Source organism: Rhea pennata, chromosome Z (genome assembly GCF_028389875.1).
Source record: "Rhea pennata isolate bPtePen1 chromosome Z, bPtePen1.pri, whole genome shotgun sequence".
NCBI lineage: Eukaryota > Metazoa > Chordata > Aves > Rheiformes > Rheidae > Rhea > Rhea pennata.
In genome coordinates, this window is record NC_084702.1 from 9,568,154 (window position 1) to 9,712,332 (window position 144,179).

General features: G+C 42.9%; 1 protein-coding gene across 1 annotated transcript; it reads right to left on the reverse strand.

Annotated features, from left to right (window-relative positions):
* Positions 1-8,187: 8,187 nt before the first annotated feature.
* Positions 8,188-87,313, reverse strand: TRABD2A (TraB domain containing 2A). Its single transcript, XM_062600136.1, has 7 exons — positions 87,209-87,313; positions 78,509-79,069; positions 34,567-34,713; positions 32,226-32,400; positions 17,637-17,727; positions 12,078-12,332; positions 8,188-8,368 (listed from the first exon to the last, which is right to left on the reverse strand). Exons 1-7 carry the CDS (start codon positions 87,311-87,313, stop codon positions 8,188-8,190), a joined length of 1,515 nt encoding a protein of 504 aa, XP_062456120.1.
* Positions 87,314-144,179: the final 56,866 nt, after the last annotated feature.

The following is a 144,179-nucleotide window of genomic DNA, read 5'->3' on the forward strand; positions in this document are numbered from 1 at the left end:
GGAAGACTAAGGCCCAGTTGGAACTGAGTCTTGCAAGGGACGTCAAAGACAACAGGAAGAGCTTCTTCAAATACATCATCAGCAGCAGGAGGACTAGGGAGAATGTGGGCCCGCTGCTGAATGGGGTGGGGGCCCTGGTGACAAGGGATACAGAGAAGGCAGAATTACTGAATGCATTCTTTGCTTCAGTCTTCACTGCTAAGGGCAGCCCTCAGGAATCCTGGAGCCTGGATGTGAGGGAGAAAGTCCAGAGAAGGGAAGACTTTCCTTTGGTTGAGGAGGAAAGGATTAGAGACCTTCTGGGCAGGCTAGACATCCACAAATGCATGGGCCCGGATAGGATGCACCCACGGGTACTGAGGGAGCTGGGAGATGTTGTTGCCAGACCACTCTCCATCATCTTTGAAAGGTTCTGGAGAACTGGAGAGGTGCCTGAGGACTGGAAGAAAGCCAATGTCACTCCAGTCTTCAAGAAGGGCAAGAAGGAGGACCCAGGCAACTGTAGGCTGGTCAGCCTCACCTCCATCCTTGGAAAGGTGATGGAACAGCTCCTTCTGGATGTTATCTCCAAGCATATGGAGGAACAGAAGGTGATCAGCAGTAGTCAGCATGGATTCACCAAGGGGAAATCCTGCTTAACCAATCTGAGAGCCTTCTACGATGGAATAACTGGCTGGGCAGATGAGGGGAGAGCAGTGGGCGTTGTGTAGCTTGACTTCAGCAAGGCTTTTGACACTCTCTCCCGTAACTTCCTCTTGGATAAGCTCAGGAAGTATGGGTTAGACAAGTGGAGAGTGAGGTGGCTTGAGAAGTGGCTGAAAGGCAGAGCTCAGAGGGTTGTCATCAGTGGTGTGGAGTCTAGTTGGAGGCCTGTGGCTAGTGGTGTCCCCCAGGGCTCAGTACTGGCTCCCACCCTGTTCAATTTCTTCATCAGTGACATAGAGGAAGGGACCAAGTGTCTCCTCAGCAAGTTTGCTGGTGCTACTAAGCTGGGAGGAGTGGGTGACATGCCTGAGGGCTGTGCTGCCTTTCAGAGAGACCTGGACAGGCTGGAGAGTTGGGTGGAGAGGAACCTCCTGAGGTTCAACAAGGACAAGTGCAGGGTGCTGCACCCGTGGAGGAATAACTGCATGCACCAGAACAGGCTGGTGGCTGAGCTGCTGGAAATCAGCTCTGCAGAGAAGGACCTGGGAGTGCTGGTGGACAACAGGTTGAATAGGAGCCAGCAATGTGCCCTTGTGGCCAAGAAGGCCAATGGTATCCTGAGCTGCATTAGAAAGAGTGTTGCCAGCAGATCAAGGGAGATGATCCTGCCCCTCTCCTCAGCTCTGGTGAGGCCTCATCTTGAGTACTGCATCCAGTTCTGGGCTCCCAGGACAAGGGAAACATGGAGCTACCAGAGAGTCCAGCGTAGAGCTACAAAGATGATCAGAAGGCTGGAGCACCTGCCCTACGAGGAAAGGCCGTGAGAGCTGGGCCTCTTCAGCCTGGGGAAGAGAAGACTGAGGCGGGATCTTATCAATGTGTGTAAGTATCTGAAGGGAAGGTGTCAAGGGGACGGGGACAAACTCTTTTCAGTTGTCCCACGTGACAAGACAAGAGGCAATGGGGAGAAACTGAATCACAGGAAGTTCCGCTTGATCGTGAGGGGGAATTTCTTCCCTGTGAGAGTGACAGAGCACTGGCACAGGTTGCCCAGAGGAGTTGTGGAGTCTCCTTCTCTGGAGATATTCAAGACCCACCTGGATACAACCCTGTTTAACATGTTCTAAGTGACCCTGCTGAGCAGGGAGGTTGGACTAGATGATCTCCAGAGGTCCCTTCCAACCTTACTGATTCTATGATTCTAAGGGCATCCCCTCTTTTCAGTTGTCTTTTCAGTTCAGGACAACTCTTTTCAGTTGTCCTATGTGAAAGGACTACAGCCAATGGGCACAATGGGCACAGGAATTTCCACCTGAATATGTGGAGGAATTTCTTTCCTGTGCGGGTGACAAAGCCCTGGAAGAGGTTGCCCAGAGGAGTTGTGGAGTATCCTTCTCTGGAGCTATTCAAAACCCACCTGGATGCAACCCTGTCTAACAGGCTGTAGGTGACCCTGGTTGAGCAAGGAGGTTGGATTCGATGATCTACAGAGGTTCTTTCCAACCTTACCCATTCTGTGATTCTGCCTCATCATTGAGGAAAACCTCAAGTGTATCCTGTGAGTATTTACATATTGAAACCAATGACTATCAAAATACAGAAATAACTACAGGAAGGCAAGAAACCTGGGTCACAGTAATCCCAAGCAGGCCCTTGTAAGCACAAGGCTCTGAAGACGTGCTGTTAAGACCCTTTGCTTAAGGAATGTTTATATATTCCATGCCCTTAAGCAGGAGAGGCACTATCTTCCCTCTGCTAACTTCTCTTTGTGTGCTAGGATACACTTGGAGGAGCTATAGTTTCAGATCCCGTCCAACAGAGATGGAGCTGAAAATAGGTTTTACCTAGTATTTCAACTCCAGAGCTACCGAACAGAAAACAATGCATTAGCTTTGCTCTTCATTTTATGTTGGGTCCAGCTGCAGTTTCTGGATGTAGGTGTCTACATCCAGAAAGTAGGTCCTCTGACTCTCTGCTGGAACTGCCTAAAATTCCACACACTAATTCAAGGTGTAAGGGGAAGGTGGGAAAGTATGGTTGAGAGAATAGAGGTGATACACAAATAGCAACATCTGACAGGAAATACAAGCACAATACTGTTTTTTGTCTTCAGCTGCATAAACTTGTAGCAGGTTGAAGGGAGAAATGAAGAAAGATAATTCACAAAGCACCTGTAGTCATTTGTCACAAACATCAGACAGAAAGCTGTGACAGCAAAGGATTTGTCATCCTAGCTGTTCAATTATTTATGCATTTGCAGACAAATTATATCAAGACACATAAAAATGACATTTTAAAATTCAATGCTTTGGTTCCTTGCAGTGGAGGGAATAGGGTAAACTCTTAATGGATTTGGTGGCCTGAAGGATCAAGTAATTTGAGATACAAGTTATATGAACAAAGGTCATTTATCCACAGTCAAACAGTATTTACAGGTTGGAGGTTTTCTGAACTGTTAGATGTGCAGTAAACATTGGGTAGCTGTACTAGTCTGGTGCATACAAAATACCCAGCCATACTGCAAGCTTCTCATTTTATTCCATATGTATGTCCCATTCAATCTAGCTGCAGCCTGCTTGCAAGTGTGTTACTATGTTGTTACAGAGTCTTCTTCCAATCTTTAGTCAGACGCACAGTCTCCTCTTATAAGGACAAACTTGCACCATGAAAGGGTTGTAATCCTGAAAACTTTAAAAGCTCTAAATTAAGTTCAAGATTGACCTGAATAAACCCCATATGCTTTCACTGGGGGTTACAGGCAAGCAGTCTGGAGGGGGCAGGGCAGAAGAGCAGAAAAAGGTAATCAGTTTCACTGTAGATCTGACAAGATCACCTTTCATTTTATTTACTTTCATGTCTTAAATATTTTATTGTGATTAAAACAGATGAAGATAAATGACTTGTTTAATTCAGAGATCAAACCACTAGAGAAGCGCGTCTTCTACTGGATATTTGTTGGTTATCTAAGTGAGAGATTTCAGCGGGATTTCTACACACTCTATGTCACTGTGTTTTAAATAGCTGATCAAAAGGGGCCATCACAACCCAGTGAATTCTACCAGCGTGCTATCTTACTTATGGAGTGATTGCAGCTTAAACTCTACAGGGAAGAGAACAGGCAAGTCATAAGACTGGCCTAGTGTTTGAAGTGAGGTTTTGGTCTTTCAGTGTGCTGCCCTTTTCTTCCTAGTTGAGGAGTGCTGTATTTCCCCAGAAGCTGTGTTACAGAGGGTACAAAAGGAACAAACTCGACCAGGAGGAGCACAGAGAATAAAGGAAACAAAAAAGCTTGGGTTTCTTCATCTCTATTTATCCAATTTTTGTAGCTCCTGCATCTTTTCCCTCAGATCTGTTGAAGAAGTTTTGTTTTTCTATATTAATGGTTAAAAAAGAACAAAACAAAACTCTTTGCAAAGCTTCAAAGTGGAAAAAAAGGAAGAAATGTGAATCACTGAACAAAGTTGCTTGTACTGCTCTGTATTTTGTTGTGCTAGTGTACCTTTAAAAGAAAAACATGCAGGATCCTTAAGGAGCATCAGAGGTTACAGTGAAGTAGTTTAGAGAGCTCATGCATCCCATATCATATTGTCATAATTTTTGTTTAGGAGAAATTTGTACAACATTTCAGCTGAAGAACAAAAATTCTTTTCTTTCTTTCTTTTTTCTTTCTTTCTTTCTTTTTTCTTTTTTTTTTTTTCTCCTCTTGGCAATTTTATCTTTCAAATCCTACTCTGAAAAGGTTTGAAAGTAGACTTGCACTGAATCCCCAGCTCACTAAAGGGCATTCACAGTTCACAGAAAAGCATTGTGAGTTAAGAGTACATTACCCCATAAGAAAGCACATTGTGTGAAGTCATGCCTCCTGGAATGCTCCAAAAGAAATCCCAAACCAAAAATCACATGAGAAAATAAAGCTTCAATGCCTGAAAAGCTACGGCTAGCAGAAAGGAAAACCCATGAAATTGCAGGAGGTGGCTTTTGGAAGGTGAACTAGGTTCAAAATAAATGGTGTCTGTTAACATCTGTCCATTTCATCAGTGAGTGGAGAAAAAGTGCAAATTCTGACCAGCCCAGGAATTTATGAGCAAGTCTTTTTCCCAAAGAGGTTATTTGTTTGGCTTTTTTTTTCTAGATATGTACATGTATGTGAAGTTTTACCATCTGAAAGCATAACTGTCATAACACGGTACTTCTTATCCAAGCTTAGTCAAACAAGTATTCACAAGAAATCATAATATACTGTTGAACAGCAATGTTTTTAACTGCCTAGGAGCCAGAACAAAGGGAGAGGCCTATATTCCACAAAGTTACCATTTAATCCAGAGGGAGTTTTGTTATCCAACCAGTACATTTTGAATTGAGTGGGTTTTTAATTTCTGTTAGTGACTTTGCAAATATCAACCTCCCAACAGAAAACTGTTGACCACAAGGAACCCATGGCAACAGTCCCATTCACCTCAAGCAGATAGTTGACAGAGAACACTGGAGAGATACTTTATAAATAAACAATAAACAAACAATTTAAGCAAGAAGGGAAAAAGCAAAGTGCACAGACTAATTATTAAGTATAAAGGAAAGAGAATGGATAAAGGAGACCAGGATGTTTAGACATAACAAAGATCAGTGAGCTAGCACTTGAATCTGGAGGTATCTAGCTTTGGAGATAATATGAGATTTCAGCCCCTGCATTGAAGAAAGATGTACCTTCACAGTGATTCCTGAATCAAGTCTGCTCATCACAAGCCTCAGGAGAACCTGCAAGGCCACCGAAGCTACCTCTGCTGCTTGGGAGCAAAAGATAGAGGGGAACTGCAGTCTTCTGGGCACATGGTGGGGATGCTTGCTTCCCCAATACCCTGTGGCCAGAGAAGGGCAGTACCTGAGCAGATCTTGACCGTTCAGATTGTTCTTGGGGCTGTTACAACTTCTGGAAAACCCATCACTGTTGACAGCTGAGTATCATGTGCAGGCAGAGCAAAGCTTTGTGCTCCATGCTAGTCACAATTTCAAGGCTTTGGTGTCCCATGGCCAGGTAAGAATGGAGCATGTGAGGGTGAGGAACCACTAGTCCTAGTCCAAAGGTGTCAAGTAAAGCACATGTGATGCTCAAAAATATTTTGCATTCATGCTGTCAGGATGCAGCCTCTTTAGGTAAACAAACCATTAGTGTAACCATCTCTGTTTCCTCCACTCAGTCAGGCACTTGGAAACAGGCTACAGAATGAGTGACACTGCTAAAATAGATTTGTCCATATTACTGGTACAGGTATTCCTGAGTGTTTTGTAGTTGTTTGTAATTACCCTTCCTTCACTCCAATCTGAGGAAAAACACCAGTGGCTACTCCAATCCACTCAGCCTCTATCACAGAACCAAAGCTCAGGAACAAACATGGAGAAAGGAACGCAAGGAAAACAGCCTTTGACCATTCTGTGCAGTAGCCTTTGTCTTGTAGTGGAGAAAGAAAAGAGAAGGCAGAACTCTAGAAAGCCAGCCAAAAACAATGTGCCAAGGGCAGAGCAGATGGGTCAGAAAAGCAGGTATTAAGGAAACTTTTATTCTGCCTCAGCCCCTTTTCCCAGAGCCTCTGAACGTGTGTCACAATTCATCATGCATTTCTACAGCACAGGCAACAAGGCAAGGAGAAGCAATGCCAGTGCATGGGCCAGCAAATGCCAGAATGCACTCCAGTGTGTGTTTTGGTAGGTGTTCTTTTTTTGCCCCCCTCAGATACACTGATAAATATGCAGACATTTCTTCAGCTTGTTATGCCTGCAGTGCATCTTAGAAAAATAAACCATCCAGTCATACTCAGGCTAAGGGAAGTAACTTCAGGTCCGCTGGGTCTGTGAGAGTTTGTGCCAGTGGAAAATTACGAGAGAGTCAGGAAAAAAGCACATCACCAGCCTGGGTACTATGTAATGCTAAAGAATATAGCAGGCTTTTAGGACACTCAGGTCTTGTGATATTCACTGTAAGAGGGAATACGTGATGATTTGTTGCTGTCTTCTACCCAAGCCCAGAGATGTTTCCCCACAGTGCTGCTGCAGACTGCAATACTCAACCTCTCATTTCTGTTTTTTCCCAGAATAATGATGTTTGCTTAGGTTAAGTTTCCTGTTCTGTAAACCAGTTTGGGATCTACAGATGAAAAGTCTTTTAGGAAAGCTAGAACTTTTTGGTTTTCCTCCTCCAGGGTGCAGTAGAAGGGTGAGGAAAGAGAGGCTTTTTTAGGCAGCAAGAAAAGTAGTGAAGCACTTGTCCATGCATAGGAAGGGAAACCATATCATTTGTTAGCTCACTGGGGCAGGTGACTGCTCTGTTTGTGTGGTACCAGGCCCAGAACACTGGTTCCAAGCTGTCCCAGGGTAAAGCAAATAATCTCGTCAGATATTTCCATGTTGTAGAAGCCCTCTGAGGAGGAGGGAGGGATATGGTAATCAGAAAATGAGTTAGTGTGATGATAGGAAGAGGTTGGCCTGTACAAACACAGAAAACCATGCATCACCACTTCCAAGCTTTCTAGAATCAATAGGCAACAACATGGCTATTGTAAGTACACAGCGGAGGATTTAAACAATCTGGGAAGTCTGAGAAGAGAAATTTCTATTGAAAGCAGCAGAAAGCTTGTAAGGGTTTGCTGGAGTGGACCCTAATTGTGCAGAAGAGAAGAAAACTTTTTTTTTTTTTTTTTTTTTTTTTTTTCCTAAAAGTGACACAAACCCCAAAATGCCCCAAAGTGAATCCCACTATAAAATACAGAGTATATTTTTGATACAGAAAGAGGGAATATTCTGCATCTGGGATTCTCAGATCACTTCTTCAGAATTTCTTATTTGGGAAGCAAATCTTTAAAAGTCAACAGTATGATTGTGAAATTTCTCAGGCTATTATTTTTCTTAGATACATATTTGTCGTTAAGTGATTTGTCTGGCTTTTGGAGATTCAGGTCTACCCACCTTGCACCACTAAACAGAGAGCAAAAACATTTTGTCCACAGTTCTGTACTGTTTTATTCTACTGTAGCAGGTGTTGTTGTGAACTTTAATATATAATCTGAAGTTCTAAAAGGCAAGAAGTAGAAGTATTACTAGTAAAGACATAAGATGCCAGCATTTCTCCCAGCTGTGCTCCTATGACCAAAATACTATGTTCTCATAAACAAGTTAGTGGTGTGTTAGTGGTGTGTAAATCTTCACACAAGGCACTGAAGGCAAAAAATATGTAATTTAGTTGGGCTCATACAGCTAAACAATAGCTATGTTATAGCAACATTATAAATTTCCCCAAAGCATTATGGGATGAAATCATTCTTCTGCAAGAGAAGGATAAATAACACTTTCATTAAATATATCTTCTCCTGTATTGGGCAGGTCAAAACAATTAATAGTGCTAATGATCCAGATTCAGGAAAAGGAGGCAGTTTAAGAACACCTCAAAGAAGAGGTGTGCCACTCAGAGAGTCTTCTGTCTTTCGTTTTCTCACATAAGTTTCTTGTTTGCCTTTTAAGTTGAGAGCACTGCAGCTTGACTCCCCCTGTGTCTTAATGCAGCCTTAACATATGCAAAGCCAAAGTCAATAGTGAGAGGATCAGAGACTGGAATAGCTGGTGTGCGCTGCTGGTGTCTGTGCGAGTGTGACTAAAGCGTTCGTGGCCCCAGGGTTGGGGTTCGACCGTGATGTAGCCATTAATGATGCGGATCCGGGGAGGAGGGTCAGTAGCACTGCAAGGCAAGCAGAGAAGAAAGTCAGTTCAGGTTACCCAAGAACTGTCTGATGCACGCAGAACAGGAGACAGTCCGCTTCTCTTGCCCCACTGCAAGGTTTGTGGTCTCCTGAGGAATTTGGCATGGTCTTTTGTACTGGCTCCATACTCAGAGACTACATCTAATGGCAGAGACTACCTCTTCCCTTCCTCAAAGGTATGGGCAGCACTCCCATGCCATCAATGGGGCTGAGGCTCACCTTGCAGGGCTCTGGCCTACAAGAACTGCAAAACAGAATTTTGAGGGGGAACAGAGAAGAGATTGCAGAGGGTGGAGATAATGCTTCAACACTGCTCATATTCCTGACCTGAATTAAAATCTACCCAATCAGCCTGTCCATTGCTCCCACATGGTCAATCGGGTGCAATGGCATTATAAAACTATAATATTCCTAGTTCCATCTGGCCAGCCTTTCAGCTAAGCAGCAAATACCAACGAGGAACAGAGCAGGCTTTGCAGCAGAAGAAGGTCACTGCAGCAATGCTTGCTGAGCACAGCTCTACAGGGCTGAATCCCGTGCTCTCAGCTGAGCCTACCTTCCCCAGCCTGGTCTCTGTTCATACTTTTATCTTAGTCTCAACCAATCTTGCTGTTGTATGCATGTTCCCTTCCACAAACTAGGAAGTGCATGAGGCTTACATGATACATTTTCAGGAGAAGAAGATCCACTACCAGAAATGCTTGCTAGAGACCAAGAAAGAAAAGTCACTGGAAGAAGGTCACAGCATCCCAAAGAATCATAGATAGCACTGAGGACTCTAAGCTAGTGATGAAAAACAATTGATTCAGAACCTATGTGATGCTGAATTTTCATTATGGCAAATGATGGAGGAGAGGATTTTGTATGGTTCAGGGCACTAACACTGCCTGTCAAGACTTAGAAAGGTCAGGTGCTACACAGGTGGTGTTCTCTTCAGACAACAGCCACATTTGACCTCACAGCCATAAGGATGACATATACTCCAGGGACCAACTTTGTTAAGTGGAAGCAAAGACAAATTCCAGCAAAATTAAAAGCAATCCCACCTGCCAAATACAAAATCAGAGTCATTTCTCTTGCACCCATACCCCAGCTGCTTTTCACCATTCTTGCTTCATTTTGGCCAACTGCATTAAGCAAAAGTGCTTTGGGAATTTGAAGGCAATTGTATCCTTTTTAAAAACACTTACCATTCCGTACCCCAAAACACCCGTAGGAGGTTTGTGCATTAACTGGAGAAAAGCCAGCTGGCAACACAACAAAGAAATACAGCTGACAGCTGATACATACAGGAGCACAGAGCAAAGAAATTCAACACAGCTCATTACAAGACTGTATTAAATCACTTGAACTGGACCTTTCATGTTTATAGGCTTACAGGAGCAAAGTTATGAGTGGCCCAGGCCAAAGCATAACAAACCTAACAGCTTTACCTACAACTGGGCACCAAGAGGAATGCATATAAACAAGGGCCAAGACCTCAGATAAGACCCACGTGGCACATACGTGTGCTTCAACTCAGAGGGCCTGGATTTCCTTGAGGCCGCATAGCACAGTGCCACGAGATGGGGCTGTCAGCACAGCCCAGACTGCACAAGCAGCAAGTCACAGTGAGGACTGCTGACGCACATGTGATGCTGGGATCGGGAGAGTATACTAATTCCCTCTGCTTTGCAAAGAATTAATCCCAAGAGCAGAGATGGAGCCTGTGCTTGGATGACAGCTGCCACTCAGATACTTACAGCTTTTCCTCTCCAGAAAGGGCAGAGCAATCTCCCAGGGAGCAATACACTCGCTGACACCTCTCTTTCCCAAAGTGGTCTTGCAGATCCATCTCTAGTCATTTATGATCTTTGATACTAAGGACTCACCCTTAAAACTTACTTATGACCCAGCATCAACTTACTTACGACTTAGCATCCTAGCAAAGGATGGCTTGCATTGGCAGGAGAAGAAAGAAAACATTACAAAAGAAAAGAAGAAAAAGAGTTTGCTGCTTCTGGGTGACTAAACTGTCATCATCAGCCAAAATTTTCAGCTTTGCTTTTACGTCAGTATGGTCTTGCAGCATTTGTGTTCCAGTATGTTCCCCAAATGTCCTTCCAGTTTAGTCACAGTAGCCCTTCCTCCTATTTTCCCTATGTTTGTTGAAGGCATTAATGTTGCAAGTGCATATGTATCTAATGTTAGGGCACTCTTAGACCCCCAAGTTTCATGAGAATAACTGTGTGTAAAAAACTAAACATATCAATGTGCAGATATGGCACGAGGTTAAGATTACAAAGGTTCCAGATCAGTATGTAAAATTTCAACTAAACAGACGGTGAACAGAAGCTCCAACAACCTATTCACAAACACTTGGTAGCAATTACATTAAAAGAAATGAAATGATAGCGTTAAAATACAAAATTGGATGTAATCAGTGCATCCTTTCTTTATATTTAATTTTTATTTTGTTTTCTTTGATCCTTTAGATCAGTGATTATTGAATTGTTTGCAGGCCTTTTGGTGGATGTATAGAAATCTCCTGAGAACCTCCATATGCATTTGTCTCCCTCTCTCTCCTACACACCCACACAGGAAAGAGGAACAGAGTGAGGTTCTCCAGAAAAAAGAAAAAGGGGTCTGGTCTAGAAAGTCAAACAATGGCTGAACTCTTGAAACAGAACAGCTGCTGCACCCTTTCTCAGCCAATCTGAGCAATGTATTATTCAAGGCAGTAAAGCAGCTGGGACCGAGGGATGTGATACAGCACAGCACAGGACATCCTGATATACCCAACACCTTCGAGTCTGGGAAGAAGTATGCTTCTGAAGGGAAAATAAGCTGAATTTAGAGGCTTCAGTTCAAGAATTGCAGGCCCTATTCTCCATTATTTTTACCCATTTGGTTATTTACAGCAGTACAAAAATAAAATACTTTCATCCTGTGTATGGCAGAGTTATAGAGACAAAAGGTGTAAAATAAAGCAGAAACAGGCCTATGCAGTATGTGACAGGATAGAAGCCTAAAGGTACACATTCAGCTACAAGCCCAGGTATAATAGTTATTGAGGAAGAAGTAGGCTTTTTGCAGGCTACTGCAGTTCTTTAGTTACAGAGTCAGCTTTTTCGGGTGTGAAAACTAGTGGGACTCCCCCCATACAGAGCATTTATTGTGTTAACTCCATCATGCATATGTTATTATCCCCCTTCCCAGATTTCCAGTAATGCCACAAGCTCTTTAGTAGAAGACTCATATGCTCTTTAGCATTGGCTAAGTAGAGACTGGAAATACTGCACGAATAGTGTCCAAATGCAAGGAGCACATATGCCAGCTGTAAGGGTTTCCTCATACACAGGAGCTCCTGGGTAAAGGTTCAAGACATTTGACTGTATCATCTGCCACTTGACCCAACCTTGTCTGCTGAGGAGAGCTACTGCATGCTCACAGTCCATCAAGCCCAATTGGAAAAGGGTCTACCCAAGACTATTATTTGTATTACACCTAATTTTCCACAAACCTAACTGTGCTGAAAGAAGCTACTCCACCATTAAAAGCACTTGTCATTCTCAGAAAACATAAGGCCAGATTCTGCTCTCAGCATGCACTCAGCCTTTACAGGAGTTTGGCATAGTGGATTAATCAGTCTTAACTTAAAGTCACAGCTTGCATGACTAGCCCTTCTTCTTCCCAGCCTTTGGCTACCTTTCTTCAATGCGAACCCAGAGGTCATTAAACTGTCGCAGTCTTTGCTTCTTCTGCTTCTTCTTCTTCTTCTTTTTGTGCTTCCTATCCACCTTCTCCAGCAAGTCAATGCTGTCAGGGAGCAGCAGGTGAGGCAAGAGCTCTTTCTCCTCTTTATGTGGGTGCAATGGCAGTGGTTGCTCCTGGGAGACTACGTAGGTGCTGTGTACTGGTGAGGACGATGAGAAGGCTAACAAGGTTTTGGGGGGTTTCCCACTGGAAGAAGAAAGTAACAGAGACACTGAAGCAGGATCTTGGTATCACACGTCAAACTACATACAAAACAAGTGCTTATTCTTGACATTGATGCTGTACTGTTATTTGTCTGCCTTGTATTCCTATCTCCTTTTCCCAGAGTCAGTAATTTAGTCAAAATGGTTCTCTCAAATTGAAAAAAAATGCTTTAGAAAAGAGATAATCTGAATCTGACAAAAGAATGTAGGCTGGTTACTGGTAGAAAAACACTTAAGGAATAACTTTGTATATGTAGAAGTAAACCAGAAAGGAATCATCCTCAGAGTCAGAGAAGGTCAAATTGTGATCATCTAATCTTATGTCCTACTTCCTGCAGAACTCGGCCCAGATTATTCCTTCCAGCAATTCCTGCCTAAAGCCAACTAATTTCTAGTAGGGGAGACTAAGGCATACCAGCTGGAGGGCCAGTCCAGATTAGCACCTCCCACTGATGAAGCAGGTAAGTTACAAACTGGTCCACAGAATGTGGGTCTTGGCTACAGACATGCATCTTATATGTGACTATCTGTGAAGGAAATGGCTAAATATACCATTAAGCATCCCTTTGGGTCATCTAGTCTGCAGGCTACCAGAAGCAGACTAGCTGTTGCAGTGCCAGGTTTTACCATCTTCTTTTCTTTCTAAAGAAGCCAGGTGGTACAGACTACTGCATGCATAGCCTTTATAAAATATCAGGTTGGAACAAACCTGAGATGTGAGAGAACAGTTCTTAGTACACTGTTTGATACTAACTTCTAATGTGACCATTTATTTTCCTGCTGTTCATTTGTAAAAGGAGATAAATCTGTCATTTAGATACATACAGACATACAGAGGAGCACAAAATGAGGTGTTTAAAGAAAATTATGTCAGAAAAGCGTGTGGTCCTTGTATGGGGAGGCTGAGGCTCTCCCACAACTCACAAATTAATTGTGCAAATTAATAGCAAGTGGGGGGGGGGGAGTAGAGGAACCAATTTTCTGACTGTCTAGACCTGTATTTAGAGACATCTGTTTTAGTCCAGCAACACTATCTGAAAGCTCAAAGCAGCTACAACAAGAGAGATACTGCAGTGAGACTTCGTGGATGTGTAAGCTCTCTTACAAGGCAGGTCTGGAAAGCCCAGGGAACCACTCAGTCAGGTCACCAAAGTGGGCTGCCAGGGCTCACACAGTTTAGCCCAAAGCTGGTGCATTGAAGAAACAATGAGCTCCACTTTGATTACTCAAGCTTTGTTTCATCATATTTTGAGCAAGCAACATCTCCCAATTCACACTTCAACACAGGGTACCAAGTCTGTAGTTTCTCCTGTCCAATCCTGGCTTTCCCAACCCACATTTCTCCTCTTCATTGTCTAAAATGATGTAATTCCCCTTCTCCACTTGTTCTTGAGCCTCTTGAACAAACTCTTCATCAGTATCTTAAAACAAGATGATTTGTAATAATACTCCCTGCAGACACAGGGCAGAGTTAAAGTATCCAAGTGATCCATAGGTTGCTTTACAGACACCAATTTTCTCTAACAGGATTAGGATGGAGAATAGTCTGCATTGAAAATGAGAAAGATTTTTTTTTAAAAGGAGCACAGGCACTGTGCAAAATACATTGCTTCCATCAATGCAAACCTTTCTAGAATTACAGAGTGTGTTTCCCTTCTGCCCTGTGGTGGTGCAGGTTATGTTCCCAGAAGGAAAACCTGGTTCAGCATGGCTGTAATTTTCAGGCTAGCCCATTGCACAGCCTCTGTGATGGGCTTAAGAGGAGGAAGAGGAGACTGTGGACTGAAACATGAAGGACAGAAAAGATGGAAGGAGAGGAGAATTTGATCTTATTTCCTGCAAGAAAAATTACAGATTGATCATGTAGTGAGCCTTTTGTGACACAGACTGATACAGAAGGGGTCTTGGGCTGCTGGTCCCTTTCAAAATTCTTATGACTGTCACACTCTCACTTTACTACCTCTGAATGTAAGGCCTGATCTTTCAGGACTCCTCCCTGACATCCTCACACCATCCACCCTCTAACTACCTCTTACAGACTCATCCCCAGCCTGTTGCCTCCAGGTATCTGGTACGATCTCCATAGAAGTCCTTTGGTTATAGTTCCTTTGTCCTTGATTTCCCTTCACCTTGTCTCTCCTTAACTGGTGGAAGTCCCAGAGTGGGCATCATCTCACCTCTAGATTAGGGGATCTCCTGCAACCTACAGCCCTCTCCACCAAACCCACAGTAATGCCATACCAGAGCTCAGCCTTTCTGCAGGCACAGTCAGGACAGATTCAAAATGGCACTTCCAGCCACTTGTTCCAATACATGAAGCCTTAGAACACTGTTAATGCTAGTAAAATACTCATATACATAACCTCCTGTGCAACACTTTCTGTAGGTGATTCTGCCGGAGACCTCTGAGCAACCACAGGAGAATTCATAAAGATGCAAAAGTGCTTGCTCTTCTTCCAAGACTGGTGCCCTCTCATCAGCACAGCAGCCATGATGAGAGGAGGCAGGAAGTGCGTTAATGACAGCTGTGATTGTGTGATGAATATTTTACTATATATACACATATAAATACATACAAGTGTGTATATATATATACATATATATATACACACACACATCCTAAAATCAGGAACAACATTTTAAAGCCCCAGATAAGACACTAGGAACTTGATTAAACTTGTGGTGCTATGCTGCGGGGTTGGGGCATCTGTTCTGCCTTCCTTGCTTTGGCTAAAAAAAAAAGAAGTAACCCTCCTACCTTCACATATTATGGATGTTTATTCCCTTCCTCTGGCCACTTTATGCAGCTCTATCTGCATGAAATTGTATGGCTGTACTCAGCTATTTGTCCCAGGAAAACATGCGTGGGTGATCTGCTTCTACACACAGATGTTCTACAAGGTATCTCAGAAGGAACCTTCTCTTTATCCAGAGCAGAGGAAGATGCAGAGCATCCTCCTACTGCACAATGCAGGAAGGCAGGCAACTGCAGACTTCCTCCTCCTCCTCCTGTTTTAGTATTCCTCAGCTAGTATCTTCCATTTATCCTGATATGCAGAGCAGCCCTCTTAGTGTTATGTCTCAGCTCAGCCACTTGCCATTCTTCCTCTGTCTCACTCTGAAATAGTCTTCTGCATGATTTCATGACCAGTGAACTCTGCAGCAGTGGTGCCTAGAGCGATAGGTGGATATGATTCCACATTCACTTGGGATTGGACTGGGTTTATTCACATAGATTGCCCTGGTATTGTTCCCAGGACATACCCAGGATAGCTACCAAGAAATTAAACTCCATCACTTTTCCCCCAACACAGTAGTAATCTTGACATGATTCTCTCCCTCACCTCAAGTGCCCTCCTTCAGGATTCACATTTTTCTTGAAACTCTTCATATCTTTATCCCATTTGCAAAACATCAAGAAATTTTACCAGCTCTTCTCAAAATAAAACACTGAAGTGCCACCTTCTTTTGAGCTTATTCACTTAGTTTTAAAATCAAGGCTTCAGAAAAGACTCTCTGTCCAGTAGTCCTAATGAAAGGCCTGAGATGCAATCAGTGCGAAACTGAGGGTTTTCAAAGGCCGGACAGTCTCTGACTGGACACTGAGCTCCCATGATATGGTCAGAGGAATTGGATGCCTACTTACCCTGAGAATAATGGTGAGTGAAGATCTAGCCCTCCTTTCCATAGCTGTCTACCCTTGATTTCCTTAGAGCTACAGCTTCACAGAGCAACATCAGCTTTTGTTTTTATTCTCAAGTACATACTGAGCTCTCTTTCAAGTTTTATGAAGCTGCCATGGTTGTTTTAAGGAATGCCTCAGCTACGAATGTTCTGAAAAAAAAAAACCTCATCAGTCCAGGCAAGTTCTTAATTACTCCCTTGAACACTGTTACACTGGGATGCCTGGTGTGACTCTAAGGATCATTGGGATCTACAGGATCATTAAGTCTTGTGGGTAAGCACAGAGGGCTTTTTCATATCAGGCTACCTGCCCATTGGTGACAACAGGATTAGGGGGTGTACTCATGAGAGCAAATCTTGGCTAGACACAGTTTCAGTGCAAGTACTGATTTAATGATTTAACTCCATATAAGAAATCACAGAAAAAGCCTAGCGTGTCAGTTTGAATCTCATTGTGTGAAAAAGGCAACAAAATGGTACAAGGAGAAAGGTGATGCAACCAGAGTAGGAGAAAAAATATGTGTTAGTATTTTATATTACATCTGTGTGGAGCCCACAGCACAGATCAAGGCTCTGCTTTGTGCCCCCAGCACATACTATACAGAACAAAAGCTCATTTTTCTATCTGTGAGCTAGGTTATCGGCAACCTAGGAGAAGACAAACAGAAATGTAAGCAGTGAGGACCAGCATGCTCACTCAGTACAGAGGATAAAAGGGAAACATTACAATAACTGAGATCAAACCTCTTTCTTCCCCCTCTCTCCCCCCCCCCCCAACTGTAGTCTTTTACCAGGGACTACAGGGATGAGTGGGGATATCTGAGAAATGCAAGAATATATGATTTACAGGAGCCTGAAAAAGGAGGAGATGAAAAATTCATAGCCTAAGCTGGTGGCAAGAAGGGCAGGCAGATGTGAACCAAGAGGAGATGCAATTCTAGGCAGAGTGCAAAGGAAGAGATTATTTGGAATTCTCTGGTAATTGAAACCACAGATGTGGATAAATACATCCAGTAAGAGAGGGAGAGAGGCACTAAGGGGACATATTGAAGGATAGCTGCAAGATGAACCAGAATGGCAAATACCTTGACTTAAAAACATAGAAGAGGGTAGGAGATGTGAGAATGATCAGTGATGGAGACAGCCTAGAAAGAAGGCAGCTCAAAACAAAGTATGCCGAGTGGACTGTGGACAGGCAGATTACAGGCTGAGAGAAGGCAATCAGAAAGGATCAAAGACAGCAGTGCAGGGGAAGGAGAGTGTTAAAAGGCAAGGCAGTTGAACTCTTAGAAGGGAGCAAGGAGGATCCTAGGAGCACGTGTGATGTAAGACAGCACCCAAGTCTGCTAAACCAAACATGCATACTCTACGACTGTTAAAGTGTTAAAAACTTAAAGAGGAAATAACCCTTTATCTGATCCTCCCAAAACAAATAAAATCCAGTTTCCAAACAGGCTTGTGGAAAAGCCAAGCAAACTACTGCAGAGGAGAGAGGGAGCCCAGCTCACTGTTAGGTACAGCTCCAACTACCACTATCTCTTCATGATCACTTACAAACCCACCCTCCCGGTGGCTGCTCAGCTACAATAAAAGCATGCATTACTTGTTGATGGCTTGTCCAGCTGGAGTGTGTTCTACCTCGTACCCTTCTCTCCTCAAAACATCAATCACTGTGTTGTTGCCCATGAAGTGACCTGCAGTTAAGAAAAAAATGAAATAAGAACCCAAAGAGCAAAAGGAGAGAGAGAGCAGAGCAACATGTCCTTCCTCATCACAGAAGGTATTCTGCTGTAAGTGCAGGCATGGCTTTAGCACACCCCATTGGCATGCATGACAGACACAGCATCTCTTATGATGACAGCTGAATTTCTCCCAAGACATTTCAGTTATCAGATTGTGCCTTTCTAAAATGTAGATATGATCAGAAGTAATACCCTTCACTCTGGTCTGGTGGGCTGATGCATTCGCAGGCCATTGTAGCTTTATGGGGAGCATAAAAGATGTAGTCATTGTGAGAGACCTGTCCAGGAGCAGCACCTGTTCACAAAGAGTAGTAGTGGTGCAAGTCAGGTCAGAATCTGGCCATGGTGTGTACATCAATTTAAGATCCTCCAGCATCACAGAGGTACTAATCAGGATGTCAGTCAACATCATTAGCAATTTTTAAATGATTAAGAATCATCCAACTGCAGCAAAGAGAAAACAGCCCTGAACACTGATGACTTAAATTGGCCCTTTTCATTCTCTCGGTTTAAGCCATCAGGGACAGAAATTCCACTTCATTTATATCAACTAAAGTTTGAGAAGGATTTAGCTAGCCCTGGCCGATTCTGTGATTTATGGCTCAATTCCATTTTCAGCCAGATGTGAAGAAGGTTGATCAGCCTGTAATTTGGCATCATAATTAATAAATGGCTATTCAAAAGACTGTGAGAATTCTAAAGGACTTCATGCCCTACAAGCTAAGTGCCTTTGACAATTACTCCAACACCTCATTAGACAAGTCTGCTGAAAAGCAGAAGGACACAGAGGCCTGCCACAGGCACTTGTAATTCTAGTTTTCTTGAAAACATTTGTTTATTTAATAACCTACCATTAATTAAAACTAGATGTGATCAAATGACTTACTAGAGAGCTCCTTTTCCTCTGTAGGTGTAAGCAGTGCTGCAGCTGATAAACAATTTCAGAAAACTTGTTGCTGCTAATATTCTTCATAAATATATGGGAATATATTTCCCTTGTGAGCAGGGAAAGCAAGGAAAAAAAGATTAACAGTCAAAGAATTAAAACCAAGAGATTTGTAATTTTTCAAACCAAAACGGGTTCAATGATTTAAAGTATCAACTCCCAAGCTCTCATGCCAGAGTAGCAAAGGGCTCATGAGCTACTAGCTTAATCGATGGGGCAAGATATTGGATGGTATTATTTGAGCATAGACATTTACCAAGACGAAGTTTTGGAAGTTTTAGTTTGCCTTAAAATGCAAACACCTCTAGCTTGAAAGAAACTCTATAACCAAACAATGCAATGTATGCTGTATGAGTACCATATTTCCTTGCATAATTGCTGCATCTTTTCCCTCCTCCTCAGCCTGATGTTTGCCTTTTGAAAGTTAAGTTACCATTATATGGATCTAACCTAATACTGTAATTAAGCCTCTAATTAAGTTAAACTAACCACTGAACAACACTAGCTAAATATTGGTGCCATACCTAGTTGCCTCTCTCAGCTTTAACACAGAAGAGCAAAGAGAGAGAAGACTTCTTCACTTAGCAGGCATCAAGTGCTGCCAGACTTGCTGATCCGGACAGCAGGGAAAGGACACTTCCAAAGGTGATTCATCCTCTGGTAAAGTGAGAGTGAGCTGGGAAACTCACACATTAGAGAAGCACCTCTCTGTTGATGGTAATAGTGTATACAACAAGTTTATACTAGACACCTATCTCATACAGGCAGTGTCAGATGAGTTGAATCCCATCCACGGCAGTGAAAAGTAGTGCCAAAGCTCTAAACTCTTACTTCCCAGTTACTCTTGCTCAGAGCTGTGATTTAGACTCAGGATATCACTCTAGCACATGCATAAATCCCATTTCATGGAGGTTAATCATCTTTTTTAATATGATGGAACGATAAGAATATCTTTAACATCACACATATACATGCATTCGCAGGGAGCCTTTGCTTATTGTTTTCAGTGCAGCAACATTTGTGTAACAAACAAAAAGGTGTTATTAAGTACTTGCTTTGAAAAAAAAAGACCAAATGAATAGACATATTTATAAAATATATGTGCATACAAATACATATGGGCATGTGATATAAGATTGTTCACAAGAGATGATCAGTCAATAACAACTTCGGCCAGACATATAAATGGATTATGAGATGTCAGTGTTGCAGCTTCCTGAGGGCAAGTAGGCACACACTGTTAGAAAACTTTGATCTGATCCCCAGAGGACTTACAGGCTTAACATAAGTATAAAGTTAAAAAAAAAAAAAAAGAAAGAAATGACAGAAGGGTAAGGTGTTCAAGTACAGGATCCCACCAGAAACCTCTTTTTCTGAGCACTTTCGCTGCTTTTCTGGGAACAAATCCAGTCTGGGCCCTGATATAAAAAGAGCTTAGTGGTGAGTGAGAGGCCTGGCTACTCTGTCACCAAAAACTGTTAAAAAAAAAAAAAAAAAGAGAGAGATTCACTCTTTATGGTTTAACATCAAGCAGTCATGCTGTAAGGGAGAATTATCCCACAGCCACGTGACAGGGAGTAGGTCTTTTTCACCTTTTTTCTATTTTAGCCTAATACACTTGAATGCCCTCCAAAGGAAAAGCACTAGGCCCTGTCCCCTCAGAAAGCCTCCTCCTTTCTTTCTGTACATAGTCATGTGTTATGCTCACACCACTAGGTGAAATGATGCATCTGAGAGGTCAGTTTATACTGGCAGGGGGTGGGGAGCCATGAATCTCTGTTCTTCTGTGTTCAAGCTCAAAGGGGGGCTGAGAAGTTGTTGTGTGCATCAGCTCAGCCATACGCTCTACTGGAGAGTAAATAAGACCCTAGCCTTTAATCTGCACTGAAAGGAGGTGGCACACAGGGACTGCAATGGGCAATATGCTCAAATAACAACACAGCTTGACTAGTATGCACTTACAAACCAGTGCTTGTACTGGGATGTGCATTGAGCACTCCTGACCCTCCTCAGAAGCAATACCTCATCTTGCAGAATGCAGGCTATTGCTACTGAAAAAGATTACTATGAGATCTGTTTCTTTTTACTTCCAGTACACACAGAGGTGTTGTTGAATTTCTATTTTTCATATGAAGACAAATTGTAAAACTAAAGGAAACTGTGTTGCTCTCTGAATTTCAACAAAATACACTATTTCAAGCTGCTACATAAATTTTCTTGACCTTTCCTCTTAAAGCATGTAAAAAGCAAGCCTCGAAGCCCACTTATTTCCATCTGCTGTGTTTTCCTTAGTACCCCACATACAAGCCAGGAATGCATCATCTGCAAGTACCCCAATGAATCCCTGGACATAAATGTAAAGAAACAAAAATGTTTGTGAGGAAATCTGATCTGGACTGCTTTTGTCTAAGAAGTGGTGGAAACAGCTACAGCATATGATCTTAACAGTGCAACCACAAAATGGTACAAATGGTTCTAGCCACTGGGGACATCCCAGTGCTAGCAGGATGTTTAGCTCTATGATTGGTCTAGGAGTGCTCAGATGGGCTTTCTGTGCCAGCGACTATATGGCTCACTAAAATCTTTTCAAGAATATTTTTAGAGGTGTTTAGGATCTTATGAGTATTCTGCAAGCTTACTGGAAATGCTTGTAAGGACAAGCATTAGCTGTCATTCTTTTTAGAATGCTTCTAAAAATTGAACAGATTAATTCATATAAAATGCCCATAAAGGTAACAGGACACATGTCAGTGACTGGGTTAAAGTTACTGGTCGGAGGCGGGGGGGGAGGAAGCATGATCTGAAGCTGCTGAGTATCCTACAGATGAACACAAAAAAGAAACTTCAGCAAAAATTATCACACAGCTGTGAGACACAGAACAGCAGCTTATTCATCTCTCTCTATGCACCTCCCATTCCACAGTTCTACTCTTACCCTTTCAGTAAATAGGTATCCTTCAACAGTAGTCTGTCAGCCAGTAAACCCATGGAGAAGAGTCCAAAACTACCTCAAAGTGTGGTCTCAAAGCATGCAAACAAAATCAAAGGCAAGTTCTCCGTGGCCTAGAAAACAGGGTCTTGCATGACACAAGTCTGTACTGCCGGTATTTGTAGTGAAGAGTTACAAGTTCAGAATATGACAGATCCAGCAAATGACCTGGAAAATGCAGAATATTGTCTTAAATCATTTGATTGGATGGAAGCCAAACCATAAAATAGATACCCTTCTGCTACAGGTTTAGTTCACTTTACTGTCAAATTAGGTCTGTCAGCCTAGGAGGCAAACTGACTCTAATTGACATGAGGCACCTGACTAAATTAAAAGAAGCTCTCTGAAGATGCAGCTCTTAGGATACAATGATTTTACAAAAATATCATGGAATGACCTGGCTCAGCTCACTCACAGGACTAAGTGAGCAGAGCAGAGTATGGTAATACCAACCAAAGTTCATGGACAAAGCTTAGCTTGCGATATTTGAGGCAGAAATACCAAACAGCAGGCAGAAACAGGGTTCTTAACCTTTTGTAACCAAGTTACTTCCAAACGTTTTTGCAAAATGTTCTGTACATAACTGGGGGAACTTCCTATATGTGCTGACAGCAGCAGCCAGGGCAGAGATTCTTAGCTGAGCATCCTAATGTAGCAGGAAGAATTGCTGCTATCCACTAGGCAGAGATGGGAGAATTAGTCTTCAGTGATAAGTAGACTGAAACAACCGTGGCCTTCCCAGGACCAAATCAACAAAATACACCCAGAGGGAGAGGTTTAGCTCTTCGATGGTTTAAGATTCACTCCTTGTCATCTTACCCTTCCACAAGATAGTCACGTAGTCTGAGCCAGTGAGATATCCCTGTCTAGTCACAGAGCTTTCCCAAGGACAATTCAAGCTAACCTAGAACAAGTATCCAAGAAACCTATCTTTCGTGCTTGGAAATCCAGGGCATGGGATTTTGGGGTGGCAAATCTCACCACTTCTCCCACATGTACATTGGTATACCTTTCTATGTACAGGTTGGGATGTGAAACACAGAGTCATTTAAACCCATTTAATAAAATTACAGAGAAAAAAAAGCTAGCCAAAATATTAAATATGATCCAAAGCAAAAGGAGGAAGAACTGATGAAGAGATCAGCTTAGTTATAGGTAAATTTCTGTTGAAAGTTTCCTTTCCTGTGCACTTTTTGTGGTCATTCTTCAAGAGGAAGACATTGCTTTCAAGCATGTGCACTGTGTACCCAGGCAAAGTGAGTTCACACTTCCCTTTTCCCAGAATGAGAGGGAGGAAATGTTGTACCCTTGATAATCCAAACACCGTACGAAAAACAGAAGACATTGATAAAATAGCTGAGATTTCCTATTTGCCACATAAGATAAAGCAGCTTTTTAAACAGAAAAAAATTTATTGATAAATTTAATGAAATTCAGAAAAGTCCGATTCAAGATACACAACTTAGGCACACATTTTAGCTTGTCCAGAATTTTAACACAGTCAACCTAAAGAAATGGAAAGGCAAATTAAATCCGTTCAGGCTCTTTCCAGGCCCGTGCCATAGAGCAAGACACAGCGCCCGAGTCTAAAGTTACTGTCAGATTTCCGGATCTAAGTAACACCAGTAACAGAGGATGATTAGCATGCCTTAAGAAGTTACTTCTTAGTAACCAGGTTAAGAAGTTCTTAGTAACCAGGTTAAGAAGTTACTTCTCCCAGCTCCCTTCCCAGCTCCTCATTCTCCCTGAAGGCTGTTGCTTTTCCTGACTAGCGATGCTGACTGCACAGACAGCCGCTTGCTTGGTAAGGCAGTGCTGTTAAAAACATGCAGATTAGTTTAGAACCTACTAGAAAATCTCTTATAAAATCAGATCACTTGGCTAGAAATGGGATTGAGTAGCCACACGCACAGTTAGGTGATAATTTTGGAGGAGCAGTGATGAACAATAAATGTCTTTTTTTTTTAAGTATGACATCTTAGTAGGGCGTACTTCACCACTCCCAAGCCACAGGTGAATATCTGATAGGCAAAACTGTGGAACAGTGAAATTCAGCCATGCCCAAGAAAATATTTTCACATGGAGACACTTAAAGAAAGCCCCTCAAGCCTGAATTCACCATTAGGATGAAACAGAAATAACCATCCATTTATTTAAAAGTAATTTACCTTGATGATTAACTCATATATATGCAATTACTATGATGCATTTTCCACATTTGTTTGTAACAATCACATGAACATTAAATCCTTCTCAAAATAGTTGATGAGGAAGGCCTTGCAATTCCTGATAGTGCAGAAAATAACCATATAAAGTTACAATTTGCATGAGCCAAAATGAAGGCGTTTTTCTTAATGAAAGACATCGAGACACTTGCATCTATCAGATTCTGTTAAAAGCTAGGCCTCTTAGTGGATATCTTTGATTCCCTGGATTCCCATTTTTACTTCTGAGCAAAGTCAAGCCTTCTGATAGCTATAGGAATTCAAGCTAGAAGAAAGTTTTCCACCATTAAAAGCCCAAATTTGTAAAGCACACAAAGTTAACATAACGAAAAAGTTTACAACCTCATAGGATATATTTTGTAAAAAATGAGTTAACTCCTTCTGTTCAGGCAGCCTTATGATCGAAGCTCCATCTATACTGGCATTTGCTTGGAGTTTTCAACTACTGAAGCCCCACCTTAAGTGGTCAAGGAGACTCTCACATGAATGATTATGTAACTTCAGCATTAGATTATGCAGCAGTGGAGATCCACTGGTGTCCATAACACCAGTGTTATGTCTGTGATGCAGTTCTTGGTCACCTCTGCCATCAGACCTGTTCTGTGACACAGCAGTGCTTTTTTCCACAAAATAGGTCTTTAAAGGCTTCAGACTCTACTAGCTTACAAAATAGACTACAAGATGAAAGGATACTTTCTCCCATTGCTGCCCAGTAAAGGTAATTCTAGGGAAACTCTGGCACAGAAAAGAAGCTGGTGATCATCAGACTGTCGGCACCTGAGCAGAAACAGCACACAGAGTTGTCTCACCTGGCTGATTTTGACAGTTCAACAGATGTGTTAGAATAGAGGTTTCTGCCTCTAATCAGAAATGCAAAGCATTCTCCATTTCACATGTCAGAGACATCAGGATGAGTGCCCTTCATGTCAAGCCTGGGGCTTTGGATGTGGTTCCTGCCTCCACACAACACTATCTATCCCCTTTGGGGATTGTTTTTATAATAAACCCTGTCATTAGCATTCTGCAGACTTAAAGAAGCTACTAAGGAAAACAGTCTCGAAGCTGCTGGTTTGTGTAAGGCATTCTCAGGTTACAGAGGCAGAGGCACACCTTTTGGGACTCAGCCTTTCCTCCCATCCAAAGCAGTTAAAATGATGCTGCATTCCAGAGACAGAACAAGAAAGTGAGCAACCAACAAGCCCTTTGTGCCCAGGGAACAGCAAGGTGGCCCCACAAAGCTCAGTTAGTGATTTATCATTATGTCACCTTCCCATCCTCTTGCTCAAATTTTGTCCTCTTCCAGGATCTGCCAACATTAAGCTTCTCTTCAGTTTTTCTATGAACTTCCTTATGACACATTTCATATCCTTCTTTTTTTAAATGGCAGCTCTGCTTGCATTCCCTGTGCACAACTAATCTCTAATTACAAATGTGGTGATTGCATGTTCAAAGCTTCTATGTTGGGCTCTGAATTCCCACTGATTTTCAGGGTCAAACTGACATCCATCTACCTGAGCTACTTTTTTATTCTCATGGCAGCTTTTTGTTTTGTTTTACTTTACAGATGAAAACATTTACACACATCTGAGTGATCCTGGGCTTAGTGTGGGTTGCTTAATTTTACAGACACTGCTAACAAGGCCCTCCTCAAATTCTGTCTTTTTCAAAGACCATGAACGTAGCTCATCTAACATTATTTTTTCATCCAAAAATGCCAGACAAAACAGCAAATTGCAGGAAACAACAGTGAACATGATAATGACACCACTATACTCACTTATGTGGGACTGAAACTCAGCACACTTCCAGTTCTTCCTGTGGCAGGTGAGACTTTTTCCACATTTTTATTTTGCTTTTAATGAGGTAAAAGGAAAGGGCAAGGACTTCGCACGTGCCAGCAGCTCCAATGTACATGGTACCTGAGGCTGACACATAACTCACTGGCCTCTCACATCCTGAGGGCTGCCTCAAAACCAGAAGTTGCAGGAACCACTTGCTAGACTATGCTAGGCATCGACTGACAATAGGTGGTAGCATGTTCTCTCTTTTCTTTGTCCAAGGGGCTAAGCAGATAAGTTACACATCTATTTTTTTAACTCAGATAGAAGCAACTAATTTTCCATGATGACATCCAAATCCTTTTCCTGCACATCACTGCATCAAATGCCAACCACCTTAGAGTTAATTTTAGTTTAGAGAAATATCAGGCAACTCTGCTGCTGAAAGAATTCAGCAGGAAGACAAATAAGATCTGCAGCTTTTTAACTGTCTAACAACTTGCTGAACTGCTAATTCAGACATTGGTTAATCAGCCTGCTCATAACAATTTGTCTTTCTGTGAGGTCTTAAGGAAGAAAAAAGGCTGTGAAAAAAACAGCTAGTCCCTGGAGGTTTTAATCCATACAAATCTGGGTAATGCTAAATAAACACATTCATTATTTCCTTTAATAATTAGAAGAAATGTTAACTGAAGAAGTTTTCATCATCATCCTTCTTAGCATTGATGATGGTTTGTCAAAATTCAGTCTTCAGGCTTTAAAGCCTCAGAATGGTGCTTTTTTTCAGGAACAACAAAGAAAAAAAGAGCTCTGAGACAAAAGGGAATTTGACAGTTTTTACGAGACTAGGAAGAACAACTTCTAAAGTTCTCACATCAGTCAGAGGCTTTCAGTGAAATTAGTCATTTCATACACATGGATCTAAGGCAGCTTAGATCCCTCTCCACTTCTTATACATGAGTTGGCACATTCAGAATTTCTCAGGTTTTAAAAGAAGCAGAGGAGATTGGGGGAATTTAATCTCAGTTCTGAGAAATTGTTACTTCACCTGAGGCCTGGAGTATCGTAATAATGTCAGAATTGCATGCCACTAAATATGGTTCTTCACACATGAAAAAAAACACACTTTTTTTTTGTCCCTAATGCTTTAGATTGTCTCTACAGAAATCATGTAAGCTGAAGCAAACAAGTCACTGTTATCCTGGAATAAAAGTGAGTGACCATGTAGTAGGAAGGTCCGTGTGGAGTTGACTCTGGACAGGGATGTCAAGGGAAACAAGAAAGGCTTCTACAGGAATGCAAAAACCAGACTAGGGGGAAAATGTAGGCCTGTGGCTGAACAGGGCAGGAAACCTGGAGACAAAGGACATGTAAAAGGCAGACCCACTCAGTGCCTTCTTTGCCTCACTATTTGTTGTTGCTTTCATGAATCTCAAGTGTCTGCAACAAGTGGGAGAGCGTGCAGCAAAGAAGACTTACTTTTAGTGGATAAGGATCAGGTTAGGGAACATTTAAATAAACTAGACACGCATAAGTCTTTGAGATCTGACAAGATACAGCCACAAGAGCTGAGGGAGTGGGCTGGTGTCATTTCAAGGCCACTTTTGATTGTCTTTGAAATGTCATGGCAAAAAAGAGAGGTCCCTAGGACTAGAAGAAAGAAAATATCATACCTATTTTCAAGAAGGAGAATTTGGGTAACTACAGCCTGGCTAGTCTCACCACTATGCTGATGAAGATAATGGAGCAAATTATTCTGGAAATCATTTCCAAGGGTATTAAGGGCAAGAAGGTGTCTGAGAGTAGTCAGCATGGATTTGTGAAGAAGTAGTCATGGTTAACCAACCTGTTAGCCTTCTATGATGAGATGACTAGCTAAGCAGATGAGCAGAGAGGAGTGGATATTGTTTATTTTGACTTTAGCAGGGTTTTGACACTGTCTTCAATGACATCTCATAGACAAATTGATGAAGTACAGCGATGTGGTTCAAAGGGTTGTGACCAACAGCATGAAGTCCAAGCAGAAGCCAGTCACTAGTGGTGTAACTCTGGAGTCTATGCACAGCAAATACTGTTTAATATCTTCAATATTAGATGATGAAACACAGTGCACCTTCAGCAAGCTGCAGATGATACAAAACCGAGAGGAGTGGTTGACCTACCAATGCTAGAAAAATGATTTGACAAGAACCTCTTGAAGTTCAACAAGTGAAAATGCCAAGTCCTGCACTGGAGAGGGAATAACCTTGTGCACCAGTACACTGTGGGGATTGAGAGCAGCTTTGCAGAAAAGGCCCTGGAAATCCTGGTGGACAACAAGTTGATTAGGAACCAGCAATGTCTCCTTGCAGCTAAGAAGGCCAACATCATCCTGGGATGCATTAGGAAAATGCATAGCCAGCAGGTCGAGTAGGGTAATCCTTCCCTTCTACTCAGCACGGTTGAGGCCTTATCTGGAACTGGGTCCAGTCCAGAGCTCCCCAGTGCAATAGAGACATGAACATGATGGAGGAAGACCAGCACAAGGCCAGGAAGATGATTAAGGGACTGGAGCGTCTTTCATATTAGGAGGGGCTGAGAGAGCTGGGACTGTTCAACCTGGGAAAAGAAGGCTCTGGGGGATCTTATAAATCTTATGAACACCTGCTGGGGATGTCAAGAAGATGGAGCCAAACTCTTCTCTGTAGTGCCTTGTGAAAGGACAGTAGGCAGTAGGCACAAACTGAATCACGGGAAATCCCACTTAAACATAGGAAAAACTTTTTTACTGTGAGGATGGTTGAACATTGGAACAGGTTTCCCAGAGAGTCTCCATCCTTGGAAATATTCAAAACCTGACTGTACGTAGACCTGGGCAACCTGTTGTAGCTGACTCTGCTTTAAGCAAAGCTCATCTGCAGAGGTGCCTGTCAGCCTTGAGCATGCTGTGAGTCTGTGGCAATTTAGCAAGCAGGCAACATCTGTGCAACTTACCTGTACGAGTGGTAGAAGGCTGCAGAGCACAGTAGCACTATGCAACCCTCTCTACATGAATGCTCGCTTGTCAAACAAATCAGAAACCTATCCTGCTATGTACCTGGCTGTCTACAGATTGAAATGTGCCATCAGTCACTTTGGCTTGGCATTCAGATCCTGAAAGCCCGACTTAAAGGTCAGAGAAATTAAAAATGAATATTCAAGGCAGACTGCTTCTAAAAAATTATGGCTAGCTTTGCCTCACAAGTTCTCCCACAGGTGTCAGAAAGTCTGATCTGTAGCTGTGGTGCTGCTTTCCAAAAAGGCCTGTTCACAATTAACATATAGCCCATATTGAACATGGTGGAATGCCACTGGCGTGACCATCACTCTCTTTCCATTACCTTTAATTCTTCAAATACACTTCTCTTGGCTTGAAACTTTCCAGTTTTACATTTTGTCCAAAAGCAAAAATTTTTGGATAGTTTCAGGAAAACTTGTTATTTTTTCTCCTCACTTCTCTGCAAGTTTAAATTACTTTTGAGCAAAAATAATTCCAGAGCTGAGCACTGATTTTGAAATGTTCTCAACAGAATATAGCAAGATTGTTTGGTTTGTTAAAATGTTAGCAAAGAAGACATAAAGTAAGCTAGGTCTGAAGATCAAGTCTATTGCAATGTAGTTACTACATGCAATACAATGTAAGAAATCAACATCTGTAGCTTTGCTATTGTATTAGAATCTACGAAGCCATATCAGCTTTTTCTTGCATGATTTGTTACACATCTCTAAACCATATGAAACCCCTTCGAAGATAAAGTAAATGATCAATCTTTTCTGATTCTCCCCTTCTCTAAAATAAAAATGCAAAGAGTAGTCTAAATATCAAGAGAGGCTATTTATAATACTTCAGGCATCCACAAACTATGCCTTTGTTTTTATACAATTAAGGATAAAAGTGTTTGTTTCAGTGGTGTTTGATTAATGAAAAAAAAAAATCCTTACAAAAATCTTACTCCTCTTAAAAATAAAAGCATGCAATAGAAAAATCTGGAAAGGAACAACTAAAGGCACATCGTTTTCCCCCATCTGACCTGGAACCCTTGAACATTCCACTACCATTGAAACACTCTTGTCCCAGAATTTATCTGTTGGTGGCAGCACGCTGTTGGGAGATACTTTTTCCACTACCTGCCAAAAGCTCTCAGTGGGAGAATCAAAATGCAGTTATGATATAGTCCTATTTCTAGAGCCTTTCTCTTTTTCTTCTCTTCTTCTATCATATTCTGCTGCAGCTCCTTCTAATGTGCTTTGTGCTGTGACTTTTTTGGAACTCATTTCCAGTGATTGAATAATAGCACAATACTTGAGCAATGCTTGGAACTGTTGCGAACACTGAACACAATATGTTTGTTCAACTTTACAGTTTGCTTTCTTCAAAATAAAGCTTCCACAGACACCACTTACAGGAATCTGGGGAAGGAAAAGGCTAAATTAGTTTGCCGGCCTGCACCAATAGACATAGGTCAAGAAAATACTAAACAATCACCCTCTGTCTCAATAACCACTGTGTAGAAATTGAACTATTTTCTGCATTATATCCTATAACATTACTTATCCCATTTAGGCAATTAATAGAAAACAAATAAAAAAAAGAAATTGTATGCAAAGATGATGGTAATGAGGCATTTTGCTGTTAATAGTGGTTTTCTGCCACAGATGTTTCTTTTGCATAAATATCTGTAATATCTGTGTGTAATTCTCCAGTGCAAAAAAAAGGGCAGGAGGAGGCTGCCTTTTGTGAAAATAGCAGAGGAGAACAGAGGCCAAACCCAGTAGCAAAGACAGAGTTTAAGTAAAGACAATTTCCAAATGGAGCTACAGAAGACAAGGAACCTGTCTGGATGCAATATTATGGTGAAAAAGCACAAGAAAGGCATGATTAGTGATTGTAGAGCAAGCCATGGGCACGTAAGGCAGGCACTAATGGCATTCACATGGGCCAAAGGCCCTAGGCAGCACAGAGCAGGACAGACTCAGAGTGACCCTTGTGCCCATGTGTGTCACTACATCTGCAACTGAATATGGGCTGCACATTGCTCAGCTGTGACCAGTTACTGGAGCCCAGCACACCTGCAACTTGCCCTCCTCACAGAGAGCTAGTGACCTGCCACTAACACGTAAGGCACACATGGCCTGTGTATGCATTGTGTTGCTAGCAAAGTCAGTCCAGCATGGATTTGTGACAAGAACAAGTGCTTTCAGAACAATACCAGCAGCAGATTTGTGCTTCTGCAGTCTAGCACAGCAAAGACCTGATCCGAGGTCACAGACAGCCATGACTCAAGTCTACATGACCTGTGTCTGCTTAACCTTCCTTCATGATGGGGAGCTGCACAGAGCAAAGTACCACTGCAGGGAGATAGCACGTTCCAATCTTCATGCACGCCTGAACAAACAGCATCGACCACCTTTCATTACCTCCCTGCCCTCACATGCAGAACCCTTGTTATGTTAAGATTGTAACCACAGCTCCCTGCTGCAAGAGAGGACATTCTCACAGACTTTAAATACCAATGCTTTTGCAGTGTTTAAGTAAATATTTTCCTTTCCTTGTCTGGATCTTCCGTCTTCACTGAAGGAGTGGCCAGGACAGGAAAACATCATGTGGATCTTGACACCAGTATCAGTTCTTCTGTCCCAAAACCAATATGCATCATGGTGAAGGGGATGGAGTACTTCTTTGCATATTAGCACACCAGTCTTTCAAAGGCTAGTCCTCAACTTTTCCCTCCCCTGGAGCTAGCACAAAGGAATCTGCATTAGAGTCATGGCAAACTAACCCTGTTTACACCCCCACCCACACCCAGCTTTAAGTGTGGGGCCTAACAACACTGAGTTGGACCTATGAATTCTTATGGCTGCTAGTAGGCAGAAGATGAAGTAAGTTTGATCCATCTAGATACAATGCTGTGCTCCAAAATAGAGGCAAACAAAATTTCCCTGTAGCTTTTAAAGTTCAAACAGAGGTAAGGAGCTGCAGCAGGAAGAAAAGAGTGAAAGTGCGCATTGCCTATCCTCTTCTGTGTGACTGAATCACTTAAATTCACATGGTTTGGCATGTTATTCTTCTGATCATGTTCATAAAAGTTTTATCAAACCATTGATGTAGCCTTGGCATGTTACTTGTCTTCTCAGCTCCAGTTTCTCCTACCCTTCTTCTGCCTTGGTTGGCTAGAGCATAAATGTGCAGGTGTAAGAACTGCTCCTGTTGTACATACACTACAGTTGGTTCATATCTTTGGCTATGGTATAACAAAAAAGTCTGTAACTAATAAGCATTGTAATCAATGTATATACTATGAACTATTTGCTCACAGAGGAAAACCAGCTTCCTACACTGGAAAAAAAAATTCCTATTAGGGTACCAGCATCAGAACAAAGTTGTATTCTGTATCTACCAGACTACTGACCCTTCTCCAAACAAGTGTTCTTGGAAAGCTTCTAAACGATGTAGAAAGAATACAATCAGATTGAAGAGCTCCTCAATCACATACCAGCTCCAAATGCAAAGAAGAAACTCTTGTCTGGGTACTCTTCCAGCAGGTCCTTCACCCTCCTGCCCATTCGCTCATTTCGCTTGTAGATGAGCTCCTGTCGGAAGTAGCTGTCTATCTCTTGGGCAGTAACACGTTCATGAGGTGGAAGTGTAGCATTAATGAAATTTGGGACCTACGGTACAAAGAAAAAAGTTTTCATAAAAGGGGCATTTATTTCACTGACAGCCATCATGCACAGGCATTTGGCTGCCTCATTGAATGTGGTGATCAGCTTTTCTCCCAACACACATGCAGTAGGACAAAACTAAAAGAAAGTCAAAAAACGACTCAGTAAACTTAATAATGCATACTGCTCCATTTCTGTGAACATGTCATTTCATAAGCCAGTCAACTGAATTTGTTTTGATGCAAAGTTAACAAATTCTGTCAGTTCACCACACAACAAGTCTCAAATCCTGATTGCTTGGCCAAAGACAGTAAATATTTGCCCTTGGCTATCTTTAATTGCATACCTTTTCTTTAAATTGCTGTAGGTATGGCATAACTAAAAAGATAATTATAGTCTTCTAGGAGACTTTGACTGGTATCAGAACCCCGAGGCTGCCAAAGAACAACTGCAGTTTTAAACTAGTTAACAAAAACATCGTGCGAACATTCCAAAATAGAGTCGAATTTTGTCAGGAAGAAAGTTTTACCAGCTCCTGTCTTCAAACTATCTTTTCAAACGCTAGTTCCCCTCTGGGACTCCTAAAGCAGCTGCATTTTTTTCACTAACCCCAGCACTTCTGAGCCCTCGCTATTGAGTGGAACTGTGGGGCTGGAGACACAGCTACCCTGCCTTCTTACACAAGTAGCTTGAGGTGTCAGAATGAAAAGAACTGCTAATAAAAGGGCCTGATGAGGTCTGGGGAGCAGAAGTGCAAACCCAGAAAGTTTCCCTCGCAAACAAGCAGCAGCCCAAGAGGCTCTGGAGCCACTCTGAGACCATTTCCAACTGTTTCAAATTGATTTTTAGCCTACAGTGTGTCATCTACTGGGCAAGCACAGAGTTAAATCCAATTTTCAGAGAAATTTTGCTTAAAATCTTAAGCTGTTATAGTTGCAGGCTATTACTGTTCAACTCTGTTGTAAGGGAGACCATGCTATGGTGGATCCTCTGGTACAAATGAAGGTCACTTGCTCCCTTGAAGACATAGATGTCTTGACAAGACCTATTCACTCTCAGGAGCTAGAGGCAACATCAGCTGTCTGCAGCCTGAGCTCAATAGACTCATGATGCAGAAGCTCTATGCTATTACTCACAATGCTGGCCTTCTTGGAGAAGCCCTTCGATATCTATTCAAGCAATTTGCTGTGTAAGAGCTAAACATTATTAACGATCAGGTTGCCTGAACCTGCAGGCTGAAGGGTGAACAAGAAGATTAAAAATGCACGTGCAAAGCTCATTGCCAGTGAAGCAAGAGTTAACATGACTATTTCCAGCTCTGCATTGCATCCTATGTATCAAGAGGCCATAGGAAACTCTGTCATTCTGCAGGAAAAGCCCAGGTACCCACACAGGCTTGTTCAGCACTGCCAGGCTAGAGACTATGTTTTCATTCATGTACATGTATTGCCAGGCAGTACCCTGCACACAATAATAAAAAGAGGGCTGATGTCTCAGTCTGAAGTTAGCTAATCTAACAGCCTAAACAGGCCAAACTGGTCCCTGCTGGGCATTTCCTGGTAGTTTAAAGATCAGAGCATTGCATTCCACTGTGCTGCTTGGGAAACCGTCTCCATAAACGAAGTCTGTGAGGCCTTAGAAGGTTTTCTTTCTGTGATTCAGCCTAAATCTGTCTCCTCTTTGTTTCATTCTAGTTCTCTTTGGGTCTCGCCCACAGCACACAGCCGTACTGATGAGTGAAAATTAGAGAGCTTGCAGCTTGCCCAGCCTTACAGAAGTGTCAAAGTCAGGAATGCATTGCTCCATCACTATTTGCAGAAAAGAGCTTACTTCTACCTTCTGTTGGCAATAGGTTTGTTCATACCTAAGTTAGCACATTCCAGAGGATCTTTAAGAAAAAAAAGGATTAACTCATTGAGCTTTGATGCTAAAGCAAACACAGCAATCATCCAAAAGGGAAAACCAGGTGCACCTTTGCTGTTAACGAGCAGTAAGACAGTGGTGAGGTAATGCAGACTACTTGAACAAGAGGTGTAGGAAAGCAGACATACTAGTTAGCCGGTTAAGTGTCTTGGGTCCACAAGAGCCTATCTGAGAAAAGACAAGCATGAGACAGGGGTTAACGCTATGGTGATATGTGCATAGTGTAAGGGCTACAGTGGGAAGACTCACTTGAGAAGTGTCATGGTTGAAGATGATGGAGTTGAGGTCTCCACAGTTGTAATGCTTGATAAGGTCCTCTGTCGTATAAGGGATCTGGAAACTGCCTGCTCGGAGGCTCTCCTGCTGCAAGAGAGTCTGATTCAAAGCAAAGATCACCTGAGGGAGGGGGGAGAAGGAGGAAAAGACAGAGTTCCTTATGAATTCTTAACTCACTTGTTCAGAATATTTTAGATATATAGCTATTCTCTGAAGACTTTTGAAGCTATCCCAATCTCAGTTCACTAAGCCACATTTCACCAACCCAAACCTCCTCCAGATCTGTAGCTATTTATATGTCAAGCCTGACAAGAGCCTGGCTGCTACTAGGAGTGGGGAGATGTGCTGTGTTGAGTTGTTGAGGGAGTGCCCTCATGGGCAGTCTGGCAGTCCCTCCTCACACTGCAGTAGAGATTTAATAGCTGGAGTCACTGAGAGACCAAGCAGGCAAGCCTAACCCTGTTCAGCTGAAGGTACTTCTTAGTCCCAGAGACCTCTTTGTAGGAAACGAATTTACAACACAAATTCGGATCGTTTTGGCCGTGATATGGTTAAAACTGAAGACAAAAAGGGCGGAAATGGGGGAAAAGGGTGAGTTGTTTTATTTATTTAACTAATATTTGAAATAGAGGCCATCATATTCCTCTGGATGATAATCTACCTGACCTTTTTAGAGTTCAGGGACTAACTGGCACTTGATCACCACAGTTCCCCAGCCATTTATGAAATACAAGGATGGCTATCTCTTGTTTTTCCTTTCTACCTCAACAACAAGGGAAATTTAACTATTGCTTTCTCCTTCGTATCCCATCCCTCATTGTTTATTTCAAGCTTTTAAGTTATTCTCAGCCAACTGAAATGGCAGCTGCATTACCCTGTCCTTACTCAGTGCTCTCCTCCAGGTTGACTTCTTCAAGAGTCACAAGCAGGCTGCCTGGGTTAGCTTAATTCTTAGTGTTCGACTGGGAAAATAAACTCTCCTATGCCTCCATCTCAAATGAAACATAGTCCAGATGAATCAGTGGAATGGTTTCCAAAGTCCTTTCTCTCTCTCTCTCTTTTTTTTTTTTTTTTTCCTTGACAGGAAAGGGAGAAGATCACAGAAGGTCTTCTCCATGTGTTGTCACTTCCCCCACCTACAGCACAGTATCGATTTCATGTGGAGGTACCTTTGGGGTCTGACCCAGACAAAGATACCATTCCAGCTGTCCCCTACCAAGGGGAGTGATTTCCAAGCTAGACACATCTCCATGGATGATAAAAATTTAAAAGGCACGGGGAGCAGTTTGGACCAATGTCTCTTCTGCATGACCTTTTGGTAAGGAGGGGTGGCAGTGCTCTCCCTTTTTGCTCAAACACAAGACAAGGGTCTCTGGAATGAAAGAAACAGATGTGTAACTCCCTTTTGCCACCTCCAGCTGTTGCAGCATACAGTCAGCAAGTTCAGGTAAGGCCTGAGAAGCAGAGGAAGGGTGTGGGGCAGAAACTGTTGAGGCTGAGCATAGGATCCATATGTGCATAATGGTGGAGAACGGAAGTTGTTCCTCTTGTGCTCGGACAGCAGCCTTCCATCAGCATGTGGCAAGTAAAACATTGCTATTATCTCCTGAATCAGGGCTTGCTTCAGCCCTGTCACAGTCTGACACACTGAGACTAGACTTCTGTAACAAAATTTCTTATTACCCATTGGATTTTTTTTCCCCCTAAAAAATGGAAGCTGAGAGATATCTGCTGAAGCCTGGATGTGCATTTTAAAGTTATTCTTGGAAGGGTTATTCTCCAAGCTTAGATGACCTTGTACAGCTTGCTGAGGGCTCTGTGGAATTAATTCCTCTGTGATGTTTGTCTCAAGTACTATCAGTATTATTCTGGAAGCAGAGGTATTCACCAACAGCATGAAACATACGTTAACGCTATACAATATATATATATAAGAAATATGTCAGGTATATAAGACCAGCAACTACTCTAGCAGTGAGAACTCTGATTATCTCATCAAATAATTAGAAACTATACAAACAAAAGATTCTGCAATTTTGTGGTAAAATGGGAATAAGCTTTTACATCTGTAGGTACATTCATACATGGTTACAGATGCAGGCTACAATGTTTTTATCCATCTTAATTTGTTATAATAGACTGCTACTTTTCAATATTAAATCTTGCCTTGATCTAGCAGCAAGCGTTAGTAATAAAAAGCTATTTGATGGCAACAAGTCTTCTGGAGGGAATGGCTATCACTGTTGACCTCTGCAGCACAGTTATGCCCAGTAATTTTATTGTCCAACATACAACAAATGAAACTAACTGCAATTTGTTAAAACCTGTTAGTTCTTACTGTTTCTCAGATAATGAAAAGCTGCATCCTACTCTTGTACTTAAGGTGTTCCTACTGTACTCAGATATCACGTTTCTAGAATACGGAGATGTGGGAATTAACTGACATGACTTGCCCTCCCTCCCCAGCACAATAATCCACCTCGTACAGAACAGTGCAAGTCCCATGGACCTTGAAATCTTGCTCTCCCAACTACAGCTAGACCTTCATGCTTGTATCCAAACTATTGTGCACTTAACACAAAAGTGCACATGCTTTACTTAACATGAGTTCTGCAAGGGTGTTCATGGATAGCAACATTCACTCCCATCTCATGTTTTTCACATGGGCCAAGGGTACAATTTATTGCTACGAACTGCTCCTGCTCAGAAGAATATCTGCAGGTAGACACTTGGGGAAGTTACATCTAAGTAACTTGTAGTGATCCTTCAACCAACATTTGTTTACTTTGAAAGTCAATTAAACAAAAGCAAATTGAAACTACTTTAATTTTGAACAAAAGTTTGCACGAAGGCTGGTATTATGGCACTCTGAAACCATGGTTTCCATTTGTTTGGCTTTACTTTCTGCTCAGAGAAGCCCTAATGGATGTTAACAATCAGACAAGATTCACTGAGACACATGCTAAATTTGTGCTGGAAATGTGAGGTTTAACAGTCAACACTGCCACGTCATACCAGGAAAATCTCATATGCATAGTCACTCCAGTCAGAAACACATCCATAGGAATGGATGTAAGTTATTCTTATTTTTGAAGTTATTTCAACTGCTATAAGCAGCATTTACTTGGAGAATTTGTTCTTAAAGCAATCTGGCACTGACAGGATTCTGTGGCCTCTAAAAACCAGTCATCAGATGGTCCCCATCCACTGAGCAGGAATAAGGCCTGTGACAGACCCTTGACCTGGCCAGGTGGTTTTGCCTCAGTGTGGAGTAAGCACATCAAAAAAACTTTGCAATCTCTAAAGTTTGATTTTTATCCAGACACAAACCACCACAGAGCAAATATTTTCCATGCAGAAAACTCCAGTCTGCTGGGAAAGACAGATTTAAATTTTAAAAATCTCCTTCTGTCCCCTATGCCCTTACAGACCATACTCTTGTTGTAGCTTTCTGCTGGATCATTCTCCGTGTGTGCATTACCCGTTGATGCAGAGATATCTCTTCCCTCCCACCCTGCAACACACTCAGGTAAAACAGACTGAGTCTTTCCCTCAGACAGACTCACCTAGCCTGGACTGTAGCAACCAGGACAAGCCGAGTTGTCTACCTTTTCAAATTGTCCTTCCTTTTCAAAGCCCACCTAGAGACCTTAAGAAACTAGCACACAGTAAATTGCAAACAACTAAATAAAGCCAGTAATATCATCTATCTCAGGGACAGTTTAAAACCAAAATGACTACCTGCAGGTATGAAGGATTACAGCACAGATTTACATAGGAATAGATAAAACTCACTCCCATTCCCTCCATATTTCCAAGCTTATTCTTGGCACGGTGCAAAGTTGTCTTAATGAGGCAATTTTGACAGCTTTCTAGGCTTTGCTAGGACTACATCTTTGCTGTGTGGAGCTGCTCTGGGCACATGAAGAAATTGAGGGTGGCACCAGCTAAACCATTTGCCTGCCCAGGAAAAGTACAAAAGACCTTTCATACTGAGGTATCTTTTGTTTCATCCTGAAGAGCAAAGGGAGTGTTGAAGCCCACTGCCAGGGACCTCATCCTGATAGTGATTACATGGGACAGGGCATCCAGGACCTTCCCACATCACAGCCCATCCCTCCTGAGCAAAGGCTTCCAGGACACTGCAGTGCAGCCGGCACATGCCCTTGGTACTACATGTGCTGCTTGCAATGGCATGGAGGACATCAAAGAGCTGCTCCCTCCCAGGGCAGATTTTGTCGTAAGCAACATCTGTCCCCCTTTGGCTCCAGGCCTGCAGCTTACCACTGTGCACAAAACTTGAGGGAAGAATCACCCAAGAACCAGATTAAGTCTAGGCAGGGAGAGGATTTTCAACTTCAGCTTGTGAGAAAGACAGAGCTGGTCTCAGCACCTTTTCTGATGTCAGTGGCAGCCAAAATCCCTCACCACAATTCACAGTTACACCCCAAGCGCTGGAAGCTGGAAAAGTCAAGATACGACAAATGGGCAGGAATCAAAAGAGTATCAATTTCCTAGACAATTAGCCTTCCCCTAATGAGCTACAGTAACTCATGTCATCAGGCTTTGCACAGCTAGAGGGCAGGCAATGCTATTGCTAAAAATATTCCCCGCATCAGCTGGTTTGAACTGGATGATGGTATTTGCTGGAGAGGACCATGGCATATTTATTGAAGAATTACATGAGATTACAATTTGACACTAGTGTGTAGAATTCCTCTCAAAAAAACTCGTGATGGCTTCTCTCCATTTTTGTATCATTTCTACTTTAATGGGGGCATTGTTAATTCCCAGGCAGAAAGAAAAGGGCTGTGGGTGCTAAGAAGGAGGAGATGTTTGCAGTACCAGGTGTTGCTTTAAGCTGTGCCCTTCTGACAAGGTTATCTTTGGTAAATAGTAACAGATAAACAGCTTCAGAATCTCAAAAAAAGAAGGATTCTTGAGCTCACTGTTCTTTATGGATTTAATTTGATGAGGTATGTTTTGCTCAAAGGTTGATAACTCTTATCTGTCATTATTTCTAAGAGAAAACATTAGACTGAGGTGAAAAGTGGTATTTAAGGAAGACCACAGTTATCAAACATTAGGGATCAGGTCCCAGTCTTGTTTGCCAGGTGTGAAAAGCTGGAAAAAAAGTCCACAGAGCAGGAGATAGAGAAGCAAAGACCAGATTCACAGCTGATCTGCAAATTCCGAATTTGCTTATCACAAAACCGTTGCTTACCTTCCCTTCTCCACAAACTGCTCTGCAGTTACCAGTAAATTTTTCATTTCTAATACTGCCAAGGAGTTAAGAAGACAACAGAAAAGGAAGAAAGGTTGGAGAGAAATTTTCAAGTGTGGGTCAAAATTAAAGCAAGAATTTATGCTGAGTTGAATTCCTCAAATTAGTGGCACAGAAGTTGTACTTCCTGTCTTCCAGGTATCTCTTGCATGGCACAGAATTTTATTACTTTCAAAATCTTCCCTGTGTTATAATTCATGAAAATCATTCCACATTTGTCCTCCTTGCAAAATTGCTCTTCTCATTTTGTTCACCACCCCCACCCCTCCCACAGTTACTCTACCCTACCCTGCTCCATTAAATGTATTCATACTAGCATCAAAGCTTCTCATGAAAAGATGTATTTGGAGAACAAAAGTAACAAGTTTATTAGAAAGGGATTTTTTTTTTTTGGCCTCCTACCTCCCACTTCCACCGTGATCTTTCTCTCTTCTCCCAACCCTCTCCCCTTCTGTACTGTGGAAAAAATCGATTAAGCTCTCCAGTATACATATTGCTGCAAATTTCATTCTCCTTCTAGAGATTTCTTCAGCTGTCAGGAGACACTTGTCCCCTTTGCGAGCATTGTTGGAGTGGTTTGCTAGGCTAAGGGGGGTGGGGAAAAGGGGGTTAGAGCCCAGCAGATGCCTTTTTTGTCAAAGACAAAAACCCCCCTGCCATCTTCTTCACTTTTCAGCACTTTCATCCAGGCTAGATCAAAGTGCTGTTCTGCATGTGAAAGGAGCCTGGCATTATGTGCCTCAAATTAGCCTATCGCCATCCTGCTAGCCTCCAAGTCTTTCCAACAAAAGCCTTCACATCTGTTCCATCATTTGCCTCATCTTCTCTCTCTCTTTTTTTTTTTTTTTTTCTCCTCTCAGCTCTCAGTTTTTGAGGACCATTCAGCCTCTTGAATTATAGTCTGGGGGAGCATCTTCCTTGCTCTGGGACTGCTCAGCTGGACAATTTGCTTTTAATTGTCTTAAGCAATCATGGTCTGCTTTCATGGCCCTTCGCAGCAACAAACTGCATCCATTACCACCTCCATTCAGCCTCTTTGGCCAGCTCTTTCCCTCCTCCTCAAAAGCACGTTTCTCTCCTTGCTCTTCACCTGGAGGAGACCAGTGAACACTACCACCCAAAATCAAAGCAAGCTTCAAATCAAAGGCATCATGACTATGAAAATCAATAATCCTCTTTTGTCATGATAATAGTCCAGACTGAGTGCTGAGAAGAAAGCAGGACTCCTGGCTCCAGTTTGACACCATTTCTTAGATGTCTAGTGGCTGCATCTTAGCTGTCTTTGAGCCTTAAGGTTGACACTGGCCTTCTCAGAGCCTGGAAATACAAACCTTCCCGCTCTGAGGAACCCTGCGAACACACATAGGCAGGAGAAGACTGAATTTGGGAGGGACTGAGAATAAAAGTGAATCTCCATCTATCTGCAGCTTTCAGAGACACCTAAGCCACTTTCTAGACTGTTGCACTGGACAGGATGCTCACAGGGTTCCTGAATGTTCCTGGTCCTCCCAAAATGTTTTTACAAAGAAGAATGAAAAAGGAAGCATCTTCCTTTGCTTGGTCTATTTTTGTGAGAAAGGTTAGTTTCAGCTGACTAGAGAAGACAGGAGACCTACAGGCTCCTCCAGAGGACAAGGGATCAGTCATACTCAGAGTCACTTATACAAAAAGTAAGGTAACCTTCAATGGTTTCCATACAAGCTGCAAGTTTCCCCTGGGCTCTGTTTTACACCTTGATTTTGTTCACAGACGTCATGGCAAACAGAGGGAACACCTCTTCTCTAGAAGCATCATCGAGGGCACGTAAATGTCCCTCAGTTTGCCTCAGGTGAGAGGCACAGATACTATCACAGATAATGGCACTGAAGAGTTTGGTCCTTGGTCTCGGACAACAAGCACAGCCTGGTAGATCCTGGTGCCAAAATTCTTGCAATATCCCATTCCAGAACGGAACAGAAAGAAAATCCGAAGATTTTGGCAAACCAACCAGTTAGGATCAACCCTTCTTCAACAAGGAGCTATAAAAACAAAGGACTTCCAATAGTTTATCAGGCATTCAATTATAGTGAATCAGGGGGATGGTAGATGGTACTGAATAAGAGAAACACTGCTTACAGTGCTGCTGGCAGAAGTCAACTCATTTACTTATAACAGGTTGCATTAATACATAGCCTTTTGTTCAAGTTATTTACACTAATTTACATGCTTTTATGTTTCCACTGACAGTGAGAGAAATAAAAACAAACCTTTCACTATACAGTCACTATGGAAGTAAACCAGTGGAGGAATAGACTACTCCTTTTTCACATACCAGCTTGCTGTTCTCAGTGGGACACCTCCACTACCTTGCTGGGACTTGATCCCTCCTTCCCACAGTGTAAATAGTGTGTCTGAGAACGCACAGATTCTGCCTGCTGCCCCTTCTCCCCATGAGCTTTGCTTCCAAATATCAGCACACTCTTCAGGGTCCCCTTTGCAATGCAAGAATGCTCCAAGGCTTTGTGAAGTTCATTTTTGGACAGAAAATTATAGCTCTGCGGTGGAAATGAACCGGTGATGCACATTTGTATGTTTCCAGAGAAGGATTAAAGTATGTTTTTTTGTTTTATTCTCTTTTTAATTTCAATTGTTGTTAAGGATTTTGTGAACATGAGCAAAATTTGTTTTTAAAACCTTCACAAGTCACCTTCATCAAATATATTTTTATCTCATCCATCAGAACTAGGGACCAGCCCTCTGTATAATTTTCCAGTTTCTACAACCTCCTGCCAAAATTCAAAGCAAAAGATGACTTTCTACACTTTACAAGAATTCTTGTCTGTCTCCTACCTGTGATTTCTTCAGTCAGCAACGTCCAACCTGCTTTGGTTTAGCATTGCTACAAATCTCCTAAACTCAGGTCAGGATCAGACTTAGGAACACTTAACCAAATGAAAAAGAAAACAGATAACTAGCAATTCAGATTTGTCATAGGACAAATCACTTTTCAACTCACAGGTCTGCTTATCTAACTGCTACTGCACTAACGGTAAGGGTTTATTTTCTTTTTCTCAAAAATACGCATTTTACAAGGTACTTTTAACATAGTCATCTCAAACTGAGTTAAAAAGTACCAAAACTTCAAAATGAAAAATGTGAAACTAAGAATCCTTGCATAATCTATTAAAAAAGGAGCTAAGACTAGCCATATTTTCAAAATTTGGTATCTGTAATCCTTTGTTTTTTTTAAAACCTATTTTTAATAAAATAGATGTTGCTTTAGTCTGACTCTTCTTCCTTTTCCACTGAGTACTCTTATATTTAGAAGAAGCAAAACTAAAACACTGAAGCTAGCAAAGCAAATTTCCTTTCAGAGTTACCATTGTGTTGTCAAGTTTCTAGTTTGTATTTCTCCTTGTCCTAATCCAGAGCAGTAGACAGAATTTCCCAGTGGGTATTTGCCAGTGTTATATAGACCCTTCCTGTTAATGAAAAAAGATAATCACACGGATGGTGTGACTGAGCTAAACAATGCTTGAAGACCTGGGAAATTTTGAGAAGAAAAGGGAGATATAGAGGCCTTTAGGAAGGTGAGCTTCAGTTCAGACACCAAATTTTTATTTTCATTTGTATAGTGTTTAGCCTATAACTGGTCTTTCAGTGCCACAATATTAACAGTCATAGTGACAACATCATTTTGGTCTCTTAGAAAGGAAACATTTTAGGATTCCAAACTGCAGCCACCACTGGGCCTACCACTGTAATATGGAAGCTGGTAGCACAGCCAAAGCCCAGCAGCCTCAAGGGCAGCACCAGGCAGTATTTATGTCTTTCTAAAACACAGTCAATACAGCTGAATAAACTTGATGTTGATGACTATGATTTGACATCCACTTTTCTTGCACTCAACCACGCATGCTGGAGTGTTGCTAAAAGCAAAAAAAAAAAAAAAAAAAAAAAAAAAAAAAAAAAAACATGTCCACTCCTGCATGGGCTGCATATTTCTTCACTTCTCTTCTTATCTCTAGCAAAGACCACGCACAGCCTAGGATTAAACTCAGCAGTTGTGTGGAAGAATGCTAGCACAGTAGTGTTTCTTAGAAATGCAGCACACTGACGCTTGAAACAAGTCTCCAGTTTTTGTGGAGCTAGAAACAGGACACCTTTCTTTTGTGTTAAAAACTGAATATTTCAGGGAAAAAACAAAAGACCCCCCAAACCAGAAAACCTCTTTTGTTGTCTGTAGACTTTCTGTTTCCCCCTGTTTCTGCGAAACAGATGTACATTACCTGCATAGCTCATACAGGCATGAGCAAGTAAGATTATAAATTTAATAGATTAAACAATCTAGCCTTGAAACATGATGAAATAAGCCTAAACAGTTACCTCATGCTTTCCTGTAACCATGCAACAAGACACTTTGCATTTGCTTGCAGTCCTGCCAGCTGGGAAAACATGTTCTGTATAAAACACTCAACATTGATAAAACATTTTTCCACTCAACAGAACAATTAGGTTTGGGGACTCTGGCTATTGTTCCGAACAGAACAAGAACCTTGAACTAGTGTTTATGTCAAAAGTAACTCAGAGCATCTTTAAGAGAAGCTTCTGGCTTCCAAATGGAGCACAGCACAGTAAGACAACCTTTTCAACATACAAAGGTGAAGGGGAGAGTTTACATTAGTGGTACTCTTGCCAAGACAAATCTCAAACAAGAACTGCTGAAATGGTCCCTAACTGGTTCAGAGCCTGTAAGTTTTCAGTTCAAAAGCTTTCAGAAAGAACTGCTGACAAAGTTTTCACACGTTGTAACACAAGCCTAAAACTAGGTTCTTTATAGTAGCTTGTAGGTTCAGCCACATTGAAAAATAAGTGTACCACAAGGTATGGTGATAATTTACAACACACCAGCTGTGCTGCACTAATTCCCCATTTGGATGCTCCTAGAAGAAGTGGATGACTCAACAGCTGAAAGCCAGTTCCCTTTACTTCCTTGGATGTTCACATTTGGACATACCAAGTTGTCCCAGGTCAGCTACATGTTGACCACCTGCTGTGGAAAAGTCAAAAATAGCCCAATTTTTCAGACCCATTAGAATTTTATTGCTGGCAATGCAATCAAGGGAACTGCTGGGCACTCAGCATTTCTGAAGGACAGGCTGTTTATTGTTAAAAAGTATCTAGCTTATACTTTTTTTTAGTCCTTCAGTTTTGTTCTTCAAAGGGATTACTACATGCCAAGAAGGATACCTCTGGAATTCTGCATTCACCTGATTTGCAAGAAACCTCATGGATCAAGTAAGCTACTGGTCTCAAATTGTGGAAGCTTTTAACCTGTGAGTTTCTGTGCAAGTTTCAGTGCGCCCAAAGCTAGAATAGAGGATAGTCATTTCTCTGTTCACCCCAAAACTTAGCCTCTATACAACAGGTCCTCAGCATTTTCCTTCTCCTGTTAGGTACATTTTATAAAGCTATGTTAAATTACCAAAAAGCAGCTGTAGTCCATAAAGCTACAAAGTCAAAAATATTTTAGCTCAAAGCAGATTGCAGTAGCTTTGCAATAAGCATCTGCCCACACAATCATTTTGAATGGAACAAAAAACTTTACAGACAAATTATCTGGAGATGTCAGTGAGGAAAGCCATGGAGTGTCTCTGAACTCACACCTTTCTGCCTAATGGAACAGAGACTTCTCAATCACCTTGGATAGCAGAGTAGACAGCAACCCCAACAGTGAGCTCACTCAGTTTCTTTAGCTGTTTTGAGCCTCAGATAGTCAAATCATTTTGTTAAAGGGCAAGTCAGGTCACCTTTCCAACAGCAGTTCCACCACATGGCCACAGACACTCACTGTCAAGATAAGAGTCTTGGATAAACATTTGCTCAAGGACCCCTGCAAAAAGCCAAGGTGTCTGCCAGGAGCTCATCATTTTCACAAAGAAACCAGGATGACAAAAGTCTGACTGTTAAGATTAAAATGGCCTTAGATAAGCAGCAGGTATCAGGAAGCCTTTGGAAGCTTCGGGAATGTGGTGGTGAAACAAGAAAAAAGCATCGCAAGATTTATCTCATGGGCCTTCTTTGACCTTAGAAGGGAATGCATGGGTAGCTTTCCTGCTGTATTCCCATGATAAACTATATAGAAAAGGTAGAATTAAACTGGTAGTAAAACCTGCATTTCACAAGAAAGTGGATGGCATTGCTGTGTAAAACTATGATTTTAAAAGATGAAGGAACAAGAAACAAGAGAAAAATGGAAACAAAAAGAAAGCAACTGGATTGGAATCAACCATTGGTTCATATATGGAAAAATGCAAAAGTACATTTTTTTTTTGGAGGGGGGTGTGGGGAGGGGGTGGAGAGAACAAACTCTTACCAGAAACAAATATTGAGGTGGTGTTGTTCCTTCAGAACAACAGACATATTCCCTGCCCCACAATGTGACATTCCCAGGTACTGCTACCAGGAGAGAAATAACGCTCTTTCAGCACTGTCGTTAATACTGATGTAGTATTAATGGGGATCCCATCAAACTGCCCCTTGTCCCAGCTCGACGGCAGATCAATCCACCCCTCAAAGACTGTGGACACGTGATGCATAGTTATGTTAGGGTGTTCTTCCACCACACCTTATCAGGATTTTGTTTCCAATCTGGTGTTCCGCAGGCCTTTCAAAGCATTCCTAGCTCCAAATCTCTCCTTCCTACCTAATGACTTTTGCTTTTACAGGGGGTTTTAGCTTGCCTTTTTTTAAAAAAAACAAAACAAAACAAAACATTGCTTCATCTTTGCCTTTTTTGCCTCCTTATAGATGAGCAGGAGGGGAACTCACTGAAAGCAGACAAATATCCTATTACCTCTTCCTTAATCTTTCCAGATACAGCAGCATTTCAGACTGGAAGAGAAAACTGCATAGCTCATCAAATGTAGGAATTTTCATAAATTCTGTCCTAAGAACACTCATCAGCCAACACCAGCTCTAAGTTGCTCTTCGTGATGTAGATTTTTAGGCTCTACACCATTCATAATTAAACACAATTAAATACAAACAAACATAGCAGGACTAAGGAGATCTCCCAGTTAGAACATGATATGCTTACTATGATATTAAACAAAATTCGGTGGTGAAGGTCATGTTCACATCAAACATACATTTTGTTTGAGAACCTTGCATACAAGTACATCTATTTGTGAGAGAAAAGAAGGAGTGAAATCAACATCTGGAAGAACAGCCATTCAACCTCTGTATACAGCTAGAAAACTGAAAGGGAGGCAAAACCTTCAGAATCAGTTGAGCCATATGGAGTTAATGCAAAAAGGAATTTCAAATTTCAGAAGCCTTTGGAAGCTTAGGGCATCAAACTCATCGTTATCTCTGTGTGCCCAGTGACGATCTATGAACTGTGATGGGTACACAGGAGGATTAGGAGTAAAATGTTGTCTCCAAGGAAATAAGGGGCGGATTTCCATTTTAAATCTTTGCAAAAATTCCTATCAAGCAAATTATTCAGTAGACTATCACTTTTTCCTACTAATATATTGCATATAACTATGAAGGTCTAATTGGTTCCACTTAATTCAGTATTATGCAATAAACTCAAGTGACTAATCCTTCCTTTCAGCTCTTCATAATTGGCTTTGTTTGGATGCATTAGTGGAAATGACAAGTTTTCATACCTTAATAAGCTTTGCAGAACATGAGAAAGAAGGCTTTTGGTCCAAATTTACCTATCATGCATGTTTGTTAATTCTCTGTAACAGTTGCTATAATGTGCCTTTAAAATACACTCACTCAGAATCCACAATACTAGTAGTAAACACTTTTGCTAAAATAAATTTGTAGGCAAAAGAAAATGTCTGTATTTTAATTAAAAGTGAAATTACTCAAAATACAGACAAAATCCCCCACAGAACTAAACTCAGCGGCCCAGGGAAATTCTTTCTCTCACAAGAAATGCTGATGTATAAAACTGACCATACAAATGAAAGAAATCTAAGAACTGACTTCAAATGTTCCAGATATAACTCAGCGTCCAGAGTAAAAGACTTGCTTCTCAATTTTCTTAGCAGATTCAGAAAACATATTCTTTGGGTTGTGCACAAAAAAATGAGGAATCCACAAATCAGCAAATAAACAGCCTGGATTTTTAGTGCAAATTCCAGTGTCAAAAGAAAAATTTCAGACTAGAAAATGCTTCAATCTACAATGATTAAGGCTGCCATCATGTAACATGGGTGGATATTCAAGGCCTTGCTGCACTCAACATTACCTGTGAAATGCCTATTTCCTTGAAATCCATCCCATGAGTTCAATGCCGCAGAGTTTTCTCACTTTGCGGCATTTTCAGGATCTTCTCAACTTTATTGCTCAGCCAGAACATGCTTAACTCAGTGCTCTCAGCTTTTTGCTACCTCCAGAGGTGAGGAGGAGAAGGGTAGGAGTTAGGAAGGACAATAAACATTCCAGGTAGTTACATGCTCCATATGCTTGACTACATACATTATCTGCTGTATTTTTTTTTTTTTAATAACTAGGCTGTTCATACCTCCCAGATTCCGAGGCTATTAAGTAAGTGTCAATATCTCAAGATCAAATTCAAATATGATTTGCAAAGTGACATGTCAAATGCCTTTGATGTGACTGTACTGATGCTCTTCTGAGGACAAGAAATTCTATATCCAGTGGTGAGTGTGAGTTTAAGACAATAGACTCCCCTGGTACATCCTCCATCTGGTCAATATAAAAGCTTGGCACCAAATGCAGGCCCAACTCCTTTGCAGTCTTTAGTGCAACCTCTTAAGCATATTTTCTTCTAGGAGGAGGAAATTCCTGGGGACCATTCAGGGTGAAGAGGACTGCACTGCTACCAGAAAAATGTCCTCCTAGCTTAATGTGTGTGCCAGGAAAGTTCGAATTTACCTATGTAAAAATAGCAGCACTATTAGTTCAGAGGTGCAGACTTGACTCTTACACTAGGCTCAGAATTAATATGTGTTAGTTGTATATAGGTACCTACACATTTCAAGCCAAGTAAAACAAACACTGACGGCTACACGTGCTGACAAACCACCTCCTTATTCCCTAACCCTGGCTATGGAAACTTATATGAGTCAATCTGTTCATCTGAGAGGTCATCAAGCTTCTAGGGTTACTGGACTTCTCTTAAGTTCTCTTTTTGCAAGAGAGATAATAAAATAAATGTAAATCCAAATTATGGTAATGTTTGTCTGCTGTGGATATCCATCCTTTGCTGGGGCAATATCCATCCATACAGAGACCCTTAAACCCATTCTTAGAACCCTTATTTTACATCCAGGCGGGAACATAAAGGAAGTTTTATAGAAGGCTCAACTGATTGAGCCCCATATATTCAGTTTACTCAGCAATCACATAATTCTGCTCCAGAAGTCCTCAGAGTTTTGTCAGCACAATCTTTTATCTTTAATGACCTCATGTTGGTCCATTGGATCAACCCTCACTACATTGTGTGTAGGATTGTGTGAAGGTACAGCTCAGTGTTTATTTAACTTGTGGTCATTGAGACCAGTCATCCAAAGACATCAAATAATGGTCAGATGACTGCACATTTTGAAAGCCAACATATTAAAATAGATCCAGGCAACTAGGAAGTAAAAATAATTAAAACTTAAAATCTAGCCTAGTATTTCTCTACAAATGAAATTTTTTATGGCAACATTGCATAAAGTGACCTGTGGTTCCTCACAGTCGCCACCAGAAAAGGTTAATTGATCATTCAATTTAAAATTATTGAAAAGCATTGCTCAATGTAAGTGCTGAGATATTTGACCTTTTGTTACTTTTCAGAAAGTTTCTAATTCAAACTCTCTGCTAACAGTTTTCTAAGCAGTCTTTTTGTGTTGCTAAAGGCTATTAGGACATTTGCCTACTCCAGTTTTCTTGGATTTCACGTTTCTCATGCATTTTCAAAAATGTTGACCAGCAGTTCTGTGGTGTCCAGTGACAGCTACTTTAGAAACCTTGGCTGTGTATCATCTAGTTCTGCTGGTTTAAAAATACCTATTTTCAACAGGTATTCTTTCTCCTTCACCACATCAATAGCTTTTGCTGGCTAAAGAAAGTCAGTCCTAATAATTTCCGGATGCTCCATAAGAGCACTCTTTTTAATTAAAACAGTTGATTTAGTCTTTACACCATCCTCAGATATTCCAGTTCTGTTCTTTCCTGTTTTTTTTTCCTTTCCTCCCTCCAAAATCTGCCTTTACATCTTTTTCTTACTCTGCTGCAAAATGGTACAATCAATATTTCTGCAGCACAAGAGACTTTGTAGCAATGCAGACCTGCTGGAGGAGACTTCTGAAAAATCTGGCCCTCAGAAAATCTATTTTTCAACACTTCTCTTTTCTGCCCACTCTATTTTGTTATTACACTTATCAGGCTTCATCTATCCTAGAAGCAAATGCAACTTTTAACAATTCAAGTAAAAAGCTCAGGATTTAAACTGGCTCGAATTTGTACAGTCAGTTTCTTTAATGTGGAAGGAAATATGAGCAGCAGAGCATCAATTGCGGCAATGACTGTTTTGGTTAAAGCTACCAAAGTCCTCTGAATGTTTTTTTTTTTGTGTGTGTGTTTTCAAGTGGCAGCTTGAAAAGTGGCATCTACAGGCGACTCAAAGTGTGAGGTGGACTGCAGAGGGAGAGCATGGGGAGGCGGGGGTGGGAGGAGAGGAGTCTCATTCCCACGCCCACTTCTGTAACGTTTGTTGATAATCTTTTAAATTCCTAAAGGCTCACACAAGATAATGCCTCTGCTTTTGTCACAAGACCTAACCCTTGCTCAGTCCTCTTCTCTTTCATGTTCCTTTTGTGGAGAATCAGATGTCTTTCAAAGCTGTTGGCAAGCACTACAGCTAACACCCAAAAGACCCTTCGTAGAAAGCACACGCTCTAGAGAGGAAAGAAAACCAAACCAGTCAAAACACCAGTAATCAGTTTCTCCTTCACAGGCAGTGACTAGGAGCGTGCACCAGGACTGCTAAAATGGCTCTCACCAAGAATGGCCAGAAGCCTGGTCTGCGTGCAGCTGGCATTAACTCCCCTAACGGCAGCGCTCCTCCTCCTCTGCACAAGTTGAATACCATGATTTCAGACAGGCTGGGACAACCGATTTAGCACAGAGTTTCCAGAACAGTGTTTGCCACCATTTGCTACTCCTGTTTTAATACAGAGACATGTACCAACCACAGAGGTTAACTAATGTTCACATACCGTTTTGTGTTATTACCCGTAGGTGCACAAAGGCTTGGGAAGTCCACAATCACGCTGCTTATGCAGCTATGTGAAAAGTCAGATTCTGTAAGCAAACAACCTGTACAGGATCACTGCATCAGCCAGTGCAGCTGAGTGCACTAGAATGTCATAATCCTTCCACATTTCGTTTTTTCTTGATAAGCTTTAACACTATTTAATAAATATTTCTTCTCCAGAAAAAGCTTATGGGATTGCTGTATGAATGAAATGAATGCATAACTACTATTCATTTGCAACATTTCTGACAAATTGCGGCTCCAAAGTCTGCCACATCTCTTCAGCTTCCAAAGAGGACGCTAAAACCAGAGGACTCCTGTTTATGAACAGGCAACACGTCTACGCAAGTTACTGCATGAGGTCTTCCGAGGACAAAGCTCGCTCTGCAAACTGAACATGCCTTTCTATAATAGGCTAAGCAGCTCAGAAAATAATAAAATTAGTTGTGAATTCCAGGCTGTCTATCTCAGTGCAAGGATATTTATTATCACAAATCCATTTTTTGGTTTTTTAATTTCCAGGTTAAACCAATCGTCAGGACTTAGGAAAATACAATGATATTTCAAAACAATTACAATAAAGTGAAGCAATAGTATCAGATGGATCAAATGAAATTTCAGGAACAAAGAAAAATCAAAACCGATGCACAAAAAAAAGTTACGACTTACTGGGAAGGTAGCACTACTACAAAATAAGATCTATGAGTGACAGGGCACCAGAAAATTTATGAGTCAACAACGTGATGCCTTTGTGAATGTCAAACTCCAAGATCAGTTAACAGGACTATCATATACAAACAACGGGAGGTAACTATTCTGCTTTACCCAGCGCTGTTGAGGCCTCTGCTAGAGTCCTGCATCCAATTTTGGACACTGTGCTGAGACAAGACAGAAGAAAATTGGACAGAGTCCAGAGTACAGCAGCAAGACTAGGCAGAGGTTTGAAACATGAGTGGTAGTTTTACAACTATTCACTGCAATTCAGATTGGAAAAGACTTTTTGTAAACCAGAAAATCACCAAGGAAAAAGGGGAAACCCCTTTAACAGCCACTTTCACCTTTCACCAATTGTTGGCTCACATTGCTCACCATTCCTTCCACATGAAAGAAATCAACTGTACAAATTTGTGCCAGTTTAAATCCCAAGCTTTTTGAACACAATCATTGAAAGGCATAGCTGGTGACATTCCTAGGCCTGGGCCTATGAACAGTCCAGCAGAGAGAGAGTGAAGCACCAACTACTGGGACCACCCTCGCAAGGAATATATCAAAAGGCCATTTTAGCTGCAGAACTCCAAGACACGTCTTCTCCAATTCACATTCTCTTCTGTTTTATTTTCTGTAAGGATAATGCTATATCCTAAGAGAAGGCGTGAAAGGTGTATGCAAAGGGTCCAAATTTCCCTTGAGTTGAGTTATACAAATCCATGTTTTTGAAAAGCCAGAAACAACAGGATGATTGGAAGATCTTTGCAGCTCTCTGTCTAGCCTGACCTCTCTGTTGCAAGTATTATCCACGGAAAGGATGCTCAGCAAAGCACACAGAAGGCAAGCTACAGCCTTCACCCCTGACATGCCCCCCCAAAAAAAAGAAAGAAAAAAAGTACCGACACCTTTCCTTTGCATCCTTGTTATATAGCAACAAAGCTTAGAGCAAAACCAAACCAGCAAAAAACAGGCAGTCTTCTCCTCACTCCTAGAAATCTGAGCAGATGCATTGCACTTTTCTAATAGCAGGAGAAAACACTTGTTCACAGCTCCTTCTGCTGTTAAACTGATGAGGGGGCTGTCACAACACATGCAAAGTAACTGTGAGGAGATGCAGACATAACATTTCCTACAAACGGTGTCACCAAAAAGAACAAGGCTCTCTGAATAGTTCCTTTGAAATTCAATGCTATAAAGATTTAGGTCCATCCCAGGTAGTCCAAACAAAGATTTTCAGATGCAGGTAGGGGATTTAGGACCCCAAATTCCATCAAGACTAATAGGACTTGTTCTTCTAATCCCCTTGGCACTTTCCAAAGTCTATTTCAGCCAACACATATATGGTTATTCAGCAAAAGTCACACTTAGTAACAAAAGCTGTGTTCTGCTTTCACATTGCAGTAAGCTGATAGGAAAACGTAAAAGCATGTCAGAAACACTTTCAAGTTACTTCTCAGATGATTTCTGCAAACTGACTTCCCAGCTGCTGTTTAGCTCACACTGTTAGATGATCCTCTCTTCAGCTTTGCTTCTGCTACATCTACCATCACCCCACCTGCCTTTAGGCATCACTCCCTGTAGTTAGCAAAAACCCCAATAGCATTACCAAGGGGCTTGAAATAAAAATTACCATGACGTAGCATCACTCATTGAACCATGTGAGATGACTCACTCAGGGACATTAGGTTCAGGCCACAAAGGATCATCTGCCAGGAGATTTTCTGACTTCTCTCCTAAATTGAAGGTAATAGACATATCCTTCTGCTATTTTTCAACAAGCCTATTGGTGACAGAAACATCAAACACTGTTCCAGTCTGCAAAACAATTTAATTTACCAAGATCAAAACCCTGGAAAAAGAGAATCCCTGAGATACCAGGGCTTTTTTTTTTAAATCTCCTCGAAGAAATTTGGAGAGAATCACTGTGGTGCAGCCTTATGCTCTAATCTAACTTTGCTTTAGAAGAGAATCTTTTCAAATACAGTAATGAAATCCTTTTGAAGAAACAGAGAAAATGCAAAAAAGCTATAAATACATTCTATAGCTGGGTCTCTGTAGAGCTTAGAGCCACTGTCAATCATAATAAAAATCTTTGCTAAAAATAAACCAACACAGATTAATAAAATCTACCTTTACTAAATGGTTTACAGGGAAAACAGTATTTAGATTAGAAATCATTATGAATAGCATCACCTGTGGTTAACAGACATGTTAAAGCAACAGCAGGGAAAGTAACCAAAATAAAGCTGTTCCGGTATTGCCTTTTCTCCTTGGTAACTACTTGGTTAATGTTTCATGATGCATTTTGTACCCATCCACAGAGTGACAATATCTGGGTATGAAAACTGAGGAATTCTCAACAGAAGCCCGGTTCCTGTTACAATCCTGATTGCTTTCTATTTTTCTTCAATCCAAAGAAGCATGCTTAGCTCCTGAAATATAACATTTTAAAACCTCTTCTATTCACATAACTCCTGCACATCTGAGAAAGCTTGGATTTTCTCCAAGATTAGCAAGAGGCTAAATACACCTTCACTCAGAGCATTCAGACTACCTTAGGTCTCCTCAGCTTGCTTTGCTGTCATAACCCCACTCTCACCTCTCTGGTACCAGCAGAAGGCTACAGAAATTGCTTTCAGGAAACTGCATTCTGCAGCTTGGAAAGAATCAACTTCTGGAGTCCTTAAAAAGCTATACCTAGGGTGTGAGCTTCATCATTTCCAAGTATTGTATCAGCCCATTGATGCATCTTCACAACAGCTCTGCAGAGCACAGCAAATCCTCATTTTTTACTGACAGGGAGCAGAGGCACAGTGAGGGTAGGAAGGCTGTCAGAATTGGGAAATAAAGCTAGATCTTTATGCAAAGTTGCAGCCTGTTGATGTTGAGCTCTTTTTCACCCTACAAGCCATGCCATGGAAATCTTCCCCCCCCCAAAAAAAAGGAAAAAAAAAAAAAAAAAAAGGAAAAAGAAAAGTCTTTGCCAAAAAACAAAGAAACAGAAACAGCCCTAAAAAATGGTGTCTTACAAACTATTATCAAGACTACATTTGACAGATTTTCTTCAAACTGAAGATTCATTAATTTTCTGAGAAAACTTCTGGTAGAGGTGAACACACCTCAAATCCTTACAACAAACCAGGGCAAAGCTCACTACTACAGAACTGCCCCTGAAGGATTATACTGCAGCCACAGCTGGCCCTGGAAACAGGTGTGGGCAAGATGTGGTGGACACCACGCTGTCATCCTGAACAAAATATATGGAAGTCAGCACTAGCACTGCACCATCTGCCTCCCTTATGGCCACAGGACCTGTCTGCAGCATTTTACCTCCAGCCATGACTAACAAGTGAGGATCTCATTCCCTTCTTTTGACTATCAAAACCTGGCTCTACTCTTGACCTTCTCTTGAGGGATCTGCTTGGAGTCCAGGTACAGACCCTCTGGGCTCAGTCTCCTTTCATTTGTGTCTTGTGGGAATTCTCTGGTATGTGTCAAAACTAATCACTCCAGGGAACCAAAAACACACAGAGAGATAAGAGAGAAGAGATCAAGCAAGCTTGTGTCCTGACACATGCAACTGATGTTTGGGGCACCTGATCCATACTCTCACTCTTAACTTACCCGAGGCCTGCAACAGTAGTGTTGCTCTATGCTCTTCTCTTTTCAAGGCAGGATGCAAATTACACAAAGTTAGGTACTTGCAAAACATGCTGTTTTGCTGTACAGGGCCCAAATCATAAGCCGACAGTCAAACAGGAACACTCCAGCTTGCCATTCCTCTGAATGTGTTTCAAGGAGCTAAATACCAGGCACAGATTATCCAATGGTGTTTGTTGCACTCTGATTCATTTATTTACTGGATTGCGTCTCATTCAGTTCTCCTCTGCTCCCAGACCAGAACAAGATGTCAGCCAGGGTATGTCAGCTGTGCTACCAGCTCTCCCACTGCTGGCAATTCAAAGCCTACTGGCTCTTCTAGTGCCACCACATTGAACCCCACCTGCTTAGTGAAAAGTTAGGCTGTTTGCATGCAGGGAGCAAAGTAAAAGCTAGAAAACAATGACCTTACATGATCCAAACCCTGGAAGAAGTTTTTTTAAAAAGTCAATATTTATCTATTTATTTCATCTGGCCTGACTGACATGCTTTCAACTCTTTCAGCTGACAATCCGATTTATCAGCAGGTCCAGAGCAGCATCCATAAAAATCACATTAGAAAGAAGACTGGAGATTGGCTGGTTGGAAACCCTTCCCTGACAGATACAGGTCCAAATCTGTCTGTCCCTTCTTGGGCTGCCCTCTCACTTCTCTAGGGTTTACACTTCCAGTTTGAAAGCTCAACAGACACAACATATTAAGGGCTCAGCCTACAAGGCCCCTGGTGCTCTCCTGGAAGACACGATGATCTATATTAACATTCATTGTTGAAAGAGTAGCTCTAGCTCTTTCTCTCATTTCCTTCTTCCTTCCTTGCTCCTGACGGCATTTTTTTGCTGCTTTCCTCATGCTTTTTCTGTCATCACTGAACCCTTCTCTGGTTTTATACCATTTAAATGTAGCTCTTCACAAGAGTACTAAAATGAGGCTGGATGAGTACAAGGGTTTCTGAGCAATCCAGTCCGTAGATTTGGGAGTGACAAGCCAGCAAGGACTACAAGTCCAGTGTATGCCTCATTCCACAATTGGGTGCTAGGACCACATGCAATCTGCATGCAACCTCCTCTCAGAAATTCTCTTTTGTCTAAGATATGCAGTATATGGAGGTACAAAACATGTACCTTCAAACCATGGGACAGCTTTCTTAAGTAGCTCCAAGACATGTTTCTGTCTTGAGCTGTTCTTGTCCTGGCTGGTAAAACAGCAGCATCTTTTCTGTGCTAGACGAGTTCGTCAGAAGAGCTGTCATGCATTCACCATCCTTCAGTAATAGTGTACCTGTAGCTCAGAAAGGCCGTAAGCCTCTGATAGGCAGAAGCTGGGAGATAATGCAGGGAGAGAAAATTTATACATGCACTAATTCTTATGCCCTTTCCGCAAGTATCCATCGGGTTAAATCTCACTAGAACCATGACTAGTGATTTTTATATTTAAGCAGTTAACTCAAAGCTGTTGCTGAAGAGTCGCTCTTAGCTGGGACATTGACCACTAGTATGTTCACTGTCTGAACAAGAATGTCATATTTTGCTATTCACTGGACTGACCATAAAATCAGTAAAATTTGTCATGTTATACTTTTTGATGTTGCAAATACTCCCTGTCCAACTCACCAGTCTGATGAATCAAGAGTGTAGATGAGACTTTCTCACTACTCACAGCTGCTGAACCTTGCAGGCAGTGTGAAGACACCAGCCAGCACTGAAGGCAGCAGGAAAACATGAATTTGGACTTGTATCCTTTCTGTGTTTCACCCCTTCTAGACCACAGATTAACTTGTAATGGAGACCAACATGTGAGTATAGTTCCATGGTACATTTAACTCTTAGCACCTGAGCTAGGAAGGAAGGGCTCACATTTTCCCTTCACTTGCACTAAAGCTGAGACATCACATGGCCACAGGGCCAATACGTTCGATTAGCTGATACAGCTGAAAACTAATCCCACTCACAAGGAATAATGTTCCCTTAGATCAGCATACCAGACTGACTCACCCAATGCAAAGGAGGAAGCGGGAACCAGTCTGGGGAGCAAAGACAGACTCTCCTCAGCCTGCTGCTATGTCAGATTAGGTAGAACATGAAGCTGGCCCTAAGACAAGCAGAATCCACAGTGTAGCAGGCTGCAAGGACAAGCAAGGACAGCTGAAAGAAGAAATCTGTGTTTCAGGCACAAAGCAAGAGAATGAAAGGGGATGAAGACATTCACCAACTATACAGTAAGAGGATTCTCTTTTTTTGCATACTTCAACAGCATTCAAAATACCAACTATAACAGGATACACCTGTATCTGTTTCTCTAGCATGCCTCATCCCTGTCTCTCTTCACCAAAACTGTACTGTGTCTCCCCAATACACCCCTCTCTTGAGGCACTAAGCCTAACAAGTCCCTACCTTTCTTACAGATTAGGACAGGGATCCACTGGCTAGCTAAGCTCCATGTTGTCCTCACTGTTATGCTATGACAAGTTGTGAGACTTCCCAGGGTCCCTCAAAAGACCTAGACATTTGAAAACCCTCAGGAACATATATGATGGCTGAAGGACAACATCGAACACTGATCTCAAACTTTCCTCCATATCTTTAATTCTGTATATAAGCATTGCTTTCTCTAGTTGCCAGTCCATCAGACAGATAATGCACAGCACAATACAGAGAGGTGACTCACCTCTAGCTCTGCAACATTTCAGTGGCAGAACCTAGAGTAAGCCAAGACCAGCTAGCTTGAAAGGCCTTAGAGCCAAATTCTGCAAGGCTACGTATTGCTTGAAAAAAAATAAGACAGAAGTGGTGCGTGTGGATAAGTTTGAAGTGTGAACACTTAACATCAACCAGAAATCTACAGGACATGCCAAATAATTGCCACTGGCCTAGCCTGGAGACTGGAAAGGTAGTGGGGAGAGCAGAGGTGCCAAACGTGGGAACTGGTCTCTTACATTATTTTTCCCACGTACTGTCTCACTTACCTGATAGCTTTACAATACCTGTAATGTTCAGCAGCCTCTGCTGCTTCAGCAATTTGACTTCTGCCTTCTCTGTTCCTGCATCAACCATTTCACCACCTTTCCTCCCATTGCTGTTTATGCTGTGCAGTTTTTAAGCGCGCACTCAACAATCCCTTTACTGTTAAGACTCATGTTAGGATGGAGCTATTTTCTCCCAGAACTCTGCTCCTCAATAAATAAAATGCTTGTGACTGAAAATAAGATTAGCTTCCTGGCATGAGCTTAGCTGACAAATGTGTTGGTTTCAGAGACCACTATCTGTGACCTAGAGATCTTACCTGATTTTTATTCCTGTCAGTATCTTGGCAACAAAATGGTACCTCAATATTCCCCTGCAACTCTTATTAGAAATCATAGCAAAGATAAGAGTCTGCTTCTTTGAATATACCTAAATCAGTCTGAGGCAAGTACAGTTTCTACCTCCATTAAAAGCTGTGTAGTTTTTAGAGAGATGCTTTTCCAGCAGCATTAACTGTTAGCTGTAAGAGTCCAACAATAAAAATCTTTGTTGGAACCTTCTGTGGCTAAGATAAGGTTGATGTTATCGGTGGATTAATCTGTTATTACTTTCCTCTAGGGGCTGGAGGAGATAGAGGAAGAAATCTTGGCTAGGGCAAGTCCAATTAGAAACTGAAAAAGTTATCTGCAGGCTGTTAAAAAGCCCACATAAAACTCAAAATTCCAAAGGTGAAAGCTCAAATATTGGTGGGTCTCCAGGTTTCCATTACGAAACCTGGGATAGACCTCAGATGACAAATTGGCCAGTTTCTAGGATTAAGCAGCTGGATTAAGAAGCAGCAGAAACAGAAAAATTGGAATTTGATCATACCAGCAACGCTGAAGGAGACACACTCCAACAGTTTAGTGGCAGGCACTCACAAGATGAGGTCCTAGGGCTGAAGAGGAATTCATAGCTCAGCAGTGCTCCTCTTCCTGGCACGGGTGGCTCTTTGCCAAAAGCCTATAGACAGGCTCCTAACCGATGCTGAGAACACAAGTCTTACTGTGGTCTTCTGAGACACAAAAACAATGTGGACAACTTCATTGTGGAAATCCTAGAGAAAGGTAGGTGAGCAGAGAAAGCAGGAACCTCAGCTGAGGAGGGAACACAGCAATGCTGGAGCAACTGGCTTGGGACAAGTTATGTTTTACTGTCTTGCTCTCAACCTTGGGGCAGGTTATTTGTGCTCCCTCTAGTAGGTAGAAATCAAGAGGTGTCTGTGCAGCTCCTGCCCTTGCAGACCCTGGGAGACAGGGTCCCAACAGCTCTTGAATCCTCTGTGGGACAGCCCAGTTTGTTTATACCACATGCCTTGGTGACCCCAGGCTTTACCTTCTCATTCTCTGCCCTCCATTTCCCAGCTGGACAGCAGAGCATTCCTTTTTAGGTTCCTAGGGGTTGTCACTGAGGGGAAACTCAAGTGATATCCTCCTTGCTGGACTGCCTCTCTGCAGCTCTGGCTGTGGTATCCTGCAGAGTATGCAGAGGTATGAGTCAGGCCAAGAATGTAATTTTGAGGCCATTCTCCTAACCACCTTTACTGTCTCCTCCTACCCTACCCAGTAGTCAGGGGCAGGCAGTCAGACTGTCAGGAATCTGGTTTTGGTTCTCAGTCCTCTTGATTGCCAGAAGATAACTATGTGGTGTACACACACAGCAGGCAAGAGCATGGCAGGGAAACCTGCTGCCTCAGCTCTCCACCACTCACCAGGGAATTCGCATCCGCTCAGGTCTGAGGCTGAAGGAAACCTCTGATGGACATCAATGCTTAGGAGGTCTGTGGAGCTCTTGCACAAAGCTAAAGCATCTTGGCACCAGTAGTAATGTTACCATGGAGCAGATGCCTGTGACCTGGCAATCCTGGAATGTTTTCTTGTTAACAGTTGTCTTTGTTTTTAAATACGAGTCCTGGTGAAGACCAAAGTGCTTACAAAGTGCTATTCCTCAAGAACTATGCTGGGTTCTCATTAGACCTATGTAATTGTCTTGGGAATAAGTATGTCTACATATTCCAGGAAAAAAAGAAAAAGAAAAAGAAAAAACTCTAGCCAAATACAATATTAAAACTGAAAAAAAAAAAAAAAAAAAAAGGAGTCAGGCATGAATGCATTTAAAACTCAGTTCTAGTTCTGCCCCCTTGTGCTTACTCCAAAAATGGGCACGAGCCTGGTATTTTAACAACCCCTCTCTGCTCACCATAAAAAAAACCCTCTCTGCTCACCATAAAAAGGAACAGAAGTGAAATCTCTTGATGCCCATGCTGTTCAGAAGTAGAGGGAAAGTGACAGCAGCAGGACTTGGCTGAATGTTTCTGAGAAGCCAGGCCTTGGATGCGGGAAGAAGAGCAGAATCACAGCCCAAGGCAAAGAGCTAGGAATTACTCAAATTCCCATCTCCTTCCCTCTCCCATCTTCTCACCACAAACAGCATGCATGCCTTGGGGTCTGTTACTGTAAATATGATCATGTAAGTGCATGATAAGATTTAGCTTCTTCATCAGTTGCAAAGTCTCCTCTAGACCACATTTATCCTTGGAGGGGAGAGTGCAAACCCAAGCCAAGAGAACGTAGAATTTTTAGAGTGCTTTTCTAAAGTTAGGGTTTTTAAAGTTAGTCTTTGGACTACATAAACTAGGAGCATTAGTAAAGTTTTAGGGAAAGCAGGGGAATGTTGATTGATTTGTAATGTCAGGAGACGGACGAGTCACTCCAACCGCACTCCAGTGATTTGAGATCATTTGGGCTGATTCTAGCCCATGAAACACATTCATCCATCCCCATTCAAAATTCAGGCACTGTAGACACAAGTGCCCATATAAAAACCTAAAAAAAAAATAATGTGACAAACTGCTATGTTTCTAATAAAACTAATAGATTATGATCATTTGTAGGCTCTGAGCATTTGACCTACCTAACAGTTTTTAGTGTGTAAGCCAGTGTGACTAAGGTGCTAGCACATGACTATGACAGTAATGCCCTGCAACATTGCACTATGGTAATTTGTTGGCTATGGAAATTTGTTGGCTATGGAGAATTGATGCTTCACCTGGCTAGGGCATGTCTCAAGGAAAGCAGTGTGTAGACATAAGAAGTGAGAAGAAGTGAGACTCATCTCCACCATCTGTGCAGAAGTGCAATTTTAGAGCTATAAATGCAATGTGCACAAGCTGTGTTTTCTAGAAAGAGGTCACTACCTGAAAGCCTGAGGGCCTCATGTTTGTATAAAGAAGTCTAATGACAGAATCTATCCCTAGGATTATGCCAGTTTAACAAGACTGAAGGCTACTTGTGCCTGTAGGAGTAGCCTTCCTGACTCAACAGGCTTTGCATTAAAGAACGACAACTGACTCTTAACAAAATGATTTAAGATGAGGCAAGAATGTAAGTACCTTTGTGATCTCCATGGTCTACTTGCTTCGCCCTTGGCCACATTTTGGTCCACAGGCTCATAGACAGCTCCACTCCAGAGCTGCATTAGTCCACAGAGGGAGCTCTCTGTCAAGCTCTGAGCCTTACCAACGCATGCTGCAGAGGGGGAAAATGGCAATGCCACTGTACCTAAGGTAGCTTCCTGCAAAATCTAGAAGGCCTCCAAAGCTCCTTCTGTCTGGCTGCACAGGTCACTCCAGGGACTGCTAGAGAAATGCAAAACTCCTTTGTCAACATGTTTTCTGAGCCAGTCACATCCCTAGAGGCTTAGAGGCTACAATGTGGATCCACTGCTCTTGCTCTACATCACATGGTGAATCCCTTCATTTAGGAAAATCTAACACCATAAACCAACAACCAGCTCTACAGCCTTTTGACCATTTTCTACAACCTTGGACAAACATTCTCACAAGAGCTCTGCAGCCATACCTGAAGTGCAAAAACAGAAAGGCATGCAGCATGTGGAATCCCAACTCAGGAGACAACCACAAACGTTTGACTGCATTGCCTGGAAGCCTTCTTTGCTCCAGCACAGTCCTGCACACACACTCTCCTAAAGCACAGGCACCAGGGCCTAGCTTAGCAGAAAGCCTTCAGGATAAATCCTTTTGGAGCAACATCACTGGCAAGGGGATAAGTAGAAGCAGCAAATATGGACCTTATGTGCCTCTTCCAGTGTCTGGAAACACCTCGGTTTCTCTTGTCCCACAGTCAGAGCTACAGCAGCACACAGCCTTTGATGCATTTAGGTTCCTGAGCAGCCAGGAAAAAAAAATCTTGTAGATTTTACATATTTGCTTAGCTGCTGCTGGATGTGCACACATGATAGCCAGTGGCACTGGAAAAAGAAAATAATGCGTTTTACAAAGGTCTTCCCTCAAGAGCTCACAGCTACTGGAAGTTACGAAAACATTACATTCTAGCAGGCACAGGGACAATCCAGGGACAATGCAGGTAACCTGCCTTCCCGAATCCACAGCGACAGAGAAACGGGTATGTCCAAGGCAAGTCTTCAAAACACCATAATGGTCTGAAACTTTGCTAGTTTGAGAACTGCCTGAGCAAGACAGCACACTTGGCCAAGTTTCAAACCCTCACAGAACAAGTAGAGGATAGGGGAAACATCCCCAGCTATCCATGCCATAATAGTGGTACCACAATGACATTTCAGAAACGTTTTTTTAATGGCAGTAATGAGCTCAAAGTCCTTGCTTCAGCTAGTTGCCCAGGACTCACTGCCCAGGGCAGACTGAAGAATATAACATGGAAATTTTAATTCTGAAGTCAAACTATCCTAACCTAAAATAACAACCAAATTTTAGGTAAAGGAAATTGGATTACTCCCAAGGGAATCACTACAGTGCTACTGTGTAGACATGCTGTAGCTTTGCCAGGCAGTTTGAATTACAGGTGTGGCTCCTGCTATTTTCAGTACCACTCGTGCCTCAGTTTCTCACTTGTACAGATCCCGGTCTACTTGCAGCTGTAGCTATCCTGGTAACTACCACAAGATATTGCATCGGGAACCAAATCAGGCCCTCTTCACAAGAGCATCCAAGAAAGTGTTTAGAATTCCAGGATATCCTGGGACTAAATGTCTATGATCCTGGGACTAAATGTCCATGAGCCTTCTATAATGGAATGACTGGCCGGGCAGATGAGGGGAGAGCAGTGGATGTTGGGTAGCTTGATTTCAGCAAGGCTTTGGACACACTCTCCCATAACATCCTCCTAGATAAGTGGACTGTGAGGTGGATTGAGAAGTGGCTGAAAGCCCCTCAGAGGGTTGTCATCAGTGGCATGGAGTCTAGCTGGAGGCTTGTGGTTAGTGAAGTCCCCCAGGGCTCAGTACTGGCTCCCACCCTGTTCAACCTTTTCATCAGTGACCTGGAAGAGGGGATGGAGTACCTCCTCAGCAAGTTTGCTGATGATACCAAGCTGGGAGGAGTGGCTGACACACCAGAGGGCTGTGCTGCCCTTCAGAAAGGCCTGGAGAGGCTGGAAAGTTGGGTGGAGAGGAACCTCCTGAGGTCTGACAAGGCCAAGTGCAGGGTCCTGCACCTGCAGAGGAATAACTCCATGCACCAGAACAGACTGGGGACTGAGCTGCTGGAAATCAGCTCTGCAGAGAAGGACCTGGGAGTGCTGGTGAATGACAAGTTCACTAAGAGCCAGCAATGTACCCTTGTGATCAGGAAGGCCAATGGTGTCCTGGGGTGCATTAGGAACAGCGTTGCCAGCAGGTCGAGGGAGGTGATCCTGCTGCTGCCTCAGCCCTGGGGAGGCCACATCTCAAGTACTGCATCCAGTTGTGGTCTCCCCAGTACAAGAGAGACATGGAGCTACTGGAGAGAGTCCAGCATAGGGCTACGAAGATGATCAGAGGGCTGGAGCACCTGTCCTATGAGGAACAACTGCGAGAGCTGGGCCTCTTCAGCCTGGGGAAGAGAAGACTAAGGGGGAATCTTATCAGTGATAAGTACCTGAAGGGAGGGTGTCAATGGGATGGGGACAAACTCCTTTCAGTTGCCCCATGTGACAGGACAAAAGGCAATGGGCAGAAACTGAACCACAGGAAGTTCCGTCTGACCGTGAGGGGGAATTTCTTCCCTGTGAGAGAGTGACAGAGCACTGGCACAGGTTGCCCAGAGAGGTTGTGGAGTCTCCTTCTCTGGAGATATTCAAGGTCCACCTGGATGCAACCCTGTCTAACATGCTCTAGGTGACCCTGCTGAGCAGGGAGGTTGGACTCGATGATCTCCAGAGGTCCCTTCCAGCTTTACCCATGCTGTGATTCTAAAGGGGATCTGACAACAGAAATGCTTTTAAAATCATTTTTCACCTACCTGGTACTTCTTGCAGTGGTGGCACAAACCAATGTTAAGTCCACAGAGGCAAGGGGAAAAGGGCTGCAGTCACTTGCCAAAACCCAAGCCCCCAAAGTAATGGATGGCAAGGGTTTTTGTGAACATGATGGGAATACACCACACCTTGCTGTGAGCACCCATGCGGCTCTACAGGTGCCTCAGGGGTGGCTCTCCTGGCCTCAGCACATGTGCTTCAGCCCAGCAACACTCACTTCTGAGTGCTTCCTTGTTGTTTCAAGGCTGCTAAAACCTCAGCCTATTTGCAGGAGATGCGTGGCAGAAGGCACATAGCTTTGGCCTACAACCACCCCTGTACCTCCATTCCATAATCATTTCCTTTCCACTTTCATTGTCACAAATCATAAGCTGTTTGCAGATCAGTATAAAGAAAGTCACACTGTCACTGACAACAAACTTATCAAGCTTCAACCTGAATAATAAAGAACTACAAAAAGCACAAAAATCTGGAAGCTGCTTCAAACAGCTTGTCTAACCTTAATTGTAGGTGTCCGAATGCCCGAAATTAGTGTTTTATAAGAGAGAACAAAATGTACATTGATTCTGTGTATGAATCAGCAGTCCTTGAACTCTACCTAGCAATCTTTTCTGTTTGAGCAAAAAATTACTTTTCAGAGAGCTATTCAGTGGTGATTTAAAGCCTGAAGGACAGCAATTCCACCAGGTCCTAAGGAAAGTTGCTCAGCTGGCTAACTACCTTCATGAAAAATCAGTGCTCTTTTCTAGTCTGATAGTGCAAATCCTCAGCAACAAGGCCATTGGACTTTGGAGTTTTGCTGCAATGTTCCTCTTCCTCAGACAGATACCCGAGAACATTAATTAAATGACGTCTCAGTTTCTCTACAATAAACTTTGTAGATCAAGTTTCTCTACTCTCCTGCTATACAAATAAGCTCTTCAGAACCCATATCAATTTTCCTCCATTTGTTTAACACACACCGAAGTGCTGGCACCAGGACTAAGCTGAGCATTCCTGCACTGAGCTCTCTAGCACAGTTCTCTGCTGCTCCCACTGCTCACTCTTCTCATAATTGAGTTTTCTCTTTCTCAGCTGCAGGATAGCACTAAACAGTCATGCTAACTAGTTATTGCCCACATTGTCTGCAGAGACGATGCATTCCCAATATGACCTGTACTCCTGCTAGCTTAACTGGCATGCTTTGCTCCTAGATCTAAGACCTTGCATTTAGCAGCATTAGAGTCCAGCTTTCTAGTTGCCTCAACTCAGGGACAAATCGATCTATTATCATTTAGCTCTCCTCCAACTTCTCTATCACCTCCATGTTTGTGCAAACAATTATTTAGTATTTTCATTTGTACCACTAACACTTATGCCACTGGGTAATGCAGGGCCAGGAACTGACACCTTCAGGAACAACTTCCAACTTCACTCCTTCCTGCTGGACAATGATTTTCTGTTTGCTGCTAATTTATGAGAATGATCATTTTCCCTGTTTCTAAGCCACCTACAATAGGCAATGCCACTTGTGTATAGTGTCTGCTCTTAAATCAGAGTATCACCTTGAACAAAGTCAGAAGCCCTTATAGTGATGGAGACACACAAACACAACTACTTAAATCAGCCAAAGTCCTTATCAAAAGGCAGAATCACATGTGTCTGACAAGGCTTATGTTTCCCACACAAGGGAAATTGCCTGCCATTATACTGTCTTCTTTTCAACTCTTTGCCAACCATGATGCCTCTCACGCTTTTCAAGCCTTCAGCAAATTGAAGTTTGGTTGGCCTGAGAAGCACCCACTCATTGTCCCAGAATAATGCTGATACAGTGGCTTTTCCTTTACTCTGCTGGAATTCTTCAAGTGCCTATATTAATGATTCAGAGAGCTCCTTGGATTATCCTTTAGGTGGTCCTGACTGTAAGTTAACCAGTTTTGTACATTTAAAAACACTGACATTTAACATTTTCCCTAATTACTGGAAGTAATTTTCTACTGAAACAGAAAATATTCCTTTAGACCAAGTCTTCTTCTTTCCAAACACCAAGAAATAGTTACTGGTTAGTTCTGCCTTTTCTATTGCATAAGCAACAATTTTGCAACCCTGTTCAGAATAGAGCCTGTACCACTGCTAGGATTTACTGAATCCCGGCTACATTTAAAGAAACCCTTCTTATTGTTCCAAACCCACTGCCCAGAGGTTTTCATTGGTACTTTTCAGTTCTCTCATCAATTGTCTGAATTTTCTTTCAGATTACTTGGCCATGTCACTTCCTCTATTTTTCCATTCATTATATTTTGGTTTTTTTAATTGCTGCTTTCATCTCCTTTGTTAACCAAAACAGCTTTTTTAACTAAAGAAAGTATCTTTGCAAATGCAAGACTGTGGTTTCTTTGGGATCTAATAAAGAATTCTTGAACAACTCCCAATTATCATTCACATTTTTATGCTTCAGTTTTTCCTCCCACTAGATTTGGTCTATAATTATTTTGAGCTTGGGGAAACTGGGCCTTTTAAAGCACCAGTCATACATATTATTGGTTGGGACTTTTCACATAGCAAGTTAAGTTCAGTCATGATTACTCATACCTAAGCAAACATCCTTTATAGTTCTGTGACCAATTCATTTTTATTAACCTGGATAAGGTCTGAAACTGCATTGCTCCAAGCCAACTGTGATACCTTTTAGGTACAGTGTTACTCACCTATGCATTATAAAACCTCAAGGGAAGGTTTCTTCCAGTGTTGTAAAAACTCACTCGAAATGCCCAAAAGGAAGTGCAATTTTTTTTTTTTTTTTTTTTTCTGGTAGATACTTAAGGAGCCACTCACCTGAACCTTGTGCAATACCGCTGACAAGTTCACCTGTCCTCTGTGCCATAGTTGTTTATCAATTACAACCTTGAGCTTTGCAGGTCTTCTGGCTTACTAACAGCTTCACAACCAATAAAATGAAATGCAATGTCGTCCTCTCTTCTTTCTCCATTTTATCCTTTCTAGAAAGCACAGATGTGGCTTCTTTATTTTTAAACATTCTAGCCATGCAGCTTATCCCACCAGACTCCAGTTGTAACAATTTCTGATTTATTTCAATAAACAAGCCTATAAATTCACACAGGGCTGAAAGTTGTGATCGAATTACCTAGCAAGTGTTCTAACATGTTCTCACTGTATGACTGCTTTAGAAGGAACTACCACCTCTTGATTGGTAGAAGGTAAGTCCTCACTCTGGCACTCAGATATCTTGAGTGTGAGTAAGGGTATTTTGCTCCTGCCCTTCCTGCTGCATAGGTAAGGTAGCAAGCAGAAGATCTCTTTTTGTCTTTAACATACTGGAAAGAGGAGTAGAGGAAGACCAAAAGGTACTACCTCTCTGGCAGGCTCCTACCATGGTCCTAAGGAGGATAGAAACATACTTCATCTCAGGATGTCTGCAACTACTTGAATGAAAAAATCTCAGACTTACAAATACTCAGTTGCCATTTTACCAGATATATCCACAGTGGCAGGGCTTCAATCCATCTCTCAAAAAGCTGCAGAGGAATTAGGGGCTTGGGTTATCACACTGTCTGTGTTAACCGATACATACAGGTGGGCAAACAGCTGCAAACTCCCAGCAGAATATGAGGCTTCAGCTAGAAAAGGGTAAGAGCACCAAAACAAGCTCATATCGTTGGCAGCAAATCTCTACCTGTCTAGGAGTGGCTAAGGGCAAGTCTTTGCTGCTGAGATAGACCAGGCCAAACACACCAGCAACCACAGAGCCAAACCTCTTCTGAGCTCCACTTCTCCAAGTGTCTTGTGAAAGATATGGGGGAATTAGTTTTGTGCTGAATTTGTGAAGCTGTGGAAAGCTAAGGTGCTTTTGTCTGCATTACCAGTGCCTTGTATGACAACTTACATGCCCTTCTGTGAGTGAGATGGAAATATAGAACTGTAGGATGATGCCAGAGGTTATGAGCAGCTGAGCTCCTCGCATCCAGAGCAGAAGCCCAAGCAAAGACAAGACTTATCTCCCACCTTGTTTCTTCAGGTATGCCAGGGAACCCGCACTCAATGTATGACTGTGGTCTGATGACAGATTTTCACATGCAGAGGAGGGAAAATGCTTGAGACAATGTTCAGACCAAAGTTCAAATTTTCTTGGAAGTGAAAATCTCTGCATCACTAATCCAGCACTCCCAGCAAAGATCAGGCTTCCACCTGAAGTCACTGAAGCTGAGCAATCTGAGTTTGTAATATCAGTACTAGGGACCTCATCAACACCCTGCCCTGGGACATCCTTAGCACAGCACTGCAGGGCTGCAGACCTCCTGCTGGTATAGGGCTTCTGGTATAATTCATACAATCTGCCCCCAGAAGAAGGCAAGACACTTCCTCCAGCCCTGCAGTCAGCTCTGCAAGATGCCAGCAAGATGCCCACAGGAAGACCTGCACAAGCAAAGCCAGGAAGCTGAAATGGTGCAGTTCTGCACTACCTTCCCCTGCATGTCAGTGGTAATGGCTCCAAGACAGGCTGGAAACAAGACTTCTTGCTCAGCTGAGCTGTGCAGATCAGGCAACGCAGCTCCTCTGTGGACAGGTGGGACAGCTTATGCCATCCAACATCCCCAAAAGTGGCCAAAGGCCACTTCTGCAGGATGGCAGGGTGCCCTTGCCCTGAGCCACACATCTCAGGGGAGTGTCTCTTTGCAGCTACTCCACATGGTCTTGAATGGGCCTCAGGTCCTCCAGGTGACAAAACCTCACCGCTAGACACCACAGGTAAAGCAAGCACCTCAGCTCTTACTGTCATGAGAGAAGAACATCTGCTGGATGAGGTAGCACCCAGTAGCATTGATTTATTTACCATGAAATCAACCAAATTTGTTGCACAACTCACAAACCCAGCTGATTTGAGCTTGATAGCCTGATGGTTTGAAAAGATATGAAAACATTTTTCTGATGTGCTGTTGTTTGCAGGGGTGAGAGGGAGTATGCTTGTAAATGATACAAAGAACTAATATGACTCACAAAGAAGCTGATGGTTTGATTAAATATGATGAAAATCAGGCTTGTAGTACAGAGTGCACTGATGATGCAGTCTGTGCAAAATGAACCATGCTCAGAAAGCAAAATAGGTTAACAGAAAAATACATAAAAACTGCCATTTAGAAAATATTCTTCACTGGAAGGTTCCCTTAATGCCTTTGCCAGATGCTTCATATAAGTCAAGTCTGAAATAGTGTATCTTTTGCCAAGATTAATTCAAGTTCTGTCCAAACCTAGCAATCCTGCTAATCTTGTTAGAGTGGCATAAGGAGACTGTGAGAAGTGTACAAGGCCTGTCACCTAAATCTCCCTTACAGAGTTGTATGTGATTACAATGAACTGCAGACCTAAATATTGTTACATATTTGGCTTTAATCGACAGGATTGGATTTGAGTTGCATGGATCCCCACATAAGCCTCTCACTGTTTTCAGATTGCGTCGCCAGCTGCTCCCCAAGTGCTTGTCTGTTCAAATTTGACCTCTACATGCTCAACAGAGATATGATTAAGCCTCCTGAAAAGGAGGGAAGAAGGGAAATAAGAATTTCTGAGAACTCTAGAGAGATATTGACAAGTTTAGATCAACTGACCTATTCCTCAGTTTCCAAGGTCACCTCCTACTCCCAGTGAGTAAAAGGAGCCTGTAATTGGCATCCTGATGCCTACAGAGGCAGCCCCCTTTGCAGGTGACACGAAGGAAGGAGAGAACTGCTCTGCAACAGAGAGGGGCCGCAGGTTCGCCCAGCACAGCCCAGCTGTCTGAAATACACCAAGCGAGTCCAGCATGGGGCACCTAGCAGGGCGTAGGGCCAGCACACTCCACTCAGCTCAGCATCTCCTGGGGTCAAATCTCTTTGCTTCAGCTGCTCACCTTAGCCACCCCTCTAGGAGAAGCTGACGTAGTAATGTTTTGGTTTTGTGCAAACGCACCATGGACAGATCATGAAACTATGTACTTCACCGCTATGATTCAAGGAGGGTGGCAAGATTTTTGCAGAAGAGCAAACATGTCCTGCAGAAAACTTTTGCACTGCTAACTACTAGTTACCAAACATTTGCTGCAGCAGCTGCACATGGTGAAGGCCACAATAACAAATGACAGACAACCTGCACCCCTAATCCTTCTGGCTCACGGTGGACTGTGTTTGGATCTGACTGGGTTTTTCAGCAGAAACAGAAAATTAAAGAACGACCAACCCCTGTCTCCCCACAGACACTGTCACTTCACGTCTCATCTCCAGCTTATGGCAGGGCACAAAGTGATTCTTCCCCAAAACCAATCCTTCACTTCACGCTGTCAAAGGCTTCCAGGCTTCCTGAGGCACAGGTGATGTTTGGGACATTTCTTATGGTCACTGTTGTAACCACTTGTCAAGAATCTATTTCATCGCTTTTCAAACCGTTCACATTTCTAGTCTCCAAACATCCTGCATTGAGCTATACTGGAACTGAGTGTTGTGTGAATGTACATTGACCTACTGAGCCTGCTGCCTGATAAGTTTATCGAGTAACCTTCCTTCCTCTGTTCTGGAAAATAATGAATAATCGTTCCCTCTGCTTCCTCTCCACATTAGATCAGATAGAGCACCAGATACCTGAAAATTCACTTTCCACCTCCCTTTACTATTTACAATCAACCTTTCTCTAATGAAACAGCTAATAAAAGCCTCTATAAAGATTAGAGGAAAGAGAAATTGTGCATCAGCAAGAATATATGGAAACCATACCTGGTGAAAAAATCTGGTAACTTTTTATGAGCTTTCAAGTTCACATGGTAAAGGCAATGGCATCAGTGAACAGACTTCTCAATAGCATTTACCTTACTAATCCAAGCATATGGCAATAGAATTTAGACAAATACAAAATCAACGCAGGACGTATCAAAGAGGTAGCCAATGGACCTGAAAATGTAACAGCAAACAAGAAACAATTGTGCAACTACTGGCGAGCTTTGAAGGGGAAGCTTTGCCCTATGGTATTTAATGTATTTGTCAACATCCCAGAGGGCAAAAAAATATCATCACTAGTGAAGTCTGCAGATGAAACAAAGGTCAAGGGAGCAAAATTATTAGAACAGAGCAGAGGCGCTGCATAATCTCTTGTTAAAATGCAGGTTGTTTGCTGCCTTGCAGTTGATCGTGGCTGAGGAGACAGGCACTGGACCTAATAACAGAGATAACACTCTCTCCTGGGAAGGACTGAGACTGACAAGAACTTTGAATCACCCAAGCATGACTTCTCAGAAGGCCACTATGTCCGAAAGAGCCATTGAAAAACTTGGGTTGCATAAACCAGAGAAAATGAGAATGGTGACATTACCACTGCACTGAGCACAGGTGTGACTACCACAATATGCTGTAGTCTGTCCTCAGGGCTCCTGATTCAAGACAGGTGCTGCTAGACTAGAGAAAGCCTATGAAGAGCTGAGAGGATGGTTAATATGTAGAAAATGTGCCCTACGGCGAAAGGGTCAAGGAGTTCTATCTGGTTTGTTTATCAAAAAGGAACATCAAAGGGTGAACTGATCACAGTTAATATGTACCTAAACAAGTACGAGAAAGTTGATAGCAGAAGTTCTTTAGATTTCAGCTGTTTGATTTTTGTTAGGTTTTGTATTCTGCTAAAGTTAGACTGTATTCTTATTCTGAATGTGACTAGGTTTGTTAATAAAAAAACAGAACAAAACAAAACAAACCCCCCCACCATTGGAACTGCTGCCATGGGAGAGTGGGATCCCATTGCTGTGATGTGGGAACCAAGCTGGATGCTTACACTCCAAGATCCCACTATGGGCTGAAATGAATCTGCCCCACAGCTGCTGGACTGGATGTGGTAGCAGGACCCTCTAGTTTTTAGATAAGAAAGCTGTTTTCCACAGCTCTGAGAGTGTCTGCCTTCAGTGTGTTCAGAGTAGTTGTAGCCTTGCCTTTTGAGGGAAAAACACAGCAAGCACTGCTCCACAATTTGCATTTACTGCCCTACTACAAGCAGCAGGCCCGCAGCGTTAGGCAACAAACTGAACCATGGCATCAGAGACACCACAGCTGACTACTGTAGGGCTCTGCATCAAGACCTGAAAAACTCCTGACCTGAGCTTAGCACGAGGGTATAGGACTGCCTTCCCACCCACCACCCCAAAAACAAGAAAGTATCCCTGCTCCACAGTCCTTACTGAGTTGCTTGATAAAACAAAGTTCCAGCCTAGAGCTTTTGTGTGGTCTCTGGACCCACCTCAGTTGCTGAAGGACCCATCTCAGCCCACTCTGTCAGGGCTATAATCCTCTAGAGCAGCCATGCTCTGGCCCGGAAACAGAGGATCCCAAATATCAGAGGATGTGTCTGCCAGCTGGCCCAGCAACCTCCTGCTGCCTTGTCAGAGGAGATCAGGGTAAGCCCAGACATGAGTGCTCCCCAGAGCAGCACATACAACTCAGCACATACAGCTCAGCCCTTGCTGACTGTGAAAAGAGGAAAATATCTTGGCATGCTCATGGTATAACACTGGGAGCCAGCCAGAGGCAAAGGGCTGTCTTTGGGAGCTGAGAGTACAAACAGAGACAGCTACATTTACTGCCTCATGAGTTCTGTTTCCACTGTATAATATGCTGAGAAAACAGTATTTTTAATGGGAAAATCCAGCTAGTGAATATCAGTGCAGAGTACAAATACAAAGAGCTTCTCACAGTGCTTGTGACCAGTGCAAACTGCAGTTTGGGATTTCAAAGCCTTATCACAGAGTCCTTTTTAAAATAGTCTCCACCCTTCTGCATGCAGAGACAGCAGACAGCAAGAGAATCCCCCTTTCACATTCACGGGGAAAAAGAACCTTGAACTCACCATGTAGTTAATAGCATCTTAATTAAACTCTGATTATGGCAATACAAATGTAAACCTTAGCTATTTTGGTGCCCACCATCCAATCTCTTCCCTCATCCCTGATACCTAGACACAGAGGCTGCAGGTTTGTCTGTATACAAACTGAAAATAAAACAAACAAATCTAGGTCATAGACAGCAAGAACCAAAAATGCAAATAGGGTCAATTCAGTTGTTTCAGTTGTAGTTCATGTGCAGAAAAGCCTGATGTTCCCATCAGCTGAAGAAGGAGGGTTGTTACTGAAATACATATATCTTTAAGTTACACCCTCAGGGTAGAAGATAAAATCACCTTACTGCAAATAATGTCCTGTCTAACCTGTTCTCGAGTTCAGCATTGAGTGGTCCCCTCTCAGATCCACCGAGAGATTCTTACCATCCAACTGCTCTTAGCTCCAAACTTTGATACAAGCTACTTCTTCTGGAGCTCCCACTATATATGCTTCCTTGCTCTTCCTTTTTGGGGTGTACTTCTGTAACTGTTATCATAAAAAGTGATCCTGAAGCAGCATCTCATGAATGGAAACACTGCAAGATTTGTCCTCATTACCTTGGAAATTAGAGAAAACATTACAATTTATCAACCAAGTATAGGGGGGAAAAAAATCCCCTCTTCCTTTTCCAAAAATGAGAGACAGTTCTCTCCAATTTCATATCTTATCATCATAATCACCTGCCTTTCTTTCTTTCTTTTCTTTTTTTTTTTTAAAAAAGCTTTAAATTAAAAAAAAAAAAAAAAAAAAAAAGGAAAAAAAGGAAAAAAAGGAAAAGCTAAGGCTCACTTCCAGGCCATCACTACTATTTCTATAACTCCTTTATAATGAAAAAATATAAAAGCAAATAACTCCCACCTCCACACATAGAAAGGCAGGGATGTCTTGGCTTCTCAGGTACTTCCTACCTTCCACTGGTGGACTGAAGATGTGGACTTCTCCCAAATGATGCTTTTATACCTGTGGCTATCAAGGGTGGATTTTGTACATTGGGAGATATGTGAAGCAAGCAAGAAAAGCAATCCTATTGTCATGTCAGAAGGCTTATATTTGCAATGCAGTAGTCTACATCTCCAACAAAAGCATATTTGGGGCCCAGAATTTGAAAGATACGTAAACTCTTTCAAAAAAGGTACGAATATTTCAGCACTTTGTTGCTTGCAGCAGGTTACCATTTTGAGCAGAGAATGAGAGAAACAGGTCCTAATTAATGCAAAGTGATCACTCCTAGAAACTTATGCTTTATTTTCTGTCTGCAACCAACTAAATGAGGAAGTGGTGCCAAAGAAAAAAGTGCCAGAGAGATGACTTTCAAGTGGTCAGTCTCAGAGCTGAAGCCAAGATTTCAGAAATCAGTCCTTAGTGGCTCCCTGCTTTCTATTGCCAGCCAACAAGTTAAACACTTTTGAAGACATGGCCACCTATCCTGGTGCTCAGGTAGGAACCAACTCTTTGGAAAGGTCTGGACACAAGGAAGCACTGCGAGAAACAAATTCTCAGAGCAAGAATGCCTAATAGAGAGGGTCTTTCACCAAATGCCCCAGTCTTGGAGAAGCCAGACTGGCCAGAGTCTTGTCTGGGAAATAGTGATGGGCAATGTTCATATGCTTAAGCCCTGGTTCCATGAGCAGGGCAGACGCAAGACCAGGCTCATTTTCTGAGCCAATACTAAACTGATTTTCAAGACGGAGGTTTGCTACAGCTGAAACCAACAGCAAAGTTATGAAAGGCTTTACGCTGGAGTACTAATGCAGGCTGAAATACTAGGGGCCCTCACACCACAGAACAAAATCTGCATTCTTAGAGTATTGCAACAAGAGAGGCACTATGCATGAAAGAACATAGTATGGGAGAAAGTCTCTAAGAAAAGTTAGCATAGAAGCAGCATGAAACAGGAAAACAGACACCACGGCCCAACTGGGGAGACAGACTAATCTTTCCATACTCCCAGAGGTTACATAGCTCTTGAAACAAGAGAGAGGGATTTAGGAGGCAGAAAAATATTGCATGGATAAAATCATTATGCATCATATAGAAATGATACTTTTATGGCCTGACTATGTGGGCAGCCAGCCTGAGTTGAGCAAGAGCAGAGATATTTGGCAGGTAAAATAAGACAGAGTCATAAAACAAAAGATAAAGAGGAAATTAGAACAAATACAGCCAAAGAAATAAAAGCCGTGTGACAGGGAGTGCTAACCATTTTTTTTTCCACATAGACATTAGAGAAGTTTGTACCTTGGGTTTGTTTGCTCTTTACAGTTACTGGGGATTGTGCAACCCCAGGGAGGTAATCAAAGACAAACTGCTCCAGACATTCTCCTCCAATAACATTCCCTCACCTCCAGCAAGGTCTTGTCTGGTCATTGCATGGAGAAAAGGACTTAGCTAATAACAACGCGTTACTCGTAAGTAGCCTGGGAGTCCTTGTCACTGGACAGTACAAACAGCTGTAGGTCACAAGTAGAGGACATAGCACACCTTGCACAGAAACACACTGAGAGCACCAAATTTGTCCATCTGCTAGGTCATCTCTGTTACTCTGCTAAAACAGTAAGCATTGCTTGTAAACCATCCTTTATGGTTTTGTGTCCTCATTTTCCCCAAGAGAGTTTTATAAGTGTTCCCTGTATGTTTGCTCACTTGAAAGGCAGACACGGAAGCAGTCAAATACTGGGGGTTCCCAGATAGCCACACAATAAGAAAGGAAATGATTTTTAGACAGCCTGTTTCAAAGTCTTTGTTTGATTTTTATTAAACACATAATTAACTCAACTGCCTGAACAAACAGTTAGGAGAAAGCCCTTAAATCAAAGATTTACAGAACTGCCAACTGTAAGAGTTCACAAGTCAGGTTCTAGAACAACCAAGAAAATGGCTTAAAATCCAACTTCTCCTCCTGGACAACTGCTTGGGCTATGCCTTGCTCAACAGCTAGGTTAGAAATAAACTATGATTTTCCCAACAACAGCTAAGTTTCTCTTCTAGCTCTGGTTACCTGGACCCCCTCAGCTGGGCTCTGTCTGTGAGCTCCCAAGACACACAGTAAATGTCACAAGGCTGGACAAACCTGGATGTCGCACCTGTGCCCCCTGCCCACACAGTTTCCCTGCTCATGTGAGATTTATTCTATTTAGAAAACAACAACAATAACAAAAATCCAGCAGAGACAACTGTTGTCTTTGGATACAGCTGGTTGAAGGCACGGAGTGGCAGCAGTGGTATAGGCCTAAGTGGGCTGTGATTTGCAGCTCATATTTTTCAGCCTCCTGACCACCATCTTGTAATGCAGCAGAGGAAACACATAGTCCCTTTTTTGATGTTGCTAAAACACAGGGCAGTTGTGTTAATAAAGCCTCAACCAAATAAGAGGCAGAGGAGATGAGGCTTTCCAGCCTGTTCCTCATGTGGCTGTGGCCAAGACCAGGAGTGTGAGAGCACACGGCATTCACAACACAATTTGGTAAAAGACGAGATGAGAACAAGCCTGCCTAGTCGTGAGTGAAGGGGACTGAGGAGACCAGGTGCCTCACTTGCAATCAAGGATTGCACAAGTGATGCACTCTTTGCATCACGTACCCCAGTTCAAGCTGGCAGGGGTAGAGATACCTCCAATATCTGCTCTCCCTGCCATTGTTGAGCTGCACCTCCCCTTCTGCTTCTTCACTTCTCTAGCACAGGGGGGACATCACTGCATCAATGACAGGCTCTAGTACGCGGGGAAAGGGCCAGGCATCAGCCAAACCTTCCCAGCTATGTGATCAAACGCCATCAGCTCTTCCACCCTGGGCTGCAAGGGCATGCTGAAATACTAGACAACAGTACTTGGATCTCCAGCCATGTGTGCAAACTAACATCTCCCTGCAGCAAAGATATCCCACCACAGAAAGCAAACTGATGCCTGCTTGTGGTCCCACTGGACATAGAGATGCAGAAAGACACACTGCTCCCTGGGATAATTAGTTCAGAAGGGACTATGATAGGCCATGACTGGCCCATCCAACACAAGGATAATATGGAGGTCATTCTGTTTGCCCAGTGTGACACTAAATGAACGTTTGTGCTAAAATAATTAGTAACTAACTAATAGTCAGTGCTAAAACCTAAAAATGCTTTCACAAAAGCCTATCTTAATTTGTGGAAATCCCTACCGGATGAACCTGCTGACCCTTATTTAGTAAGCCTCAAAGAAAAAAAAAAAAAAAAAAAAAAAAAAAAAGAAAGAAAGAAAAAGAAATAGAAATAGAAAAAAGAAATTCTTCCAAATACAGAGAATGGGCTCCTATTTCCCAGAACACTGGGAAGTCTACTGAACTACTCTTCCAGTAAGTAGTATTTCTCAATTTCCACCACACTGCCCCTCCTTCCATCAACCTATTAGACCTTTCTTTTTAAGTAGCTATTACGGAAGTGAGACTGGACAGCAAATCCTAGCCTTTCATGGGGTCCTACTATGAATATGCCCAGCAGGTCTGCCTGGGCAGGGTCAGAAAGGTGATACCCAAAGGTCCAGTGTCACTTAGGGTGGAGCTTGCCCAACACTGGCCAGGGAAGAGTAGAAGGATCTCTTCAGGTGAGGTCAAAACAGGATTTAGGACATGGCCCATACTGCTCCATGGTTAGCAGACCCTCCAAAGGGCACAGGGAGGGGTATGGGCCATGGAGAGCAAACATGAATGAGTACAGCCACCACTGTCTCTCAGCACCACAAATCAAAAGCGCTTATCCCATGCTCCAACCTTGTGCTCCTCCTGTCAGGATACACACTCAAGCAGCCAGCAGCCATTCTGGCACCCTGTGCCATCTTGGAGAAGTCTGTCTTACCTGAGAGAAGTTCAGACCATTCAGCGGGTGGCATTGCTCCTCCACTTTCTCCACAGCACCCGTTTGCTTCCTCAGCCGCTCTGCTTCCTGTGCCAAGTACAGGTCCAAGACAGGCACGCCTCGAGACTTGATGTCCACCTCAGTCAGAGAGTTCACCATCAACATCACCCACACGGGCCTCTTCCGCTCCCAGTTGCCAGCGATGGCATTGAAGAGGTAGTCTGCATACAGCCCTTTGCCCCGCTGATCTGGGGTCATCCATGATGGCATCATGAGCTTGACATACTCCAGGTGCCGCTTGAGCCGGCGGTAGATGTCACGGGGCAGCACATCCTGGAGGTTCTCACCCTGGGGCAGGAGCTGGCAGCTGGTAAGTGCAGAGATGGTGTAGGGGTCGGTCAGGTCCAGCTCAAAGTACACGATGTGGCTCTGCTGGAAGGCCTTCTTGGAGTTTTCAGGGATAAAATCCCATACACGAGTGTATGGGACATGGATAGTGCCGAAAAAGTAAGATGGGGGATCTCTCTTGATAGTCCACAGGAAGGAGTTGAGCTCGCGTTGCTGGGGGAGAGAGAGACACAGCAAAATAAATACTGACATTCCCTTGATTCTTGTGCTGCTGTGGTTGAGTGGCAAACACAGCACTAAGCAAGCGAGTCACTTGGCTCTGCAGCACTGACTGCCAGCACTGACTTTTCCTACAGAAGCTTTGCTCACACAGACAGAGGGTATTCTTGGAGCATCCTTTGAGGTCAAAATTCAGTTTTCATTAATTAAAAATATAAGAGGCATGACCCTGGCTTTCTCCTCCTGAGAGGTAACACTGGGCCTTCTCAACAGCCATGCTGCCTCTTCTTAGAACCAGATATCTGCCAACACCAGCAACAGGGCACAGTCCAAGTGGGACAAGCTGCAGGCAAGGCACTTATCCAGTTTCCACCTTGTAATAAGTCAAAAGCTGGCATTAGTTTGCTGAAGCAGAGCAGGACAGCAGGGTTTCAATCACCTTCACATTGACACGTCTCACTTCAGCACAACAAGGCGCCTTTCATGAAGGAAACTGCCTTGACACTTACTTAGTGGGTGCCACAGCATTTCTGGAGAACTTCCCACTTTGAACAAAACATTAAATGGACCAGTAACACAAAATATAGCTAGCAGGCAGACCTGCTGAACCAGATAGGAGCACTGTCTTACAAGCATGTGGCACATGGCAGATAGATATGCAGTCAAAAATCTGATTTTTCTAAAGAATGAGAAGCACATGCAATACCTTGGAAAATAAGAGAAGAAACTCTTGGCCAAACAGCCTATGGTTTCAGGACAATCTCTTTTAAACAAAGAAGGAAAAAAACCCCACTAACCTCTTCCTTAAAATCAACTTTTAAGAGCTCCTCAATAAGCACAACTACCAGGAAGCTAGAGTGAGACTTCATATGTTTATTTTGCTGCTGTATGTGCCTCACAGTGTCTTCATAAACACCAAAATGAAGGACTGCACCAAACCCTAGGCAATCTACCAGGACAGAAGAGTAGATGACGCAGAACTGACCCTGCTAGCTCTGTAGAAACAGGTCAGTCATCACCAGCAGCATGACCCACATCACCATCAGCACTGCGCTGCTGTGCAGTGGTCCTTACAACAGTGATGGACACAAGCAATTTCTATCTGTCTGCACAGACAGGAAGAAGTAGCCTCTATATGTCTAAGTCATTTGCACATCCTGTCTGCGTAGACGGGAGAGGCTTCCAGATACACTCAAACATCTGGCCAGGCTTTAGCCAGCAGATAACTCTAACCTCAGCTCTGAGGCTAAGTGTGCATGTGTGCTGATCTAAGATGCCTGCTTGACTGCCAAATGCAGAACAGGCTGCTTGGAGGAATTTATTGGAAACACATTGCCTGTAAATTTCTGATAATAAAGAACTGGGGTTAGAAAGGTTAATCTTAAAGATTGCTCTGCGATGGCTCATCCTAGACAGCTTTCTCCAGGAGCAGTCTACGTCTAACCTAGGCCACAGATCAGGCAGTACTTCAGGAAAACACTACTGCCAGTCCTGCTTAGTGGCACGGACTCACAAGCCAAGTAAATCCCATAGAGTCTTTAGACATTTCTGTGGTATGTCAAAGATCTGACAGATACAGATCTGAGCTTTGTTAAATATCTGTCTTGCAAAGACTTTGCTGCATCTCTGTATCCTACAGGACAGTCCTGGTGCACACATCAGAATGACAGACTGTGAAAATGTTTGTAAGGCTGAATAAGCACCATCTATACAGTTCACTCTCTATAGGAGCTGAAACTACTACAAAGTCCTCTGGGCGAAGTGAAAGGTAAAGACCACAAAGCGAAAGGTAGAGAAGATACAGGGTGGACAAATGGGTATGGATTTGACATAGACCCCAAAAGAACAGTGGAAAGTTAATATGCAAAGGAAAACAAGAGGGATATCAGGCAGGGCTTTGGGTTAGATGTAAAAGCTGAGCATGTGAGCTCAGAACAAACTCCCTGCTGAAAGGGAGATGCCGCAGAACTCATCCCTCAACTTCCATACAATCTCTGCCTTCATGAAAAACCCAAGAATACATTCCCCCTGTATAATACATATTTTCCAGAAGAGCTTGGTGCAGCTTCCCTACCACTTCAAAATTTCTAAGTCTTTTTTTTTTTTTTTTTTTTTTTTTTTTAAGGAAAGAAAAACAGGAAAATATCAAGTTCCTAAATTTAGGCAAATCAATCATACTTCGCTGCCTAAATAAGTGAACACATTTGAAGACATGCACTCATTAACTTTAGTGCAATTATCAAGTTAATTAAGTTTCTTTAAGAAGCAAAGGCTTTGATTCACCAGCATTTTGCAGATGACCAATGCAATCAATATTCCAGAGGGAAAAAATGGGAGAAAATTTCACTGTAGTGAGAAATCAACTGGAGATAGATGGCAGCCAGCAAAGAGGAATGACCAGCAGAGCTACTTTCTATCTGCAAGTAAACAAAAAGACAGAAGAGCCACCTGGGACAGGTTGGGAGGTCAGCACTCCTTCGCCTCACACAAGTCTGATCGTGTATGTGACAGACGGTGCACGAGCAGAGTCGTGATGGAAAGGAATCTCAAGGAACAAGTCACCACCAGCCAGCTCAGTTCAGCTCCTGAATAAACCCTGCCAGAAGGCGCAAGCCCAAGGGGATAGTATCAGGTTTTATACAGCTGTTGCATGCAGCGTCAGTGCTGTTCCGGACCACCGTACACAGCTTAGCTAGAAGGGTGTTTGGCATCAAGCTTTTGTATTTTCCTCTGCAAATCCCCCTGGCTTTTGCAATTAGATACTGAAAGCACAGCTATACCGCTTAGCTGTGAGCAGCACAGCTGACAGGCCACACAGGCCATCAAGCAGAAAGTAAGAGTCTTCTTTCAGAGGGCTTAAAATATGGCAAGTAGAAGAAGCTGAGGCCCAGCAAAACTTCTCAAAGTCCTCAAGCTCCTCAAAGAGATCAAGACCCTATGAGGAGGTGCAACGGGGCATTCCTGCAGGTACTTCCACCCAAGTGGCTGCAGTCAGTAGCCTGGCCGCATTTCCCTGATGATCTGTATGTTCCCATGGCACCTACTTGCGCTCCTGAGTCCTCATGCATTTCTTGAAGCTTGGGCATATTTCCTTCCAGCTTCAGAGAGGGAAAACCAAGAGTGTATCTCTCCCCAAGGCTGTAAAAGGGAAGCTCTTAAACAATGCGCAAGGTGGCTGTGAGACAGCACAGAGGCAGTGGCACAGCTTGTTCATCATTGCATTATATACTGGGACTGGCAGCCCCTTTCTCTCACCTTATTTCACTGAGAGCATGCAGTAGATAAAGGTGCTAGAACCCAATTTCCCTTTGCAGTAGGATCCTTCTATGCAGGTCTTACATCAGAAAGGGTTTAGAAAGCAGCATAAATTATAGCTACAGTGATGTCTCGGAAGCTTAGGTGAGAGTCGGGCAGTGCAGCTCCAGGAATTTCACTTACTTGTGGCTGATTTGCCCAGAAGCGTAACAGGAAAAGGTCAGATTCATGTATGGGTTGCTATGCATACCGCTGTCTCCACTCTGTAACATATGGCCGGATGCTCAGTGCATCAGTCATTACAGTAAAGCCTAAGGAGGAAGGGCTTACTGGAGGAAGGGCTGGGGAGGCAGCGTGAGGATGGAGGAACTCAAGTCTCCGATTTTGCTGCTGCATCATAGACTTGAAGCTGTGCTGCACCCTGCTTCAGGGTCTCCACCTGAAACCCCATTCATGTCTCCCCAGGTGAAACCCATGACCACCTGCTTTCCTTCCACCTGCTTCAGCACGACAAATGTTCTGACCCAGGGGTATGTATATTTTTCCTTCCCAATAGGTTTCTTCTTTAAGATGCCAAAAACAACTCCTAGATTTGGTTCATTTTAAGTAGACATTGCTAGCCCCAACAGCTTGCTTTTCCAGCAGTGTTTATAGCACCCTATGAGATACAGCCTGTAGTCTTCAAATACATAAATACTACTGCGTTTGTCAGACAGCATGAGGCATTTCAGGTGCCAGCAATGATTCAGCTGGAAGATTAATGCCAAACAGGATTGGAGAAACTGTCATCTTTCTCCTGAGAAGCTATTTCAAAATGTCCCAAATGATGCATTGACTAAGGTAAATAAAATCACTGAAAACATCCAGAAAATACATAATACAACAAAAACTGGGAAAAATACAGAATTCTTCCAGTGGTAGCACTCAGCATCCAGAAAAGGAGCAACACAGTAAAGGGAAGTTAAAAAATAGATAAATAAAAATTCATGGGGAGGTGGTTTCAGGGACATAGGAAGGAGGGCTTGCTCAGAGGGGAAGATCTGCTGCTGTCCAAAGACTGAGCAACTGGATGTGAACTCCAGAGATGTGAATCCATCCTTCCCATGTGATGAAGCAAGTCACATCACTTCTGCTTCTGTCCATCTTTTCTCTGTCTTATCTATGCAAGCTATAATTTTTTCAGGACAAAAGGATGTGACTCGCTATAAGGGTGCCTTGGGCTTCAGCTTCCTCCAGGACCCCTTACTTCACCTCTCAATATCAGAGCTGGGTCTTCCAAATCTCAGTCCAGGATTATGCTCTCTCTTTCTTAGTCCACACCAATATTCTCTCTTTTTTTTTCCTGCTACGGAAGTCTGAGCATGTGGCACGCAATATCTCACCCAGGCAGCCCTAACTCCCTATATGGCTTTCTCACTCTTATCTGTCCTAATGTCTTATCTTGTCATGCTCATTTATGCCTTTTTGAGGCAAAGACTGTGCCTTTACTTACCACAAAGTGGCCCACGCACCTACAGTAATGTACACAGAAATGTTAAGCACGTTTTTAATAGTCATTCTTTTGAGCTTTTGCCCACTTATGTTACTGATGCACTCCTAAACTCAATTTAAGACTGTAAGCAGAGCTTGTCTGGGGATAAACACTGCATTGGCTACAGCTATTAAAAGAACACAAATTCAGTCTCCACTTACCAACAGTGAAAAATAAGAATCAGATTTTTAACTAAAAAGCCAAGGACTGACAGCAGACAGATTGCTTGCTCTACTAAACTAAATACATGGGGAAAGATAGCTGTTGAAATTAATTAGCCTCTTATCATGAACAATGCACCATAAATTATTAACAAGTTATAATCTCAAGCATATCTACCGTTAATCCTTGGATTCTGGCTTTATATTTTTCAATATATTCCAATGTTTACAAGAAAAAAGAAGAAGAAGAAAAAAGAAGAAGAAGAAAAAAGAAGAAGAAGAAAAAAGAAGAAGAAGAAAAAAGAAGAAGAAGAAAAAAGAAGAAGAAGAAAAAAGAAGAAGAAGAAAAAAGAAGAAGAAGAAAAAAGAAGAAGAAGAAAAAAGAAGAAGAAGAAAAAAGAAGAAGAAGAAAAAAGAAGAAGAAGAAAAAAGAAGAAGAAGAAAAAAGAAGAAGAAGAAAAAAGAAGAAGAAGAAAAAAGAAGAAGAAGAAAAAAGAAGAAGAAGAAAAAAGAAGAAGAAGAAAAAAGAAGAAGAAGAAAAAAGAAGAAGAAGAAAAAAGAAGAAGAAGAAAAAAGAAGAAGAAGAAAAAAGAAGAAGAAGAAAAAAGAAGAAGAAGAAAAAAGAAGAAGAAGAAAAAAGAAGAAGAAGAAAAAAGAAGAAGAAGAAAAAAGAAGAAGAAGAAAAAAGAAGAAGAAGAAGAAAGAAAACACCACTAGGACATATTACTTAGTAAGTGGGATATGACCCAAAGGATCCCAGCATCCTTTATTTTAGATGAACTATTTTCAAAGCTTTTCTTTTACCAGTCTATTTCCCAAAACAAACTGATGGGGCATATTATTTTTAACTATAATATGGTGTCATGATGAAAAAGCCCTACAAAGAAATACTGTGTACTCATTCATTAAAATAGCAATTCATCACTTTGAGGCACTGAATTTACATATTTCTTTCAGGACTGAACTTTTAAAGGAGCCAGGAAGAAGAAAGGCAGAGAGGTAAGAAAATGCACAGAAGTTCCTGTAAGAGGTGAAGATATAAACAAATAAATAAACAAGCCTTTCCTGAAGATGCAGGCACAAAGATTGGTATTGTTTTCAAGAGGATGGACTAAATGTTAATGCAGCATTTCACAAGGATGTTGCCCTTACACACAACACATTTGCAGACAGGCACATGTCATTTCTAGGACAGTATGGTTGCCACCACTGCCCTAATGACCCTAGGAAACAACCTGGCAATACCAAAACTACGGGTGGTCTTACATTTTAATGGCAGAGTAATCACCAGATAATGAGATACCATTAACACATTTCACCTCCAGTTTTGCTGCTAACTGGCACATATCCAGTCAGTCACTTTGACTCCTGAGGAAAACTCCCTGGATGTCCTGCTCCTGTTCCACCACGCCAGAGAATTGATGTTTCCCCAATACCACTTCTGCATAGGCTCGCAGGGGCTTTCCCCTTCCTCTTTCTCATTCCCTTTAACTCTTTGTAGATGCACACCAGCCCATGACTTCATGCCCTAAAGAGGAAGAAGGCACAAGAGGCTTGACCTGCCCTGTATCAATGCCAGGGTTGGTCACCTACAAAGCCCATTGACATACTGGTTCCAGACAAAAGCAGATTGCAAGACACCCTCCTTGATGTAGGGATTGAGTGCCATCTAACCCAAGCTCATCTAACGCAAGCTTGAATGGACACCTCCAGTGAGTCACATGTAGCTTGACATAGGGTATAGCTGGTAGTGCCCTAAATCTGTGGGTTGAAGCACAGCTGGAGGCACCAGGACTCTACCAGAGAGATGGGCAACACGTTGGAGTGCATGCAGGGAAGACAGGGAAGAGAGATCACAGAACATCCTTAGCCTTCTTCAGAGCTATAAAGCTTTCTTGCTGCTCCTCTAGACTGTGATCTGGATGTGGCACCTCCCTAGTGCACCCTTAACAGATGTACTAGGAGACCTAACCCTGTCTGGGGCAGGAGCTGAGCACAAGTGGGACGACACATCCCAGGACTATCTTGTGTACATAGTGCATCTGGTCAGGGTGGCTCCAAGTCCAAGCAGATGACAATCAGGAACCATCTATTTCTCTAACACGAAATAAGTTCAAGTATACTTATCTCTAGGAGAACTGCTTGTTCACATTAACTTAGTAAATCACACCTTCTTCATAGGTCTCACATCAGCCAGAATACCACCAGAATACCACCTCTGACTTGCAGCCAAGAGTCCTCAGCTGCACCTGCTTGCCACCTGGGCCAGGTCAACCTGCACTCTCCTCATAACTACAACAAAGCTGATGAACTTAAAGCTTAACACACCTTATGACAATATTTCTGGTTCACAGTGACTTCAGCGATGGCCAACATACAGCTCCGTCCTTGCACGTGCTGCTGTCAGGTGGCCAGCTGCATCCTCGAGAAGTTTCCCACTACCACCACAGCCTTCAGGCCCATGGGAAAGGGTGAAGCCGTGCTGGCCCAGCTGAGCTCTGGGATGTGCCATCCCAGGTGCTGCGGTGGCAGCAGATGTCCCTCCCCAGGGCTCAGCCACGTGAGCTCCAGCACCACCACCCGTGCTGGTTCGAGCCTCTTTCAGCACGCTCAGGGTTATGCAAAAGCCAACAACCTATCCCTGGGGAGGGAAGAGGGCAATCAAGCCCCCTTGTGAAAGCCTGCGCTGCTCTAAGCGATGCAGCTATTCTGGCACAGCATGCACTCCAGTGAAACGTTCTGCTGGGGTTGTTCCCAGGATCTTCCTCTCTGCTGTCAGGATATCAGGCCTCCAGAAGGGGAGAAAGCAAATTATTAGAGCGGGCTGAGGTGCAAAAGTTGTGATGGGCTCGTCTCCATTGCAACTTTTCCATTAACACCCGCTGAAGCCCTGGGACGGTACTTCCACCTGACACAAAAATCTCCTGCAAAACCACTGTCCCCACCTTTGTCTCCTCAGCTGTTCCCTCCTGCCACAGGCATCCCAGGTGAGCAAAACGCGGGATTTAAATGCCCGTTTCCTCAGGCCGCCAGGGGCGGGTCGGGGCTGCGCCGTGGCAGCTCCCGACCTGCGCCCGCCACCGCGGAGCTTTGCGCTGCGCTCAAGGCACCTTCTCCTCCCCCCCCTGCCCGGGGATAAGAGACCCCCGCGGACTCCCGCCCGGCCCCGGCTGCGCGGGCGCTTACCTTGCCGCGGAGCGGGCAGGCGCCCGCGGGGCCGCGGCTCTGCCGCGCTCTGGCCAGCAGCAGGAGGGAGCTCTGCAGCAAGCAAACCCAGCCGGGGTGCACCATCCCTGCGCGTCCCGAAGCTGGCAGAACTTGGGGCTGGCCGCTTTTATTTTTTTCTCCCCCCCCCCCTTTTCCTTCCCCCCACCCTTTTTTTAAATCCTTCTCTCCTCTCCTTTTTTCCTCCCCTTTTTTCTTTTTTTTTCTCCCCCCCCCCCCTTTTCCTTGCCCGAAGACGCAATCCCGGGTTCCTCGCAGGAGCGGACCCGTCCCCTGGCCAAGCCCTCCAGCCGCTGCCCCCTCCTCTTAAAGGGTCCTGTGCCGGGCGGTGGGGGAGAGGGCGCGGACCCCTCCGCACCGGGGGCGGGCGATGGGGCGGGTGTCCCCTCCGGCCTCCCCGCGTCCCGCTGCCAGCCCGGCTGGAGGCACACGGCGGCGGGTGCCGCTGGCCCGGTGCCGGGCCCGGTGCCGGTGGGAGGCGGGCAGCTGCGCCCTCCTGGCCTCGGCTCGTCCCCCCACCCCGAGCCTACAGGCAAGCAGCGCCCCAACCCGGCGGCCAGCCCTGCCCCCTCTCCTGCACCATCCTTCCTGCCTGCCCCATCCTACCTGCCCCTGCCTCATTCTGCCAGCTCCATTCATCCGCCCCATCCTGCTTGCCCCATCCTGCCATCCCTCGTCCCATCTTGCAGGCTCCTTGCCATCCTCTTCCCTATCCTGCCTGCTCCATCCCACCTGCCCCCTGCCTGCTGGGGAGGCAGAGATTGGCTGCAGCATGTGTTTTGGGGGCTGCGGAAGCACATCTCTTGCAGAGCAGCAGGCCCTAGGGAGCATGTGTGCATGTGCATGTATGTCTTGGATGCTGCTGGGATTATCCCCCTGGACTCTGGTCTGGAGCAAGCAAAGGCATGTCCAGCCTCATTTAGGCCCACGGCCACTCCAGGAGGTCAGTGCCGCCTGCCCTGCCTGGAGCTGGCCAGCCTGTACATGCATCCCGGGTATCTCCACAGGGCTAGCCCAGAGATGGTGGTGGTGCTGGAGCTCACGTGGCTGAGCCCTGGGGAGGGACATCTGCTGCCACCGCAGCACCTGGGATGGCACATCCCAGAGCTCAGGTGGGCCAGCACGGCTTCACCCTTTCCCATGGGCCTGAAGGCTGTGGTGGTAGTGGGAAACTTCTCGAGGATGCAGCTGGCCACCTGACAGCAGCACGTGCAAGGATGGAGCTGTGTGTTGGCCATCGCTGAAGTCACTGCATGAAACAGCAAGGGAAGGTTTGTGGTGGCAGGTGCATCAATCCTGCTAGCGATTAGAAGAGATGGTCAAGGAACTTTCGGAGGGATCGTACGTCAGACAGCTTGTATTTAACAACCTTGCTGTTGCTGCTCGGCACATCCCAAGTTCCAGTGAGCCGGCCTGGAGCTGCAGTTCTCCTGAAGGCCGTGTGAAACTGGACATTGTAATTCTTCCCAAAGTCCTTTCATGGCTTATCACTTCCTCATTGAGCCCAGCACAAGGGAGCTATTACTTCTAACTTGTGTTTGTCTTCTTGTTTCCAGATGCCTGTGCCGTTTTGTGATCTAGGTTATTACATACTGGAATTTTGTGCCTGGTGTGCTTTGCACAAGCAGTGTGGCACATTAAAGATAAAAAGTGCACTGAAGAGTGCATTGCTTCCTTAGCTCTAACTTTTGGCCGTGTTTTCTGAAGAGACTGGTTCAAAGTATTTAAAGCCTCAAAAAGTGCATATTATTATTAACCTCACTCTTAAAAATAATGAACAAAGCAGGGAATGTGTGCCAGTTTTTTGTAAAGTGTGAATTAAAGTGAGTGAACCCTCATGACTCTCAAAATATTTTGTAATAGAAACCTCCTGATAGTTTTAATATGGCACTTTTAGTTCACATATAGCAAAACTATTAGCACTTTTAGGGCTTAAGCTAATGAAGTAAGAAAACTTTTAAAGCCTGAACACTAACTCTCTCAGTTACCCACTATGAGGTGTGAAGCAATCGTATGGTATGTTCCCTCCTGCAGCATCTTGTTTGTTTAATTAAAAATCTCCCAAAAGAGAAAAAGCCAGAATATTTGGCAGGCATAAATAGAAAGACAAGAGAGGTCACATGCAGGGGAAAACATTATGCCACTCTATAAACCAGAGTGTGCTGGCTGAAATAATGAAATAGGATGTTTCTCTTAATGCAGATCTTTCTCCACAATGCATTTCTTCATCTTTGCTCTGGGTTCAATAGTAAAATTTTTTACCTTTTCAACCTTAGTGGTCATTATCAGGCTCAATACCTTCTTAGGATGCAAGCAAATGCTTCTGCTATTTTTATTTTTATATATTTTTATTTTATTCTTACTTCTTATTTTTCAAAATATTTTTATATTTTTTAATTATTATTTTATTTTTTTAATAACCAGTAAACCTGACATTATTTCACCCTGAACTAGATACTCTCATTTGCATGTGGACAAAAATGAGCATGGAAAACTGCTATAAGGGGTTTACAGTGTTAGATATCCCCTCTGAAGTAATGTCTGTGGAAAATGCCCTGTGCACAGCAATGGACAAACTGCAGACCAGTTGTTTTAGCTCTTTGCAGACTCAGGCAGACATTATTTCTTTAGCTTTACCCTATTCTCATTTTATTTTCAGTTTTTTCAACCTCAGAGAGGCAAACCTCTATCTCTAGGGTTAAATTCATGTTCAGAGTCAATGGTAAATTTCCTAGCAACTCAAGGAGAGCAAAGGTGCCATTTTCCACTTTTGCTAGGAAAGCTTAGTTGTGTAGAACAAACTAACTGCCTTCAGAAGAAGGTGGCTGAGACCAACCTTCACTGTCTTGCTTTCCTTATGTGCTGAGCTAAATTTCTAAATCCTATGGATTTGATGAGAAGAATGAGACTAAGAACACATAAAATGCATCTTCTCTCATTTGGTCCTGCTAACTATTTAGAACAAAAAACATTATCTGACAAAGAATATGAAGTATGTCCAATACAGAGTAGTTACGATTTCTATTTTAATGCTCTCTCTCTCTCTGTCTCTTTTTTTTTTTTCCTCTCCAGCAGGGGAAAAGATGAGAAGATGACCTGCCATTTGCCAGCACGACAGATATTCCTATGCTTACTGGAGCAAGAACTAAGGATGTGACATCTTCACCATCTTCTCAGAAAATCCCCTATGTGAAAAGGAGGGGTTCAAACAGCAAGTTTGCTTACTAGTCACAGCCTTTCCAACCAAACAGCACTCTTAGCAGTGAGGTACTAAGCACAGTAACAATATTTTTCTGCTGTGGGACACAGTAAGCCCCTTATTTGGTTGTATGAATTTTTGGCTTGGAAGTCAGATAGCATTCATACACTACCTAGATCAAACTGTAAAGAATAAGAATACATCTTTTGTGGTGCAGAGATGTGCTGCCAAATCAATTAGGTACCTTCTGTGTGAACATTTTTAGTTCCTTTTAGATCTAATGTCTCAAAATAAAATCAATAATGACACTTTCTGAAACATGCAACTCTCAGGCATAGGGACAATGCAGATTAAGATGTTACTTTGCTGTATTTTTGAACTGGTGGGGAAGGCATTCTTTGTGGTAAAACGCTGATGGAAAATAGGGAAAGAGGAAGGACAAAAGGAATACTCTATAAAGACAATCAAAGTAATTCATACTTTCACCGCAACGTTTCAGTAGAAAGCCACATCCTAGAGCTGTTAACAGGAACCTATGAGATAAACTCAGCATTTTTAATGAATAAAGTTCTGTTGACAGCTTGGGGTTTGTTTTTCTCCATCCCTAGCAAAATGATTTCAATGTGACTTCAGCAAGTGTTTAGAAGTTAAGCATTTGCTTATGTACTTATGTACGTAGAGCAGTTGTATGTTACAGAAAAATAGCAGAGATGTATAGAGAGGCCTGGGAGGAGGCAGGGGGACGTCTCCTGAAGCAGGTGTCACTGCCGAGACAACTGCCCAATATGACCTAAAACTTCTGTGGAGGCAGATTTAGATAGCATGAGTATGTCTGCACCAGAGCAAGCACGTGTGACATAACTCTCTAACCTGCATCTTTGCTCCCTAACGTTAACAGGTAACATGAAGGAAAGCCACCTTGTGCAGCCAAACGCAGCGAGTGCTGAGTGAAAACAGTCACCAAAGAGTTTTGCACAGGATTTTGACAGAATATATTGAAAACTCTGTAAGCAGGCTGGTCAGTTATGATTTGCCCCCTGTGAAATGCAAATAGCCTGGTTTTGGACTCAACATACATTTTAAATATCATAGAAGTTAAACATGAGGATTTTCTTCCATTTAAAATTATGAAACTGATATCATAAAGACGATAATAAAGGAAGCAAAGGCACTTTCTTTATTGGGTTGAGAAAAAGTACTCAATTTTATCTGCATTTGAAAGGAAGTTTGCTTAGAAGGATTGATGTGGACTTCAGAGATTCAGAAACACAGAGCCCCAGTTATACCTCCAGATAAAAAGGGTTAGTGAACTTTGTAGTATGTTACTGTATGAAAGTGTTAGGTCAGCTGGAAGGGAAATATGGGGAATATATTACAAAGTGAAGTGGTTACATGTAATTATCAAGCATAGTCAGCCAGAAGGCAAAAATAAAGAGGAAAGAGTGGAATTCTGTTCTCTAAACACATCTTAATAATAGTAATCTCAATTTGAATGGAGAGAGAAAGCTAAAAAAAATAAATCTCTTAGGCATTGTAAGGGGGTGAAGAGAAAATACAGCCCTGGCGCTCTAGGGGCGAAGCAGAGGATCGTCTGAGGTCAGGCTGGGAAGAGTAAAAGAAGGATAGTTTGCAATCCCCTTCCCTCACTCTGAAAATATTTTTCAAAAGAGTCTGATTGAAAAACAGGGCTTTTTAGAAGCTGAGAATAAGATGTTAACAAGCTAGTAAAAACTGAGCAAATTATTCAGTTATTAATTCATGATTTTAGAAATATAAGGATTTATCAAAATAAGTATGATTAATGCATTATTTTATTAAACACAGCAAACAGTATTACATCTTATGCAGCTGGAAAGTATCTGTGTCTTGAGATGTTTAAGGCTGGGCCGTGTCACAGCGTCACCCTACTGCAGCTAGGGAAGCAGGTATGGACCACAGCTTTGCAATGTGGCAGCTGGAGTGGTATCTGCTGCTTTTCTCCTCCCAAAGGACTCAATTTGTTTGTCCCCCTCCCAAGGACCCTGCAGCCTGATGCTTTGGTGCTGCTCTCTGTTTGGCGTGACTGCGCCATGAAATCACACCCAGCACAGCCAGTGAGCCAGTAGTCCCGTGCAGCTCAACAGGACCAGAGGGGAAGTCCAGGTCTCCTGAAACAGCTCTGTCTGGGAGCAGTAGCCACGTCTCCCTTGGGTCTCAGCTTCAGAGGTGGAAAAACAGTTGTTTGGGCCTTGGAAAAGAGGCACACAGCAAACCAACTTGCTTTTCTAGCATCTCTCTCCACACCAAGAGAGATACAGGAGCATGGGAAAGAGAAACATCAGGTGGACCCTGCATTGAATTCAGCTCATCCACTAAACTGGCATGATCTTTCAGGACACCGTGGGGGAAAAGGAAGTATCCTGATTTTTTGGCAGTGAGAATGAAAAGTTTCCATCAATAGGGGAGGGATTTTTCCAGAAGACTTGTTTTTTCCTGGTTTTCCAGCTAAGGTTAAAGTTGTAAGATGAAAGATTTATTCACTTAAATAATTTAAGCAAAGCTGTCAGAGTTCAAGATACTTTATAGGGAACACTCTAACTTGTTACAAAATGTAGTCTCAGCAGTGTATAATGTGGGTTATTTGTAAAAAGAGATAAATACATGGTAAACATTGCCATGCAGTTACTAAGGCAGAAGCAGGCACTCTGAATGCATCGGGGAGTGAAACTTCAGCACAAGTGAAACAACATAATTTTGATATCGACTTCAGTGAGGCTGGGATTTTTATCACTGCAGTAGTGGTCAAATCAGGCATTTATGACCTGGACCAAGGAATCTCCAGGTATGCACAAAATAATCTAGAACTTAGTTTTGAGAAGTACGTACAAACGCAATGTGTTTGTTCATGTTAACCATATTTTCTTAATGCCTGTGTACCTCCCTTAACTCCCACTGAAGTCACCGTTAAGTTTCATTCAAAGTGAAGGTATGAAGGTACCATCCTTCTTTCAATTAAGAACAGGTGAAGCGGTGTCAGTTTCAGGTCTGGGCTTGGGCAGTCTCTGGAAATGGATCATCAATCTGAAAATGACCTTTTTGTGGTGATTTATTGGCACTGCAGTGAGGTGCTGGGGCTTCTACGGGGCTTTTTGTTATGTGGACATGCAAGCAAAAGACCATCCCTGCCCCAAGAAATTTAAAGTTGAGTTCTACAACAATTTACAGACACTTTGCTTCACATGCTGCACAAGGTCTCAGGAATATTAGAGAAACAACATGCTGAAAATATTTCACACAAGTTGAGATTAGGCCTGAGCTCTCTCAGGAGTCCAGGTGGTTAGATATGAGCCTTTCACTTGACTTGACTCGATGTAAAAGAAGAAGCTTTTATGATAGCACATCAAGGCAGCAGAGCTGAAATTAATTTTCTGTTCTATCTCTATTTTCATTGGTAATTTTCTTTTAGTCAGCACTTGCTTTGCTTTCAGCCCAGTGGGGATTTTCCTCCTCCTTTCTAAATATTGAGGCAAATGACTGCAGTTTCTCATCAGGATTAAAAAAAAAAAAAAAAAAAAAAAAGCCAATAAATGAGCTTGCTGCTTGTTCCAAGAATTGGCAGAACTCTGTCTTGACATACAATTCTTGCAATTTTTAATGCTGAACTCATTTTTCCTGAAAACTTTTTTTTTTTTTTTTTTTAATTGATAGCTGCCCTTCAATTATGGTTGTTGCACCTAGTTTTCTAGAACAGGTAATCCTAAAGAGTGGAAAAAAATGTCCTGTCTATATCTCTATATCAGAGATATCACTAGCTAAGTTGGCCATTTCTGCTGGGAATGCTGTGTAAGTTTCTTAACCAGCCTGGAACCTGATTTGTGCTCTCTTCACTGAGCGATTCCTCCAGGATTTCAACGATTACAGGATTAACCCCCAAATCCTGTGCTAAAGATATGTTACAAAGTCTCAGTTACCTCTTCTGTGCTGGCCATTACTTACCGCTGTGGTATCCTTCCAGTAAAAGAGTTGCAGGGGACATGAAAATATCTGGAGCACAGTCAAGCTACAGACCAGGAGGGCTCCTGAATGCATGCTTTAGGCCATGGGTAGCACCAAAACTGAACCACATCTCTTCCTTACGCCTGAGATCTAGTCAAACACCGTGTCATGCAGAAAAAGAGACACAAGAAGAGAGCAAGCAAAGAAAGATGAACGAGCCAGACCTCTGTGCTTAGCACTAAATACATGTAAAACCATTCAAAAGAGGAGTTCCTGGGGAGTTAGTTATCCCCAACAATCTCTCCCCATGGTGTGAGAGAGAAGGGTCTGGTACCAAGTCATGTCCACTGCTTTGGCAAGCCAGTCCCAACCCTTCACTGGCCTCAGGGCCTGTGCTCTAAAGCTGCTCCACTGTCTTTCTTTGCTTTGCAGTGAAGGACTAGGACTCCTATCTAAGATTCCATGCAACTAATTTAAACAAAAGCCTCATTTTTAAAACACCAGACTCATTTGCTAGGATGAGCCATAAGTTTTCACATTGCCTAGTGAAAGTCTGGAAGGAAAAGCCTAATCTTGTTGTAGAAAACAGAAGTAGAAAGATCTGAGGACCTCATCTAGCACTCATCTCAGCCAGGAACAACTGCTCCCTAACTGGATACTGCAAAAGTGCAACAATGTTCAAAGCAGGACTTTGCTAAATTTTCCAGGCTCCTTCTACTCCACAGCTGAGAAATAATTGAGCTAGCTAGTACTTCTGGCAAATACAGTCCATATTCTCCCCAAACCATTGATGGGTTGGCTTTTATCACTGACCCACAGGCTTGTCTGCTTTAATGAAACTGCACATAGAGGGTCAGAGTTACATTCCTAACTCAAACTTCACAGGATTGCATCCCCATGCACAGATAAGATCTAGGTGAGATACAGGGCATAGATTTTTAAGAGCGCTTAGCTCCAGTCTCCATTCTCTGAGGCCAAGAGTCATCTGCAGAAATAAGGATTTGGGGATATGTTGTTCTTTTTATTATTTGCTCCTTTTCTGATCCATAAAGATACTCTGACCAGAAGGTAACATCATAGATGTGTGCATCCTGCTTTCCCAGATTGATCTTCGCCCTGCTATTCATCTACGTAAGAATCAGGCCACTTTAGCAAGATTCAGGCCTCAGTAGGTAGCCCAATCTCTGCTAAACATTATGGACCATCTAGCCCTAGGTCCTTCTGCTTAGTAGCTGCCAACATGATAGACCATAGACCATCATTGCCCAGTAAAAGGGCAATGCATAGACTAGATATACAGAGTGTGCAGGCTGCAGCAAGCATTTGTCCCGAAGGAGAGCCAGCTGTCATAGGTCTGCAGGGAGGGCAGGAGGGCCATACCCTCAAATAAAGCAAACTGGTCGCAGTATGGGCAGTCATCTTGCACAGTTCTACCGGAAGGATGAAGTGAGACATTATACTTTTTTGGACTCTAGTTTCCTGGTCCTATGACTCATTCATAAATGCCAGACAGCTGAGTAAAGAACATTAGGGAAAGCATCCACAGGCTACAGATAACATTTTAAATCCCACTAGAGAATGCTTCTTTCTTCTGCTCTCTTCTTGGTTGTGGCTTTTCCATTGTCAATAAAGCAGAAATGATCAGCATCTAAAATATATCAGGCTGTCTCTGTACAGGTATAGCAATGAGATGGAGTAATATTCATGCAAATGAAGCACATACATGGACAGAAAATGTTTTATTATCGATGACACAGAGACTCTGTTCTGAAGATAGCATGAAGTGATGACATCAAAGAAAATAACATTTCCTAACAGTCTCATAACTTAATAAGATGTTTTCAGCTCAATACCAAGGCTTAGAAAGTATATCTGAGTTACTCTCAAGTCAGCAGATCAAATAGATGGGGAAGTGAGGGAAGGATGAGGCTGCATGAGGTTTCTCCAAATATTTGGCTGTGCATAACTCATTAAAATTTAGTAACATTTTTATTTGTTATCCTATAATGTGGAGCCTCTTGAAAGCCAGATACACCTGCAAAAGGGAACCATTTGTGTAATCAAGAATGCAGGCAAATGCACTGTAGCAGAATCCCCGCCAGCATTGCTACACTAGCTTTTGCATCACCCACATGACTGCTGTCCTAGTCTGAGTTGGCAAGGGAGACACTTGCTGCCTCTTTGCACTTAGCACTCCCCAAGACCCTCTGCAAATAATGACTTATTTCTCCCAAACTCTTGCTCCTTCATCCTGTTTGGATAGCTGCCAGCATGCCAACTCAGGCATGGCAGTGCTGACGGATTTGGGTTTGGTGCCTTGTACACACAGCAAAATCATTGCTGGTCCCAGGCTGGCCCATGTGAGCCCCTCCGAAGGGACAGCTCACTGGTAGGGTTTAGTTGCAGGCTAACCAGCCACGGTGGATACTGGAGGGTCAGTTATTTTACTAAAAATAACTTTTACTTTCCTTATATATGCTTACGATCATAGTATTTTTCACAGTTTAGCCAAACTTTCTATTGGGTATAATCACTTTTACACTATCACCTAAAGGGTAGACATCTGGTGGGGGTGACAGGTAGGGCCAGTAAGGGTGAGACTTGTGCCTTAGAGAGGTGAGCAGGTAAGACACCACCACTCTGCTTTTTGTGGTGAATCCTACGTGTGTCAGCATGGCAAAAGGTGATTATGTCTCCCTGCATCCTCCCTACTCATCACTAAGGTGATGATTTAGAAAAACACAGGCTAATTCAGTGATAACAACCTCAAGCCTGTGCTAAAGAGCCTGCAAGGAAGCTCTCTCAGCTCACCCATCACACACAGCTAATAGGTCAGCAGGAGAGACTAGAGCAAGGTCCAATTTCACTATGACAAGCTCTTCCTGTGCTGGCACAGAGCAAGCTCCTACCAAGTCTAAAAATGGCCCACAGGCAGAGACACTGTAACCCTACACGCAGGGAGGAGATTTCACTTCCTCACGAAGTGTGCCAGGAGGCCCCCATAAATTACAAAGAGACCGTCCATAAATGCCGGAGGGCTGGTTATTTGTTTTCCCTGAGGAGCCTGGACCTGTGTTGACTCATGACGCTCACTTCAAAGTTCCTTGCTGTGTTCTCTGAGTGTTTTGCGTGAGATAGCAGAGCATGGGCCGTCATAGCTGTTGGAGACACCACAAAGTTTTTCCTAAGCAAGCAGGGTGTTAATCCCTGGCCATACCCCAAGGGAGGAAATGGCATAATTTACACTCTGCCTCCTGTAATTCTCCCTGTCATTCCCCTTGGATACAATTATACATTGTCACTTCCTGCCCTAAGTGTCAAGTTCTGTAGGTTTTAATGCACTCTCCTCTCTCCCAAATACCTGCTTGGAGGTCAGTTTCTTGCCTGACACCTGTGGCCCTTGGAAGGCCCGTTCTCCCTAGCCTGCTGTAAGAAGTTTGCAATAGCAAAGCAAAAATTGGACATGTGCTAGCCCCTTATTTGTTAGTAATGAGATGGTGCCTCCACACCTTGGAAGAGATGTTGATTTCCAGAAGTGCCAGAGCATTTTGTTTTAGTAATTTAACCTGCTCATCTGTCCTCACACACCTCCTCTGACTTCTGAAGGTGAATCTTGTGGTAGGTAGTGAAAAGCTGAGGGAAGGAGTATTTGCGAATTGCCCTGATATGTCACAACAATGTGGTCAGATTTTTAGTTTTGTCATCTCGCTCCAATCACCAGATCACTCCTTGTGAATGAAATTTGATCATGACCCTGCTGGCTATGTTTTTTGAAAACTTCAGGAAGGCAAGCCACCAACTCAGCACACAGGTGTCCAAGTTTTCTTGAAAGCCATGTGAGCTTACAGCCTTGGTGCACAGAGGGATGCATACACTGAGCCAGGCGGGGTTGAGCTGAGATACCTGATTTGCCAGGCTGCAAATTTCCACATTGCCACATGCACGGGGGTCAGGCTGTATGTCTGTGTCTGTGTGTCACTGTGCCACAATGAGGCAACTATGCTGCTGCTGGAACTACTGCTATGATTGATGCTGTTGTTTACTGGCCAGTGTCATGGAGCTACGACGAGTGAAGATGAAAAGCTCCTCCAAGGTAAAACGCTGCAGCCAAGGAGGGTGGTATATGTGTTGCAACCACCGTTGTCACAAATGTTACTATTTGATCTTCATCAGAGTACAGCCAGGAGTTCAGAACCCAGGGTTTCATATGGTAGATAGCTCACAAACCTAGAGGAGACAAGCTGCCCTCAGACAGTGGGGAACCTATCAGGAGGAATAGGAATGTTTCCTTGGAGATTTAGAATTGAATCCAAGACTGCCCTCTATTTACACTGTAACTGGCTGTTTCTATAATAACCTCATCAAAATACTAACAAGACAGAGAGTGTTCCTGCTAGGGTCAATAGTAAGGAATAGAAGGAACTCTCTGCAGTAATTTCATATTATATTCCAGTAACAAGCCATACTTACTCAGCTAACTATCTGGAAAGTCTGTGTACCCACATCTTTGCCTGTCTTTTACTCCATTGTATCATCTGTCTGACAGAAGACAAATCTTGCAACTTGCAAATCTTGCCTCTATTTAAAATCAACATTGTTGAATTACTGCCTCATACATTTTAATACTGATGTCTTTCCCCCAAACAGACTTTCTTCAGCTTACATTAAGATGTCCTCTGAAAGTGATTATACAAAGAAATGAGGGCAGCTCAGTCTGAGAAAGCTGTTTTGGTTTGGCTTAGATTAAAAAGGAGTAAATCCTTTTGGAAGGAAAGATTTACATTAATTTAGTTTGATTTAAATACATTTTATTTCTTTATATGGAAAATTTCCACTGCTAGGTTCAATGTTCTGACTGTATTTATCGGGTGAGTTAATTATCACTTCCAGAACCATATTGCTCCTTTACCCCACAAGAAGATGGGTCAGTGTGATTAGAAATCTAAGAGCAATTGCATTTTACAGAAATCTAACAGCAATTGCACTTTCTTGGCTGTTCATGGCATATTGTGCACTGGAGTAGTGCGACGCAGGTGTTTTCCTGCATGTTTTCAGTCTTATTGATGCTTTTTCCAAAGGAAATGAAGAAAAAATGAAGAAAATTGCTGCTTTCCAAGTCTTTGTAGAGAGAATGCTGCTCCTCTCTGTCCATCACCTCCTGGTCCCAGTGATGACTGCTTCATAGGAAGGATTATGGGTTTCTGAGTGTGTTGAATGTTCCTCCAATCAGATGAGCAGAGTTGCTTGCAGCCTGTACCTTCACTCTCTTTGAAGCTGAGGTTCACTTCTGAGCAGAAAGACCTTTACCATTTCAGAGAACATATACTCTTAGCTACATTAGACTAGGCCTGTTTCTTCCGAAGATCCTGCCTGAAACTTCCTTCCTACCTATGTGATAAAAATCTCTGCCCTAATCTAAGCAGTACTTTGACTCCAACCCTGGCTAAGAGGAGAAGGTGGTGAGCCTACTAGAGTCCACACAATTTTCATTGGAGCTAGCAACACCTATTTCATTTAGCAAGGACAAGGAGGACTGAGAGGAAATCTTTCCAGTTTCAGGAAGAAATTTCAGCTGAGAGAAATTGTGTTCTGGCACTGCTTCTCTGTGTCCACTGTGCACAAAGGAGCCCAGAGGCTTGCACAAGAAGCTTGATTTTTAATTGGTAAAATTTAAGCCAGACAGACTTTCTGTCTCATGATATTGAGCCTTCCAAGGTCCTTTCAGCATTTCTACAATGCTCAGAGGAACAGACATTTGCTAACAGCAAAATCAATAGGAAGTAACTGTTATACTAGTCACTAAATCCACGGCAGCACCTCCACAAGCATTAGTAACTTAGGAGAGAGTAGCACAGGCCAGTCGCCACAGAAACCACAGGAGACCGTGAATATCCATGCTGCAATGGTCAGCAATGGTCAACCCAGCCATCAGCTAACTCAGTCAACTACCTTCCTTCTGCCAAAATTGCTATGCTGCTCTACGTGTATATTTTCACCCCTTCTAACTGTGAAGCCTCTACTACCCTAGGGCACAGTTGTACTAAAGATAATCTGCAACTACCAGCAATGAGAACTTAGGATCTCAGGTAGAATCTTGCTATGCAACTGGTTAAGCACAGGCTAGGTGGACATTGGCACCAAAAAACAGTGCTGCCTGTGCCATACCAGCAGAAAGGAGAAGCCACCTCCAAACGGCATTCTCATGTAACAAGTGCTCTGGGGCCAAATTCACCTTTTATTCAACTTCAGAAATGCCATGTCTTTAGATGCTTTACACAGCTTTTCTCAGTGGCTGTGTTCTTCCTCAGGAATGGATAAACTGCCAAAAGCTCTTATAGAGCCAGAGCTGGCTTCCACAAGCTGCAGTCTCTAAACTACCTTGGCAGTAATGTTGCTCTTTCTGATTTCCAGTGTTACATTCCCAAAGCAGCAAGTAGAGTTTAGCCCAGCCAGACACTGGAAAACTGTCCTTATTTCTATCAGTACATCTAGAGAATGAATCATTGAACATCAAGGGCTGTTTGCTGGGTCTGGCATCCAAAAAGTTCCCCCCAAAGAAGCACAGAGAAAGCCATCTCTGAAGCCTTGATTACAGTCTTCTATTTATTGTCAGCACCTAGGCAGCTACTGGAGGTTTTATCATTAGTTAGTCTTTTCATCAATTGGAGGCATCATTTTAAATTCATCCAGTTCATTGCACTGCTGTTTGTTACGGAGAGACTGTGCAAGCATCTGGAGCATGTTTCCCTTACACCGTGAAAGGGAAACATTCTTGCTGGCTTTGCATTCTGTTTGTACCCCAGAATTACTTATCTCTGAAACAAAACTGCCCAAATCTCCACTGGTGTTTGAAGTTCAACATATTGCAACCGGCTGTTACTACTGCTGGTTGAACAGTGACATTTTCAGTTGTGTGCCTCTTCTGCTTACACGTGATTTATTAGATCTGAGTTGGCCATGCTTTCAGCAATCTTGCCTTTATCAGGCACCAGTCTAACTGTTCCCAGGCATGAAGGAAAGAAGTAAAAGGATGAGCTCCCAGAGATTTTCTGGGATAAAATGCAGGAATGTTTTACCTCTTTGTTTCCAAGGACAGCACTGCAAAGCCACCCCATGCACAAAGTGGTGTTGACCTCTGAAGCTGTCTTAGACCTAGCTGACCCCCAGCGAGTGATTTCAACTTTACAATGCCTCACTTTTCCTTAGTTGTTAGCTGTGGGCAATTGTCAGTGTTCTTCTATACCTTCAGCTGCTCAAGAGTAAGCACTGCTACCAACATAACACCGTGGTGAGGGTGGTTCACTGCAATTTGTCACCACACTTGCAGACTTCATTCCCTGGAGCCTAGTGGGGAGCATTTACCCACATCACCCTGGACTGAAGAGATCCTCTTGTTCATTGCTGCTTCTGCTCTGTGAGGCTGGGCCCAGCCACCATCCAGTGCCATGGATCAGAGAGTATGGAGGGGCAAACACTTCATTGCCAAACAGCAAGTGTCCACATTCTCTGTGATTGCTTCTGACATCTCTGCTAATAGCACACATGGAATTTATTGCTCTATGTTCTTGTCCCTGTTTGTGTTTTCTTGTTGTTTCTTGAGGCAGAAAGGCCTGTCTAGTGAAGCAATTTTCTTCCTCTAGATAATGTGAAATGATAAAACAGTTCATGTGCATTTACCTGAACCATAGCCTTTGATGAGATGAGTTCCCTTCCCTTGCAGCCATCTGTGATCTCACACAGGGGATGCCTACAGAAAAGGGTATTCATTTCCTCAGCCAGCCAGTTGCTGAATGACTGCTCTGCTCCTGCCAGGATTCAAAGGGAGCCTACAAAGCACTTCCCCAGGCAGCACAGCCAGGCAGGGAAGCTGAACTACTAACAAGCTGTCCATGGGTTGCAGAGGGTAATATCATCAAAGGGGTGACGGCTGTGTTTCTAAACTGTGTGGCAGCTCCCTTCTCTCAGCTCTAATAGGCACCAAGTCTCGCTTGGCTTTAAAGCAAGCCTTCATCTCTCTCTGTCTTCAAGCCCTGCCAATACTGCTGCATTTCCTTCCCCTTGCACTCAGATCAGCTTGAGGACTGGGATGGCACGGAGGCAACAGTGGGGTTTGGTAGTCGGCTCTCCATACAATGCACATCAACAGCAGTTACAGTCAGCAACATGTCTGTGTGAAACTGTCACCTTCTCACTTATCGCCTGTTCCCTGTGTCACATTGGGATGGTCACAGCTGCCTGGAGACCTTACAGCAACATGCTCATGTCACTTCCCAGGGCTATGTGCAAGCAACACAGTGCCACGTGTAAGCCAGTTTTTATCGTGTTCACTCACATGCTTTGAGGAGGTTTGTTACCAAGACACCAATAGCAAAATCCTTCACTATTCTGCAGAAGGGCAGAGATAAGCCCCATGTCCAGGCTGACTTTACAGCACAGGGGATACAGCAGCTGGAATAACAGGTGCACAGAAGCAAAGAGTCAGGCTTTGCAAATTAACATTCAAAAAAATAACGGTGAAATTCTTTTCAGTCATCATCATGAACGTCTGTACTTTCAGAAGCAGTAAAGTAACAGCCAGAAGAGCAAGAATATTTCTCAAGGAAGTGGTAATGCCTATACACGCACATGACCCAAGAAGCTGGGCTGTAGGAAGTTGGGATGCAGGAGACGTAATCACTGTAGATGTGATTAGGGATCAACAGGACAAAAAAACATTGAATTCAGCTTCAAACAACTAATTCTTATATCAAAACTGGATTTGAATCAATGTGATTTAAAAGCCAAAGGAAAGATAAGAGGAGACATATGAATCTCTTCAAATGTCTGCTACAGAAACAAGCCCCAAAAAGCACAATATTTCTGCAAAGATACTAAAACCACTTCTGAAAGATTTCAGAGTATATTTAATTTGCATTCTTAGTGATAGTAATGACAGATACAGTTGTGTTGTCCTTTTTAAATGTGGGGCTTTCACTTTCTGATCCATACTCAACACTGTAACTGTGTTCTGTAAGAGAACTGCAAAAACATGAACAGAGGAATGAAAATGTAGATCTAAAAAGAAGGCGGGGAGAGAATGACCCTAATGATGCTGTGGAATTTCTCTTTTTCTAGTGGTTGGCTATCCAACCCAATCAAATGCAAGTCTATCAACTGATATCTAATGTGTTTTGCAGATGGATCAGCAGTGATGCATATCTGATGCATGGATGTTTCAACTTGGATTTGTTAGCTATCCAGCAATCAGACAGAATCCTGATGCTGATCATTCACAGATGTTGCAAAAAAAAGAAAGAAACCACGCCGTCCACTGCAAATAAATTTATTCATTTTACACTTGCTCAGCACGGCAGCAGTTGCCTATGGAAAGCAAAGCAGAATTCACAGCTAGGATGGAGGGGCTGTGCAGTTGCCTGCATTGTGGCTGTTGCTTCTTTGAAATGAAAATCCCTGAAGCCATTTCTGAAGCATGGGGAGCTTTGTTTTAGCTTTTCAAAAGGCACCTTTGACTACTGCCAGCATTCAGGGCTGTGTTTGAAATCTAAGTCACAGCTGCTAAACTGTTTTTTCCCTTCAGCGGGGAGAATCAACCAGCCCCTTGGAGAGCATGTCCAGAAGCTGTATAGTCAAGGGGCAGTATCAATCAGAGCTGCCAGCCAGGCAACAGTGATAAAGCCACTATCCTCATTACCTTAGCATTGATAATATCTATGTCATCAATTCTGGCTCCCTAAAAATCACTGGATAGGCCCTGGAATATCAGATTGAAAAATAGGATTGGAATTAATTTTTTATGCCTTTGTGTATGAAACCTCCATGAATCTAGTTATCACATTCTTCCTCGTGATCACAATGGTTATCAGTGTTTGCATAATGAAAACTGCATTTCTCACCAAGGACTATGAGACTCCTGGGTTTGTAGTGGGAACATAGAGTAGGTGTGCAAAGTCCTATTTACTTTCATGGGGACTGTCAAATCCTGCACCAAAAAGCTTTGGATGGTATAAAAAACATGTAATCAAAATTATTTACTCGTGGCAGAGAACAGTCATCCCCATTAGCTGAGAAGATGGTGACCATCTCAGAAACCTCAAGCAGTGTGTCTCCTGCTGTTTGGCACCCTCTAGCTGGCATCTGCCTGCCTTCCCAGCACTCAGTGCATTCACCTAGCAAACTCTGAGCCCTTGAACTGTAAATTCAAGTCCTGCCCTTCATAGCTTGCAAGAGTTGCATACAAGCAGTATTAGCCTTCATTGAAACAGCCAATACATCACACAAATTTGATTCAAGTCTTTCTCCTTCAAACATGCAGTACATTCATTTCAACCAGTTACTTCCCAAAGCCAAATCTGCTCTTCCTGACATAGCTGTGCAGCCAGCCAAAGGCTACCATCAGCTCATCAAGGTGAAGCTAATGTTCAGGCTGGCACAACCTGCATTCAGACTGTCGTGTGGAAATTAAATATTTTCAGAGCACTGCTGCTTAATCTCTTCTTGGCAGTGCATAGAGCGACCAAATTATCTGATCTTTTTTTTCCCTCATCTTCTAAATAGCATTTGATACATGCTGACCATCAGACCTGACCTGTCCACCTCAGAGATGTTCCAGAGGACATGCTAAAGTGCCTAAAGTCCTTCTGTGTGGAACATGCCTCATGCATGGTGTTGAGCAACTATGCCTCTACTGCTTGACCTACATGGAGTCTGCAGGAGTCAGTGCTCTTTTCTGTCTTTTTTTACATCTCATCTCATACACTGTGGACACATGCAGATGACAAGCTGTGCTAGGACAGCATCACTAAGGCAATAACCTCACATCGGACAGTTCAGTACCTGGGACAAGAGAAGCTGATACTGAACCAAAGATGCTAGGTGCAAGAAAGCACTAGGAGAGTTTCCTCAAAGTTCAGGCTGTGAATGTCATGCAGACCACATTTATAGACCAGCTGTAAGTATCATGTATTCCTGGGGGTGACATTGGATGAATTGTTTGTGCAATGGCTTACCTACTGCCCAGAACTTTCAGTTTTCTTCTCTTACCACTTTTAAAGCTGCAGAATAGAATTAAAATTTTGAGAAAAAAAGAAAAAAAGTAAACCAAAAACAGGTTACTCACCCAAAGACAATAAAGGGTTAAGTGCATAGACATTTTCTAGAAAGAACATTTTACTGAACGGTCACCAAGGGAAGATGTCACCTGAGCTGCTTGAAAAGAGTGATTGGAGGTTGTAAGGCCACAAGGCAAGGAGATCTGAGAAGTGTTTGCAGTGCCAATGTTTTAGGGAAACTGCAGTGCAGGACTGAGGTTGACTTTAGAGTGAAAGCTACTGTTTTTCCCCAGGGCTGCACACAGAGTGTCCTCACTCAGCTAACCTTGGACAGCAGACTTGACAATACAATTGTAGTGGTCTTCCTTAGCAGGGTTTTCTGGCTGGGAACACAGAATAGAGGTCTATCCCAGGACAATAATTCAGAAATATCCATTAAGTCACCAATGGGAAAAATATTCATCTTGGCTACAGCCATCAGAGCAGATAAGCACAAGCTGGACTCAGACCTGATTCAGAGTGAGGAAATGGTTTCTCATAGTGGACATAGCCTGCTCCCAAGCCAACAGTCATGATGCTAAATAAGGTAACTCCTGGCCTTAGCATCAAACCTAAAGCTCATGAGGCTGCCTCTAGCTTAAGGGTCTGCCCTTACTGAACCTAGGGATAGTGATTCTAAAGATGAATACCAGCTGCTTGATCTTAAAGAATAGGTCCAGTAATTCACAGGCAGGGCTCCTAGATCTTCTTGATATTTGTCCATTCACAGTGACCAAAGATCCCCAAAGAAATAATTCAGATTTCATGAAAGATTCCTATGTGCTAAGTCTGAGGGACTGTTCAGAGAAAGATCTTCTCGCCTGGTTTGAAGCTTACAATCAATCACAATGTCTCACTGCCATCAAACGACTTTGGATTATGCCCAGAATATCTGTCTTTGTGTGTCATATCACAAGAGCAAGAAGGAGATAACAGTGAATAAGGAAAGGCTCTTCTCTCTTTGTCTCCTATTGTTATCTAAGTGATAACAGTACAGGACCAAGGACAATGGACAATCAGGACAACAAGGACCAGTTCTGAGATGTACTAGGCAGGTCCTACTCCCACTGATTTCTCAGCATGGCATTAGACCCTCAGGAAACCTCTCCAAAACTGAACTGGTAACCATTTAACAAGAGTACTTGACCCAGTGAGAGCATCTGCGGTTTGAAAGGAACAGGAGAACTTGCTTAACTGTAATGGCTCTTAAGGTCTCAGTCTGTCAGGGTGACTCTCAGGAGCTGCTGGTGAAAACAGCTCTTCCTGAATAGTTTTCATGAGCCACATCTCTCATCTAGAGGCCATGAGTACCGTGGGGAGAATTTTTGGGGTGGTCCTTAAGCTGAGGCTGGCTTTTGGTTTGCAAGACTTCTAGAGACAAGAAACTGGCTTCTACTGTGGCCAATATTCAACAGGACACAAGAAGCACATGCACGAGTAAACACATAATCGTACTTCAGTTCCCAGAGGACTAATAAAAGTAGTTCAATTACACCTGGAAAAAAACAGTTCTAATCTGGGTCTCAGTTAGTTTATTATATCTGAAAGGTGTTCCCACAACAAGGAAGAAAAGAATATCTATCCTTCTATGTTTGCTACAGTAGACGAGTAGGTGTCTTCCCATGTATTCTTTTATATCTAGTAGGGCTCCTCTGATGAAATTAAAAACTTTAATAAAATTAAATTTTGTTTAATAATAATAAATTTCATTACAATTAAATTATCTCACATTGGTATATCCTGATTGTTAGGTATGCAGAGGCTCCTTGACACAGATCTTGCTTTGATGTGATACTTTCTGCATAACATTTTTCATTTTTTTTATACTTTTTATAGATTTTAGAGCTACTTCTGAGCTGCCAGTGTGACATGGAAAGGAATTTAGAGTTATGGAGAAGTTAGAGGTCTCTAAGACATGGTGTTACTTGCTCTCACCCCAGTTCAACTCTGCTGGAATCACTTCCTCATCAAATAACTACTGTTTTGAAACAGGTCATATGATTTTCTTCCTGATAACTCTAATCAGAGGATCCTATTCATTGTTCACTATTTTCAGCTAGCTGCTTGCTACCTTGACAGACACTCCTTAGCCATCAGATCTGAACTGCATGGAGAACCCTTTGGCTATACTTTGACTTGGCCCTTGTTCACTGCAATATTTAAATACGCAGAGTAGTCAACAGGGGTTTTCACATGCTGAAGAGCTGGGCGTAGGTGCCAATACTCTAAAAGAGTCCAAAGCCTGGTCCTGTGATATTCAAGACTTGCATGACCAGATATCTCAGGACACCTAGCACAGACAGTCTAGACTAAGAACAGAGCTGTACCAACAACTTAGGCTGCTAAGCTGCACATGGAGAAGGCAAAGAAACAAGTGCAAGCAGGTGCCCTCCTTAAGGCACTGATTGTACACAGGGAAACCCTGTCCCAAAACCTGGAGGTGCTGCAGGCAATATCAGCTACAGGAAGGAAGTCTGGGATTTGGGCCTATGACCATGCCATCAACACACTGATAGCTGCACCATACGCCTGTACAGGGAGTGTAGTGGAAGGCAGTGCAGCCCTCACTGCAGAGGTAAGGAGGTGAAACAGGACCTTGAAGTCATTTGACATTTATGAGAGGGAGTTACTACATCATAACAAATGCACCTAGCTCCCTTCTGCCCCCATGATAGTGGAGAGCCACAGCAGCAAGGACCATCAGCTGGCCTGGAGACAGAGGAGATGGTAGAGATGTTTATACATGAGGAAATCTCCAAGGACACAGGACAGAGCAAGCCGTAGACAGAGAGATGTTTCACCAGAAGCTGGAGAGTGGTGATGAAAAGGGACTGTAGCATCTTCAGACGCTGGAGACAGTCCAGCATAGGGGACTGGATCATCTCCCTTATGAGAGGCTGTGAGAGCTGGGCCCTTTTAGCTTGGAGAAAAGAAGACTGAGAGGGGATCTTATCAATGTCTACAAATATCTTACAGCAGGGTGTCAAGAAAATGGGACCACACTCTTTTAAGTGGTGCCCAGTGACAAGACAAGAGGAAATGGGCACAAACTGAAACACAGGAAGTTCCATCTGAGTAAGAAGAAAAACTTTCCTTTGAGGGTGACAGAGCGCTGGAACAGATTGCCCAGAGAGGTCGTGGAGTCTCCTTCTCTAAACATATTCAAAACTTGCCTGGAGGTGATCCTGTGCAATGCGCTTCAAGTGACCCTCCGTGATCAGGGAGGCTGGACTAGATGATTTCCACAGTCCTTTCCAACCTCAGCCACTCTGTGATTCTGTGATATAAGGAGAGGCTGAGGGACCAGGGATTGTTCAGCCTGGAGAGGAAATTTCAATGTATATAAACATCTGATGGGAGGTATGAAGAGGACAAGGCCAGGCTCTTCTCAGTGGTACCTAGTGACAGGACAAGAGGCACAGACTGAAACACAGGAAATTCCACTTGAATACCAGAAAAACTTCTCCACTGTAAGAGTGGTTGAGCATCAAACCAGGTTGTCCAGAGAAGTTGTGATATCTCTATCCTCGGAGATATTCAACACCCAACAGGACATGGCCCTGAGCAACCAGCTCAGATCCTGACCCTGCTTGATCAGGCATTTGGACTCATATCTAGAGATCTTCACTGATGGTGGGGATAATCAGCCACTGCATTTAAGACATAATTTATGTGCCATTTACATTGCCACAATATTTACAAATTGATCTCATGATTCTGCTGACCTGGAAGATAAAATAAGTCATTTTCCATGGCACCCAGCTAATCCATCCCTGACAAAAACAAAACCCAGGGGCCTCCAGGATGACCTGGAGAACAGCCTGCTGTGGAATGTGCAGGACTGCATCAGGGTCCAAGCACCACCAAAAGACTTCCTGTAGAAAAGGGTGAGAGGGGAAGGCCTTAGACTGGACCCTTTGTTTTAGATTACACAAGTTGTTTACTGTGCACAGATGCCAGAAGGCACACTATAATTTACAGGGACAGCACAGAAACATTTTTAGTCCCACACAGCTTCACCTAGACTTGTTCACTGGTATTTCCAGGTTCTGGGTTCCAAGCAAGTGGATTTGTTTATGTGAGAGAAGGATAGCAAACAAGTGTCACAAACCTCCCCTTTCCTCTGTTGTAATATATCTAGTATGTGGAGTTACTCATCAGCCAAGGGGGGGGGGGGGCATTTCTGGTGTATATTATATTACTGTCAGCCTATCACTCCTCTGATTATGCAGGTTCTACCTGTCCATTTCTGTGCAACTCAGATTCAGCTCCTTCCCTCCTCACTGTGTTTTTGCTGTAGTTACACTTCTTTATCTTATGCCCCCTAAAGTGGCACCAGAAATGAACATATTCCCAGGTAAACTTGATATTTCAGTGAGAACACAGGTCCCACCAAGAACAGCCCACTGGCAGAGAGTGAGGACCTGCACAAGCTGTGCCATCATTTGCCATGACTCCTGGTTATTGAAACAGAGCATATCCTGGTGAGCATATCCTGGCTTACACTAGTGAAAGCCTTTGTAAAAGCAACCTCAAGAGTCACATCTCGAATAGACTCAGCAGAGGGAGAGGTGGATATCTGCTCTTCTTTCCCCACAGAGCGTACAGCACCAGCCAGCAAAGGCATAGCTGGCATGTTCTGGGGAGATGCAGTTATTCATTACCTCGAGTTGGGGAACAATAGCTTACCCAGGAAAGCCAAGGCAGCTGTCAAAAAGCTCTGGTGCTTGCTTCACTGATCGGGCTTTAGCATGCATGCAGAACAGCCTGTACGGGGTTGAACTAGGTCCTTAGCCCAAACACACTATAAGTCTCTCTGCTGCTCCCGTTTACCCTCTATCACATTTTTCTGAGCTGGTGGCTTTTCCAAGTAATATTTAATTAAAATCTTTCCTCACAGAAGGAGAAGGAAGAAGCAACAGCCTCCTTTGCCCCTAGGAAATCCTCCAGGTCTCTTTAGGAACAAGCTAATGGTGCTAGGTATTACCTCCATGAGGCAACTCAGCAAATTCAAGCCCACTTTCCTTAGAGCACAAAAGGAGAATAAAAATCTCAGCTACTTATTTTCCATTTGGTGCTAACTGAGAGTTTGCCTTCTCCCCTCCCAAAGCACTATTTCAAGGGCTATTGGTAAAGAAAGCACCATGGTTATAAATCTCCCTGAAACCACTTGCACACACAGCCTTCATGTTAATGTACCATGACAATCTTTTCCCTTTCCTTTTAGCAAATGAAGGGTGAAGGTGTAAAAACTGGAGTTTCTGAGGTCACTGGCTCACAGAGCTGGGGATATGACATATGCTTTACATTGCTTTAAACTCCAGATCCTAAGCCTGTGGGGACATTCTTGTTCAGCACTGGGCTCCTCCTGCTCCTCTCCTCTAAGCCATCTAACGCTCTTTTAGATGGGGTGCTTCATACTCATGCGTGTCAGGAGCAACTTTGCTGAAGCCACTGAGGCTGTTTTGATAAACGTGAAAGCAATATAAATAAGAATGGCACTGAGCATCACAATTTGAAAAGAATCCACTTCTGGCAGGAACTACAGTTTTGTTTCATTTTTCTGAGACTACTTATTCTCTTGAAAGAAAGAACATGAAGTATTCAGACTGTTTGCACTTAAAAATTCTGTGCAAACAGACCTTTTGACACACAGGCTGACACCATGGTTAAGCAGGAAATCCTTTTAAATATCATATCCTTACTTGCCCCCAGCTTTCTTTTCACCCTCTTTGCCTTCCTCTCACCCTCTGTACCCTCTACTTCCCCATACAGAATTTTCAGGAAAGTGTTGCATTTCTGGTTTGTAAGACTAGGAGCATAACCAGCATATCCTCCTACTTTCCCCAAATCAAAAACTTTCCTCAGCTCCTTTAAAGGATACATTTAAACCCTACAAAGGTCAAAAATTAAGAGCATGCTTGGCTTTTACACATACTGAAGTATGTGCTCGAGCGTTCCAGAAAAGAGTCAGGTCATAGCATTTTTGAGGAAAACCAGTCTTAGGTATAAAAATCCCTAAAGCTCTCAGAATGACCTGGCTGCACTGGAAGCAGCACAATATTGCCTCTTCCCACTAAGCAGCCATTCACATCAAACAGTTGCAAAGGAGATCCTAAGCTGTTTTTCCTTCAGATGCTTTTGGTTCCTTCCAGGAACAGTATTTTTGGGGGCTGGAAATTTAAGGCAGGCAATGGCAGAAGGGTTCAGCTCCCATCCACATATTAAAAAATGACAGGACTCTAAAAGATTTACAGAGTAGGAGGCTGCTCAATTTTCCTTTGGGCCATTGAACATGCAGAGCTCACAATAGAGCATCGTGGAAAGAGCTGCTCTCAAACCCCTCCTCTTAACATAAGAACATTTCACTTTAATGGCAGTTTGCTAGACAAAGGTATGGAGAGTACCTTCACACCTCGTGACTGAGCACCTTGCAGATCCAGCCAGGACACAAACCACATACAAATCTGTTGTTCGGAAAATGCCCTGAGTCTATTCTACAGGGCACTTACACATTTATACAGCCCTGAGGAATGCTTGCGCTAGGCCAACCTGGTTAACTCCTGAGTTTTTGTGGTTAGCAAAACAGAGTACTGCAGGTCTAAGATAGCAAATACTTCATCTAAATTCCGTTCAGGAAATTGTGTTTCAAATACAAGGAATTAGTTGCCTTCTAGCTGGTTAGACAAAGGCTGCTTGCATTGCTTGATCAAGGAGGGAGGCTCCAAACATGATGAAGAGAGAAGCTGTAATTCAGATGGGATTTTTCTAAGGCATCTGTCATAATTCTCCCATAGAAAGACAGTGATGAAACTTCCCCTGAACTAAATGAGAAGAGAGTTAAGCCTGTAGCAGTTTAGAAAAGCTTCTATAAACAAAGCAGACTGACAAAATAGTAGCATGGTGTGGCAAGGCCTGACTCAGTGCTTGTCTACGGGTGTTGTGGATGAGAAAAAATGCATCATCTCATTGAACACTACAGAGAAATTGTTGCTCAAAAGGACCCAGGAGTTGCTGAGCAGTAGTTTGCGTTGGGTATGATAGAGATTTTCCTTTTGCTTTACATAACTTCAAACATTGGTCCTTCCAGCCCATCTCTTCCCTTTGCTGAGCCCTGTTCCCACCAGGGACTCATAGCACACAGACACGCTCGGGGTGCTGAGCTCCCAGGGGCTGGAACAGGCATTTCACTGCTCAGCCTCATCCCCTGGGCACTATGGAGCCAGACAGCAATGAGAGCTCCTGAAGCACATGCGACATTTCAGTTTTCAAGGTATGCTGGTCCAGGTAAGAGTAAGAAAGCAGAAGACCGGCAAAGTCCTTCCTGCTCCCTTGCTGCCCTAAGCTCTCAGATAGATCTTAAAGTGGTGAAATTATACTGTGTATTATGACTGTGTGCCATCAAGCTTACTGGAAACCACCTTGGATAAGAGGACCATGAGAACCCCTCGAAAAGCTCTTTTGAAAACTCAGTGCTTTCCCCTGCCATCACCCTGCATCTCTCTGTCACAACTGTGGGGCATTTATCTTGCACTCTACCATAGGAGGAGGGACATTTACTTATCCCAGATCAAAAAACCTGAAGCAGTTTTTCTTAGCCCTTTCAAGTGCTCTCACATTGGCCATTTAAGGTGAGGAGATGTAGCACTGGAGCCCCACAGAAATTCCTATTCAGACAAACTGAAATCAATTGTTTCTGATTTGTAATGGTGCCCCATTTGTAATGGGGGTGGGTTTTGCCTCCTGCCAATGGACACCTTGCTGCAAAGATGCTGGATAAGCCTGTAGTGAGTCTCAGTAAATATGCATTGCACATATGGTTCTAATTTATTGATTGTTTTCCTCTTCCCTGATCTTGCCTGTGAATCAGACAGAAGTAAAAATCTAGTTTCCCGGTAGATGGCACCACCTGTTTCACTTAACTTTTTGTAGTTAGTACAAAAGCAGCTCACATAGCCAACAGGGCTGCAGAGTCCTAGAAAACACCAGCTCTGGATTCTGGCATGAGAGCTCAGTAAGCCGGGCTCGACTGAGAAATCCCCAGCCTCCAAAAGAGAGAAGATACACTAATTTTTAAAAACAGCTTGGACATCAAGAGGACTGTAGATAAGGGGCAGGAGTGTGAGTTCAGTGCCCTCTGTGTCTGGAGGCTACATCTGGAGCACACTCCATGGCAGTAGGGCAATGCGTCTGCAGTGCTGGAACCACTGTGTAAGATGCCAGCAAGGCACCAGCATCCTGGAAACCTAATGCCTCTTCAGGGCTGGTGGCTCCCAGGGTCTCCAGCTATCTTCTTCCCCTCGATGACGTTGAGTCAGCGGGCACGCACACACACACACGCACACACACCTACACAAACTGTAACTATGATTTTCCATAAGGATTTTAAAATTGAGCATAGACCTTGTATCAATTTATTCAGGAGACTGGTAGTTGTCTAAACACACAGCACGCAGAGAAAGATTGGTTTTCTCAAAGAGAATAAACTCTTTCTCAACAATTAATTGCAGAGGGGAATAGCAACATGCGCTAGTGTTTAAGAAGAAAAAAGCCAGGCTGTGGGCAGCAGGAAGGCTGGTTTCCCGGGGTATTTGGGCACTGTTTCCAGCGCAAACAAAAGGTCTGTGTGACCTTGGGCAGTGCATACTGCCTCTCTGAGAGTGAGTTCAGTGCCATTTTACACCACAGGAGTCAGAGGTGGGGGCGTGTAGCATGTTGCAGATAGTCTGTGCATGTCCTGAGCTGTGCCCACTGTGTCTGGTGCCTCCCGAGCAATTGTGGCAGTTTGGCTTCACCTCCCCTTTTCCGACTGAAGCCCAAAACTGCAAATGGCTGCAGTCTATCTGCTTGACAGCACTGGCCATAAGAAGTGTGCGAGTCTCCTTCGTTGGCTTTTCTCTGGATGTAAAGCCTTGTTCAGAGACCTGTCCCCTTATTTGCAGTGCCTTATGGGACTGCTGTTAGGAATCCGACAAGCCCCCTCCATGGGGCCTGTTTGACCTCCCGTGACAATTCCTCCTTAGACGCATTACCTGGTCCTTGCTGACCAGAATTAAAAGGCAGATGCTTGAAGCTGATGTCATGCTCTGGACGTGTGCAGAAAATGTCCTACCAACGAATCACTTTAACTATCTGGGAAGGAAGAGAGAGATGATTACTTGACTTTTGCCAAAAGAGAGGAGCATGCATCTCCTAATGGTGTGCAGGACCATGAGTACCCCCTGAATGCATACAGGAGTGAATTCTCAGATCCCACTGATGCCTGATTTTCACTTCAGAACTGTTCTGGGATTACCAGTCTGGTAAGCTTATAAAAAGAGTGCATTTCTCCTTGTACCACAACAAAACAAAGGATGAAGGTCAAATTCGGGAGAATATTTGCATTGTGATTCTTCTCAGCTTCCAAGCATTATGAACAGAAGCAATACAAAATTAAGACAGAAACCCAACATAGCTAGATCAGATGTATATGAAGTATCAAGTTGTTCTGCATCAGCAACAAAGACTCATATTTTATTAGAGCTTTTCATCTGTTTCCTAATTAGAATTTGCTAAGAGAAGAAAACTATAAAGATAATGGCCTGTTCCTAGTTTTACTCCTCATTTCCAGTGCTGCCTGGAGATCTACGCATCTGTCACTTCAGTAGCTGGGATCATTAGTTCCTCAAGGCTTCATGGCATGCTTTCCATCCCTTTGAATGTTTGAACAAACTCTTACACAGGAAGAAACCAGAAAGGAAGGTAAGATCATCTGGTTAGCCCTCCTGCAGATCACATGCTATTAAAAGTTTTACCCAGTCCCTCCCTCTAATACTCAAACTGTGCAGATAGCATTTCAGTCCTCAGGAGGCTAAGCTGTGCACAGGCAGATAATAGGACAGTGCTCTAAATATGAGATTTTCTCAGTGGCAGAAATATATTTTGGGGTCAGTTGAGCTTATCTGGCGAAAAGGCAAGCTATGCTTGTTATTCAAATGAGGGCAAAAACTGCCAAGATCTTGTTCACTACCACCCTGAACGAATTCCTTCCTTTTCCCAACTCTGGCAGTCACATGGTCAAAACTTGCCAATACCACTCTGGGCAGCAGAGGCCTCTTAAGCACCCAGAAAAATTTCATCCACTGATAGCATTTTCCTTAGAGGCTGGATTACAGCTGACTTTCTAAAGAACTATCTAATCTCATTTTAAAGCCCTCAAGCACAGGGAAGTCCCAAACCTGCTCTGCTGCACTATTCAATTACTGTCACAGCCAGGTGTCTGCTGAGAGCAGTGACTATACCCTGTGTGCCAAAGGGAGGCTGCTGGCTGGAAGTAGACTCCTGGTGGAAAATCTCATTTTCAGGGGACAACAAGTCAATAACTTACCTCAGAAAAAAAATCTGGTTTCAGCTGTGTGGGTTTTGCCAACATCTATAGAGTGGTTACATTGCTTTCCCCCCTTGTTTCTGATGATGGAGTCCATATTTACAATGACCATCTGCATTTGTTTTTAATAAACATTTGCAGGATGTCTCTGTTTCACTCCTAATCACTCTGATCCAGCAGCTAATTCTCCAATTTCACAGTCTGTGTGAAGGCAGCTGATGACTTCCTGGAGCTGAGATTGCAATTTATGCAGCGCTGAAGGTCATGCTGCAGTGCTTTGTCCCCAGACGAGTTTACCTGCCACAGATGGCACTTTTCAGTCCTTCCTCTTCTAGTATTTGAATTTTACCCCACACAGGGACTGGTTAGCTGCCTTCTCCATTTGCAGTATCCTGTGACAGCTCTCATAGACTCCCTTATTCTTTCTTCTATGTCTGTCCTTTGACTGGCAAAGCATACTATGTCTTATAGGGAATATTGCTGCCAGCAGTGGCAGCCACCAGCCCAAGACCAAAACCACCACTTGGAAGACCATGGGTAGGACTGAACACAGCCCGCTGTTACAGCAATGTAGTGCCGTCATCAATCCCCACATTCTACCCATTCTCAGGACACATTTTTTTGCAAAGTTCACTAAATATTTCATTTGGCAGGGAACCATTGCAATTTCTGCTTCTCTTCACATCCCTGGCTGTGTTTAGGGAATATCCCTGTTCACAGATGTCATCTTAAGCACTGTTTTTTTTCTCACCCCAAATCTCCATCTTCCTATGGCACAACAGACTTCACAGTTTGCCTTTCTCTTCTGTGTCCTATGATATTTTCCTTTCAATGACAGTGAGAATCTTCTCACCTCCATTTTGTCTCTCAAAGACTTATCTTGCTCTCAAGAGCTTATTCCTTTCCCTTTGACTCTAGATTGCCCATAAACTGTCGTGCCATACACCTCGTACCTCCAAATTCCACATGAAATTTCCAGCTCCATCACTGTGAGGAAAAGCCATACTTTCGCTGTAAATCTGACTGCAGAGGAAAATTCCAGATAGCCAACTGCATGGTATCCTCTAAAGCATAGCTATAGTTATTACAGAGGGACTAGTTTTCCAGGAGCAAGCATAACAGGTCTGATGTTCCTTTCAGATATGCAGATTTCACAGCAGAATAGCTCCCCTGAATGGGCCTGTGATGTATGCCAGGTGAGAGAAAGAAGATGCTTACCCATGCCTATGACTTTATCTCTCCATTCAAAACAGAATTCATGCTGTGCCACAAGCCCACCATCTTCTGAGCCTGCTTAATGCATACACAGTAGGTGGAATGCTGGAGTCAACCCTTTGATTCATTTCAGTTATGTTCTACTACCTTCCCAGAAGACAAGAAATTCATGTGTACTCTGGAGGACAGGCCAGCAAGTGAATGAATGTAACCTGCCTACAGTAAAAAGAGCAAAACAAAGGAATATTTTATTTTTTACTTCTAACATCTAATAGGATTTCTACCAGGTGATGAAGATGCAGAGGGGAGGACAAGTTTATTTATTTCAAGGAGCTCCAGAAACAAAATAGCCAAGAAAAGAGGAAAATGGAGAAACCATCACAGAAGTCAGTTCAAGCTTGGGAGGAGTCAGCAGCAATAAAATCACAACAAGGAAAGGCAAATCTTTACTAGTATAAATAAAAAAACAATAAAACAAGGCAAAGGCCTATTTGTTAATAGGCAATCTGAGCAGAGGTCCCCCTACTCTTCAGTCACTACAAGGGAATCCAGTCTCCAACCTTTGTCTCTTGGATGGGGTTATGTTTCAAATAAAGCAGAGTCCAGTACCTACTGTTCATGCGTACATAGAGAAAAATTCTCTATCAAGGCGTCTACCAAAAGACAAGACCAATGAAGGTTTACTATCTACATTCGTAGAAACTGAAGCACAGAGCAACAACATGACTTGATCAAGATGATGCAGAGAAAACATGCACAGTCATGAAATATTGATTTAAATGTTGGCTTAAAATACCTTCTTGAGTTAAGGAGAATGTTTGAGAATCATGGAGCTATGCCAATGGAAAACATGACAATAACTAGGCAAATCAAGCCTACAATATGTCCTCCTAACACTGTTTTCAGCTAATGCAGATGTTAAGATTCCATTCTTTCGTAATGCCAAGATAGTAGGAGCTTGTAGAGACATTTCCTTTCTTTGGAGAGGCTGTGAAATCACTGAACCATCTGTCTACTGCCATCTGTTGTTGCCTTGGAAATGAATTTGTCAGGTCAGTTGGAAACAGGTTTCAAATAAACCACTGCTCTGAAAGATAATGCGCAACTGCAGTTAGTGATGTCATCATCCCATCATGTTACATCTGCTTCCCAGGAATTCCCAGCTGGCCTATCTTTGTGCTGCGAGAGCATTCACCTTATCCAGCAGGATCACTGCTGCTCATCTGCACCTCCCTACTGAGCTACTGGTTGGCAAACAAACCCATTTTGCATCCCACCCACATATATTTCCCCATGGCCCTCTTCTTGCCACTTTCATCCAGACATTATTCACACGCAATGGCAAGGGGCAGGCTCATGGTTCGTGTTTGATGCATTCACAGTGCTCATGCAGTGGCTGGCCTCTGCCACATACCCCTTGTCCTTTGGTATTGCATTTAGGGATTTCATCAGAAGGCTGAGAAAGAAGGTGGTGCTTTCAAGTCCTCAGCTGTATTCACAAAGTTTTATGATGGATCTCCCAGTTGCTTCATAAATCAAATAGGGAACTGACAGACCTCAAAGAAAAGGTCAGTCTTTCAGGCATGGTACTGAAGGCAGCCAGTGAAGACAGATGAGAGCTGAAACAGACAGGGGATACAACAGATAAGAGGAGTATCATGCTTGGAGCATAAGAGTGGTGCACAAAGCTGGGCAAGCCCCTCTGCTGCCCAGTGACAGAGAGGCAGAAGTGTTGCTCAACCAGAGCGTGATGCTGCAAGGTGGGGTGTTCTTAGCTCAACAAACCTCTTCCCTAAGAAGAGGATAGAAAAAAGCTGTACTAAGCAAGCATCCTATCTAGTGCTTGGATTCTTGAGCCCCTGCATCATCTGGAGAAAAGAAAGGAGCATGGAAGAACAGAAGGGAGCATGGCTCTGCCTTTTCCTGTATCATATACAGCCCTGCACTTTGGGCCGATTTGCTGTGCCAGAGCTGCCCACAAAGGCACTTCCAGGATGAGGATCCAGCCCATGCAGAGGCCAGCTAGGGACTTAGCTGAGTGCATTATATGCCTGTAAGCAGCAGCAGGGTTAGATTAGAGCTTACCAAGGACTCAATGCTCCACTGGAAGCTGCACAGGCTTGCATAGGCCACCACACAGGTTCACATCCCAGACCGCTGCAGACAGCACTCATGCTACCCATGTATGTGTGCACAGGCTGGAGCCACAGCTCTGCATACCCTTGTGGCGTAAATCTACTTACATTGCACAAACTCACCTGTAAGTGAGCGACAGGTTCAGCTCAGGTTCAGCTACTCTGTCTGTGAAAGAAGGGAAAGAGGAACTGTACTCAGGGAGGGTAGTCCTATTCCTACCTACTTGCAGCAAGAGAATAAGAATCTTTCTTTAATTCCCTTTGCCTGTACTCAGGATCTGCACAAAAAAGGCAGTAATGCTGATCGAAGTGGGGACACATTACCGTTTTGCAGAGAAATGAAATCCTAGGCACAATCCCAGCTTGCTGCAAATGCAAAAGGGCCATCTGAGATGATCATATAAATATATTAACAGCGTATTTCCTGCAGAGGAGAGTAGAGTGGAATAGACAATTCCCAGTGAATAAAGTGAGCAGAGTATTTTCTGGAGGGTCACGTCATTTGACCTACAACTTGCTTCCCTGACGCATATAGAATTCTAAAGGGAGAGGTGTTCTACCAAAAAAAGCTGTGGAAAGGAGACAATGCCTGTTGTTCAGAGTTACAGCAAATTAAAATTGCATTTTTGTGCCTTAGTTTACACCTATAAATCAGAACATTCCACTTCCTTCCCCCAAGTGCACACTGAATTGATCAGCTGGCTCTGGGCAGGGCAGGGATGAAATTGAACTGTAAATAATGGAGAAATGCAGCACTAGGCCAGGATCCCGCTGAGCCAGAGGAGCTGTGTCAGTTTGCCCCTGCGGAGATGCTGGGCTACATTCTTCAGGAATTATAAGCATCTTGGACGACTGAAATCTGAGTCTGAAGAGGAGAAGGGCACCCAAGTCCTTGAAGCTGAGGCTCCAGAAACCTGAACTCTCTGAACTTGCATGGCTTCCTCCAACATTTAGATGTCTGATCCCTCCTGGGATCAGTTTTCAAGTTTGGGACCTACCCTATTTGAATACCCAGGTAAAAACCATTTGTAGCAGTGCCTTGTTCAGCATGATTTGTCTTCTGCATTGTGGAAGTCAGGATCATCCATGAGGACATTCTTCCCATTAGGCCAGCAGTTATGAACAGGTGTGTTTGCTTTTTTTTCTTTTTTCAGAAGAAATACCCTCACCTCCTGGGAGAGAAGGGAGCTCAGAGCTGACAATCAGAACAAGAAGTACGGTGACATGCACCCTGAGATGTTTGAGGTCAGACTGTAAATCTGGCCAGTGTGGTTTTCTTGCTGGCTTACCCCCTCACCTCACTCTCTTTGGAATCACATGTGCGTTTGATTCAGTGCTGAAGAGGCATAAGTCACTGTCCTCCCATTCCACCACTGAAGTGTTGTGTGACTCTGGAGCTTTGAGGAAAGAAAATGCCTTTTATTTCTGAAAGAGGAGGCAGATGAAGTTGAAGAGATCCCAGCAATTAGCATGGCTTATGCTGCTGTTATCCAGAAGAGACAGTGGGTATCTATAGCAAAACGCGAATGCTATCCAGTTGAAGCTATTTTGGGATATAGATGAAGACCTAACATGTTGGCTTGTATACTGCTGAAGCTTTTATGGAGTGAATGAAACAACATCAACTTCTACTCTCTTACCCACAGACAAGCTCCTTCTTGCCTCAAGCTTTATTACCCATCCCATCCTCTTAAGCAAAATACTTTTCTCTTCCTAATTCACATATCCAGTCAGTTACTGAGTTGTTCTGTTTCCTCTGCCTTGTGATGGCTTCTTTCCTCAGCACACATTCATGTAGGCACTTCCATTTCTTGCTCTCTTACCAGCTGGCAAACTCACTTTCAATTTGCTGTCTACGCAACATGCCAGTATTTCTTGAAGCTTTGCTGCTTCCAGACAAGTTCCCTGCCCTGCTAAGTATCACTGAATGTCTTTCTCTTCACTGGGTCTGTTCTTTTGTTTTGCATTCTCATCCTGAGATAGGTTTTAAAACATCTTCTTTACAAGTCTTTCAGAGTGTGGAAAATCTGTCTTCCAGAGAAAGGCTTAAGAAGCTCATTCTATTTAGCTTACACAAGAGAAGACAGAGTGACTCAGTCACAGTCACAGGTTACGTGCTTTGGGAGCTGACTTCCAGAATCTGAGGTCTTGTTAATTAGGAAAAAAAAAAAAAAAAAAAAAAAAAAAAAAAACACTCACACAAAAATAACACAAACCACAACTCTCCCTGTCTCTCTCCTCCCTGCAATGAGTAAGCTCAAACCTGAATTCAGAGAACAGAGTGTAAACATGTGACTGCTCTAATTAGTCCCTGGAATGATGTGCCAGGCATACAGAAGAGTCCTGAAGGTTTTAAAACGAAGCAAGGTGTCTCAGAGGTGCTTTGGCTCAGTCAGAAGGTGAGGGTTTCCTGCAGGGTTTTCCAGTCTGAGCTGTATGTGTCAAAGAGATGAAAGGAGCAGTCCCTCGTGGCCACCTGGTAAGTGACGGCTCTACCCTTGCCTCCACCTGCATTCATTTCTCTGATGGTTTGTGTCATCCCATCTTCCCTACATTCAGAGATTTTTGCCTGGTTGCCAACAGGAAGCAAGAAGGCCGTTTTCATTGATTGGTGGTAGCTAAAGGGCCCCTCATCCAAGCATGAATCAGGCTAGCTGGCAGCATCAGCAAGGCCAAAGCAAATATCACTGCTCTCAAAGAGTTACCCATCTGCAGTCACATACTTCAGGAGGAATTTCAACTGAGACAAGCTCTATGATAGCTTTTTCTATTCCAGTATTTGCAATGTCAATTGAAAGCTAGAGATGACAGCAATGAAGGGCTGCACGGCTCAGAGGTGTAATTGGATATGAAATGAGAATTGGTTTTGATATAAAAGGATATCTCAGTTGCATGCCCTTGTATCCTTACAGTGTTCTCACCCTCTCCCCAGATCTCTTTATTGTTGCCTTTTATGGAGGAGCTGAATTAAAGCTACATCTTCTTTATTGTGTCAGGGCATTGATTGCTTTGATCATGTTGAAGTGTGGTATTGCACTAATGATCGCTAAACCCCACCTTTGATGTTGGTTGTGAATGTGCTGCTTTGCTAGTGGAGAGAACTTAAATGCTTTTGTTTTCTGATTATTGTCTGTCATGTTTAGAAACAACAACAGCAAGACAGGGAAAAAAAGTGTGAATACTTAATGGAATGAAAAACTCTGCTGCTGCCGGGCTCCCAGCAGAGCTGGGAGGCAGTTTCTGCTGAGACAAGGCCGAATGCTTCATCCCATGCTGAATTGTGGGGAAGAGGCTCAGCCTTACTGTAGAGCTACTGAGTTGCTTTGCCCCTGGGGAAGCGTAGCAGGCTGGCTGATGGGGAAGTCTGCTGCAAAAGGAACATGCAACAACTCCATAGGGATGTGATGCACCCAGCTTAATGGGAGTTTCCCTTCCTGGGAGACTGACTGATATGGAGAGAGCCAGGAGCTATGGGTCTTTCCACACTGCTCCTCAGCACAGCTATGTATTGCCTGGCCATGATCCACCCCTTTTCAAACAGTCTGTTTTGCTCTAATCTGTCTTGGCATTCTGCTCTGTTTATTCCCATTGTGTCCAACTGCTTTACAGTGTCTGCAGGTCCACACTGTGGCTAGATCTGTCACCAGAGAAAAAGGACATTGTTTCAAGAGTGTCCATTGCTTGCATTTATTTAAATAGTCCTGATGGACAGAGCTGCAGAAGACACAGCACAGGTCCTTGAGTCCCCAGGACCAGCGAAAAGTGTGCGCAGCAAACAGCTTACACGATGTAGCTCTTCCCTTTGGTTACTATCACTGCAGTCCACTGATCATATTATAGTAGCAGAAATCTGGCCTCAGTCTATTTCTTTCATGCTCTCTGTCTCTGGAGCCTTCATGAGTTAGTCAGAGATGGCCACGAGGAGAAGTGTCTAGGAATGGTAATGGTGACTGAGAGCTAATGTTCTCCGCAGCATGGTCTGAGCCTTTCCTGCAGCCCTCATGAGCTTCATAGGCTCAGAGTGTCACCAGACCATAGAAATCATTGGAAAGAGAGGATCCTTCCTCATAGTTGCAGCAAGACCTTTCTCCATCATCTTACTGCTGTAGATTTACAGATGTCACCAGGATCATTTAGACTACCAAATAGGTCTTTCAAGTTAAGGGAAACTCAGACTTCCTTGCCACGATCTGGCTGTTTCTTGCTGGAACAACATTTATTACTGACTCTGATGCAGTCAGGTGCAGTAATCAATCACCTCAGGGAAAGCAGAGCCCTGGCATATGAAAGTGCAGTGAGGCAACAGTAGGAATCAAGCAAAAGACCTAGTTTGCCTGACAACTCCTTTTCTTATCACAGTAAATCCTTCTAACAATCTTAAATGTGCCCTGTCTCATTTGGTTATGTCATTTGCCCAGGTCCTGTCATATCATACACACTAACTTTCAGATCTGTCATCTCAAATAACTTTTTTCAAAGTTGTCTTGATAGAGGACAGTACTGGTGTTCCCATATACCCATAAATATTTAACACTAGAGAACTGTTAGCTTTTTATTAAAAATACCTTTAGAAAGACACTGAAAATGGCTGATTTTTAAAAAATCTATTTTAAGGACAGTAACCTTGCTTCACTAATGTTTACAGTATCAAATATACAGTTTGCTGTGCTTTCCTTAGGATGACATGAAGCATGTACAGCAAACTAATATATACACATTACACATGTGATATGCTCATATTAGAGGTGCCTGAATATTTTCAGCCAGAACACTTTCCTAGTACAATTATGCTAGTTATCAAAAAGCAAATATTTTCAAAAGGAAAACAGTGATTTTGGTGACAGTAAAAACAGAGCTATTCAGGAGGAAGGAACAGTATTTGGACTCAGGAGACCCGTGCTTCTATTGACTCTCTTAGTATCCTGCTGATGGACCTTTGGCAAGTCTGTTTCCTGCTTTGGCACTCAGTTCTCCCTCAAGGATATTGGTGATAGGGCTGTTCTGTAAAGTACTTGAAATCAATGAGTTAAAAATGGCTGTCTCAGAGACCAGAGTTTTCGGTGTTGCTGTGACAACATTACTGAAAAAGGGAAATCTGAGACTAAATATTTCCTAGACTCAAAGTCTCAGTGTGGTATGTTCAGTATCCACTTTTGAACTCAGTGTGGACTCAGTAAAAGTGCTGCCTTAATGGCAAGCATAGCTTCTCACTGATACGTTTTACGTGCAAGGTTGCTCTTGGGATGAAAACACCAGAACAACATGGACACCCTGCCTTTTGCTCATGCACCTCCTGCCTGTTGCATCCTCTCTATCATCTTCATGTGGTGAGTATATTTCTCTGGTAGCCCTCACCAGGCAGCCTCTCAAAAGGTGGGCAGGAAGGGCACATACCTCCAGTGCAGGAGCCCTCTATAGAGGAGGTGACACTCCTTGTGTTGATCCCGTTGTCTGACAAGCAGGACGTCTGATGCTCGTACATGAGAAGGTCTGGATTAGCTTGCCTGTTGAATATCATCTTTCCTGTGCCAAGGGTGATCATAGCAGAAGTCATATTCTTGGCTAGATTGCTGTAACCTGCAGGAGTCAGTTAGATGAAAGTAGAGCCTCACTTGACACTCCTGCCTAATGCCTGGAAGAGGTTCTGTGATTGTAGCAAAAGAACAGAGGAACAAGGGGCCAATGTTCTGTGTACTGTGGGAAGTGACAGGAGACCTCTCCCACTTTCTGGGGCTTGCTGAAAGATTGCCACAGGACAAGACTGACCTTGTGTTTAGGAGTAATGGAGGGGACTTCTCCCACCAGTTCTCTACATTCACTCAAGAATTACACACCCCTCACCTTTCACAGTTACTTGCTCTGCCACATACCTGAGAAGATATGAAGCAAATCAGGCATGTGCAATATAAATTTATGTTCTGCAAGGCACACTTCACACCTGACTTCCTGGCAAATATATGTTAGAGGGCTACCAACAGCTGCCAGGCTGTTGGGTTCACTGGGCTGGGGAAGCTGCACAGATGAAGGCTCCTGGCCACTTCTGCAGAGCAGCATGCCCTTGGGTGCTCATTAACATCTGATTGGGGTTTTTGGGCCCCCTATTGAGATGCACAATGAGCGTAGGCACTTTGTCCCTCTTGCCTCTCTGGGGCCATTTCAGAAAGCAGAACACAATGGTGTTTTCAGACTCCAGCACATGCCATGGCCAAACCATATTCCTGTCACTGCTTGGCTGCCATGGTGGTGAGTTTCAAGTCCAGTTCTTGGGTGGAGAACACCCCATCAGGAAAATGTGCTTCTCAGTTGTTTTTGTAAGATTCAGAGCTTTTATTCTGTGCAGATGCTTATATTAATGAAATATTAACAGGCCTCAGAGCCTACCAGGGTTGCTTCAGATATTGCACAAGCAACTGTCAATCCTGAAATTGGACAGTACCTTAGAGCAGGGATGTAATCTCCCTCTCCAAGTGTACTACATTCCTGGAGCCTCCCTCAGAGGCCTGCTTGCCCCTCATCCCCCCTCTGCCCAAGAGCTCCTCTGCACTGCTGGCATCCTCAGTCTCACAGTCTGCAGTCTCTCCCTGAAGACTGCAGAAGTGCTGCACTGCTCATCCCTGAATGCTGCCTGTGCCTACTACTTTTATAGCATGGAATAAAGAGTGGTGGAGACTAAAAGGTCAGAGAGCAGCTGTTGTCCACCCAAGGCAGAAAAGGGAAGACTACATCTTAGAAAGAGGTCAGAGCTGTTTAACGTCACCCGTCACTCACCTGCAAGAGCTGATCAGAGGGTGCCAAGTCCCTCTCTGTCTCTCAGAGACTCTGCCCCCTTCACTGTTATGATCCCGTTTCCTTTCTGAGGCACAGGACGATGGGCTGAGAGTCTCCTAGCCACATAGGCAGGCTCCTGAAGCACAGTAAGAGAGCAGCTCACCATTCACTGACCACTAACCTGCAACAGGAAGGGGAACATCTGATAAGCCCTCCTAAAACTGTTGCAGTTGTGCTGCCAGGCCAGTGGTGTAAGAGACCAGCCCCGAAATGTGCCGGTTACTTCATCTGCTGTGCAAAAGATTAAAGGAGGCTATAACTGTGTTCCCTGGTCTCCACAATATGCCATTTTGATACAAAAATGAACCAAAAGTCAGGCCCAGAGGGACAGTACCCTCCAGCATGTTTTGTGCCTCAGCTTTGTGTACTCATACAAGCAACTTGGACTCTCTGCTTCACTCCCTGAAGCTTGCAGGTCTCTGTTTCTCCATGTTGGCCCTTTCCTAACAGATGTGGCAACACTCTTTCTTCATCCACCTTTTCAAAGGTGTCCCTAACAATTGGGGGATGGCTTTGGAAAAGGAGAGCTCTTTGAGGAGAGAGAGTCCGAAAAGGAAAGCTGTGAGGAAGAGTCATGGCAAACTTTTACTCAATGCATGAAATGGCTGAATACAATTTCTGTGTCTGTGGAAAGAATCAGGTGTTTCTGTCAGCATCACCATGCACTGAGAGGACCTGACAGAAACAGAAGGAGAAGAAAGAGAGGAAGTGTAATGACCCCAAGGTTAGGAATCCATCTGCAAGTGTATGTTAAGAAACCATTTCATGCATGAAACAAGGAACAGAAGGAAGAGCTGCCTATAAAGGAGCCTAGTCACAAAAACCTAAGGAGCTACAGCTTTAAGGTAGGAAAGAATAAAGATTCAAACATGTGGGCAGCTCATCTTCTCTTTGTGGCAGATATTCTGCATAACATCACAGTGTTATAGCATCAGCATCAAGCACATCAAAAATTGGTCAAAACTTGGTTCACATTTTAGAATAATAATCTGCGTTATGGAAAGGATTGGGATATGAAGCTGCATTATGCACATACAAACTTAGCATGCTCAAAGCTGGGTAGTGGGCTTGAACACTTTAAGGTATGATTGCATGAACTCAGACTATATTATGCAATGAGCAGGAGGGGTGAGCTACTGTAGTTTATTCCAACTATGGTTCTGGGAGAATGCATCACCATTAAAGCTCCTCCACAGACATGGTTTTTGCTCACTGGAGATGGTTAAAAGTCAAACCTTTTCAAAGCTGTAAACAACAGAGATACAACAGGAGGCATTTGTAGTGCAACTGCAGCTTTAGTGGAATATTCCTTTATCTTTCCTTATACAGCATTTTAAGTACAACACAAGTATTTGTAAAGCATATAACATAATCTCTCCTGTGAAGAAAAGATTATCTCCCACCTGGAAAAGGCACAGATAAAATAAGATTTCTCAAAGGTCAAAAAAAAAAAAAAAAAAAAAGGGGGGGAAAAAAGAAAAGAAAAGAAAAAGATAAAAAGACAGCAGACCAAAAGAAGCAGAAAAGAAGTGATCTTGATTTCCAGAGAAATTCTTCCTTAATGAAATTATTATAAAATTTGTATTGCTTTTACAGTCTGTGCAAAAAGAATCCATAACATCTCTTAACAAGTGCAAAAGAATGCAACAAGTGAAAAGAATAGGAAACAATTCAGGGAAAATTGTTTCCAGAAGAACGTCTTTCAACTGCAGAGGCTTCTAAAAAGAATACTGAGATCAATTAGAAGCTGAGAAGCATTAAAATCGCAGACTCCTGGGACATAAAGAGATGGGTAGATGGGATCACAGCCTCTAAGTACCTTTATGGGAAACCAATTTGATAATAGTGGGTTCTCCAGGCTGACAAAGGCCTAACAAGGATAGACTCTGAAAGCTGAAGCCAGCAGCCCTAATAAGCCCTAATACTGTATGTGAAAGGACATTTTACAAGAACGAGAATTCCCACCAAGATGTTCTACAAGTCCAACATTTCACCCTTTTTTGTTATTTGTGCCTTCTGTTTCCCTCATCTCATGGTGAAATTCATCAGGGTCATATAATTCCCACAGGAATACTTAGTTTTGATGAACTGGCATTTTCAGATAGAGAAGGCAGGTCTGTTCAAAATCATTCAGAGATAATTATGAAACAGAATGACAGAACAGCAGGTAAACCAAGTCAATACTGGTAGAATTTCACAATGTATGGATGCAAACAATGAAGGAAATGCTCTGGAGCCTAAAAAGTTGGGAAGCCCCATCTCCATCAGATGCTTCCATTGGACCAAGACAGAGAAAGGTGCTTTCCTGCTCTGTTCAAAATCAAAATGATTCAAGAGAGCCACTCTGGATTTTTATCAAGTTGCAGAAGAATGAATTGGCCAGTCCTACTCAGTGCAGAACTGGTAAACCAGAATATAGTGGATCTTTGGAGGAAAACTCTTATGAGCCTTTGGCTGTGGTGCTGCAGTGACTTACTGAAAGCCAAGAAGCTCACCCCAGCATTTGTTGTCTAACGTATTTGCTACCAGAACTGGGAAAAAAGCAGAGCAGCATTCTTGCCAGATGGCTTTGGACTTCTCTAGTTGCTGGTTCTTCCCCAGTGGCACCTTTCTTGTGTCCTGGGAAATAAGGTTTTGTCACTGTATGCTGTGTGATATACAACCATCCCCATTTAGAAAGACAAGCATTCACATGAGCTACAAGGCACAATGCTGAAGTTTCCATGGAAACAGGCCAGAGCCCTTTCTTGGAGGGATCTTGCACTTGTATACTCAAGTATGCCTAATACAGGAAAAGAAAATGGAAAGACATCCACAAGTCCCAGAAATGCCTGAGACAGGATGACAAGGACCTCACATCAGCATGTGTTAGAGAGCTGTGGATCACAGCCGTCTATCTGGAATCTTGTTTGTGAAATTGATGTTTATTTGGCCTGGAAGATGTATCACCTTTAAGTAGGTTCACATTACCTATATACGACCTTACCACATGAACTTACCTTACTGACCAGTTGCTGCTGAGTCATGCAGGGAAAAGGTGGATGAAAGAAGTGGTGTGCATGGCACTGCTGGAGAAGCAGTTTGTCAAACATCCTGGCATGTGTCTGTGGTCCAACCAGCCTCTGCCAGTCAGGCTGAGTGATGCCACAAATCTGACAGTTCATTACTGAACTGGGACTACCATCTGGTTTTCATTGTAAAGAAGCCATTTCCAAAGAAAATCACATTTCACATGGTAACACTAACCCCTAGAGCATTGCCTGATATTTTTCTGAGGTCTGACAAAGTGGTCTGGAGCGGGAAACATACACAGCAGTCTGGTCTGCAGCAGGGCCTTCATGCTATAAAGACTGGTCAAACCTTAAGTCTCCCAGTGCTCCAGGCACTGTCCAAGAGCAGAACAAGGACACTCCCTGCACTGAATTGCTTGCCTGACACAGGGTTGGAGACTGGCAATGCATCTATGGTACAGCCCAAGAATCATGTTTTGCAGGCTATCACGTAGTATGCTCTTTCAGTGAGGGTTCAAGTTCCATCTTAGTAATACAGAAACTTTTTATCCCTCCTCCTCCACTTCTATACTTTCCTCCAAGACCAGAAAACTTTCCCCTGCTGCCCTTCAGGTATTCTGGGACAGCTGATAACTTTTTTTTTTTTTTTTTTTTTTTTTCCCTGGTGCTAGTGCTGTCCTTCAGCTTAAACAGCTTTCTCCTCTGTGTATTCCCCAATGTACTTGCTGGGTAAACATATCTTCCATGAGCCTTTATTTGGCTAGGCAGAGCAAGCCAAGCACTCCTCTCAGACAAGACACTCCTTGTTCCCATAGGCAGGGTTCCTCTTGCCTGGCTGTTGGCAGTTGTACATGTTATTCTGGAGGAAGCTTCATCTGTCCCTTGTACAATGGCATAAGCACTTCTCCAGGTTACCTATAAATATGACTCCCTTTGTGGCCATGACACCAGGCAGTGAGTATTAAGGCAAGTGACATAAACCATATGTAAAGTGGGTGAGGAGGGAAGCTCTTCTGTTTCCATAGCCTCTCCTACACAGTCATGTCTCCCAGGAGCCTTTGAACTCCAAGTTTAATGCCAGCTGGGCTGACACTGAGCAAGTTATTTTGTGCTGCAGCATGACTAGGGCCCTAAAGCCCCTGTGGGCTACTTGCTTCTCCTCTCCTTCCATAAATCTGCGTACAACAGCAGAGGCACTGAATCCTCCACCTCTCCCCAAGTCCCTCAAGGACAGAGAGCCCTGGCAAAGGCTCCTCAAAGCTGAGGAAAAAGTAAGGGTTTCAAAGAGGACATAGTCTGAGTGGATAGCTTTGACCAAGCAAAGACGTGTTGATGTGAAGTGGAAATACTGTGAGGATACTGAAATGTAAGCGGGCGAGTACAGAAGAAGTTAGGACTAAGAGCTGCTGGAGAAGCTGCTCATCTCAGAGCCAGGCAAAATCAGTCTTAATACTTGAAAACAAATAGCTTATTATCAGTAAAAAAACCTGATGAAATTGTGTAAAAATCTGCCCAACAGGAGAAATGATTTAATTGTGCAGAGCAGACCACATAAAATGATGAACATCCAGAGCGAAGCTCATTCATTGATCCAGACACCAGGCTCAGCAGCTCCAGCTCCCTCTTCCACCAAAAATGTGGGAAAATCTGAACTCTATTCAGTTCCCATCCATAAAATGCAAGTGATGGCAGAGATGCTCCTCCCTGGGAGATGAGGAGTATAGAGCCATCAAGATCTGCTTTGGTACTACAGAAAAGAGGAGGAAGGGGGAGTCAAAGAAGAACCTTTGATGAGCAGGATATAATAATGATTCCATTTCCTCTGCCTTTTGCAGTCATGAGGAACCAGTCTGTTCTATATATATTACACATGTGGTCTGAACCCAAGTTTTCAGAGAAATTCAAAACAGTTAACTTCCTTTGAAGAACAAAATACCTCTGTTTCCTCTTGTATACCAGGGAAAAGACAATATTTCATTTTGGATTTATGCCCTCAGTTTTATTGGCTCTGCCAAGAATGATGCATTCCTGAATCCATGGCTTTTAGCTGGCATTAACAGTATCTGATTTTAGAACTGGCCAAGGCTCAGGAATTGCATCTTTCTACCAAAAAACTCCAACTAAGTTTGATCTTTGCAGGCAGAAGTATCAGAGCCTCTATTTGCATTCCAGGTAACTAATATCTAATTATCTCCTCAATATCTTAGAAGTTCCAAGCCAGTATGAAGGTTGAAAATTCAGCCTTTAGATTTCAAAGCAGACCAGCTCCACCTGAGCATATCATTTTTAGTTTGACTTCCAGTTCTGCTTTGAATTTTTCAACAATTTATTTTTTGAAACATCTTCAGGAAAGAGGGGAAGTATAAAGTGTTGTTAATAGCACTAACTGGATGCTGTATTGCTGCTCATAACAATGTCTGGTTGATGTGTCTTCTGTTAACTCAACAACAGATGTTCTCAGCCTAGCTTAACTGTAGAAGAGATGCAATGCATATGTCTCTTCCTTTGGCTCCTGCTGCTCCATGGTACTGAGCCATCGATAAATGCAGCAATTACCTTGTCTGTTGCTGGCCTTCCTGAGAGTTAGAAATATGCTGTTACGTCTCCAATAGTACAACTAAGTAACAGGATGAGCTGCCATAAGGCCACCCAGATGGTTTGAAATGCAAATCTAGGCTTACCAGAAGAAAAAAAAAAAAAAGAAAAAAAAAAGAAAAGACAGCGACAATTGAGTGATCCCCAATGCCCAGCAAACGTATTTTTGAGAACTATTTTTGCCACTTAGTGCTAAGATCACCATTTGCAACAGTGCATGAGTGGAAGTGTTTTTCCAAGCACACAAAAAATGACAGAGAGGTGGTTACAATGGAAGAGCCAAGGTGCACACATCTGATTGGAGAGAGCTCAGATTTCAGCAAAAAATGGATGATTCAACATTTCCATTAGCCCTGTAATAGCTGAAAACAGTTTCAGTATCACAGCTTTTCTCCAGAGACCAAAGAGCCTGCTAGATGGTGCTCTGCTAGTTGGAGAAAACTGATGGACTCTGCCTATGTCACATCTCCTTTCAGGCCAAAGGACTTCAGCAAATCCATCCTCTTTCTGCATCTTTTGTAACAATATCCAGAGAATATCCACCCAGGCCAGCCCTTACTGCTGTGCTATTTTCTGAGACCTGTGGAGCCTTTTTATAATTCCACAGATACTAGGGCTGTTCTATCACTCATGTGCTGTCCTGAACCATGCTGTTCTCACTGTAGGGTCACCTTACAGCCAACTCCAGTCTCTCTGGGATCAGCAGCCTGCAGCAGTCAACACCTTTTTCAGGGTGCTGAGGTATGGGTAAGTCAAAAGACACAGTACTCCTCAAGATGCTCAGGGTGTTCATAGGCTCCAAGTAAGCTTCCAAGGGCCTCAAATATTTCAGGGAAAGGTCATTTCAATTTGTCATTTTCTTATGCACATTCTCTACCTTAATGTGAAGCAGTAAGGGACATGTGGTATGACGTCTCTTCTTGATTTAAGTTATCCAAGCATGCAATAATTGTTCCTGAGTATTTATTCTGGGACAACACAAACCCAAACATTTCAAAATGTCCTAGTATTCCTGCACAGCTGGTCTGCATTAAAACCCTTTGATATTTGCAAACCTAATTGCTTCAAACCCATCAAAATTTAAAGTCTTTGAAGATATCCCTCTGAACACAGAGATTTTCATTCCTCCCTGTGTAAAGAAATGTTGAACCTACCTTCACAAGGACGAAAAAGCCATGGATAACAGACTTCAGGTAGAGGTTCCATACCAGCTCAGGGAACCATGGCCCAGGCTGGACCAACTGTGGACAAGTAGACACTCCAGAAGCTGTCCTTCTTGAGTGAGCCCAAGGCCCTCAGCATATGAGTCCCAGTCAGGATCTGGAGAAGGGACTGGCCAGCAGGGTACCCTGCATGTGATAAAACTAAACCAACAGTGCCCTCGAGTGTTCAAAATAAAAATCACATCTCAGGTGAGGATGCAGTTCCCATGTCTCCACACTCCCTGTTCCCGATCTCTATTTCAGCGGGCTCATGGTAGTGCCAGAAAGCAAAGAAGAAAAAAAGCATAATGAGGAGGAAAAGATGAAGGCCAGAGGAGGACCAGGCTTTCAATTACACTACCCTTCGCAGAACAGTCTTGCCTGAGCCTCATCCCAATACTGGTGTGACCCCACACATTTTCAGAGCTCCTTACTCTTTTTTTTCCCCTTGCAGACACATGGCAAGGAAAAGTCACAGACTTGACTTTCTGCCAGTATTTTAACCAAAACCGTAATTTTTCTTCCTCTGAAGCCTGTGAGGGCTTCTCAGGGCTGGTACTCCACATTTTACACATCTCATCTTGGAGATGGTAGGGTCCATTCTGACCAGAATTTTATAACCATTGCTAACAATTTCATTGCCATTCTGCCTTAATAGTGGCATACAGTGATAGTGTGACACAGTAAGGTTTAAGAGAACTGTTATACAAAGAATAGTACAGAAAACTCATTATCAAGATAATATTACTAAGACAAGTATAATTAATTATTATACAATGGAAAACAGGAAAAATGTCCATCAAAGTCCTTGTAAAGGATTATGTAACCTTCTCTTACATGGCCCTTTCACACTCAGTAAGCTGCTACCTGCTTCTCTCTGTGAGCTCAGACATAACCTGAGAAATCCCTTGTTAGTAATGAATTACAACAGGATACAAAATATTATGTATTATAACAAGTTTCCATAGATATCTGGGGTTTTTATCAAAGTCTAACTACACTGCAGCAGTCTCATGCATCTGAATGTCTGTGCAGTGGGGATTTTGCTGTCTGTCCCCAGCTCACTGAGATGAGCATGTGGCAGCTCAGGCTGATTGAGAGGAGGAATGTAAAAGAAGTTGCACAGTTCTTTACATGGTGATGGCCATTTTTCCCCGTCTTCCAATATACAGTGGCAAAATATTTTTTTCTTGAGTGTTTTATCTTGGCAATGAGTAACCTGTGCTGTTCTGGATTTGTACAATTTCTTTTCTTAAACCTTCATATGCTTGTGGGTATACACGCACACACACAATATTTATTTCCCAAATCTGCTACAAAATTTTCTGTAGATAACACCACCAGCTAAAAAGTATTATAGTTGTCCTGGCGCTAAAAGCTTGCACATATATCACAAACTTACCGCAAAAGTCACGAGAATATTTGACCTATAGGAATTTAAGGCACAGCTGGATATCAGCTCAGTAGGCTGGAAAGACCAGTATGTTCCATCCATCATTCTTCCCCAAATCAGAATCCAACTTCCAGGATCAGCCAAAGTTGAGCTGAATTGAATGTCTAAAGATTGGGCTTTTGTTTTGACATTGCCAATACTAATAAACACTCCTCCAGGACTGCCATTGACCTGCCTGAAAGACAGACAGAAGTCAGGCAGAAGTCAGAAGATTTTCCTGGCTTCCACCTCTTTACCAGCACTTGCAGCAAAAGAAAAAGAGGAAACACCAGGAAGTTCAGGACTTCCTCCAGTGCGAAAGAACTTTCTGTTTTTTTCCTGCTCTTTAGCAGAAAATGCAATGCAACACAGTTAAATTCACTGAAGCAGGTTTCAGATGCAACAAATCTTTGACAGATGCAAACTCAGTGCATAAGGCACGCGATCCAAAAATCAGGCTCTTGGAATACCCTCACAAGAAGATATGCAGAACAGGGAAGATCACCAGACAGGAAAAAGTTTCTTAACCCCTATAACATTTAAGCAGCAGCACTGTTAATGAAAGTCCACACAGGCAGAGAAAAATGAAAAATTAATTGGTGGATTGTGAAACATGGAGTTTTGAACCTGTAACTCCTGTAGTTATTGAAGCAAAACTTTGGAGTGATGGGTAGTGGTGGTGAGTGGAGTTTTTGTATTGTCCTTGAGTGTCTTGAGTACTGCGTTCTCAGGTAGATACCATTCATTGTGTTTCACACTGTTTGGGGTTGGAACGGACCTCTGAAGACCACCTGTTCCAATGCACCCCTTCTCAAGGAACATTGGCTAGGTCAGGTTTCCCAGGACTATATCCTTTGGGATTTAAATATCTCCAAAGATGGAGTTTCTAGAATCTCTCTGGGCAGCCTGTTTAAATGTTCAGCCACTCTCACAGTAAAGAAGTGTTGTCCTATGTCCAAGTGGATTTTCTTGTGTTTCTGTGTATGCCCACTGCCTCTTATTGTGTCGTTGGGAACCACAGAAAAGAGTCTGTCTCTGTCCTCTTGACATCCTCCAGTCAGGTACTTACACACACTGATAAGGTCTCCCCTGAGCCTTCTCTTCTCCAGACTGAAGAGTTCCAGCTCTCTCAGCCTCTCCTTGTATAATAGATGCTCCAATCTATGCTTCATCACCATCATAATCCCTTACTGTACTTGCTTCAGTAAGTCCATATCTCTCTTGTACTGGGGAGCCCAGCACTGAATACTGCACTCTAGACATGGCCTCATCACTGCCGAGTAGAAGAGAAGAATCACCTCCTTCACCCTGCCAGCAATGCTCTTCCTGACACAGCCCAGGATGTCAATGGACTTTTTTGCCATGAGGGCACATTGCTGGCCCGTGTTCAGCTTGTTGTCTACCAGTACCACCCCCCTCCCCCCGCCCAGTCCTTCTGAAAGGCTGCTCTCCAGTTGATTGACCCCTAATCTAAACAAGTGCTTGGGTTCTTTCCTGCCCAGGTGCAGGACTTTGCATTTCCCTATATTGAACTTCATGGGGCTGCTCGCTGCTGCTTTCTTCAGCCTATCGAGGTCCCTCTGAATAGCAGCACAACTATCTGGTGTATCAGCCACTCCTCCTGGTTTTATGCCATCTGTAACCTTTCTGAGGAAGCTTTTCATCCTATTATCCATGCTGTTGATAAAAATGTTACACAGTATTGGCTTCAGTATCAACCCTGAGGGGACATCATTAGTGGCTAGCCTCCAGCTGGACATCACACCAGTGTTTACATTCCTCTGACACTGGCAATTCAATCCACTTTACTGACCACTTATCTAGCCTGTCCTTCATCAGCTTGTCTATGAGGATGTTACGGAATACATGTCAAAAGCCTTACTAACTGCTCTCTTCTCATCCATTCTGCCAATAAATCCATCATAGAAGGCTGTCATGTTGGTTAAGCTGGCTTTCCCCTTTGTAAATCCATGCTAAGTACTACCAATAACGTTCTTATCTTTCACATCTGGAAATAGTATCCAAGATTAGTTGCTCCATCACCTTTCCAGAGACTGAGGTGAGGCTGACTGACTTGCAGTTTTCTGGATCCTCCTTCTTACCCTTTTGGAAGACTAGACTGACATTTGCTTTCCTCTAGACCTCAGAAATCTCTCCCAATCACCATGACTTTTTAAAGATAATCAAGAATGGCTTTGCAATGGCATCATGGAGCTCCCTCAACAGTCCAGGGCACATTTTATCAGGGCCAATGGACTTGTGTATGTCCAGTTTGTTTAAATGTTCCCTAACCTTATCCTCCTTCACTAAGGGAAAGTCTTCCTTGCTCCAGACTTCTTCTGGTCTCAAAGACTAAGGCAAAGAAGACATTCAGTACCTCTGCCTCTGCAGTGCCGTTTGTCACCAGAGCCCTTCCAACACTCAGCAGAGGGCCCACATTTTCCCTAGCCTTCCTTTTGCCTTTTATGTGCTTACGGAAGCCTTTCTTTTTGCCCTTCACATCCTTTGCCAGGTTCAATTCTAGGTGGCTTTAGCTCTTCTAACCCCCTACTTGCATGGTTGGACAATGCCCCTGCATTCCTGCAGGCCTATCTGTCCCTGCTTCCACTTCTTATACATTTATTTTTATGTTTGAATTTAGCCAGGATCACCTTGTTCATCCACGCAGGCATCCTGCCACCTTTGCTTGATTTCCTGCTTTCTGAGATGGACCCTTTTGAGTTTGTAGGAGGTGTTTCTTGAAAACCACTCAAGTCTTTTTGACCCTTCTTCCTTCCAGGACTGCATCCCACAGGATTCTTCCAAGTAGGTCCTGAACAGGCTCTACTCTCCTAAAGTCCATGGCTGTGATTCTATGTTTTTGCTTTTTTTCCCTCCACTCAGGATACTGAATTCCACTATCCTGTGGTCAGTTCAGTCCAGGTTGCCCCAGGTTTCATTTCCCTAACCAGTTCTTCCTTGTTTGTAACTATGAGGCTCAAAAGAGCATCTCTCTTCATTGGCTTCTTGATGACATGTGTTAGGAAGTTGCCATCAATACACTCCAGGAACCTTCTACATCACTTGTGCTCTGCTGTGTTGTTCTTTCTGTAGATATCAGGGTAGTTAAAGTCCCCCATGAGGATGAAGGCCTGGGAACGAGCAACTTCACCCAATGGTCTGAAGAAAGTCTGGTCTACTTCTTCTCCCTGATCAAGTGGTCTGTAGCATGTTGTTCTGCCTACCAGTTCTGACCGATGAGCTCTCACCTGGCCCTTCACCCATCTCCAGGCAGAGCTCAGTGCATTCCTGCTGCTCTGTCACACAAAGGGCAATTCTTCATCCTCACCATCCCAGCTGTCCTTCCTGAAGAGCCTGTGTCCATTCACTGCAACACTCCAGATATGCAAGCTACCCCACCATATTTTTTAGATCCAAATGAGATTGTAGTCTTGTAACTGCAGAGAGGCTTCTGATTCCTCCTGTTTGCTGCACATGCTTTATGCTCACAGGTACTTCAGAGAGGCACTACAGCATGTTGACTTCCTAGAAAGGGCATGAAAGCTTTCTAATATCTGCTCTTTCAATATTATTTTTGTTTTTATGAGAGCTATGACTGTTTCTTTAACCTTTGTTAAACAAAATGCACACATAAAATAGGACAATTACTCTGTCTCCATATTAATCAGTACATAGGCCTATTTTTTTCTGTTATCACCCTATACCAGAAAGACAACTTCACAATAATCAAATTCAGTTTCTTGCAGATTACCTGATTTTCTACAGTCCCTGCTTTGTCACATTAATGTTCAGTAGACAAGGCATGGTATCTCACAGGCAATTAGAGGTATCATTCTCAGGGAAAAAACACATATTATCATTTAGGGATGAAATGGCAGGTCAGACAAGCAACTAGAGCTCTCTGTTCTCTACAGTGCATTTTAAATTCTGTCTTCTCTGAAGAGCTTTTAGAACAGTCATCAACCCATTTTTCTCTTCATTAAAGAGTGGAATTTTCAAAAGAGCTCAGTATTGGCCTAATTCTCCTCCCACTGTTCCCAAGGGTAAAACACTCAGTGATTTCAGTGGCATGAGGGTAAAGCAAGTGCCTGTACTTCTAAAATCCTGCTTGCTGGATTTTAGATGTGGTATTTTCACAAGGGAGAGACTGCAAGCTCCATGAATAAGATTCTCTATTGATTAGTATTGAAAATAAAACATAGACTGCAACACTGCAAGGATTTTTACACTGCTTCCCCAGTGATGCAGCCAAGGCCAGGCCTGTAACATCCTTGCATTGGATGGACTTTGCAAGGAGCAAAGCATCTCCACTGTCCCATCCTGGCTGTCTACAGGTGGCCATAATCCAGTCCTTTCTGTTGAGAGCTTCCCATAGAGTGCAAGTCAGATTTTCCTCACTTTAAAATATTTAGGAGCATAAATTACCCATGAAACTGTGGATGAGAATTTAACTCATTCCTGTGGGTTAGTATTTACAGTGCTAAGCCCGTAACTTTTCAATGAGCTTATACTACTAAATGCAAAGGTGAATCTAAAAAGCAAAGAGTAAGGTATCTTATAATGCACTGTGCACATCTCTGGAGACATAAACTGCTATGATGTTTTGGTAGAACCATACTCTCCTCCGCAGCTTTGCTGATGCAGAGCTACTTGTATCTCTGCTGCCTTGGTTATATCATAATTAACATGAGAAGGCTGCACTGTTCCCAGTCCTGCTGACTTCACAGCTTTTCCCTAAGAAGCTTCTTAAAGAACATGTCAGGACATAAAAAAAGACTGAGTGAAAATTTGAGGTTTTCCTGCTCAACGCTGGCACTCCTCTGGCACAGGACACACACCAGGAGAAATAAGAAGATCAGCAACCCATTCTGGACACAAGAGATCAAAGAAGAAGGGAATCATTATCCTGCAGTTTCTGGCCTGGTGTCCCTCCTGCAATATTTTCCTGGAGAGCATGAACAGGAGATACATGGCTGAAGACTGAAATTTGGATACACTGATAATGTGGAGACAACCCAAGAACAAATTCAGGCATGTAAGTGGAGTCCAGGCTGGGAGAGAGGAGTGCTGAGGGCACTGAATATATAAGAGAAGAGAAACTTGTGTTCAGCTCACCAAGGCAGAGCAGGATAAGCATTACAGAGATCCTGACTCTGGGGCATGGAGAAGTGGATGCCATGGTGTCCACCATGTGAAATTGAAACTCTGAAAGCTAAAACTGCTAAAAAGCTTTGCTGTTCAAAGTGCTTCCTCATGAAGGGTAGAAGAGGCAAAAGACAGCAGTTATAGTAAGAGCCAGCATGGATAAGACAGCCACTACTTCTTCCCTTCTCATGGTCCTCTTCCCACTTCGCATGGCACCACCATCTCCTCCTCCCATCCAGCCACAAAGCAGGTAAGATCTGGATGTCCAAAGTCATCTCACACTTTTCTGGCCAAGTCCTCTGGCAGTTTGGCAGGTAGTATCACATACTCTGCCTATCGTGCTGGTGTTCTGACCACGTCATTCTTTATACTGATCCAACTACTAGTCACACCCACCCCCGTTTAAAAAGAAATTCCATGGCTTCAACGCTTAACAAGGATCTCTAAGATCAGAAGCATGAAGTCCAAGCTCTGAGATGTGAGAGCTGTCATGTTCAGTTGATGATGAGGTTTAGCAATCGGTGCTGACAAAAAAGGCATAAAAAATGACTTTAAAGTTCCAGTTAGCAGCAAATATCAAAAGGATGGCCTTGTCGCTGTGTCACATAACTTCAAAAGAAAGCACAAAGGCACCACATGTGCGGCATCCAAAAAAGTTCACTGGGATCACATGATTAGTGATCTCACTGTTTTTTTTTTTTGTTGATATAACTAATGACGATGAATGGATGAAACCAGCTAATCTTCCTTGTGTCCTAAATCAAAAAACTCCTATTGCAAAGGCAAAACTTCTGAAGTTTGGCATGTAAATTGAAAGTATGGATAAAAACAGAGAAAGTCATCCATTCATTCATTGCTGTGAATGCTAAAACACATCTTTCAGGATAAGTCAGCCAAATCTTTAAGGCTGGAAAACCTCACACAGATGCTGGAGGTGTTTTGCTCCCTGCAATGAAAGGTACAATGTCAGTAACAGTGAGCTAAAAAGTAGTCCCCAAACTTGATCCAATACCTGTTTTGGAATTTGAGAGATGGTTGAAGATAATATACTCGGTACATGTCTTCCTGTAGAAAGATAATGCAGGCAAGAGTGCAAGATTTGCTCAGCTAGTGTGAATGGGAAAAAGCACTGTGGAAGTGTTCTGGGGGGCTCAGTGGGAAGTAATTTGGAAGAAGCCTAAAGAAACTGGTGATATTCATTCACACAATAATCACTAAAATTTACGATTTTAGATACTGATGGGTAAATGCTTGAGTTTATTAAAGTTCACTCAATATAGCCATATAGGTGTTCATCTTCAGATAATGAAAGAGGCAACAAATAAGTGAAGTTTACTGCTACTGAGGTGCAGGGGCTGTTGAACCACAAGATACCTGGATTTTATTTCTGAACTGCTGTCATAAATTTATAGAGCAGGTTTTTTCCTTTTCCTTTTCCTTTTCCTTTTCCTTTTCCTTTTCCTTTTCCTTTTCCTTTTCCTTTTCCTTTTCCTTTTCCTTTTCCTTTTCCTTTTCCTTTTCCTTTCCTTTTCCTTTTCCATTTCCATTTACATTTACAGTTACATTCCTTTTATTGTATCCCTTTTTTCTTTTCCCTTTCCTTTTCCCTTTCCTTTTCCTTTTCCTTTTCCCTTTCCCTTTCCCTTTCCCATTCTTTTTCCTTTCCCCTTTCCCTTTCCCTTTCCTTTTCCCTTTCCTTTTCCTTTTTTCTTTTTCTTTCTTTTTCTTTTTCTTTTTTTTCTTTTTCTTTTTCTTTTTTCTTTTTCTTTTTCTTTTTCTTTTTCTTTTTTTTCTTTCTTTTTCTTCTTCTTTTTCTTCTTCTTTTTCTTTTTCTTTTTCTTCTTCTTTTTCTTTTTCTTTTTCTTCTTCTTTTTCTTTTTCTTTTTCTTTTTCTTTTTCTTTTTCTTTTTCTTTTTCTTTTTCTTTTTCTTTTTCTTCACACAGTCTTAAAGAGCGTGACAACCGGAAAAAACAAAGCATGGATGTGCTGAACTACTTTCCTCCTGAGATTTCCCATGATTTAATGATCTAGAACAAATGTAACAGAATGAACAAGCCAAAATCAAAGCTTTCTTCAATAGCTTCCAACTCTGCATTTCCCAAGTAAGTGGAGACTGTGTCACTCTGGGAACTCAGGGCCGGTTTGTGGCTGAAAATGAGCTGTCAATGATGAGGATGTAACAGGCAAAATCAGCAGACACCTGTCAGAGCACAAATGTCAGTTTCACCAGGACTCTCCTGAAATAAGCAACAGGAATGTACATCTCATAAAGCCATTTACAGAGATGACAGCTACAGCTACAGCCTGACAGGTGAGCAATTACTTCAGTGATCCAGTGATGGTGGACTGAACCTTGAATTCACAATTCACGCATACTTGTGCAAATGTTGACTTTCAGTTGCAATATCTCAGAGGAGACATCCTGCACCCAGAAGACAGCTTATGACTGAAACTGTTTTTGAGCCAACCCAAATTTGAGAAGCTACATTTCTTTGGAAGTGATAAATTAGCTCCAAGAATACTGTCCTGTAACAGCTCTTTATGACATTTTAAATTCAGAGTAATCAATGAGCATTTATCATCAGAAGACTGAAGCACAGTCACAGAACACATGAACTGGAAGATTTGAAATTTTAAAAAAACATCCACTTCCACTGGAATACTTGAGTCTCATGAAACAAAGGGGAAAAAACTTTGACTTAAAGGATTTTGACACCCTTCTAACTGAAATAAATATATGCTCTTTCTCCAGTTGGCCTATCTTCCCATGAAAATATTCTGACTTGCAGCCTCACAACTTGATTAATTTATACAGTGTCCTGTAGCAGTGAGTACCGTAGGTTCCATCCAACATAAACCATTGTGAGGGTGCTCTGTGGGCCTCTGATGTCTGATCTTCAAGGATGACAGCATATGCAGACAGAAATTCTGCAAATTTGATTCATTGTTATGTTTCATTTTATTATCTTCTTTCTTCATTTTGCTTATTTTCCTTCATCTTAAGAGTTTCAAACTCTCATCACATGTAAGTTTTTCCATGCTTCTCTGAAGTGTGAAGAGCAGATACAGGAAGAAGTAAGCTAATAAGTGAGCACTTCAGCCACAGAAAATCATCGGCTGATGAGTATAAAATGAGTGAAAAGGGAGAGATTTACAGGAGAGAAGAAAAATAAAGTGTAAATATGGTGCCAAATTATGAAAAATGGAAGCAAATAGTAGGCTACATTTTGGTAAGGTAACAAGGGAATTTTTCTTTGGATTGTCTCTATTTTGGCTGTGCTTTTGAGATGTTTCTGGCCGATCAGGCATTTGTCAGCTGAGGAGTCACTGTTCTCGTCCTTCTCTTCATGGCCAGAGTTCAGCAAGCAAGGGAGAGTGAGGGCAGGAGAGCATCCCAAAGCCTTTCCCTGTGTGTGTAGTACACTAAAATGAGATGAAACCCCCTGGAAGCTCATGGAAACTGATAGAAAACTATGACGGCAGCTGGTGGAGTCTGCAGGTCTGTCACAACAGCCCGTGCAACATACTTTCCCCATTGCTCCTGTCCATGCCTACTCTTGCTGCTTGTTAAGTATTGCAATGGTCTCTTCTGTAGCTTCTATTCAATGTACCAGAATTAATCTTCTCACACCTTTTATCACCAATCAGGTTGTTCATTCCCTTCTCCTTGTTATTTTCTGAATTTCTTGATTTGCACTTCTGAGCTTTTAGCTTGGACTATTCTGAGGAGGCATTCAACGGAGCAAACAGTTTAGCTGGTGCAAATCAGTGTGCCTTCTGATTACATCTCCTGGAGACCAAAACACAATATAATATGTTGGATTCATTTCCATTGTTCCCTATTACTAATATTTTTTTTCTTTATTAAATAAAGAAACGTTAAATATTTCAGAACCGACAAAGAATTACATGGGGGTTAGCTGTAGAATTAAATCAGTGTGTTGATGCAAAAAGGCCATTAAAAGCCTGCAAGAAGATTAACTGAACTCCTTTAAGCCTGTGTAGAGTAAACTATTCATCTCCTCACAGCTCAATTCATCCAGAGATAAGCCTTGGAAAAACGCTTTGATGGGGAGAAATCCCCCAAATCCCAGTATGCAAATAACCTATGCATGATGGAGGGAGATGGTGAACACATCGTTAGGAGCACATTTGTTTATAAAGACATAATTGCAGAGCACAACTAATGAAAACAATTTGCAAGGAGTAAGGAAATCAAAAGAAGTGGGTGGAAAAGAAAAGCCCTTCACCTCTCCCTTTTGTTACTAGAGGGGGAAAAAGGTGAGTCAGCATCCTCTCTAGGCAGCAGGATACTTCTCCAAAGCAGAAACTTGAGTCTGACACTCAGCAGGCCACCTGGAAACATGCAAGCTTTGACAGGCTACCCTTTTTTTACCAGTATTGTACTGTTCTTATAAATAATGATCATCCAGCAGCACTCTAAATGATTAGCCCAACATGCAAACAGCAGCCTGAGTTGTGTCAGACAAATGTTTCTACTCGCTCCTCCCTTCACCTGGGAAGCTTCATTTGTTTTATTAAGCCCTGTCTGCAATTGCCATAAACTGAAGTCAGTGTGATTGCTGCGCTGATTCCAGTTGTTGTGATTCACCATCTGGGCTTCCCCAGGAGACAATGGTGCCCTGTCCCGCTCGCTGGGAGGAGAACTGCTTAGAAAGCTGGGGCTTTTCAAAGCGTTCAGGGAAAGAAGAGGGAAAATGGAGTGGAGAATTTCAAAAAT

Coding starts and splice junctions, on each gene's coding strand:
- TRABD2A (XM_062600136.1), bottom strand. CDS start 87,313: ATGGTGCACCCCGGCTGGGTTTGCTTGCTGCAGAGCTCCCTCCTGCTG. Junction 12,333..17,636: donor GCTGGACAAGCCATCAACAA/GTAATGCATGCT, acceptor TTCTTCTTCCAG/TGGGAAACCCCCCAAAACCT. Junction 8,369..12,077: donor TGGGTTCGCATTGAAGAAAG/GTAGCCAAAGGC, acceptor CTTGCCTTGCAG/TGCTACTGACCCTCCTCCCC.